Here is a 144,179-nt window from a genome sequence, read left to right as displayed (position 1 = left end):
TTGTCTGGTACATATCTGTCATATTTGTGTCCAAGGATGCTAATATTCAAAATGTACAGATTTTGTTAAGAAAATCTATTGCCAGGCAGACAGTGCAGCTCAATAGAAATCCACAGCCTCCTCTTGTGTTAGAACAGTAGAGCCTGCTGTCATTCCTGCCAGACAGTTTCTTCTTTTTTTTTTTTGACAGACAGTTGGAAGTGATTGCATTTTGCATGAATGCCTCATTACTCACAGGTGTGTATACACGACACGCGCGCACGCGTGTGTGTGTGCGCGCACTCTGTCTGTCTGTCTGTCCGTCTGTTGGTGGCTCATTAGTGTTCTCGTTGACAGATGCGATAGAGCTTTTAATGTATTCCACCCACTCTGTCACCACCCAAGGTCAACTACTGGGCAGTATAAGACAGGGAGACTTGACAGAAGGCTGTAACAGACAAACACACAGAAAACCTGCTCACAGTGTCTGTGTGTGGAGCCCGGTAGCTTAGTTTCTTTTGAAAAACATATAAAGGAAAGGAAACAAACATTAATAGGCTTTTGTAAAGCAATTGTGCTGAATTGATTTTAATGAATTTAATATATGTATTTTAGCTTAAATGAATATTGAAGCTGTTTATTCCTGAGGCCTCTTGAACTTCTTCTTGTTAGGCCACCATGATCCAGGAGATAGTAAGGCAACATAAATCAGAAACTTTTTTTCTTTTCTTTAAGAAACCCTTGTTTGAGAGGGTTGTGTTAAAGACATTGGAGGAGGCATAGTTTATAGTTGTAATTAACACAATTAATTTGAGCATAATTGGTCCATGGAGCTTGAAGTCATTATTAGATCATTAAGAAAGTCTAGATTTTAGAATCAAACAGGCAAAAACTCATTTGGTATTAAATCAATTTTCACAGACTATAAACTGTTTTTTAAAATAATATTATATGTGCAGTGCAGGGATTATATAGACTGTACAGTCAGCTGATGATTATCACTAAATAAACCCCTGAAGTTTGTTTTCAGGTTCAAACTGGCTGACTGAATAATATTCTGCCTTTACACAGCTGTTTAAAATTAAATACATGGATTTTTTTTTGAGTTCATATATTATATTATATTATATTATATTATATTATATTATATTATATTATATTATATTATATTATATTATATTATATTATATTATATTATATTATATATCCATTTTCGAAACTTATGGATAGGGCTGTGATTCTATTCTATTCTATTCTATTCTATTCTGGTGAAAAGCTCTTCTTTTAATGTTCTTTTTACATTTACATTTATTGAGCAGACACTTTTATCCAAAGCGACTTACAAATGAGGACAATGGAAGCAATCAAAATCAACAATGAGCAATGATATACAAGTGCTATAACAAGTCTCAGTTAGCTTAAACGGAGTACACATTGCAAGTTTTTTAATTATATTATAAATAAAAAGAAAACAGACAGAATAGAAAAAGAATAGAGCAAGCTAGTATTAGAGGACTTTTTGCTTTTTTTAATTTTATAGTAAATAAAAAGAAAATAGAATACAAAAAGATTAGAAAAGCTAGCATTAGATTTTTTTTATTTTGTTTTGTTTTTTAAGAAAACAAGCAGCCAATTAATAGAGTGCAAGTCTAAAAGGGACAAGTTTATTTAAGAATAAAATTAAAATAGAGAGTGCTAGAGTCAGAGGTTAAAATATTTTTTTTTTTTAGACGTTTCTTGAAGATGGCCAAGGACTTGAGTTGGGGAGGTGTTTCCACCAGGAGGGAACATTTCATTTAAAAGTCCGTAAATGTGACTTTGTGCTTCTTAGGGGTGACACAATCAAGCGACGTTCACTTGCAGAACGCAAGCTTCTAGAGGGCACATAACTCTGAACTAATGAACCTAGGTAAAGGGGTGCCGAGCCAGTCATGGTTTTGTATCCAAACATTAATGGCTTTAATTTTATTTGAGCAGCTATTGGTAGCCAGTGATAAACTTGATTGCTGCAATTGATAAACAGAGATGTGATGGTTTCTTTTTGGCTCATTAAAAATTTATCTTGCTGCCGCGTTCTGGATTAATTGTAAAGGTTTGATAGAACTGGCTGGAAGACCTGCCAAGAGGGCCTTGCAATAATCCAGCCTGGACAGAACAAGAGCTTGAACAAGAAGTTGTGAAGCATGTTCCGAAAGAAAGGGCCTCATCATCTTAATGTTAAATAAAGCAAATCTGCAGGACCGGACAGTTTTAGCAATGTGGTCTGAGAAAGTCAGCTGATCATCAATCATAACTTCAAGGTCCAAGGCTGTTTTTGAAGCAGTTGTGGTTGATGTGCCTAACTGGATGGTGAAATTGTGATCAGATGGATTTTTTTTTTTACTCAGAATCTGATCAGTAATGCCTTGAACTGTGTAATGTATGGTTAAAGACATATTGTAGAATTATATACATGTTATTATCTGTCTATAAATTTAAATAAGCACTTAACATAATGTAAATATTCTGCGCATTGTAGGCCAAGCTGTAATCACAAAACTAACATTAAAGAATTGCATGTGGATACATTTTAAATTATTTTCTTATGTGATTTCAAAGTGGCTTCTGTGCTACAGCCTGTCAAGGTATGGGAACATAACTACCAGAACTATCTATTACAGCTTTCCTTTAGCTGAGGTTTGTCCTGGTCATTATCTCAGAAAAAATAAAAAATAAAAAAGACCTGCTGTTTAAAGTGCATGTGGAATACAGATGTCTTTGTGTGAAACGCTGTCACGATGGGACCCTTGTTATGTCTGTGAAATGTGTAGCCTGAGGCAGAATACTCCACAAAGTCATTCCTAGTTTTCCTGCTGTTTGAAGGCACACGGTCTGTGAGGAATGTCTCTGAAATTAGGTCTGATGCTGAGGGACACGTCTGAGTGAGATGTTCATTAATGCAGTATATTGTTTGCCATCTTTAGATATAAGCTTTTGTGTTGGATAAAGAAGACCTAAAGATGCCTTTTTCATTCGGGTAACCTCATTAAACTGAACTTCCCGCCTTAGTTGTAAGCCTTGTGATGTGATTGCATTCTTCCATTTGTAACTGAACATACTGAGCCTGAGGGAATTCTATTGCTCATAGATAGCTACTGGAGAGTTAATGGAGATCTTACGTTTCATATTATCAACTTTGTTTGAAATTTGTTGACATATGGTAAGCATTTAGTTTTATCATTAATGCGGATGTCATAGTGATAAGATTTTGGAATTTGATGAGAATACTTGAGCTCGTGTTGATACCTCTTTTTATTGCACACTTCAGCAAAACATCTTGGAAAATTGCTCATTTTGAGAAATAATAAAAATAAATAAATGGACACAAATATTAATTGAGTTTAAATTTATACAAAATAATATAATATAATATTATAAATCTATCTTACAAACCACTTGTCCTATTTATGTGGTTGCTATTTATTAATATCTATTCTGCAGTGCATGCGAAAACAAAGGAGAATCATTTTGATGCTTAATGAGAGTGAATGATTGGCGGTGCCATTCTTATTTCGTATATCCACCTTTAAATATACTCACCTTTAGTGGCTGGTTTGCTCTCTTATTAAAGAGTGCATTATCGGCTGTAGTGAGGCTACTAGGGGAGTGATATCAGAATGGAATAGAGCTGAATCTTAATCAAACTGTTCAAATATTAGCCACGTCTCCATCACCACCCCCCAGTCTACCCAACCTTCTTTCTGTCATACACACCTGACCTTACATCCCCCAACAGCACACTGCGTTCTTTTTCAACTCAGTGTAGATTGTTCTAACCTCTTTGTCATTTCAAATTAGTTCAGATGATTGGTGCCAAAAAACTGATTCTGTCTCAGCAGTAGTATCAGAAACATTCAAAAACAGAAAAACAAAACAAAAAGAGTTATAATGCTAAATTACACTGACAGCACTGCACACTACATATCGAAGATTAGTCCAGAATTAAAGTAGAATTTATTTGCCAAGTTTATATTCGGGAGAATTTGGAAAGTGTATTGCTTCAGAGGTAACAATGAGCAACACAGAGATAAACAGATAAAGGAGAAATTGCTATTGTTTGTCTTCAATATTTGTGCAATGTCTGTGCTGCTTCTCAGTGAACCTTTTTGGGCAAATATTATGTGCAAATGTTTTCTGAGAAACCAGCATTTTATTATAATTTTTATGTTTTGTATTCAGCTAAATATTATGTGCAAACTGTTTCTGAGAACCAACCTTATAGATCTTATATATCATTCTCTAGGTTTAAAGCCAGGTAAGTTTTTTAGTGAGTAATGATGTTTTGGTCTGTTTGTCACATACAACTAGCATGGTTTCAAATAATTAATGTAGTTTTATGTACATAATTTTATAGTTGTGTATTTTACTTTTATGATATTGTTATGGTGCTTTGTGTGCTTCTAAGCTTTCCATGCCCAATTCTCATTCTGTTTTATTATTTTGAAAAAAGCAGCCATTTTTAATAGATACTTTACAAAGATTTAAAGGTCCTTTTGTTATGTCTTTATTTTATTTTTTTGCTGAACATAATCTTTTTTTTTTCTTTTTTTTTTTCTTTTGTAGCCTCTGTGCTCCTGCCTCATTCCAGATAGTCCATGAAAGTGAAGAGTCGGGACATGAAGACAAGTCTAGAGGTCAAATATGAAGGAAATGAAGGTAGAAGTTTGACCTTGACACATGCTCTACCTTCCTCCACCTCTTATGTTGTTGTAGTAGGATCCAGATGGTTCTGTGGGCAAGGACTTCTCTGAATGCCAATAGTGAGGTGAAGGCTGGCTAGCACTGAAAAATATTCACCGAGGGGGTTCGCAAAGTCATTCGTAACAGCTTGCAACCATTGTGAGGTGCACAATACCCATTGTATTGAAAAAAATTGTCTGTTGTCTGTCAAACTCTTTGTGATTCAGTCCAGATCATGTTCCTTTGGCTTGTGGCTACTAATGTGCTCATAGATTCCACAACTTCTTTAGATTTAGTAAGTCACGAATATGAAAATGTCTCAGATTACAGCATGGTTTAAGATTTAGTTCATGTTATCTTATATTATCTTGAAGCATTTAAGACATAGATGAGACAAAACTACCATTCATTACTGGAAGGGTCCAAATGGAATAGTTTGGAAATCTATTCAAATACTCTATAAAAATAATGTTTTTTTATTGTTACAGTATTGTTCAAAATAATAGCAGTACAATGTGACTAACCAGAATAATCAAGGTTTTTCGTATATTTTTTTATTGCTACGTGGCAAACAAGTTACCAGTAGGTTCAGTAGATTCTCAGAAAACAAATGAGACCCAGCATTCATGATATGCACGCTCTTAAGGCTGTGCAATTGGGCAATTAGTTGAATTAGTTGAAAGGGGTGTGTTCAAAAAAATAGCAGTGTGGCATTCAATCACTCAGGTCATCAATTTTGTGAAGAAACAGGTGTGAATCAGGTGGCCCCTATTTAAGGATGAAGCCAACACTTGTTGAACATGCATTTGAAAGCTGAGGAAAATGGGTCGTTCAAGACATTGTTCAGAAGAACAGCGTACTTTGATTAAAAAGTTGATTAGAGAGGGGAAAACCTATAAAGAGGTGCAAAAAATGAGTGGCTGTTAAGCTAAAATGATCTCCAATGCCTTAAAATGGAGAGCAAAACCAGAGAGACGTGGAAGAAAACGGAAGACAACCATCAAAATGGATAGAAGAATAACCAGAATGGCAAAGGCTCAGCCAATGATCACCTCCAGGATGATCAAAGACAGTCTGGAGTTACCTGTAAGTACTGTGACAGTTAGAAGACGTCTGTGTGAAGCTAATCTATTTTCAAGAATCCCCCGCAAAGTCCCTCTGTTAAAAAAAAGGCATGTGCAGAAGAGGTTACAATTTGCCAAAGAACACATCAACTGGCCTAAAGAGAAATGGAGGAACATTTTGTGGACTGATGAGAGTAAAATTGTTCTTTTTGGGTCCAAGGGCCACAGGCAGTTTGTGAGACGACCCCCAAACTCTGAATTCAAGCCACAGTACACAGTGAAGACAGTGAAGCATGGAGGTGCAAGCATCATGATATGGGCATGTTTCTCCTACTATGGTGTTGGGCCTATTTATCGCATACCAGGGATCATGGATCAGTTTGCATATGTCAAAATACTTGAAGAGGTCATGTTGCCCTATGCTGAAGAGGACATGCCCTTGAAATGGTTGTTTCAACAAGACAATGACCCAAAACACACTAGTAAACGGGCAAAGTCTTGGTTCCAAACCAACAAAATTAATGTTATGGAGTGGCCAGCCCAATCTCCAGACCTTAATCCAATTGAGAACTTGTGGGGTGATATCAAAAATGCTGTTTCTGAAGCAAAACCAAGAAATGTGAATGAATTGTGGAATGTTGTTAAAGAATCATGGAGTGGAATAACAGCTGAGAGGTGCCACAAGTTGGTTGACTCCATGCCACACAGATGTCAAGCAGTTTTAAAAAACTGTGGTCATACAACTAAATATTAGTTTAGTGATTCACAGGATTGCTAAATCCCAGAAAAAAAAAATGTTTGTACAAAATAGTTTTGAGTTTGTACAGTCAAAGGTAGACACTGCTATTTTTTTGAACACACCCCTTTCAACTAATTGCCCAATTGCACAGCCTTAAGAGCGTGCATATCATGAATGCTGGGTCTTGTTTGTTTTCTGACAATCTACTGAACCTACTGGTAACTTGTTTGCCACTTAGCAATAAAAAATATACTAAAAACCTTGATTATTCTGGTTAGTCACATTGTACTGCTATTATTTTGAACAATACTGTATATTAGAATTAGTTTTATACATGCATACACTTCCATTCATGGCAAAATTTTGGGAAATAATTAGCTACTTATGTTCAGCAAGTAAATGTATTTAATTAATTGATCAAATATGTTTTTGACTGCATTGGCTGAAAAATAAATGGCATACTGTCATTTCTGTCATTTTATGTCTGTTGTGTAAGCTTTGTTACCACTCAGCCAATCTTGATAACAGGAGATTGGGCCAAAGAACACAATAGACATGCATATGCAAATTATTTACAAAACATCTGCACCAAACACAAGACAAGCCAAATACAAAACAAGGCTGGGATTAATTCTCTTAGTTTCGAAGTATCACTGGAAAGTCATTTTGACAGAGGAGACATCTGGCTGCTCTTTTCGCTCTCTTCCCAGTCCCTTTTGAATCTTTCTATCAGTGTTGCAAAATATCACAACCTCTCAAAAGCATCCACCATCACCTCTGCCCTGTCACATTAAAGAAAATTGTGAGGTAAAATGGAGAATGCGTTCCCCATGGAGTGCCATTCAAGCAGGTTCTCTCGCTTGCCCTTCTTCCATCCTTCCCTGACTTGTTCTGGGTCTCCAGCTGTGGCAGCTTTTTAACAGCTCAACCGTTTTCATCTCTGCTGTAAAAAAATAAATAAAAAAATGCACAAATCCCTGGAGCTTCAGGGTCACATGTTTGAGCATTGTTTGCACAACATGCTAGAGGGCAGCTGTGAGGCTGTTGTTGCCCATTGTTGTTGGCCTGTAGGGTGCAATGGTGTTTATTTCAATCAATGATTCCTAACTAGAGATATGTGTATCCCAGGAATGTTGGAGAACTCCTATGAACTACTGTACACAGGTTCATAATTAATATGAATAATGCATAATGTATAATACATTTCAAAGTAAAGATCATACTAGTAATGACTCAAGTATTACCACATTCTTCTAAAATAACTACTTATTACTGGGATCAGTATTCTAATGTGAAAAGCATCATAACTCCCTAATATGGATTTACATTATTGTAAAATTTCGAGATACATGTAAGGTTTTGGATAGTAATGACTCAAGTGTTACTACATCCTTCTCAAGAAATTACTAATTATTTGGATCAGTATTCTAAGGTCAAGATCATGGTTACCCACTTGTAATGATTTAAGTGTTACCAAATCTAGCAAAATGATTTACTAGATACCACCTGTCTATGTAAAGCGATTTGAGTGCCTAGAAAAGCGCTATATAAATGTAAGGAATTATTATTATTATAATTAACTAATTATTATCCATAATCTTACAAAAACCTCAACAGGTTACAATGACTTCAGTAATTATAGGGAGTTATAATGATCTTCACTTTAGAATGATGACCTAAATAATAAGCAATTCCTTCTGAAGAATTTGTTAATACTTGAATCATTACTAGATGGTTACCTTGACCTTCACTTTAGAATGAATTGTTCATTGTGTATTATTTAATTATGAGCCTGTATACAGTAGTTCTTAGGGAGGTATGAGAAAATAATAGTTACTGATTAGCTAATAGTGAATTATAGCATTCGAATGAGCACTATTACTTACTAATTCATTAATCAGGGCTTCTTGTTAAGATACTAGTAGTTATCTAATATTGCATTATTCATGTGTTCGTATGTTCTTATGTAGTTATTCATTAATGATGGAACAGTATTCTAAAGTTTAACTGTATTATTTAGAATTTCTTTAGGCCAAGAATAGACTGTAGTGTTTAATTTTAATACTATTTATTGGTTATTGTCTCTAACATGAAAATAATCATTGGCTGATCAGTATCGCCTAAATTGGTGCATCACTAGTATTATTGTGTTACTAAAGGGCTACTTGGTGAGCTGGTTTTCTCCCAAAATATTGATTGCTGATTTCTCTAATAATGCATTTTCAGATGTGTTTGGGGTGTCATGAGTGTGACTTTTTTATTTTTTATTTTGTGCAAACTGTTCCTTTAAGTGTGGCATTGTGTTTATTCTCAAGGCTTATTTTCTTTATCCACTAATGACAGAACAGTGGGTTATTGTCTGTTTATTCTCCCTTAGCCATGAAGTGTCAACAAACTACTTCCAAGCAGCCATTAAAAGGCATTGGCGCCTTTATAAATAATTCAACCACTTGACTGGATGCTAAATGAATGGAGATGATATGGACAGAAGGTTTTGGTTTCCAGGGAGTCCTTGAGGAGGAGGGAGTGTTTGGAGGGTTAAAATCACCTCCTCAAAACAACACCCACCCCAACACAGACAAAGAGAGAGGCTTAACACCAACCGAGCCGATCTTCCCTCCTCTTTCTCTTCCTCTTCCTCAGACTCGCTGAGAAATTGCATAGGTTTTCCTGCTCTTTTCTCTCCTGAAACAAAAAGAGGCATTTCTGTGAATCAAAGCCACCCCTCAGGAGTCTGTTTTAGGTCCAGCCCGGAATGCCACCATGGAGTTTGAGGGCTCGCGGGGGCCCAGGGTGGACAGCAGGTGGAACGGTTCCAGGTTTTGTTCTCATTTGTCAATAGCCTTGGAGTGAAGTTCTGTTCAGTAGGGAAATGAAGAGAAATGACTTGTTGCCAGCCGGAAAAAGTATTGTCAACAGGACAGAGAATAGATGGATGATGTAAGAGACAAGGGAGGCACAATGTTGCAGCATCTGCTAAAAGAATCTGTCGTGGATATCCTAGACATAGATGGATTTCGGTGGATAAATGATGCAGATACAAAACAATCATCTCAATTCATTGGTTGCTAATCACGAGAAGATGACTCCATTCATGTTTGTGAGAATTCTACCCCTATGGCTCTGATCAATGTGATGAGAAAAGGCCAAGTATAAGAGATTATGTGTTTTTTTGGGGGGGGGGGGGAACTTGCACTAAAGAATAATTTTAAGGACTGTGTGAATGTCAGATGCCAGCATAAATGTTAACTATGCAGCACATAGCATCCTAGAGCTAGTGTATACTCTTGGGTCGGAATTATCTGAGGAACCAAGATGATAGTAAATAACATCATTAACCTTTTCATTTCGGAACTGTTTTCCCTTGATTAGCAACCACTGAATAAGGTTGTTGTTGCAGTAGAGTGATAAATGGATGTAAACATCCTCTTGAGGTACTTGTCCTATTGTGATGTTAAACGAGTAAATAGTAATGTTCCGAACATCCAAGAGTCCCAAGTTTAGACCACACAAACGGAGGAAAAATGCAAACTTTTATTTTGTTAATATTCATGAATCTTGTTTTTGTGTTTAGGTTTGTGGGCCATTCAAAGTCAAATAGAGGATGCACTTTAAATTCCAAATCATTCACAATTTAAAAAACGAACAGGTTGCTGAATTGCAATTTAAAAATTATGAATTTTCAGAATTAAAAAATGGTAAATCATGCACACATAATAGCTATATGTAATACTTTGAAAAAGTTTACATTTGAACGATAATGGACTTGAGATTGGATGGCTAAAGTAATAGATAGATTTACCTAGGTGTCCTAACTGATTTGCTGAAATGTTGGTAAATGGGTGCCACACATTATGATTGTTTTGATACGTTCGTCATGGTTCAATTTGGTTCTGCCGGTTCAGTTGGTTGGCGCAGGATTCTGCTTGATCTCAAAGCCATTCTGTGTCACCAACAAAAATATTTTCTTTTCTTTGCAGCTAAGCAAACTGAAACGCTTAAAAAAAATAATGATTGTTGTATTATTTCTGTAATAGTTGCTACTCCACTATATTTGGAATACTCTGCATCTGATGCAAACAATTAGGAACATATAATGTCTGAAAAGTTCCACCTGGCAGTAAAATATGCCTTCCAGTTCTAATCCTGTTTACAAGCAACAGAAAAACAGCTTGGAAACTAAGAAGTGAATTAGGCTGCCTTCTTTGTCAGTAAACCTGGTAAACTGCGAGTTGTTACATCAATATTGTCCCTGCTGGACTAATGAAACCCTGAAGCAAATGGATACATGGCCATAGTGAGGCTGTCTCAAGAGTGTGTGTGTGTGTGTGTGTGTGTGCAACACCCAGCTGTTGTTATTTCTGTATCATTTCAATTGCAGCAGCTGTCAGGGGAACTTAGGGCTGTTAAAATCTAAATGAGCACAGGAGCCAAGAGCTCTCTTCCTGACTGATGGGTCGCAGACCTGGGAAAGAGAGAGAAAGAAGAGTGCGCTGAGGGGGACATTTTATTTGGATCGAGAGAATAGAGAAAATGAAGTATAAGCATGCGGTGCTGACTTAGAAGGGGTGAATTAAACGCGTGTATACTAATAATTTCGGCTATATTGTCCTCTAGTACCTGTTAACAATGTTTTTTCCCTTTATAAAATCATTTTTAGGAAACTAAAATCTTTATTTCTATCTCAAAGCCTCTGAAAAAGAAAGCATTTCACATTCTCTTATCTCCCATTACAATAGCAAACAAGATGTTTTCATTTTCTGTCTGAATGGTTTTCAGCACATTGTTAGCTGGTTGCTAAGATGTTCTAGGTTGTTGCTAGGTGTATGCTTGTCAAAAGAGCCCTTTATGTGTTTATACTGTATTCTGGCCCCTTGCACTTTCTTTTTAACCTTTGGTAACTGTCGTAGCATAAAGCCGAATGCTACATATAACACACCTACATTATTTAGTGAATCAAAATAGCAACATCTAAAAAGGTTATGGTCTGTTTTATCATTGTGGTGACGCTCTATCGGAGCAAAACCTCGTTTATCCATTTGCTTGGTTGGTTCATTATTGGGGAAGTCGGTCACCTGGGTGAGGGGCCAGGTGGGAGCCATCGATTTTTCCAGCGTCTTCTTCTCTCCTTCTGCCTCAGTTGGCAGGCTTCAATCTGAACCTTGCATTAGTCTCATCTTCTCCGTTCTATGTGCAATCGATTGCTCCATGGCTTTGTGATGATAAATTCATGGCATGCTGCAGGACTTACGCTCTCTAACTCACTACTCAACAGTGGAGGTTGTTGCTGTTATACGAAGAAGGAAAAAAATTGATTCTTGTGGGTCTCCTTGAATTCTGTAAACTTTAAATAATTGATGTGGGTTTTCATGTTTGAATGAACATGTTGCTGATGAAAGTGAGGAGGGATGTTGTGCAGTGCTTGATGCGTTCACACAAACCCAACCATGTTCAAGCATAACATATAGTGTGCATTTTTTGTTATTCTTTACACTTAAATTTAGATTTATTTTATTACTTAATATTTTTTTATTTTTTTTTGCAAATTGGTATATGAAAGAACTAGCAGAATGTGGCTACTAATCGGTGAATATGTGTATTTATCCCATTTTCCCCTACTTTTACTTCATTTTTTTTCATTTATTTGTCACTTAGGTGAAAAGGAATCCCAAAAAAGGCCTTTGCTACACAGTCTCTGTTGATAATACTGCACAGCCATTAGGGATATTTACTTTGTGCAGATCTTAGCAGTACAGTACCTTTACATATTCTTTAAAAGTTCAATTTCACTGTAGTTTGATTTTAACTGTGTGCATGCTTCATACATGGTAAGAGAGTTGGCAGGACCAATAACTCATTCAGTGGTAGCCAATCCATCTATATCTCCCTCTCTCTGTCTGTCCAGGAAGATGGGCAGCAGGTTCTTCTGCTTGTCTCATTAGCACTGCGATGTCAGTTTGTCGGTATAGAGCAGTGACTTTTGTTAGCATAAATGGTGAGTGGAGGCCACCTTCAAGGGATAGGAAAGCAGCGAGTCTGTTCATCTTGGGCCCATGAAGGGAGGGGTGCTGGGTGTAAAGATCCTCACCGGGGTCAGCGGTCCTTTGGACAAGGATTGAGTGTCCACACAGCATGCCAGAGTTTATTTAGTACCAGGCAACAAGTTGTGATGAAACCTGAGCCTCTTGCAGATGGTGAGCCGACTTCCCTATCCCTTTTCAAAGCCGATCTGTCAGATAAGGGCTGACTCTAGCATCCCAATACAGCTACAGGATGTGTCCCACAATGCCTAAATGAACTTCCTCAAAGGGAATCCCATTGCTGATCTTTAAGCTGCTAAATGAGGACTGCATGCCATTTCTGTCTGGGATCAGTGGCTTCAGATTGATGAAAAAGCACTGGCTGTGTGTAACTTTGTCCTTTTATTCACCATCACTTGAACTAGTGACTCAGAATTTTAACAACCTCAACTTTTTAATGGTGCTTTCCATTTAGTTCCTCTTCTTTCCCAAGAGTTTCAAAGAGGGGCTCTCTTATTTACTCCTCCACTCTTGTACCCCTCGACCCAGCCTATACTGTACACTGAAGATCAAGTTTCTCCAGCCCTGCAGCTAAGTCCAACTGACGACAGACCCGTTGGCAGTCTTGTTTGATGCTGAAAGCGGACCCCAGTGCCGCTCTATGAGCTCTGCATAGCAGGAATGTGCAGGAGAAAGGGATGAGCATGTTGTGGTGTCTCTCTGATGCCCTTCAAGAGTAACTTGAGAAGGCGTATGTGTTCGAAATGTCCAGGGGGCTGCCATCGCTCTCTCTCATACACTCTTTTTTTTTCTCAAAGAGATCTGCGATACCTGAAGAAAGCTATCCATTAGCATTCCCATTCATCTCAATGGCAGTTGCTTGGAAGTAGATGATTTGAAATCTGTCATCTTTGCTCAAGAGACCACAGCACTTTTCCAACCAATCACCTGAGCTGTTGAATCATGTAATGTCATTTTGGACCACTAGGAAAATGACATCATGACATTGCTGATTGTGACAGTTCTGAGCTGTAGTAAATACTATACACATGCTGTCCCTGGGGTGGTACCATTTCAAAAGGTACGCTTTATTTACACCTATAGGTTGCATATTAGTACCTCAAATGTACATATTACCTAAAGTGCACCTATTAGTATAACTAATGAGAGCAAAACAAGTTACAATCTCAGACCGTCATCGAAATTAGCAGCACAAATCAGAACTCAGAATACTGATGAGGGAGGGAAAAGGTTCAAAGGTTTGTTTGGATTGCATAGCCCTATTATCCGGTTGGTAGATGCCATAACGTCACCATTTGGTTTTAAACAGCATCTTTCTCCATTGATTTCTATTCAGCTCTGACAGACTACAATTGTTTAGTATATTGTATACAAGTATATTGCTAATATTACTAATAGTACCTTCTGAACGATTACCATCCCAGTGACAGCTTTTAAGTGTAGTAAAATATTAGCAATATACTTGTAAACAATTGTAGTCTGTCAGAGCTGAATAGCAATCAATGGATAAAGATGCTGTTTAAAACCAAATGGTGACGTTATGGCATCTACCAACAGGATAACAGGGCCATGCAATCCAAACAAACCTTTGAACGTTTCCCTCCCTCATCAGTATTCTGAGTTCTGATTTGTGCTGCTAATTTCGATGACGGTCTGAGATTGTAACTTGTTTTGCTCTCATCATAGCTCTTGATGAGAACAAGAGAGATCCACTTGACTTTTAATCTTTTGTTGCGATAGCATCTCAGCAGTGATACTTCTGGTTATATGTACTGCCTGCATTTAAGTGGAGAAATCTTTCCTCATTTGGATGATGAAGGAGAAACTTGTTCTCCAATGGTTTGCAGACTGTGTTTACAAAGCATTTCAAAGAGACAGTTGAAAGCTAGCGCACTTAAGGGGAAATCACAAAACCCAGAGCATATCAATCTCTTATTTTTTAGACTTGACCTTGGCACTATTTTCACTAGCAGAGACTAGAGAACCCCCCCCCCCCCCCCCCCAAAAAAAAAGTTTATGTTCCTAGAATTTATTAAACAGGGCCTGCTGTCAGCACTGATTGAATATGACAAGCCTATAATCTATAACTTTTGATTGTTTATGAAAATATCATTTCGTTTTGGATTGGTTTACAGACATGATCCAGACACAATAGGACTTTGTATGTTTCATTGCCCAAATACATTTTATTTCACTCGTGTATTAAGTCAAAAGTTTTCATAAAACCTGATGATTGTTATTCAACAGTGTTCCAAAAGATTGCAATTCTTCCTCATGCTTCTTTAATTTAAATGTTTAAAGTGTACATGTTTAATTTAAATGTATATTTATTTAATTGATTGCATTTGTTAATGTAATAAATATGATCAGTTAATGAAATAATAAAATAAAATAAATTATGTTTGTAATACATTAATAAAGAAGAAAAAAGAAAAGTTATTATTTACATATCTTTAGGAATGAGAAATTAACAGTAATCATTTCAGAAATGTATTTTTTTTATTTCTTTCGACCCCACAGTTAGTATAAATATATAAAAGCACAGAAAGTTGAAATGTTTATTACAATTGGCACGATAAACGAAAACCATTTCTTCAAATTTTCCTCAGTCAAAAATGTCTCAAAGTACAGCTTGATGTCAAGAACTCCATGAGCACAGATAGCATGATGTTATCGAATTTGGGCGAGTGAGCCAATCACGCTTTGGCGAGATGACAGGATAACCTATAGCGTGACTCTTTTCCGACTTCTCTCTTCGCAACAGTATCAGCCTCGTGTAATCAAAACATTGTTATCCTCTGCTGCCTGTTGACTGCCTTGAAAAAGCAACAATAACAGACATCCACTCACGCAATGCAGGACAGCACACTTAAACCAGGAAAGATATAAATCCCTTCTGGTAATTACACTGTATTGTCTTTATTTTTATTTTTATTTTAGGGTAAATCATGTCTCCTGCTCACTGTAATGTTTGCAATTCTCATGTAGATGTAATAAATAGAGCACAGATATGCTCTACAGTTTTAAGTGCTTTTGTACACTGATATATCCAAGTTTGATTGCATCATCCAGAATGTTCTTTCTGAGTTTCAGGCAATGTCGGTATCCATTAACATGATTCTGGTAGGCATAGCCACTATAGATGTTATGCTATACATTGTGTACATGGCATTGCTATTTAGATTTGAGTCTATGCGTGCCATCAAAAATGTTAAGTCAAATACCCCCATCACTTGTGAGGAACAAAGACGTCCCTAGCTGATTATTTCTATGGCATGCGGCAGCAGTGAGAGTGGCTCTTAGACATTGGGACCCTCCTTTCGCTTTGTTTTAGACAAAGTGTCTGCATTTGTTTGAGTCAGAAAGATTAAGAAGATGACTGAAGAAGATGCAGGTGCGAGTATGATAAAACTATACCACAAATGTTGGCCAGGCCATGGTATAAGGGCTCTTATGTGGGTAATACTTACAATGCAATGACCAAAAGTTGACTTTTTACAGTCCTTTTCTTCCAAATTCAGCAATTAATCATGTGTAGACTGTCTTTAATGAGATACTTTTTGTAGCATCTAAATAATCGTATTAAATGTGACAACTGCATTTCTGTTCTCTTAATTTTCTATTGTCATTAATTTAAAAAAAATATATATGTCTTTGTTGTGTTTGTTTTCAAGCAGAATTTTTCGGAAATTTATGTTGTGTCATGGCAGGTTCGATCCAGAGCTTTTAAGCATTTCATGTACTGGATAAAATGAACATTATTACACAATGTTTCCTATAATACAAATGAAATAAAAAAAAGACTTTCATATTACTTTCATATTATTATTAAGAAGTAGTATTAAAACAATGGCATTATAATAGCTCCATTTGTCAGCAGATTTAAACTATATGAACACCAAACTCATATGTGCTTGATGTTTAGTATGAAATCCACTTTGATTAAAGTCTTCCACACTACTAGAATGACTCTGAACTAGAGAGCTGAACATACAGTAGCTGCAGCGATTTGCCTCTATTCAGTGATGTTGGGCAATGTGACCTGGCTCAGAGTCTACATTTGAGTTCATTTCATTTGTGTTAAATTCTGGACCGTCAAGAGTCCACACATCTCGGTAAACCAATTTTTATGGACCTTGCTTTGTGCAAATTGTTACTCTGGAACAAAACTGTTGCCACAAAGTTGGAAGCACACAGTTGTCTAAAATGTTATTTTATGTGTGTTCTCTGGAATTAAGGGGCCAAGCCAGTTTTGAAGGGGGCGTATGCATATTTTTGGCCATTTACTGTAATGTATATTGGTATGGTGTTATGGACAGTTGCAGTTGGAGTTTTGAAGTTCAAAAACACAAAAATAATATAATTTATATTTACTATACTCAAAATTCTCACAATGACATAAAAACACAAAATTTGAGGTGTCATTCAAGTCTCTGGCACACAAGTATGAGATAAGCTACACGCCAATATTTAATAGTGTTAGGGCCCCATCCCTGCGTATTAGTTAAAGCTGCAAGAATGGAAAAAGGTGATGGACAGAGAGACACACACAGAAAGAAACTAACAGAATGAGATTGATAAAGGACCTGATGAGCTGCTGATTGGTTTTTACTCTCAAACTCCTCTAATCACACCGCACACGTCCTTCCTGGTGGCAGGGGACCACGAGGAGACCTTCAGCGCGCCGAACACACTGTCTGCTTCCATCCACCCCTTACGCTTCACTTGTTTGTTATTTGATGTGAAAAGGAATTAAAGCTGGGGCCGTATTACCCCCAAACAGTAATTATCACCGAATTTCCCCTGTGACATGCCTCAGTTTGCACACTTTTATTCCCTTATCAACACAAGGTGAGAGACATTCTGACAGCCAAGGTCAGTTCAGACATGCCTTCAGTGACCCAGAGAAGACACTGCATACATAAACACTGTTCAAACACAAAAGAGAATGAAATACTGAGAAGATGCACCTAGATATTTTTCTATATAGGTATTTGGAACGTGTCAAAACATTTTGGGCTGCTCCGTCAGAATTTTTTGAAAACTGACATGTTGACAGGTTAGACAAACATTCTTCAATCAAACTGAGATGGCGTGGCTACATTTTGTGTGGAGAAATGCATAGCAGTGCAACGTTTTGTTTTTGTAGGTTGAACACATCCGCTCATTTTCTGCTTGTCATGTTTTTGGATTATCAGCCTGCAATCATCCATTATAATATATCTTTTAAGGTTATTAACCTATAATTCTTCATTGTAATTTCAGAATTTATATTCCTAATGCATTTCAAAACAAACCATACTCACATTCGTACTTGCTTTGGGGAAATCGGAGGAGGCTTGGTTGGTGGACAGCAGCCAAATTCAGTTTCTTCCATTAAAACTCCATTCACTTACACAGTCCAGGCATTTGTACTGCAGCAGAAAACATACAGATGATTTTCAGTACATCTTTCCTGAAACAGGACGTTATTGTTAAGTCAGATTTACTGCCTGTCGTGTATAAGACCGTGATTTGATTAAAAAGTAATATCTGAATCTTCACTCATGGGGCTGAAAGCAAGAGTATTATCTTGTCATTGACAAGATTAGTCTTGATGGAGAATGGCTGTACATGCAATAACGGGCAGACCTATCATCTACAGTATCCCTCTGCTTGTAGGGGAAGATGATTTGGGTTACAAATAACTTGTGTAAATGTTATAGTAATATTTGTCTTCTACTTGCTCTGTCATTGGCTGGTCTGATTTCTTATGGGTTTTTTTTATGAGCTGAGCTTTACATTCTCAACATATTACAGTTTTAGCATGCACCATACAGAAGAAAAAGGTCAAAAAGAAAAAAATTAGAAATTGTTCTCCACAATGCATCTAAATATTTTACTTTTTTATTTGTATTTTGTATATCATTCTCAATAATGAGTCTTTATTATATTACTGCTGTAGTAGAATAGAATCCTTGTGAAATGTAAATGTTCAGGAAAAAATAGTGCACTAATAAAAATGTTTTACTAAAGTCATTATAAATTTAAGTCAGTACAATAAATAATAACATGTATAAGTTAAAGAAATGTGAAAAGTATTTTTTTTTTTTACATTAAAGTAATGATAATCGGGGATGAGATGTGATGTGCTTGAAAATAATGAATGAAAATAATGTCAATGCAAACGATATTAATAGCAACCCTTAAATATTATTACTTTACTTCACCCAGGTGTGGTTATGTTCACATTTGAGATTTTCAACCATCTGCTGCATACTTGAAGGCAGATATGAGAAATGAATGAGGTCAGAAACATATGTCTCAATCATGTATTGAAAATGAAGAGCTTTTAACTTGTAAACATACTGTAGGTCATTACATACAAGTGTGACTCCTAGTGATTTTAATGGTGTGCTGCTTACCTCTCAGGAGTGACGGAGCCTCTCGAAGGATGTAGCTCAGCAGGATGTGCTGTGGAAGAGACGCTTGCGATTAATCACTTCCCTTTGGATGTGCTGTTTTGCTGAAACCCATTTCCTCTGGCCCTAAAAATCAGTGTGAGGAGCCAGTTTAAAGCCCACTGGGGAGCAAGGACAAACTTTGAGCTGTTGCCTTTGGCCCCTTAGGTTTATGTGGCTAGTAAAAATGTACTAAGAAAGTGGCACCAGAAGGCGGTTTTGGATTTCTTCAACACAGATTAACCAAAAACCTAAATGTAAAAGTCTAAATGTAGAATATTCTATTATGGCTCTTGGAAAATGGTTTTGTAGAAAACAGTTACTAGTCTCTGGATAGGGAAACTGACACTAAAACTAAAGTTCATCAAATTCAGTCAGCTTGTATCTAGTTTGTTTACATGATCCATCAGTACTGTGAATGTGTGTAAGGGGTCTAACTCATGACCCTCACATTGCCCTCTGGGGTTTCAGATTGGTCTGGACATTTGTTTAAGAATTCCATTTAACCTTGCGACAAACAATCTTGTTCCTCTGTGAAAGGTGATGTCAGTTGTGATCAGTGGATGTCTACCCTGTCCTCCCCAGAGAGCAACAAATCCATTCTATCTGCAAATTTCTCTTATTGTTTCTCTCTCCCCTCTTGGTAGGTACAGCAAGAATCCAAACCTGAGACTTTAGGCAAACAAGCGACGGAGGCCAATGCAATCACGAGTGAAGGCAGTGCATTGTCAAAGATCCGCAGAGACATGTGAGACCCATTTGGTGGAAAATAAGATTTTAGATGGGAAGGTGTGAAGATTGTACTGATTATCAGCCCAAAGAGACTGAAGAACTGACTTTGGTGGTTGGTGAGATGTGTATTGGGGAGTGAATGTTTGAATGCAAAAGTGAGAATCACAGTCCTCATTTTAAGAGAATGTGAAATGTAAAGACCAGCTCACAGATAACTATTATCACACCAATGCACAATAACATTGTTTATTATAAGCACTCACTGCAGTATGGCGTCTGCTGCTTTTAATGCTCCAGGATGATGTTTTCATTGTTCATCAGCTGGAAAAAATTGCTCTTAAAGTAATTTCCAATATATTGTTCCTATGTATTGTTGTGGAGTGGACTATTTTTTAAAAAAATGTAAAACATTTTTGAAAACTAAATCCTTATCGTCCTTGGTATGAACAGGCCACATTTCACCCCAAAATCCAAAGAAAAAAATTGCTAAAAAAAGCTATTTTAGAGCAACTATTTTTGTGAGCTTTATTTTAGAAATAAGTTATTGATTTTTTTTTTTCATAAATATATACAATTGTTTTATGTTTATATATATATATATATATATATATATATATATATATATATATATATATATATATATATATATATATATATAATCAATAAAATATTGCTGTAATGCATAAACAAAATTAATATTTAAATTAATAATTAATATATTTTTGATTATTCATAAAATAAAGATTCATAGTAGCCTTTGCTCCACTAATGTCTTTAATGTTGATTTTTATAAAACATTTGTGAAAATGTCTCAATGCAAAAATGATAATCAAATTTTTTTATTGTTTTATTTTTTGCATAAATATATAATGTAATATTTATTTTTTGAAAAATTAAAAACATTACTGAAAGGCACAAACAAAAATAAAGTAATAATGAATTATTTGATCATTTATTAAGATTTATGGTAGCCTTTGCAGCACTAATGTCTTTAAGTTGATTTTACTAAAACAATTGTGTAAATGTCACATGCAAAAATTATAATTCATTTTATTTTATTATTGTTTATTATTATTTTTTAATTATTGTATTATTCATATAATAAAAATTAACAGTAGCCTTTGCTGCACTAATGTCTTTGCTGCACTAAAGTATGTGGATTTTAATAAAATAATTATGTCAATGCAAAAATACCATTTATTAAGTTTTTGGCAGATATAGTGTATAATATAATTTGTGCTAACTGAATAGATTAAATACATGAGATAGTGAAGCCATTTGCTAACAATGAAAAACAGCATTCAGTCTTGCCACATCTACTGCCTTCCTCTATAAAGTTGTACTGTGTTATGTCGTCAGCTCTCAGGAATTTCAAAGAGTTTAGCTATGGGGATAAACATTGAGCACATCTTTGAGATTCCCATAAACAGATTATTTTTGGCTGTACTTGACTTTTGACTCCTCTGCTCTGGATGTGCCTCAAACGACATAATAAGATAGAGGTTGCGGTCAAGTGCTGTGAAGTTGTCACTCTTTTGAAGACTGGTGGACATGAATTGTAAGACTGCAGCGGTCAATGAAATCAAATCTTCATGAGCGAGAGACACTAAAGGGACATCAAAGAGAATGGACAGGGCACAGCATATCTAGCTGTCCAGCATGAAAGATGTGACTGCTTTTTTGCCATTGGAACTAAGTGTATGGTTTCCATGTGTCAACATGCAAATAAAGATAACAAATACATAGCACTTGATTACCTATCACTGATCACTTTGAATTAAGTTACACAGTCTAGCTTATGAAGGGACAGCATAACTAGAGTCACGACGAGGTTCTTTGGGAATCACTGATATATGATCTATGTCTTTGGGTGTGTGTGCTTGCATGTCATGAGAAAAGTCGGTGAAGTTGATTGATTCTGACTGAGGTCCCGTTGCGACATGATGTCTTCTACCACACATGTGCTTGGGATTTAAAAGCATTAAACCCTCCAAGTGTAAGGCGATGATCATATTTCTGTCTCATCTCTCCCGTCTCATCTAATCAGTCTCACTTTGTACTCTTCAACCTTACTTTGCCACAGGGAACAAACTCCACCAACAAAAGGTGCACTTTTCAACAGAAACCGATTCCCTGAAGCTTGAAACCAAACCCTGTTTTCTCATTAATCCTTCCGGGGTCACGCATCAACTTGAGCAACCATGGAAACACAAACCAGACACTATGATTGACAGTGCAGGGGCAAAGTTCAGGGGTCACATCCTTTGTGGTCAGTGGAAGCCATTGACAAACCTTTGCTCCACTAATATTTGCTAGCCAGTGTAGTTTGGTGAAAGGAAGTTCTCCATATGGTGGAGGAAATGACTGGACAACCAAGTGACTATGAAAAGGAAGCTCGTTTGCTGCTCGCTTTCAAATCATATGGGGTGTTTAGTCTGTATAGAATAACACCCAGCATTTAGAAGCATGAGCATTAGCCTCAAATATTTTGGCAGATGTGGTCTAATTTTAAGCTTTATAGATATTTCAGTGATACAAATGTTTTAAAATTGGAATTCAGAAACTTTTCTACCTTTTATAGAGCCTGAAATGATTTTTTTTTTTTTTCAAATTCCATTTTCTAGACTATGTTTTAATGGTTCAATTAAATTTTAATAATCAAAAAGCGTATGTCTAATTAATTGCAGTCATGAAACTTACACAATTTAACAGCAATTTATTAAAAGTTTAACATTAAGCTTTTAAGGCCCAATGTTTTTCCCCCAAATTCATTTAATAAAACAAAATCAAATTCAGTTTTTTCCGGATTCCATTTTAATGGTTTCATCAAAAGCATTTATAACGTACTGATTTTATGAGTAATATATGTCTGTCACAGTTTCTTCAAGTTAATCCAAACTTTTATTTTGACTGGTTGCAGCAAAGACCTTTAAGTTCCTGTTTGTATATGATATGACAATAGTTTTTCTCAAAAGAAATGGTAAAATGCTTATGAATTGACTCTCAGAGCAGCTCTGGACATAATTTTCATAAAGAAATATGGATTTAAAGTAATTGTTGTGGCATTTGGTCCAGATTTGTTCAAATGTGGTGGCTTTAGACGCATCACCTCGGGTCAAAAACGTAAAATCAATTTTTGTGTCTGGGAAATTGGAAAGGCTAAATGAGAAAACTACAGTAGAGTAGATGATAAGTTTAAAACATGAAACTTATATTATGAAACTTATGAAACATAAAATGTTAAACATGAAGGTCATTAAAAAATGACAGATTAGCATAGTTAGCATCTTTTCATACTCTCATTTTCTGTGTTTTCCAGCCATGGTCATTGAAGCAGGGGTCGTAGAGGCCAAAATCCAAAGGAAGACGAGCCCAGTGAGGAAGAGAAGGTGATAAAGGACTTGAGTGCAACAGGAAACCCGTCAAAATAACAGGACTATGAAGATGGCAGGTGAGAATTTTGTGATGACATAGTCATGTTGCTCTCAAATTCTCAAATTTCAGTATTATTTGAGACTGACTGTCACATCCATTATTTCCCAGGCTGTAAATACCTTCACCTTCACCAAGAATGTGCTCTGGAGCATTAATGAACACAGGAACGTAGATGACTGAAAGGCTGAAATAACTTGACAGTTTGCCAACCCTTAAAGTGAGCATGGACTCTCCTCCTGCACAAAAGCAGGTCCGTGTTGTTAAAAACACCTTTTCACTTGCGAAATTCTGTATCGCTTGAAACTTAAAGTAAGACAAGTTGCACAGAAATGTGTGTGCGTTTGTATGTGTTAGAAGAAAAACATGTGGCCTATAGAGCACACATGATCCTTAGAGGAAGGTGAGGAGACGTTTTGAATAGTTCCTGACCAGATGGATGTTCTTAGGGTCAACTGGACATGTGAGAGTTGATGGACCATGAATCCTCTTGTGCCAAACATTCAGAAGTTTGTTCAGCAAGGTTGGACCAGTTTTATTGCTCCGATTGAGTAAGATCAAGCTCAAGATAATGTTATAGAGATGTAAATTGGCCTCAGAGGACATTCTTCCAAACATTGTTATTAATATTGTTTCAGCGGTGGTGTGAAATAGATATAAATATAGCAGACAGATTGCTATGTTCTGACTGTCAAGCATTTTGCTCGAGTTGTATTCCAATCCTCCAACATACTTTTCTCCTTTGCTATCCTATGATTGTGACTGGTAGTTATTTAACAGGGACGTTTCTGCCTGACAAGGTGGCCATGGCAGCATATTTTTGTGCACATGTGAGATTTAAAAAAAGAAATTACTTATGTATTAGTAGCAGATACAGAACAATCATCAACTGTCCAAGCAATTTTTGCAATATGATCCGCAAGGCCACACTAGTGGGGGACGGTGATTGGATCACGGTCTGAGTGTGAAAGTTTTCTGCGAGTCAGGACTGTGATTATCTTTATTTTTAGGGGTGTTCTGGCATCATATCTGGCCAAGGCTGCTGCACTTAGGGTTGGAGACATTTCAGGGCTACACAGATCCTATTTTAGAGGACATTCAATATCTAACTGTCTTTCCAATGACTTCTGGGAAAGACTTTTTGTATATGGACAGTTTTTTGGCATCTTATTTAAAATTCCGATGCAATCTCTAATGGAAATTTGAATTAATTGCAAAGCACATTTCTTTAAGGGAGAGTTCACGTCAGATATTCAAGTTCTGTCATTATTTAGCCTTTCTTTTTTAAAAACACCTTCTTTTTTGTTCCACAGGAACAAAAGATCAAACTGCTCTTTTCTATACAATGAAAGGTAAATAGTAACCAGGGGCTGTCATGTTCCAAAAAGAGAGAGAGTGAGGGAAAAAAACGTTTTCCATATAATTTCCAAATACATAAGCTGTATCGTATGAGGAATAGATGAAATTTTACAGCTTTGGCCATTATTCCCTTTCATTGTTAATTTCTAGATAAATTAATAATAATTTGCACAAGAATAATACATTAATTGAATTATTAAAAACCTAATAGCTGGATCCTTAATGTTTAGGTAACAGATTATGTCACTTATTTTAATGAGCCAGCTTAACATATACACCGAAATACTATCTACCCTATTATTATTTTATCTCATTACTATAAAGTTTGCTAGAACTATGTGAATAATAAATCTAAGACAATAATAATGCCTAATAAAATTTGAGAGCGGGAGTCTTTTAGAACTGAGGTGCTGAAGGGGTCCCGTAAAGCAGTATTTACTCTTCACCCATCATGCACTATTCATTAAAATGCTCATCTCTCTGTCTCTATGGTAACACAATTCTCTGTGATGCTGCTTAGAGAGTGTGAGATGGAGTGTGTTTGTATATGTGCATTCCTTTGTGTGTGTGTTAATTGTACTTGCGCTCATTTTCTGAATGTCTGTGACAGATTATCACAGATGGAGCATTTTGGACGTCACCTTAAGCAAGCCTGAAGCATTTTCTTTACCATAGCACTGATTCACTGAATAATTCATCACAGACAGGTGAGACTTGCCCTTCTCTTCATCTCTTCAGCCTTTCTTCTTTTCTGACACAAGAACATCTCATCGGGTTTCTTATACGCAGCGAAACTTATATTTAGTTATGATTAGGCAGTCTATATGGATATATGATTGATGGTATCTTTACAATGTAATGTGAAAGGTACTTTGCCAGCAAGACGGACAAAAAATCATGCCCACATTAAAATATGATTCATCTATGAATAAAATAATGTTTATCCTTAATGTTTACCAGCCACATCAGTGGGTAGTAAGCACATTAAAGCCATAAAAGCACTTAGTAATGGGAGTAATTGAAAGTCTGCAAGCTGTGCTAAGCAATAACAGCTTTTGTATGTGTGTGTGTCTGTGTGTGTGTGTGGTCTGCAGTGTTTGGCAAAGCTCAATTTTGTTCAGCGTGACCACTCTAACAGGCATGGCAGACCTGATGGACACTACGATCTCCTAAATGTGGTCCAGCAAAGGTCGAAACTCAAAGGAATTCACATATTTAAAAGGATTAGGAACGTCTGTTAAAAAACAAACAAACAAAAATAGCCACATTTCTAATATTGCTTCATGCTGTTTACCAAGAGTTATTTAGTTTATGTCGAATTCACAACAGATGTGTTTAAATTAATTCCACGATTTGTCCAGATCTGGTCCATGTGATTAGTTACTTTAAATGTTGGCCTAATTTTCAAATGAGAATCAGAACACAAAAATTAGTGAGTGAACACAGCAGATTGCATTGTTTTTATTGTTGTATTTTTTTTCCCCCACAGGGATGAAAAATTACAAGGATTTCCCATTTTACATTGTCAAACTATCCAGAGTAATTTTTCACATGCTGTTGTAATGCTGCTTTACGTTTAGAGCGAGCTTTGCCTCTGTGGATAAAATCGTGTTAACTAGTCCCAGTTGGGTCACAGACATTAACACATGCAGGTGCACATATGTTCAATACCAGCCATTGGCACAGACCTGTCAACTCTCTCACTCTCTGTCTGAGGCTGAGGTTAAAACCTTCTGTTGCTGCATTAATATTGAAAGGACCACCCTCAGCAGTTGGTCACATGTGAAGCTCCTCAGATATAAAGCCAAAGGGTGAGATGATCCACCCCCCAGCCAATCCCTTTACACTTTCCCCATAGTGCAGTTTAGGGCAGTGTTTCCCAACCACTGTGCCATGGCAGGTTGTCAGGTGTGCTGTGGAAAATTAACACAAACTTCCTTATCTCTAGTATATTTCATTGTTATTATTTTAAATCAGTGCTGTTGGTCACCATTATGTTTGTTTGTGGGTTTGACAAATATTTAACCAATGAAAAGCAATGAAAAGAGCTTGTGACTAAACCTCGTAACACCATTGGATCCTCAAATTGTCAGTCAAATTTTCTAACTCCACCCGCATCTATTTACAACGAAGTTTGAAGACAGGCGTCTACTTCTTTGCAATGCAAGGGTAAATCAAGAACTGATATTTGAACAAGTAAAGGATTTCCTTTACTCAAGAAACACTGTCTATGAAGGCTAATGCTTTTCTGTGTTTAAAGAGCATAGAAGAGTCTTAGCATTTGCTGTCTAGTTGTAGCCAACACACTTTTGTATGTTTCAAATATCTTGTGCATAGCGGTTCATCTTTTATATCATGAGATTTTGGCCAAATATATAAAAACAAGAGAAACTGAGTGCCCATATAGCTACAGTAAACTTTATAACCTGCCAACAGATGAAAACATGATGCTTTTCATTTACTGCCTCAGATACGGCTGTACTAATGATGGACAAACACAGATCTCCATCATTCGGTCGTTTTTCCTGTGTATGAAATTAATCCTCTAATCATATCATTGAGTTTGTTTACATGTCAAAAATCAGCTCATTAGAAAAGTCCTGTCAACATAAGTCAAAATTAGTTTTGAAATTGACATGTTTTTCAGGTTTTGAGTTAAAAACATAAACACATATGCACTCAAGACTTGAATAACCCACCAGAATGTCTGCAAAGGAGAACAACATTTGAGTAGTGGGCAATGGTTCTTTTACTTCATAAAAGAACACAGTTTAAGATGTTTACATGAGCTTACATGTTGTTGGGTATTAAGCATAATCATAAACATACTCCTTGAAAAGTTGGGAGGATGTTCCTTCCACATCTGTGCTTTGTTTTTTCAAACATCTATACCGCCGATGATGAGATGGTTGTATTTCTGACCAAACAAATGTTTCATAACACCTTTTTTAGGCTATGGTATGTATAATGTATATTGCCATGCTGCTAATGGGGCAGAAGTCTGCTATGACGCTAGTGAGGGCTAATGGGAGTTGACAGCAGAGAGCTGCCTGATGTCCTCAGTGGCCAAGAGCAGTCGGCTCACATTTACACTGATGACAGCTGATTAGAGGAGCACCAACCTCTGACTGACAGAGAAACAGAGAGGAAGAGGGAGAGAGACATAGATAGTTCTTTCATTTCTTCATGAGTGACTCATTTTCATGTTGGAGCATCAGTATTAATCAACACTGTGGCGCTGCATGTTCCTCTTTGCAGTTTGAAGTCAGTCAAAAATAACTGCAACCTACCTAGTGCATGAGGAATAATCACAAATATATTTGATGCATTACTTTTTTTTTTTTTTATCCTGGTCTTTAAGTTCAAACTCAGTATTTGCACTTATGCTGTAAATGAATTAGTCCAAATCAGGGTACGTTTTACTTCACACTGAGTTGTAATTATGGTGCCTTTTATAGATAAAACATGTTTGATGTGGATAAAAGAAACCTTAATTTATTTAAAACTCAGCCCATTAGGACTCCCCGTCTCTCTCACACACACAAATACTTTTGAACGCCTGTTATCAGCTTCAGTTCATAAGCAGGTCCTATCAGTGTATCACATTTCCCATAGTGTTGTTTGAGACCTGACAGAATAAAATCCCTTAGGCCCGTGAGCAGAGGTATCAGACATGCACTCACACATGCACACAAATGCACCGAGGGATAGTTAACGAGGTATATATCACCACTGCACAAACTATCAATTTAGCTCAGCACAACCTTAAGATCTTGTGCGTTTTGTCCCAGGGCATTTTCATATAAACTCTCAGAAGAGTGTGTACTAAAGCTGAAATCTCATATTCAGGATTGGGATTAACTATTTAAAAAAAGCCCATATAAGTTGACAAAAAATCTGAATGTTGATGAGATACATCACTGTCAATTTTCTATGGTGGTTACAGCCTTAGTCTATAGACTGTTTAAAAAGTCTATTTGCATAGTATACATACGATGGTCACTTAAAAGGCCAATACACACTGCACCGAACACGATAGAAATCTTCATGTGTATACTTTTAAATTATTATTTATTATTGTTTATTTGATCATGTGATCATAGGTGGCACCCTAACTCTAACCTCTAACCTAACCCTAACCCTAACCCTAATGTTGGGTGGCCAAAAAACACTGAGATATCTTCTTTATATTCTATAGAAAATGTTTGTGAACTATCCCTTTAACAGCCGTAGACTTCAGTTTTGTTGCTACGTTATCCAATTCAGAAATAGAGAGAAAGAGAGAGAGAGAGATAGAGAAGGTAACGTTGAGAATGTGTGAAGCGACAAATGCACCTCACGCATCAGCTAATGCCAAATTAAAGGTGTAAATAAAATTTCTAGTCATAAATTACTGAAGTGCTTTGAGAGAACCTTGTCAGTTTTATAGCACAGTGCTTGAAGCTAAGTCTTGGTTGAGATTTTGGTGTTCAGATATAAAAGAACCATTTTTTTTTTTTTTTTGGAGGAAGACAAATTCCATCTAGAATGTTTTGACATGTGGAGAACAGCATATTTTGTTCTTCAAGATGTTAACTTTTGACTGACATCTCGCTGTCTATCAAAGCCTGACCCGCACACCTATTTTAATGAGATCCATACCATGATGGTTATCCAGCATTATCATAAATAAAAACCATATGCACGTGTTCAGTTCTACGAAGTCTGCTTTCAAAGAGATTCTTTTTCTGTGCCATTTTAAATAATAAAGTATATAAAGTTCATGTATATACAGTTCAGTAGAGACTTAATTTGAAATATAATATTTGTAACATTGTAAAAGTCTTTACAGTCACTTTAGATCTATTTAATGCCATTTTGCCGTATAATTTTGAGTGTATGTATATATTAAACATTGACAAATTGTTATATTGGTGGCATGATTTATGAACAGTGAGTAGTTGTGTGCATATTTATAACATGTTACCTCGTCAATCAAACGCTCATCAGTGTAAAATGTTGTGTCTCATTAGTACCTCATTTGTCTGATTGATAATTAGCATGTCAAGTTGTGAGTGCCCCCCCCAGCAGGGTCTTACCTGAGCCTTATGCAAACACTGTCTTGTGACTCTGTGCTAGTGGATGAATTTAATTTAACATGCGGTTAAAATTAGAACTGAGCATTCTAACTAAATATTTATGATTCAGAGTGCATGAGTAATGAGCACGAGGTCACATGAGGTTACAGTGCCTGAACTTTTCAGCTCATGCAGCAGAAATGTTGCTCAGGTATGGAGTTTTTAATTGACTAATTTTGGGAAAAGGTTACCAGGTTAACCATTCAGATCATTTGGTTCATGCTGAATTTGCTTTTTTGAAGATTATATTATACATCTTGTTTAAAGGACATGCATACAATATGCATGCTATGCAGAGGTTATGCGTTTAATTGGAAGGTACAGTCTCTGGGTACAGGTACAGAGAAGGTACAGAGTCTGGGAAAAGATAAGTGTGCTTCATATTTTATTATATTGTTTTAGATCATATTATGTTTTGATAATTGTCTTGTTTTGCTGCAAATAAACCTTAAAGCTGTTTCTTTTATAAAATGTTGGCAATCAACTTTCACATGGCTACTTTTTTGTGATTGTACAAATGATTTGCAGACTTATTTAATTAGTACTTTTTGAATATCTTTATAATACAGGCAATATAATATATTCTGTTCTCAATATAATTCTGCTTGTAATTGTTTTAGAGCTGATCAGACAACAATTTAATGCTAGATTATAATATCCTGATGACAACTGAATATTTTTTTTGTTATAGTGCTTGAAAAAACAAAACATTTAATTATTATTTTTATTAAAATCTTAATTTTTTTATTAGAAAATCAAATTATTATTGTTATTATAATATTATTAATTATTATTATTTTCTTAAAAGGGTTTCATTTTATAATGTTTAACATTTGCTACTATACAGCAATTTTGTTATTTTTTGTAATAAATAATAATTGATATTATTCTATAATAATATCAAATTTTAATAAAAAATAATTTGTTTAATAGTTATTGTGTTTTTAATTATTATTATAATATTATGATTTATAGTAATAAAAGGGTTTTTTATATTTAACAGTTGGGGTAAAACAGCAAAGCAGAGTGTTATAAAGCAGGATTGAGGCAGATTTAATCTTTATGGGAAAGGACCTGCTGTTATTTGGCTCTTAAACATGAATAATTGCTGCTATAATCAATGTTTCTTTGACTGGCCGTGCAGTGAGGTTTATATAGAGCCGTAGCTGCAGAAATCACTTGGGTTTTGTTACTTAAGGAGGTTAAAGATGTGGAGCACGCTGCAGCCAATCACAGACATTCCTCAAGGATTAATAAAAGGGCAGCTGTGACATCACTGTAAGATCAGAGCCACATGTTGTGTTTATTGGTGTTTAATCTGACCACAGTGAGTGTGCACATGCACACATGCACAAGATACCTCATACTAAGCGCTGACATCTGGGTAAGAGATAGTGGGTCTCTTGAAAACATGCATCCTGTTGGAAATTCCTGGAGCAGATGTGTGAAAGTAGTCATGTTTTTATTACATTAAACAAGATGGAAATCCAACACTGCTGCCATTCTTCTCTCCTAACATTTGTTGTTTTTACATCATCTTATATCATAGAGAGTTATATAATTGTATTTGTGGCGTCCTTACTAATTTTTTTAAGTTGATTTTGAATGTTGCCCTTGTGCTTAATGGATATGCTGATGTTACAGATTAATCATTTGTGTCATGCAAGAATTTCCTAGCTTCTTTGATTTTACTTGAACATGCAATAAAAAAACCAAGAAGGGCTTTAGAATCTTTTTGTGTTTTTACTTTTAAATATTGTGTATTTCCTTAATTGATATCCCCTGAAAACATTTATTCATTTATTGTATGTTTTTAACGATAGCACTGTCATGCAAATGAGGAAAGTACATGAAATTTATTGCAGGTTTAACACAGTGAGAGAATAGAACACAGACCAAGGTAAAATTTCAGAAGAGAAGGAAATTCTCCTCAGAAAACCTCTGAATTGTTCTTATTTTACTTTGGTTAAATAAAAATTTTAAATGCTCTAATTGGATCAATTGGTCAAAAAAGTGCAGAGAACCCTTCTATTTTTTTTTTATTCTGAGCTTTTATGGCATTTCTGTCATGCTCATGCTCATGTCCACCACAGGATTAACTGTTATTAATTCAGGGGGATTTAAACATGTTCAGAATGTTCAGGCTCAGTGATTCAGGGCTTTATGTGCCAGTCGCTCTCGCTGGCCTAAATCAGAGGGCAACTGTGCCAATGTGACTATGTCAGCTTCTCTGACCATTAATCAGCATTTTCATTTAAAAAAATCATAATGATAATAAGAAATTTCCCACCAGATCAGAATATATGAATAATTTCTGAAAGATCAGGTTAGACTTAAATAAATGCAGCCTTGATGAGGATGATAGACTTCAGAACATTTATCTATACACTCTCTTATATATGTTAAACTGAGAGTTAGACGGCGTTGCTCCTTTTGTGTTCCATGAGAGATACAAGTCACATGAAAGCAAAAAAAAAAAAAAAGTCAGACATTTAATTTTTAAGGTTAGCTATTTCTTTGAATGGGAGGCACCAGGAGTTGCCTATAGACAATTCAGAAAGCCTTACTCTTTTGTATCCAGCAGACTGCAATACTGTATCTCAAATCTGCGGTGACCCACATCAGTAGTTTCTGCGTTTCTCATTGTATTCATCTAATCCCAAGTGAATTAGATCTAGCGAGTCCAGTTCTTGGATCATTCTTTTCCATCCCCCGAAAAGACCCACAGAGACATATTTTTCTTGTTCTAAAACCATCACCTCCACTCCAGTAGAATCGTTCATGTCTTCAGCCTATTTCCTTGGTCACTAGAGCTTTAGATTTTGTATATTCAGTACATAGTTCAGATTTGGAGCATGTTTCCTCAGCGTTCACCGGGCTAGTTGTTCATATATGGGCCATCTGTGGTTTTCTGGGGCGACGGGTAGGAGTTTGAGGTGGGTTTTATTCAGCCAACTCTGACAAGACGATGGTTACACAACCCTGCTGGCTGTGGGATGTGAGAAGAGAGGCTCTTTCAGACGGGGGGCATTTGAAATGAAACCATTGTTGTTATTCGTGGGACACCTCAGTTTGTAACAGCCATGATTACATCCATATGTGACCACTGTAGGGAAGCTCATACCCTCAGCCCTGGGAAAAAGGAAAATCCACTGACGCTCAGTCTATTGTTACTGTATGTACTGTAAAAAGGATAGTAGGTCACTCAGAAAATCGAAAACCGACCATAGACGAAACATTGTTAAAACACGACTGCTTTTCTGAGGTGACAAATCGGAAACATGCACAAGCCTTAAGTTAAACTTTCTCCCCCTCTCCCTTAAAACCACAGTGTAGGTTGCTTCAGTTCAGGATCTGGAAAAGATCAGGGACAAGCAGACTATCATCTTTTAAGCTACTTGTTCCAAAGATTGACAGATTGATCTTTCAAGCACAGCAGTCTGGCTTTCTATAACTCAAAACAGATCCGATAATGCTAGCCTGCTAAAAAGACTAGATTCATTATGGTTTGGTGCTGTTAAAAGAATAATTGAAATGAAAATTTTCAAAAATATTTTATCAACCCAGAGGTCATCCAAGATGTAAATGAGTTTTCTTTTTCATCAGAATGGATTTGGAGAAATGTAGCATTACATCACTTGCTCGCCAATGGATCCTCTGCAGTGAATGGGTGCCGTCAGAATGAGAGTCCAAACAGCTGATGAAAACATCACAATAATACACAAGAAATCCAAATCCAGTCCATCAATTAACATCTTATAAAGTACAAATCTGCATGTTCGAAGAAACAAGTCCAGCATTAAGAGGTTTTTTAGTTTTAACTTGAAACCATTGCAAGTAATGCTAAATTCCTCCAAATCTCATATATCTACTGGTAAGATATGAGCATTCTGGTAATGCTCTTTATTACCAATAAAATAATGCTTTTTGATGAGTTTTCAAATAATTGAGTAATATTTGACAGTTTCTAAATGCAACAAAACAATCGTTTAATAACTGCATGAACGATTGAATAAGCATTCAAAACTAACTGGTTAGAATGTAGATTTCTAGTAAACCCACTGAGAATGTAACAAACCATATTTGTTCTCATGAATATGCAGATGTGAATTAAATAGCCAGCCTTGATGTACAGTGAACTGCTTTTGAAACAGTGTTGCTGAACTAATCTAAACAGTCCTCCAAACACAACAGCTAATTTGTTTACAATCCAGCAGTCCTTTGTGAGCAGCCAGAGATAAAAGCCTAAGCTCCTATAGTTGTTCTCAGTGTTTTATGAGGATAAATTCAGCAGAGGCGTAGAATTTAATAGGAAGTCCACTGAAGTCTCTCCGCTCTTTGCTGTAGGTATATGACTTACAGGCAAACACGGCTATCTCTTTCCCATTTAAATGCTAATGAACAGTAGGCTGGGGTGCTGAGAGTGGCAGCGGAGGCTGTGCATTTTTAATGTCTTATCTCAAAGGTAAAAGGTCCTGTTCCGTGACTGAGGGTTGATACATGATCAGACATTGTTACAAGCACTAGAGGTGATCAGACCTGCATGTGTTTGTGTTTGTGAGAAAACTATTTTCATATAGTTGCATATGCATATTCTTACAGGCCTGTCATGACAGGAAATAGTCAAACGTAAGAACAGATATTTATGGACTTGATCAAGAGTGCATGTGTAATCTTTTCATGATTGTGCATGAATCAAAACTGTTAGCTTGAAGTGTACACACCAGAAAAAAAATATTATTTTTTTGTTTGTTTTTACAAAAAAGTATTTATTTATTAAATATATATTATGTACATATAAATGTCATTTTTTTAGTTTAATAAAATAAAATTGCATTAAGTATTTTTTTTTGTCATCCATCAATTTATTTAACTCTCTCTTTTAATAATTTTTATTTATATTTAATGAAAATATTTTATTTTATTTTTAGTTTTTTTCTTCAAGCATTATTTTTATCATAGGGAAACTACATCCCATATATATATATATATATATATATATATATATATATATATATATATATATATATATATATATATATATATATATATATATATATATATATATATATATATATATATATATATAAATCGGATCTAGACAACTTTCCCTTGACCTTTATCTGTGAATTAACTACAATGAATTATGTCATTTCCTCCAGTCCATTTTTCCCCTTGATTTAAAGTGCTAAGTGTTTTTCCTTTCTACTTTAATGCCATTGACTGTATCCGTCCATTTCTCCAGACGGTTTTAACTATTATCAAAGATAATGTCAGAAGAAGCTGTGGATCCCACTAACAATATTCCATACAGTCATATCTGATTCTAACACACACCATAAAAATCCCAAGACATCTGCCTCGTTCTGAATGTCATTTTAATTTGATCTAAATTACCCAGCATCTGGTTGTGCAATCATGGTATTTGATGATAATCATAAATGAGATTATGAAGTGTCACAAAGAACCGCAGATAATCTTTCAGATAATTAAAAAGTAGTGATAATCGTACAGTATATTTAGCTAACAGGCCTGCAGCTATAAATTACATGAAAATATTTGCATATAGATGATGGAATTTTTTATAACCTTTGAATAGTCAGTTTTGAATACTGAAGAAATATTTTGGGTTTGGGTTAATCGCACTTAATCAAACCTTTATTGAATATATCATCTCACACAAGAATCATGCTTAATCCACTCATCCGGTGTGTATCGCCATCTCCTTTCTATGAAATGGATTGGAATGTACTCACACACACACAAGCCTGTGCTTTGACTGACTGCTGAGGCAGAGATAATGAGATGCTTTACTGTGCTGCGAGTGGTAATTGCCTTGGCTTGGTGTGTGAAAATCAAGGCCACTCTGTGTCTCTGTGTCATTGTCATCCTGGAACACACCTGTTATCTGTCTGCTCGAGCCGACTGCTACCAGACACTTACAGTTCACACACTCTCACTGACAGTACTCGGCTTAACCATTTCTTTTTAATTCAAGGATATTGTTTTGGCTGCATTTGCTTAGGCTTTTGAAATCCAGGCACAGTGAGTCATTTTGCCTATCGAGATTTCAGACTAGCTGTTCATTTCCTCTAGTGCACAAACACACACTGGCACAGAATGACATGCTTCGCTAGCAGACAGTCAGGTGTTGAAAGGAACAAATCTCTCCCTTATCTGTCTATCTTTATCTGTGCTTCTTCAATGGCCTCATCAGACAGAGAGAGTGTTTGCACACACATTCCAACTTCAAAGAGAAAACATCATCAAGAGATTCATCAGCTATCACAGAAAAGAGACTGATTTGAACTCCAGCTCAAACATTCCTTAGTTTTAAAGAGTAGTTTATTTTTTATATCATAATAGGATCATTATTATTTAGCTTTGATCACTTTAATGACTTTTTCTACTTTTGCTAATCAAAATATGTTGCAAGAAATGTTGCATGTTGAAGCATGCAATATAATACAGGGAATGAAGCATTCATTATTTTGTCTTTAAGAAATAGTTTTAAATTTGATGAAAATGTACTCAAACTCAAGCCACCCAAGATGTAGATGAGTTTGTTTCTTCATCAGACCAGATTTAAAGAAATTGAGCAATAAACTGTGCATCGCTTGCTCACCAGTGCTTCACTGCAGTGAATGAGTGCAGTCAGAACGAGAGTCCAAACATCTTATAAAAACACCACAATAATCCTCAAGTAATCCACACCAAGAGCTGCTTGTTTGTAAGGAAACAAATCAAACATTAAGACATACTTTAAACAGTTTATAGATGAAATAGTCCCCTATAATGCCATGTTTTCCCAGTAAAATGCTGTCTCATCTGAATAAGGAAAGAAATATGCACAGATCAAAAACCATTTATAAGCGAAGATCATCCGAATCAGTTACATATATGTTGGAGGTTTTTGATGTGAGAGGACAACAGGGGGTTGACTTTTTCACTGGATGAAGCATTATTATTGACAGAAGAAAGGCCTAATGATGGATTTGTTTCTTAGAAACATGTAGCTTTTCACTTCAAAAAACGCTAATTTATAGACTGGAGTCAAACTCATCTACATCATAGACAGCCTGAAGGTAGGTAAATTTGAGCACATTTTCATTTTTGCTTGAACTATTTTGGAGACCAGATAGCAAGAATAATTATTCTGAAAATGCCATAAAAATTTTGCTTTTAACAAACCATTAGTTAAAACACCAATAAAGACAGACTGCATATAGACAGTTGTATTGGGTCAGAACATTGCAACATGACTTTCCACTCTAAATTACCCTCATTCTCACTTTCTTTTTATCACACACACACACACACACACACACACACAAAAGCACTAAAACAGTAAAATAAATAAAATGTAATTCACAAATCCGTCAGTGACCATTCTTAATTAAAGGTTTGTATATATTGTGGCTTGGATGTGTTTTGCAATTCATCCATTTATTTGATGAATAGCTCTCTAACTGGCATTTCTGTGGTTAGGCAATAGCTATTTTGTGCAAACTTGGTCTAACATCAGGTTGTGCTGTTTTTTGCACAAATATTTGGACACACAAGCATGCATGCAAAATCCATATTGCAATATGACTCCAGGTTCTGCTGTGTTCTTAGGAAACGCAGGGCCTTTACTGAGAGTGCATAATTAACATCAACAAATCTACAAATCATGCTGTGCCTTTATGCCATTTTTACAGAAAAAGACACAACTCTCACACAGTCCTTATGTGTTCTACATTGACATGGACTCCTCTCTATTAAGGGCAGATTTCATACTTTACAGAATTTATTCTAAAATGACATGAAATGAGTGAGCGAGTTTCACTGTGCTGAATAACAACAAACACATCTGTTTGTCATAATGCACTGTGAAATGTTTTTGATCCATGAGGTTGTCAACAAAAGTTCAACTTGGAGGTAAATTAATCCAGTCATGTTTATAATACTGCGAATTGTATTGCTAATCAGAATCCATGAACTTGTACATTGTGCTACAGAAGCCTTGTGATTTTTAGTTTTGTGATCTAATAAAATCAACAATTCACCCAGTAAAAGTGAAAGGAAAAGGTACACACACTTGAATAAAAGGGCTGTTGGCATTGCCTTTTGACCTAAATATTTTTGGACCTATATCTACAGTAGGTTACCAAAAAAAATATTGGTTTATTTTTAGAGATTTGTTCTAGTTTGGTTAAAAGTTGACATCTAGCAAAGTATCCTCTGTTTGAAAATCAGGTCTTCTGATTAATGAATACTGTGTTTTTGAATATCATGCATGTTTTTTTTTGCATGCTATGGAGCAATTGCTCATTGCTCATGGTGAAACATGCTTTTTTGTGTTTTTCCATCAGTATTTATTAAAAATTATTATTTTTTTTTTTTTTTTTTGGGGGGGGGGGTGTAATCTTGCACTTTAGTGTCAGAAAAAGACACGTTTTACATAAGAAGGGGGTTATGTTTAATAAATATATATTATTAGTCTATAATTTTAGACACAACTTTTTTTTTTTTGCCTTTATTTTCTGAACAATGCACTGAAAATGTAGCCTTTTATCTCCAAAAAACCTGTGTGCCACTGTTGTGAAGGCGTGTAGCGCGTGGGCGTCGCCCAGAGTGATAAAGAGTGAGTAAGAGCGCAGTCGTTCGCATGTTTGCCTGTGATTTAGTGAAGATAAGCGCTGCACCCCCATTACTAACATGTCCCGTGTTTTTGTTTTGTTAGCTCCGGATGCATTTGTAATGCCTAATTGCGTTGAAAACATAAATGGGTGTTACTTTTAAGGTAAGTCTCCGCCCAGGGGGAGTAGCAGCGCTCCATCCACCTGCCAGACTACTTCAACAGCAGACAGTCAGTGGACCTGAAGCGCGCTCGCTGCTGCTGCTGCGTGGACAAAAATACACGAGACGCGTTGAAAAACTCCGGGCGAGAGGGGATACGCGGACTTCATTTGAGCTTCCACGGAATCACAGTCACATAAATTAGTTTAAAGGAGCTACTACTTTGAAGACACGTGTATGCAGTTACTTTTGACTGGACGCATTGTTTTGGTTTCTGTACGCTTTCTTTGCGCTGGATTGCAAATGATTTGTACATCGGGACACACAGGAGCGTTTGTGACGGACGTCTTGTAGGTGAGATCTGCATTCATTTAAGTTTATTTTATTAGTAGTATTGTTTTTATGCTTCACGTCACGTACATCACAAACACTTGTTTATATAGACAATCAGCACAGTTATTATCCAAATGGTTTTATACGCGCTTATTTTTAAGAGGATCAGTCCATTGCACGGCACTGAAATCCGATGAAATCCAATATTTTTAGCGATTTGTTGAGAGATTTTTGGCTGGAAAAGGGAATGCCACTGCTATTGATAATTGAAGTTCAATTGCAAGTCATGTGCTGATTTTTTATTTGAATTTTATTATTATTATTATTATTATTATTTGATTGAAAACAAAAAAACAGTAGGCATAGCTGTGACAGAAATCAATCACTTCAGTTTTTTATGACTGATACCTTACTGGGTTTTCTTTTATATCTTTATTTCCATTTAAAAAAAGTAATTTAAAAAATAATGATTTAAAAAATATATATTTTCAACACAATTAACTTAATGACTATTATAGAGCAATAAAAATATAATGTGTGTTATTAATATTTTAATAATAATAAATGAATTATGACAAAGTGAAATGTTTCCACAAAGAATTTGAAACCGTATTTTACCATTTTTTGGTAGACTTAGTATTACGAAACCGATAACAAATTAAGTAGAAGTGTGTAAATATCTGTGACGATATCACTCCAGCTGTAACTTATCAGCGTGTCTCTATTACCAATTTCCATTTTCTTCCATTCAATAAAAAGATAAGCGAATGGTTATGTGAAATCTCAATCATGAATGTATCAGTGGATCCTCACCCCCTTCCTCCCTCCCTTCCCATGCAGGACCGAATAAATCTCTTGTGGGTCTTTGGATAAAGTGATCATGCAGGGAGCCGGGACTTTGGTGCTGGGGACCCTTCTGGTGTCTGTGTTCTCAGCTGTCTCGGTCCACAGCAGCCCTTTGTCTTCCCTGCCACCCGCTTCTGTTCCACGAGTCTTCCTGTCCTTTAAAGGTAAGATGCATTTCTGTTGTATATGCTGTCTTACACTGTTGCTTTGTGGGTGAAATCCACAAATTAACATAGAAATATAAACAATCGCAGTTGATATGGTATAGATTGCATGAGAAACGTGCATTATTATATTTGTCCTCATTTCCAGGAAACCGAGCCTCATTATATTAACTTTCAGTGATATGCTTCTACTGTAGTATTAGGAAGTATGTTTTCCTTATTGTTTTGTGAGAATCTCTTCAGTTTTTTGCTGAGCAAGCTACTTACATTTTTAGATTACCTGTTTGTTCACCTTTCTAATTCAAGGAGTTTTCACAGTCTGCCGCCTGAACTTTCTTTTCTGTTGCATGTTATTGTGCTTCTTTAATTGGTTTTTCAAACACTCTTTGGTATTGAGCATGTCTGCCAGCAAAGACCTAAATTCAGAATTTGCGCTACACTCTGTGACTTTGAGTTTAACCCTTGCTGGGGGAATTGGATTTCATGTTGGGTCGTTTGAGGTTCGTGCACAGCTCTTGGTTGGATAAGCAATGCAATTAGTTTTTAGTTCTAAAGCAGTATTTCCCTTGGGATTCTCTGAGCTGTTTTTTCTGAATATCTATGTTCTTGATAGTAGCCCATTTTCCAGGACTACGCATCCATGATTTGTTAACAGTGCAGTTTTATTGCAATTTTATTCTCAGGAATTGCAATTGGAAGGCAGCTTAAACTATATGTTTACAACATTTTCTCCAAAATGGAATACTGATACTCTATGCGATATTGGACGGGTTTGTTTCCCAGGACCTTTATGTCCAATCGTAGTGTACTTCTGTCAGTCAACACTGACACTGACCACTCTTTACTGCCAAGATATACACTGGAGACATACTACATGCATGCACTGGATGGGATATTCCATCTTACGATATGACAGAATATGATCTGTGAGTTTCTGGAGATTATCAAAACACTGTAGATAAAATAAAAGATCTATTCTGCTTTATGTAGGTCGTGGTGAAAGCCCTTTGGATGGTTTAAAGTTTTTAGTTGTGGTTACTTCTGTTCTCTGTCCAGCAGCCTTGATTAAACACTTGAATCATGTTCCTCCCTTGAGAGTGAACGTCTTGTGAAGAAGGCTACATTTGTTTAGGGCTTTAACTCACTAAACACTCTGTTCTCTCCCACAAATAGCGTCAAGCTTAGTGGGATCTTGTTTTGGTTTTGTACTTGGATGTGCCATTAGAAAATCATTATAATGGCTGACCAAAATCCAGGCTTACGTTGTAATTGCTTGCCTCCGTGCCTTTACCCTTTGAGACAGATAACATCCTGTTTTATATCCCTCTCAGTTACTTAAATGTGACTGTTTGAGCCATGAGGTCATCATCTGTTCACTGTTGTAACCGGGTTATGCACCATTCAGAATTACACCGAAAATACTTTGTACAATTTAGTTTTATTTTACGGACAAACTAAATTGGATGCACAATTACAGTTTGAATGTAAGGAAGTAGAAATACAATTAATTTAAATTCAAAGAATTTTTACCTTGAAAAGAAACATTTTAAATGACCAATTAAAATGTTGACTTGGCAAAGCCTTGTTTCGAAAGTTATGAAAAGTTCACTGATTTTTCAAGCTTTGTATTACAATGTAAATGAACAATGTCTTTCTCAGAGTTGCCTGCCTGTTTATTTATCAGCGTTAGTCAGTCGGATCGACTGAGGGTATTTATGGATGTTGACCATTTTGGAAAAGGGGAATGGCACAGCCCTTTTTATCGGTTTTAAAAAATAGAAATTGCATTTGTGCTGCATAAACAGCCAACATTTATTAAAAGCCTCTCTTGCCAGTGGTGATTAGATAGATAGATAGATTCTTCAGTTCTGAATTTTTAACATCCCTTGGTTGTAATATGTTGTTAACATTTTTGATATAGTAGTGGTTTTAATTTCATGCATGAATTGTAATGATTCAGTTTAGCTTGAGGTCCGGTTTAAGAAAAACTGAGTAAAGAAATAAATTAATAGCTTTTAAGTGATCATCCCTGGGGGGATGCAGGCATAACTCACTAGTACGTCCCTCATACACGCAAGCTTGAACACAAGCATAAATGCACCCACTCACACACACATTGACTGCGGTTCACCAAGATCTCCCTCTTTCTGATAGATTCTTATTCTCCAGTTTGAGCATGTAGGGAGGGAGGGCAGGGAACTCAGCCAGACAGAGTCAGTTTTCGTCTCCGAGGGAGGACTTGGCTGGTGTTTTAGCGGTGTCGGTGAGTTAAGAGAGCAGATACTGGTGTGTTCTTGTGCCCTTACACATTTCAGACAGTCCAGACCACAAGAACATCCCTGGAAGCCCAATCATCTGTGAAGTTCATGGTCTAGGGCTCTGCAGACATGACTTATTACAAGTTCAGACTCTTTTCTAAGGCTCTTCTCTTGTCTTTTCCCTTTTTATGGGAGTAACTATGATGCATTTGCCCTTCTCTTTCACATGCACACACTTCTTTTTAAATCCCCTCTTTCCCATGTATCTCTGCAAGCCTGGGATTTACATGCTAAAAGGTAGCCCAGAGGACTTACGAAGAGTCACATGACAGCCTAAGTTCATTTCTTGCATATGAGCCCTCACATAACTCCTCATTTTTGGACATGACAGTGGATTTATAGGCATGTTTGTGTGTATTATATCACTTTACAGTGGTTAGGAGAGCCCAGGGATGATTCAAGGAGGAATGCTTGTGTGAATTGGTATTTTTTGTGTGTGTGTGTGTTTGAAATTGGTGCCACGGGTGTTGTTTGTGCACACTGTTTTAATTTAAATTCCATCAGTAGATTCTCTGAGGGGCAGAGCGCTTATTGCTCAATTTAGACGAATGTTCTCAGACAAAGAACACTTTAAAGTAAGTATCTTAAGGTGCATCAGTCGTTCTGATGGCAGTGCATAAATTATCGCAATTAAATTAGTGTGCTTCATTTTCCTCTTGCTATTCATGTTAACCCCTGCAGAATGTTTTTTAAAAACACTAAAGCAGTAGTAGGCGATGGTCTGGATGAGAATAAAAGCTCATTGTCTCTGGTTTGAGAGCTTTAGGAGTTATCATATAGGGAAAAGTGCTTATAGACCCTATCTTTTTCATATAGATCCATGACCAAGAATTTGTTTTATTATTATTATATGGATATGATGCCCCACTCCAGGGCTTCTAGTCCAATAATAAATCAGAAATAATAAATAATAATTAAAAAAAACGATTTCTTCTATGTTAGAGTCTCGTCAGAGAGGTCAGTGGTGGTAGTGATAGTTTATTATTTTAATTTTTAAATGAAGTTTAACTGAACATTAGATGACAGCAAAGAAAGAAATAAGTGATTATAACATGAAAACATATTACACTTGTGCGTGGATTTGCATACATATGAATAGAACATAAAAGCTAGTGTGACAGCCATTGTAATAAAGAAATATGAAAATGACAAATGAATCTTTATTAGTATTTATAGGTTAAGATTTAAGATTATATGCTTGTTTGAGGGTGTATTATCATGTTTGAGTTTTATCTCACTGTATGTGCTGGCAGAATAACATCAAAGATATATTTATCTTTGACGCACCATCCTGTGAACTCGCTTAGATGCTTGATGTTTTGAAGTGTCATAAAATATCATGGTTCTGTAGGTGATGAATGGTGGTAAACCAGGCCTGGCCCATCTGCATTTCTTTTTATACTGTGTTTGCTTATCAGTACTAGCAAATAGCAAATACCCAAAAATATGTATACTCAAACTACTATACAGTACCTGCTTCCAGCTATATTTTGATGAGCATGTTGAAAATTATCTAGAAGTTTTAAAAATATACTCTGACCCGGGCACAGTATATGTGTGTGTGCATTTGTCTGTGCTGGAGGCTTTTTCTATCTTCAAACAAGCCCTAATAACAGCCTATTTGAGGGTGCCAGAGGCTGAGGTTGTGACCCCAAAAAAACAGAAGCAGGTCATTGTCAGGGTGATTCGTCCTTGCTGTGTGGGAAAGAGTGAACACATTCCTGCTACAAATGCTTGTAATGCTAATCTGCAGACCCATTTAAAAGCATTTAACTCTATTCTTGCTGTTCATTTCATTATTTCTGAGTAACACCTGGATGCGTAATTGGCCATGTCTGAAAAAGCAGAAAAAGCTGCTATACAAATATATCCAAACACCCAATTAGACCATTACACTGCTGCAGTGAGAACATTATCTCACATACAGCCACTGCAGACAAAGCTTCCAAGATCATTTTGTATTTCTAGAGCATTTTGCAATTAACATCTCATCACATTTTCAAATACACTGGCTTTCTCTTGTTAGTTCAGAATATCATTGTATTGTGTGGCTGAGGATGAAGCACGGTGGCTTTTCTTTTAATGCTGTAAAAGCATTTTCTCTATTCCCTTTTAAAAATTCTCATTTACTATTTATGTAAATGAGTTTGGCCTTAAGCATAATATCTGTTAGTGTTACCAAATGATAAACAAAGTAAAAAAAAGGGGAATGAAGACATTTAATGAAAAGGAATGAGCTTTTGTACCACATAGGGAACAAGAAAGAAAGAAAATTGCTATGCATTTTTCATGTTATGACTGATTAGATAATGGATGAATCTAATTAATTTTGTGTAAATAACAAATAAAACGACACAAATTAAACCAAGCCTGTGCCATTTTAAATGCTACAGGTGAATTTATGCATCAAAACTGTTTAACGTTAAGTATAAAAATTGAATATTCTTTCTGAGATTCGCTAAAGAGTATATTTAAAATATTATAAGAAAAAAGAAAGAAGTCTTATAACCTTATACTATAACACTTATTCTACACTCAATACTTTCCACTCATGACGTGATTAGGTTTATCCTTCATGTTGTCTTTACCTGGGTTCTAACTGGGTCAATTGCGACACTAGAGACTTCTCTAAGTGCTTCTCTCTGACAATGCACACAGATACAGAGAGAATGAGAAAGCATATGTGTGAGAGAGAAAGAGAGAGCCCGGGAGCAATCACTGTCTCCCTGAAAGATGAACCTCCTTCGACTTGCCAAGATATGCCTGGGAGATCTGCTCAGACAGAAGGTGAGACACTGTCTCTTTCAGTTCGCACACTAGAGAGACACTACCTTACAGCTGCGTAGAGACTGTAGTGCCATTCAGTTACGATTATTACTTCAGAATCCAGCCCACCTGTGGTGCTGATGGGAAAGTATTTGGAAAGGCCCAACCCTCTTTTGGATTTCTCATTGGTGTCTTGTATAAATTTTCTCTTGATCAACCAAAAAACATTTGTTTGTCTTAAGGTTACACTGAGGTTTTCTAATTTTAGCTGAAACATGCAGGCTCAGTCAAGCTCTTGCTTTATAAGTGAAACCGCAGCGGTGGATCAGAACGGTATTAAAATCCAAAAAGCGATGGGAATCATCAAAAATGCATTATTCTGAGCTGCTCCCATGAGGCTTTCTCTAATGGAGCTCTTGGCAGAGTAATAAACTTAACCTCTTGACCCTACATTGAGTTTCAGCTTCATAAGAATCACTTAGAAAAGGCTGCATGGGACACAGACAGGCGTAGGCTCGGAAAGGAAGGCCTGCTCTTTGTTCTCTATTCTTTGTTGTGTTTGTTTTTGCCGAGGGTGATGTGGCCCTGTGCTATATTAACTAAATTATGGTATCTTAGTCTCGCAGTTAATAATGTTTTCTTCCGAATATCTCGACTCTGCATCATTTTGTTGTCTTATTTTAGACCAAACACATTTGTATGTGATGCCATGGTGCAGCAGATGCTGTCTCAGTGCTGTTTGTGTCAAGGTGGCGGTGCATCCCAGCATCCTGTGCTGCGGCGCTGGATCTAAACTGTCACAGCAAGAGGAGAGTGAAGGTGACAGCAGTAGGGCTAAATATAGAGACCCTGCACTCCTCTCCCCCTCTCTTACTCCCTTTTCTTTGTCTTCCTCTTTTTGTCACTAACAAAAATACTACAAAAGTACCCTGGTGTCATGGTTTTTTAGACTTGCATTGTATTATTTTAAGAACCATGTGCTGTCATAACAGTTTAGTAAGGTTGTTTTTTTGGAGATATAAAAAATATAAGTATATAAATATACAGACTTATAAGTTACCACCACCTATCTCTCAAATGGACCATTGACACTCCTAATTGAGATTGTAGATAGTCAGTGGTCCATTTGAGAGATAGGTGGTGGTAATGCACTTATAAGTCTGCGAACGCCATAAAGGATGAAGAAGATGAAGAAGAAGACTCCTCACATGCCATCTGTTAAGAACGCGTTCAAGATAGTTCGGACATTGCGGTGAATTGGAGGTAAAAAACAGTATAAATACTGTTCAGTTTCTTGGACAGACTGATGGTTTCGTGTCTTTACACATCAATGTATCATTAAGAGCTGCATGGTTAAATTTGGTTTTGTTTGTGTATGTTTTTTTTACTCTCAAACCGTGATTCCCATTCACTTCCATTGCATGACTGACATTTCCTAGTTAGAATTGGTCCCTTAACTAGTATTAATATATGTAGTATTTTTTATACATTGACTGCCCCTTTATTGAATTACCATGGTATAAGAGTTCTACCCTCAATCTACCATAGTACTGCCACTTTAAATCATTCTGCTTGTCTATCCTTTTGTATGTTTTTGGATTCTCTGTCTAGCTCTCTTGTATTTTGTGCTGTTTTCCATCAATTCCCAATTCTCTATTTCATTACTGTCTCTCGGTTGTCTTCCTTAGCTTCTTCTTTCTGTTCTATATTTTCATTCTCTCTGCTCCCAGAGGAGGCGTCTAACATGTCACTCCCTGAAGGAGTGTGGAAGCGCTCCCATGAGATGAGAAAGAGTGCAGACATTCATTTGAGTGAGGTCTGGGTCACAGCTCCTCACATGAGTCATTCATTGGGTTGGTTGTGGGTGCGTATGTGGCAGAGAAACGTTCATTTTGAGAAAACTGTCATCTATGCAAGGAGACTGTGCATACTTTTTTATTTTTACAACATGTCATGTTGTTGTTGGACATCAGGACCCGGTTGTGAAAAAGATGACTGCTATGGATGCCATTATTGGCCTTTTTGTGGTTTAATGAAAAATCAGTTACACGATTACATCTGTTACCTAAGACATGAGCAGATTAGTATTTTAATGCAAATAACTTTATCTGCATGCATGTTAAGCCATGTTCAGTGTGATCTCATGGGAAAATGTAACTTGCAGGTTTTTAGTTTGAATTCATATGATTTTTAAATAGAGAAAAAGCATGAAAATTGAACACTAAACAAAAACCATCACATTGTGCTTGCTTTTCTGTAAAAGAACCATCTTCTGCACTACCATCTTCAGACACAGATATTTTGTGTCATCAATTATTTTTTGTTATCTCTTCTTGTAAAACACAGCCATATCCACAGCGCTCACACACTCTTGTCTTGTAACACTCATTTGTAGTCTGTGTGTTTTATCATTGCCTTTCTCATTGCTTATCAGCATTGACATTCACTCGTTTCTGACACTATCACTCCCCTCATGTTCTATTTTCTATCTGACAGCAGCTCCCATCTCTGTTACACCGTTCGCTTCAAAGGCATTTAAAAGCATCAGGAGTGTAGATGGCTGCCTTGTTATAAAACCGCCTCAGAACCAAAGGTTATTCGGTCTGGATAAATGGTTGCACTGTCAGCTGGTTTGATGTGTTTCTTTCTGGAGTGCAACACGGGGGTTTCTGTAACCTAATGCAGAAACTCATGCAGAGTATCAAAACATGTTTCTATTGCTGATGGAGAGCAGTTTTGGGAAAACGAGGCAAATCTTCTCACTTGTCACTTTGAGAAACAGGCAGGGTTGGTATTCTGCACTGATGGAAGACAAAGATGCTCTGTTTGTAAGCTGTGTGTGTCTCTTTTAGCTCTCCCATGCTGATTGTCTTTTGTGAGGACAGATGGAAATGTGTCAGACAGAATGAAAATAACCTGATATATGTTTCCTGACTTCACTCCTTTAAAGTTTCCCATCCCTTTTTAGACTGAAAATAGCTGAATTCAAGCTGCGTTCAGCATTAGTAGGGCTGAAGATATATATATTAATTGATAAATCTGTTGTAAACATAGGTTACAATATAAATTGATTTAAAAAAAACAAGTTTAAATAAGGTTACATATTCTGCATAAAATGTACACTGTTGTTTAAAAGATTTTTTAATGTGTCTGCTTTTTCTGTTTAGCAAGGCTTATTTAATAAACAATGCTCTAAAAAAAGTAATATTCTGAAATATTAGGTTTTTAAAAAATGTTAAATTATATCCTACAATGTAATTTATTCGTATTGGTAAAGCTGACTTTTCTGCAGCCATTACTGAAAGTTTTTTTTTTACTTTTTTTTCTTTACTTGTTAAATATATTTTAAAATGAAATGTATTCCTGTTATGAAAAGCAGAATTTACAACATCATGACTCTTGTCTGCAGAGTCACATGATCCTTCAAAAAAAAAAGATATGCTGATATTGTGCTCAAGAAACATTTCTTATTTATATCAGTGTTAAAAACAGTGGCTGCTTAATATTTTTGCGGAAACCATGACAGATTAAGATTCTTTAATTTACAGGGAAAAAAAACAACAGTTATTTGAAATAGATTTGTAACTATGTAAAGGCCTTTTGATTAATTTAATGCATTCTTGCTGATTAAAAATATTTGAAAGTATCTTGCTTGCTGACCCCAATTTGCATATAAATACATTTTGCATTACTTACAAGGATCTCTCAACTTATTTATTAATCATTACTTAGGGGGTGTTTTTTTTTTCTTTTTCTTTTTCAATGTCGCCACTTGTTTAGTGACAGTAAAACAGAGTGACATGAGCATTCTGGTGAGAGAAACTCTCTGTCCGCTCCCAGACCTTAATTGCTCAGAGAGGATCCATGTTGGCTCGTCCTATTGTAGTCTTTTGCCACAAATGAAGAAAGAGAGAGACTGTGTGGTCCACTGTGAGTTGATTCAGTTAGACAAACCAGCATTGAGGTCTGTTTATAATGAGAGGTTACAATAGGCTTTGTTACCAGGCAGCTTCACTGCACCCCAGACCTGGACCCCCATGACACTTCTGTGCAGTCAGGGGAGTTACTGAGATGCAGTGTGAGAGACAGAGACAGGGGAGACACATCTGAAGGCAAATATAACCAACAGCATCAGATAAAGTAATGAAAGATTCTTATAAATAATGATTCTTACAGGAATAGTGCACCCCAAATTAATTATACACTACCATTCAAAATTTTAGGGTTGGAAAGTTTTTTTTTTACTTTTTTTTCTTTACTTGTTAAATATATTTTAAAATGAAATGTATTCCTGTTATGAAAAGCAGAATTTACAACATCATGACTCTTGTCTTCAGTGTCACATGATCCTTCACAAATCATTTAGTGGGCAAGAATATGATCATCAATGTTGAAGAAAAGTTGTACTGCTTAATATATATATATATATATATATATATAGAGTAACTTTTTTTATAGTGTTGCATGGAGAATATCAACTTATAGATTCATAATGGTTGATGAAATTAATTTTATTTGTATTTTTTTCCATTTGTGAGGCAACTGCACCTGTTAAGGGTGAGCCCACATTGGGCTTGAAGATGAGAGCAGAAGAGTGGGTTTTACTAATAATTTCCCCCACAAAAAGTGTGTGTGGTAGTGTGCTATAACAATGTGTGTGTGTGTTCATATGCAATTTCTCTTCCATCAGCAAAGACAACGCCTTACCCTTGTGTGTCTACTGCTTTGGTTGCCATGGCAGCATTTCTTTTGTTACCTGTCACTGTTATAGCACATTTCACCTGTTATTTGAAAACTATGTCTTTCTGCAAGTTCTTAAAATTTCTCAAAATTCACAGTTCAATCTAACCAAATAGAGGAGGTCTTAGCCATGGGAGTGACAACAGATACAATCATTTTATTCTTGGCTGACAAGAGTGAGAAGATGAGTTGCTACATTCACCAACACACACACACACACACACAACAACAGAGAAAGAGAGAGATTCTCCCTCCAGATGTGGTCTGGGTGTGGGAGTTACAGCCTGGAGGTTACCAGACATGCTTGACCTTAGGGGGGGCCTGAGGTCAAGGGCACCTCTTCCTTCATGTTGTTTTAGACTGCCACCATTTATTACCATCTGTCAGTCAGGCATGGACTTTAATTCCACGGCAGTACTAAGACTCAGACAATGACCTGTGCTGACAAACCAAAGCATCATGACGGAGAAAACACAGGGGGAGCTAGCCAATCAGAGCGCAGGAACGACACTGGATGCAGAGAACAGAATGTGAATTCACAGCAGGGGTTATTGGGTGGTAAAAGGGAAAATGTGTCCATCATTGACTGGCTGGCATTTGTCCATCATGTTCGAGGACAGAAAAAGAATGAGACCAAAAAAAAAAATAAATACAGCATTTGTTTATCCTTAAAATAGAAGTGTATTTATTATTCAGTTTATATAGGCTAGATGTATAAAATTCTTTGTAATGGTTTTGAAGTCACTTATGCTTAACAAGGCTACATTTATTTGAGTAAGAAATACAGTAAAATATGACATGAAACATTTCTTGAAAACAGTTTTTACTGTGATGCAATACAAAATTTTATGGTAAGATTACAAAAAACTTAAATAAATGTATACTCTTCAGCAAGAGTGCATTAAATTGATTAAACGTGACGGCAAAGTCATTAATAATGTTACAAAAGATTTCTGTTTTAAGAAATGCTTGTCAGCATTTCAGCATACATGACGGTACCCAACTGTCTGATATAAAATAGGTTCACCCTTTTTTTGATGCAAAAATCTTCAAATAAAGCATAAACATTGTTCAGGGCAACACGTATGGTGTTTGAATCGATGTTTTTGAAACAATCGGATGAGTTAATGATTCAGTGACTCACTCTTAAAGACCAGTCACGTGTTTCAATCCTAAATGAATCAGTAACTTGATCTGATGAATCGATTTGAATGAATGACTCAGTGAGACACTCGATGCCTGTTTGATTTTCTTATCTAATTCTCAGGATAACAAGTAATACATGCTGTCGCTGTCCAAATTCTCTGACTATGTCTCATTTGTTTCAGATATGTCAGTACCATAATATTTTAGACAAATGTAGACCTAGTAATTAATATTTATCAGAGTAGAATGATATTGTCATCTGATATCACTGCTGTACCATGGCACCTCCATGATACTTGTTTTGTAGAGAGTTTGGGAAAATGCTGCTGTTACCATATAGCTGTTTACTGGTCTTGGGATCATTTACGTAATGAGAGAGAATTGGAAACCTGATTTCACTGTGCTTGTTAAATGTTGATGTAGTGTTTTCTAAAGTATATACAAGTTAGAGCGAATTACATACCTGGCAATTTAATGATAGGGTAGATAAGAGGTAACAATCATGCACACTGGCAATCTACTCTTATGCTTAATTCAGAGGGTATGCATCCGTGCGTGTCTGTGCATCACTCAGGTAAGTTTTTCCTCCAGATGTTCCTCGTCATTTCAGAGGAATGGCACATGTGGGCTGGAGAGTTAGATGGGTGGGAAAGATGGGCTTGTGGTTCTCCGCCAAATTCAGCTGGAGTCTCAAGTGACATTACATGCTGGGTAGATAGGCGTGTTTATGAATGTCTGGGATGAGACTGGAATCGTTGGTGATGTTTGTGGTGGCAGCGAGCTGTTTGCTTATGTTGTTGTGTGATGAAGTGATCTCATGCTCATTAAAGGCAAAGTTTGTTTAGGAAGTCAAAGAGATGATGCCTCAGACGTTCCTCTATTTTTGCACTTTGAAGTTGAGGCCTGTGAATGTAGACACCCCTAAGGCTGCATTGGCTCTTCTAGAACTTGGCCGCTGTTTCTGTCTGTCTTTCTGTGTCTCTTCTATTCTTTTTGTCCCCTGCTGTCTTATTGCTCTTAGTATTTGCCTTGCAAAACAAATAGCTCTATTGTTTGTAATTGTACCCCTTTTATTTTATTCCTGGGTGTTTACTTGAATATGAAAATATGAAGCAATGTTCACTTATTTTACTTTAATATTGAATATTTCATAATATTGAATATCTAAATAACTTAAATTTTTTTCTATATAGCTCTGTATGCTGCTTCTCTTGATTTAATTCATAATTGTCTGCTTGTAGTACTTGTCCAGTGGTTATTTTTCCTGAAAAACATTCCATTTTAATTTGCTATTTCATTTTAATTTGTCATTATCCTGCATTGGTTACAAGCTTCAAGCTTGTGTGGTTGCCAGATATCAAGAGTTTAAATCCTCCAATCAGAGCGGTGGTTAAGTAAGCTTCTCAACCTGGCAACCATGCACACACACACTCTTTCTACATTACGGAAAAGCACTGATGAACTGAAAATGCCAAATTGGCATCTGCTCAAATAAAGGTGCAATACCATCTTTTTCTTTCATTTTTTTTTTGAGCAAAATATTTGATACCATTTAAGCATTATCATGCATGATTGTTATCATTCTATTTTCCTCTACAAACTGTCACTTTGATCACTTTGAACACACACCTCACCATAAATTGATGCTGACATGTGGGTTACCTTTTTTAAATAGAAGAGAATTGATTGATAAGGATATATTAGGATTTAAAACAACACAGAGTGTGAACAACCAAATAATTATTTTCAGATCCTTGTCATTGATCTGTGTAAAAGAGGGTTCTTACAGCAAATACAAATGTTTTCACGATGATTAATTTCTATCTATTTACAGTTATTTTGTAGATATACAGCATACAACTTGATGGATATTCAAATTCAACTTTATATGTCTAAAAAATATATATCGGGCTACTGTTTAAAAGTATTTTAAGAAAAGAGATAAGAGATAATCAATTTTCAGGCTGTTTTTAATGATAAGCTATTAACACTTTACAGGTCATACTGTACAAACCTGACTCACTTATATGAGACCCCATGATTTAAAAATGTTCCCATTGGATTAGTTTGACATTACCACTTAAACATTAGACAGTAGATACAAGTACAAAGTTCTGAGAAGCATGTCAAATACACCTGCCAGAGGAAGTAGCGAGTCTTTTGGGATGGAGCCTGACAAGAGATTTTATTAATTGTGGTCTGAGTACTTGGACAGGATATTGGATCATATTTTCACCTCTAAAGACTTTCAGAGCCTTACGCTATAGAAACGGTAAAGCGATAAAGTCAAAATCATCACTCTTATAGACACATTCAGGTTAAAACCACAAGCTTGAGTATTATCATCCCTCGACAGTTCGAAAAAATAGCACGAGGGCCAGATGATATTTTTTTAAAGCTGAGATTTACAGCTTGAATCTTGACTGGTCCCATTGGAGGCAAAATAGATATGCTAAACCATACCTTTTGCTGGAAAAAAGACACAGACAGATGTGAAATAGGAGAGCAAGAAAGTTTGTGCATATGTCCCAACGTTCAAACCATCCCACAGTTCATAGTCCGTATGTGAGTCTCCTGTAAGCTGAGAACGCATTGACTCGATAACAAGATGAAAATGTAGATGGTATGTATTGGGAAAAAGAGCGTAATAGGATAAGAGAGATGCATGCTGGAGAGACGCCAGGAGGAATGTGTTAGGTGTCTGTCTAGAGTCGGCTAACATCTGTTTCTGCAATTTTTGAGAGTGATGTCTGTGCTGCCTGCTGATTTTCTTACAGAGGGAATCAAGCGCTCCAAGCTGCTTCCCTGACGTATGTGTGTGTGTGTGTGTGTGGCTGGGCATTGCAGCTACCCATGAGTGCATTGTACTCACCTTTATAAAATTGTAGCTTTAGTGTACATTTTAGTGTACATTTTTCTTACAGTATAAGTGCATGTAGTATATAGTTACTGAAACGGTTTCTCACAATTATCAAGCAGCCTATGATCTGTACTGATTATTATGAGTGCAGACTTTATGAAAAAGTGAAAACACCATCTCCAGTATTTAATAAAATTGATAATGAAATAGTTGACAAAAATGCCATTGTCGTCAGTGTTTTAAAGAGATAGTTCACCCAGAGTTTCAAATTCTGTCACCATTTACTCACCCTCATGTTGTTCCAAACCCTAAAGGTTTGCTTTCTTCTGCAGAACATGCAAAAAAAAAAGAGAGGATATTTTGAAGAATGTTTCAACTGTTTGTTTCCATACAGTGAACGTCATTGGGGTCCAAAGTAAGATTGGATCCCACTGACCTTTTGTTACACAGAATTAAGTCATGCAAGTTTATTAAATAACAATCTTTATATATTGCATACAGTGCATAGCATATATTTACATTTTTTTTTTGTTTGTTAGCATTCAATCAGCACATTGTTTAAAGGAGTGTCAAGGCCACACAGATGCAGAAAGCTCTGCAGATTTCCTCAGATTTTTAACAGCCGTTATTACTTATACACATTCCCTACCCTTAGCATGTTTGTTTATTAAAGATATTGGACACATTTGTTGTGTATTGTAGTACTCTTAGCTTTGTTTATTAGATTTGACCAAACCCATTTCTGCAGATTTCTTACCCCAAAATAACCCAGAAAATGTGCATGCTGCCCAAGATATGGAATAACATGCATTTCAACTGCATGCCATATGTACTGTATCTGTTCAAGTAATTGATTGAAATAGTAATCAACAGTTTAATAAAGATCAGAATAGCTGTTAGCTGCAGCTGTTAAATACATACAGATGTGTCTGAGTTGTAAGCCTCTGAGCATAGTGACAATACTCAAAATAAGCTTTTTGATTAAAGAAACTTATAATTGAGAATAGTGCTTGAGAATCCAAACACGGGAAGAAAGAAACCGTGCATTTGAACTCCCTTATCAAAATGTCCCAATTAAGTCCTTATGTTGAGACTTTGCGCCGCGATTTCCCACGTCATGACTCTGAAGACTGATCATGTTGACTTAGCCAGTGAAAGCATACCTTATTAATCCCTATCATTTCATTTTTTCTTCTTCTTGTTTTCCTTCACAGGCCGTTTATCACAAGCTTGTTTCATTTGGCTCATGAATTCAATTAGTTAACCGAACAAGAGACAATCCCATTAGATAATTTCATGGCTGGTTTGGATTTAATTGGCTGTAACATGGATTAAATGATTGGTCTTATTAAAACATGCAAGGTGATCTATTTTTATGGGGGGGGGGGGGGGGGGGGCATCTAACCTCTGGGACTATCTGTTGCAGATGTCAAACCAGCAAAAGAGAGAAGAAAAATAGGATGTTATTTCTCCTCGCCGAAGCTTGTTAACTTTTTCCATTCACTGACTTTGATTTTTAAATGCACTTTATTCTCTCGCTCTTTTCATGTTAATCTCCATCGTGCTAATAATAGGAATTTAGCCACTTTGAGACACTCTCTATTCTGTTTCTTTCATCTGCTCCTTCTGTTTCTGCTGGATATTGTCAGCTAAAGTGCTCTAGGAGAGAGATGGTGTTGGGCACGGAGAGCTTAATGCAATAAAGGAAGAGCAGAACTAAAAAGAAGTTCACTGCCATCTCTGTGTGAAAAGCTTTGTTGTCAGGGCTCAGAGGTCATGGGCTCGCTGGAAAGGACTGCCCACTTGTCTGTCAAATGAGAAAGGGGGCTTTAGACCTAAAGCTCAAGCTCTCCTTTAGTGGGCGGGGTTAGCTTGTCTGTCACCATGAACTGCAAAGAGGCAGTAATCCATTGGCTTGTCAAGCTGTCAATCAGCTTAGCATAGCATTGGGTATTATGTATTTATGCAGAAGATAAAAGCTAAAGACTGCTCTCTTAATCAGACTGGTTTTCGGTGTGCAATGACTATGCATTTCTTTTTTATTGAAATTCTTTCTTTATTGAAACTGAGCTGTTGTGGGTTAGTTTTTCTCCATTTAATCTCGTCAGTGTCTAGAGGTGATGGCCATTTGAATTGTAATTAAGTCTTACATGCTCAATCTGTCAAAGGCCACTTTTATTGCCCCTCACAAATATATTGGAACTTTTGGCTTAAATGAGAGTGAAAATTAGACCACTTTTTGTCTTTCATTCAACGTGTCCTAAAAGCATATTTTCTGTCTACTCTCTTTTGACATATAGCTTCTATAGGACATACGTGAACAAATCTAAAGTACATTTTAAATGTAGTATTTTGTATTTTAAATGCATTTATGAATTTATTTTTAAATTACTAATTTTAGATTCCAGCCAAATGCACAAATCATAAGCAATATTATCACTGCCACAAAATAATTAAGGTTAAAAAAATTTCTTTCTGCAGAAATATAATTCAGAACACAAATTTGGATCTTAACATGCAATATAATCAATCAATAAGAGGTCCTTTCCAATACCAACTCAAGGAAATAGGAAATAAATATAATATTTATTCACAAATTGTGCATACACTTCTAAAAAAGGACAAAACACAATAAAAATGTTCTCTGTGTGTAAACCTTTATATTTTCTTCCTTTCCACATTTTTCCGAATTTACATCTTTCTGGCATATCTTCTAATTTATTGTCTTTAAGATGGCTTGCTGCCGGCATCAGTCCATATTAAATAGAGTCATTCCAGGCAGGCTTTTTCTCACAGGCATTTGAGTGCCTTAAGTGGTTAATATGCATTTTGATTGACACCTCTTATGGGGGGTGGGGGAACGCCTTCCAATTCTTATGGTCTCTCTCCCATGAGACTGAGCTACATATGTTAATGTGATTCAGTTTGCACACTTTTGTGTGTGAGAGTATGAGAAATGGTGAAATGATAAGAGACATTGATGCATTCTGGTTGTTTTTATTACACAATTATGGTGGCATTGTGATGCATATCTTTATGTGTCTTTGAGATCCTCTGCTTTTGAATAAAGCATTACAGAGTGCACCAGAGTATTAGTGCCATGTCTAGAAATTAGTTTTGAGAGCTAGCATCATGTACCATAGATGATGTTGCATTGCACTAACAATTATTGCAACTGTAAATATAGACAACCCACCCCTTAACACATGTACAGTATACTATTGTTCAAGTTTGGGGTAAATAAAAAAAAAATGTTCTTGAAAGAAAATAATACTTGTATTCAGCAAGGGTTAAAAAAGTAATTAATAATAAACATAATAAAGACATTAATTATGTTACAAATGTTTTAAAATAAACTGTTTTAAATAATTCTGTTCATTTTATTCATCGAAGAATCCTGAATTTGTATTTATTTATTTCAGTTTACACAAAAACATTAGGAAGCATAACTGTTTCCAACACTGATAATAAGAAATGATTTTGAGCAACAAATCGGCATATTCAAATTATTTCTGAGGATTGGAGTAATGACGCTGAAAATTCCGCTTTGATATTGCAGGAATAAATTACAAATCAAAGATCTATTAAAATAGAAAACATTTTAAATTGTAATATTATTTCAGTAATATTTTTACTGTATTTTTGATCAATTAAAAACCTAAAAAAACTTTTGATCAGGGAATGTAGATGTAGATTCTTATTGCATATTTGAATAAATAATGATTAATGCTGAATATGAAGGTTAATAATAATTTTACATTATAATATATAGTTGGTAACACATTATTTTAAGGTGTCCTTATTACAGTGCAATTATACATTTAAGTACTAAGTAATATTAATTAATTGGTAATGGTTAGAATTAGGGTTTGGCTTAGGGTTACTTGAATATATTTTGTGTGTGTGTATATATATATATATATATATATATATATATATATATATATATATATATATATATATATATATATATAATATGCTTAAACATATTCTTATAATAATAATAATAATAAGTACATGTAATGTGTTACAAGGACACCTTTAAAATAAAGTGTTACCAAAATGTGTACAAATTTTACTTTTAATATTAAAACATCTTGTCACTTGGGCAGTACACTTGAAGCTTTGTAAAAGCATTTATTTTATTTTTTTACACGGAGTAAAAATTTTTTAAATGAAAATTATTCATTAACTCACACTTATTGTTATTCCGAACCTGATTTTCTTACATGCACTGTGACACAAAAACATTATTAGCAGAATGTGTGGGCTTCTTTTGTTCAATAGAATGAAAATCTTGAAAAAGAAGGTGTAAAATGAGGAAAGATGGAATGATGATAAAGATAGAAACAGGAAGCAAAGCACACACTTGACACCATCAGTAAGAGGAGGAGGAGAAATTGCACAGCAAATTCTCATGGACACATACAGTACATGGAATGATTGAATGTAAATTCAGGGTAAATGAGTTTAGAGCGACATTAAGGTATGCAGACCAAGACTTTTCATTTGTGCATGAACTATCCCTTTAAAACCACTGCCTGTCCCTGCATTTTACAACATTCACAGTGAAGCCAAAGACAGAGGTGAAAGGAACCCAATGAATGAGTGCACCGCAACGGCCAAATCAAAGCTTACAGGCTCTCTCACACACTCCTAATCAGCAGGCGAGCAGTGGCTGCCACTTTCAGATGCTTGTTCTCGCCTGTCACATGCCGTTAAGGTCTTCTGCTTGGTTACAGGTCACTATGACTATTCACTCCCAAAATGACCTGTCCCTTGTTTCCAAGCAACAGAGGTCAAGTGGATGTGTGCTGAGTATCCAGTAGGCAACCCACTGACCCCACCTTTAATGACCCGGCTGGAGTTTTAGTGCATGTGTGTATGATAACCTTTGTGACCTCTTGACCCTGATCTAGCTAACCGGCGTATCCATTGTGTGTTGAGTGGACACGAAACTTAAGCACAATAGAGTGGTGAAAAGACTGCTTTTCACACTCCAGCAGGTTAATTTAAAATAATAGGATACTGCGCAAACAAAAAGTGTTTGCTTTCTTTCTTCCTCAGTTTTATTGAAAATTCTTCTTGAAATTCCTGAGATACACCCTTGCATAATCAACAAAGTCTCTGGGAATTTGTGATTTGGTACGCAGTATTTCACTTATCCAAATCATATTGGATATGGGGCCCTATCTTGCACCCAGCGCAATTGACTTTGTACACTGACGCATGTGTCATTCCTATTTTGCACCCGCGCAAAGCGCGCTTTTCCCTCCACAGAAGCACGTCGCTAAACTAGTGAATGAACTTGCGCTCCCCGGGCGGTTCAGCGCAAAAAAGGAGGCGTGTTCCAGCGCAAACAATCCCTGGTGCTATTTTGCTGTTCCATTAAACAATTGCGCCACTGACCAGAAAAAACCTAGTCTAAAGTCAGTGGTGCGTTGCGCGTTGTTCATTATGCTATTTTAAGGGCGCATGCTTGACCATAATGTATAGCGTGCACAACGCGCATACACTTTGCTCATGTAATCTACACAGATGCAACAGTTATTTTTGCAAATCATAAATTGTTACACTAAAAAAATATTAACACATGAGATGACGGAAATCATTGTGAAATCTTGCTTACAAATTATTCAGGCTAATTGTAGTAATTAAGGATCAGACCTGTTTGCCCGATAGTGGCAAGACATATAAGGACATCTGACAAATTTGTTTGTCCGTCAAGAACCAGGAAAAAAAAAAAATCGATGAAACAATTGTGGCTATTTCCTCCCACGCCTGTTTAACCGACGCTATTTTGGGTGGGTTTCTCCCATCCCCATACAACACAACTTCTCTGTCTTTCACTGCTCTTACAAGAACAACAGTCTCCTCGGCTGTGAACCGCTCCTGGCGTGCGCCTGGTAAATACGCCACAATAATAGCAATCCATAATGGAACTTGCGCACCTGCTTTTAAAGGGAATGTTGGATGACGCTCCGATTGGTTTATTTCACGTTACGCCCAAACCACACCTATGAATAATGAAGCTACTTCAGACCAACCCATTTTAGATTTGCGCCGGGCGCAAGAGCCATTTATCCCGCCGGGAAAATAGCAACAGCGCCGAGACCCGCCCACAAAGTTACTTGCGCTTCGCGCTTTGACACTTGCGTTTCAGATCGTTAAAATAGGGCCCATGATATTTAATGTCTCATGCATCTCTTGTGACAGACGTGTGCAACTAATACACAAGAGCATTGAAATCACGATACAAGATTGCATGTCACAGCCTTTTACATGTTACTTCAGTACAAGTGTTGCTAATTTGAAAATGAGTCAGGAGACAAAACCGAGACACAAGTAAAGTATCTTTGTACAACTGTGTGAAAGATAATGCTTTCTGAATTGGTCATTCACTTCAGAGAATGATGTTGTAGCAATAGGCATGTTTAAGACATATTTCATTTTTGTTCATGAAAAAGATCTGTGTTTGATTCAGAAATAATGTTTGTGTGTGTGTGTGTGTGTATGTGTCAATTTTTTTTTTTTTAATAAATCCTGAAAAACTTTATCATGGTTTTTACAAAAAAAACGTCTTATCATAATAACTTGCAATCCCTGTATAAATATCTCTGAATGAATGGTCTGTAATGCATAGTAAATAAAGGCCTTTAGCTTCTTTAAGCTACATACTATTAAAAAAAAACATAAATAAGTCCAGAAGAATTATCTTTAACACCTACATTTACATTCTTCTTTATTTAACACACTCACCTGACCCAGAAAGAGTAGCAGAAGATAGAAAGATATAGAGATGAGAGAGTGTGAAAGTGAGAGAGATTAAGTGAGAAGGATCCGAATTATCCATCATTTCGTTCCTGGTATGTAGATACAAACTCACAGAAAAAGAATCTGAGGAAAACTAGACAGAAAATGGAAGTCCAGCCTGATTAAATCTGTTTAATGCACTATAAAAACTGACAAAAACCATCTTAAAGTGAAATAAAAAGCCAAACAATGCAAGTTTTGATTCAGAGATGTGATCTTGAATTTTTGTTCTAATTAGATTTTTTTCTTGCTTTAAGCGAAAACCTCACTTTTTTTTTTTGATTATGCTTAACGCAATTAGAAAACCATTTGCTAACTTAAAATTATGTTATGTTCTCTGAATTGTTTTAATGTTTTGTTATTTGAAGTGCCACTAACATGATGGTGTGAAACGCAGGCGGGAGGACCGATCTGGTGTTGAAACGCATTAAAAAAGAAAAAGATTAAAGGAGAGAAGGAAACAAGCAGATCTCTGATTGCGTTTCTCGTTGGAATGCTTATTGAAAGATCTGCCGCAACCATCAGATTTACCAATATGATAAAACTGAACAGGAAGAGGAGCTGCGCTTATCTGTGTCTGTTTGTTGACAACTTCATTTAAGACGAACCATCCCAGAAATATCAGAAGATGGTGCGATAAACACCTCAAGGTCTTCTAACACGTTTGCGTGTTTGAGTGTAGCGTGTTAAGCTAATCAGGGTCATCAGACAAGGCTGTGTTGAATGCATGCAGGGGTAAATGTTTTTTTTTTTTTTTTTGGTCACGGAAACTCAGAAAGCTTGTTATGAATGGACTTGCCTCACATAATTTCACAGCATTAAACCTATTTAGCCAGCTAAATTCAATTTATGCTAATAAATTGACAGCAAGATTTAGCAGACCAACAATATGATGCAACTTTTACCAGACTGCAAAAGCTACATTATTTTGAAAACAGCTTAGCTGCTAACAAGCTGTTGACAATTATTGCTAAATTGTTAGCGTAGCTACTTTTATTTAAATTCTCCACAACACTAACTAGCATTGTTTTTCACACATTGGTTCCCACACTTTGTTTAACACCTGAAAAGGAGTGCTACAGTTTGTTTAGCTGTTCGCCAAGGCTAAGCCTGATTCTTCAAGAACATTAGGTGATATGAATCAATAATCTGAGGTGTTGTATTTGGCTATGTTCAGTACACAAGACAAAATGAGAAAGGTCAGGGCTTACCAGACATACCATACATAATAGACTGTCACATCAAATCCTGATGTAAAATAAATAGGCCAAACTATAGTGTATTATAGACTGTGATCTTGTGAAAACACATTCTGACATCTTTAATAAGCTCCTTAAACTAGAGCAAGGACTTTGGGTCATCACACCAAATGGAGCCGTGGCCTGTTAATTATTACCATGTTTCTGCTGCTTGGCTGCTATTTGTGAAAAGGGAGAAATGAAGAGTTTTTAGAAATAATTCACTGCAGGATCACATGGGTCAGGGTAACACGTGGTGCTCGATTTGTCGCTGAGTGTGCGCCTGTGTCTGTGAGCATGATCTATGACCCTCACTCTCACTGAAACTGTGGGCCAAAGCAAACAGCAGCTCCCACCAATCCCTGAGGGGAGACTCCCAACCGTAGAGATTCACACCCCCCCCCCATCTCCTCCTCTCTTTCTTCATCTGTGCTATATTGGTTCTCTTATTCCTACTACTGTAGTTTTTCAATTCATCACTTATTTTCCCCAATTCACTCTTTCTTTGTCATAATTAATAAAGTTCTCCTGAGACGAATAGCATTTCCCCTAGGTCTAAACAGCCAAAATGCCTGGTTATGAATGTACAGTGGCCCCAAAAGAATTTGGTCACTTTAGCCACAAACATTTTTATGTCTTTGCAGTAGTTTTGCAATTTTATTTTATATATTTTTATTATAATATTGTATTATTAAATAATTGTATTATTAAATAATTGTATTATATTATATTATTTTATTATATATATATATATATATATATATATATATATATATTTATATCATTATTATTATTATTGATTCAGTGTTCAGAGGTATTTTTTTTTAAGTGTCTTTGTTGGTTTTCATTTAATTAAATTTTATGTTAAACACTATTCAATAAGAACATTTCACAAAAAAGGCATTTGAAAATATGAAACAATAAGTGTAATAAATGTAAAAAAATTAAATAAAATCCCTCGACACTTTCTAGTGCATTTTCAGTTTTGTGTGCAAAGTCACTAATTGGGACAGTTGAAACATAGTTAAATTATTTACAATAAGAGCGTATCAGTAAAAGAGCAAAGAAAGGGAAAGGGAAAGTGAATTTGGAGGTCAGATGTGACTTTGTGGATGCTTTAAATACTCGTCTTTAAATACTTTTTCTAAACCTTTCCTTTTGTTTACAGGCCCCACTTAAAAAAACAAAGTGAAGTTACTTGCCATATACGTATACGAGATTCAAAATGTTGCTTAACTGTTCAAATACTACTTGGAGTCGCTTTGTTTATGTGTACATTGTGTTGCAGATTAAATATGTCCCTCATGATTTCTGAAATAGTAGACTACCTCTACCATATACTCGTCAAGTTTTAAGTTTATTTGCCCTAAGTTTATTTGTCATAAAATTTGAGAGTAAAAAGAGAGAGAGTAAAAAGACATTTTATCTGTGTGGTTTGATTAAATCCTTTGCTTTAATCACTCCGTCCTGTCTTCCCAGACGATAAGGATGATGGAGTAATCCTCTGTCAGGGATGAGGGCTGTTAAAATCAATGCCTCATACACATGATGAACGTGAGAGGAAAGTTTTCATTCGGTTAAAGTCACACACACAATTCAGTGAGAGCAGACTCCCTTCATCATCATTCTGTCCACCATCCGTCAACCGGTCACTCAAATCCATGTCAAATGACGGCCCTGTGAAGCCAGGAGATAAGAGCTAATCTTCAAGTGATCATTTAGATGGACAGCTGAAGGAAAAGCTCAATCTCCAAAGATAAAGTTAAACATTTGTGTGTATATGTAAGATTAAATTTAGTTGGCTCTGCAGACAGTAGATAATAAAAACTAGTTGCTACAGATGTCCTTCAAGCGTCTTTGCTGGTTTATAATAAATAAATGGTTATAATAAATAAATGGTTTATAATAAATAAATGGTTCTTACATTTAAATCAAGTTCTAAAACTTCTGAACTAAAATTGGCCTTACATTTAAGAACTTGTTTTCTGACACAAGCCAGTTCAAATCTGTTTTCAGATCTAAAATGTTCTTGTGTTTTATTGTGCCAGTACATAACTTGCTATCAATAAAAAATAAGCTATTTTCTTTATAGAGATTGTTACTAGACTGCATTATTAGTGATGGCAAAGACACATAGACTCATAGACTTGTTAGAACATGGCGGACCTGCCCTTGTGCTTAATTAGAACCCTGAAATGAAAGAGATGAGGAATTTTAGCTATGTGCCAGGAATGCCCACACAGGTAAATGAGATTTTATGTTGTCTGCGGCCCTGTGCTAAATCTCTTTGTATAAGAGTGGAGTAGATGGTGTCTTCTGATAGAACTTTCCTATACTGGTACTTTGCAGAGATGGGTGCTTCTCTATGGCAGGCACATTCCACTACATTACCAAACTTCCAAGCAGAATTTTCTGCCAAGCTTGACTGTTATAAAATTATTACTTTAAAATAAACCCTTTCCTGTCATAAATAAGTCCATTTCTTTTTATGAGGCACCCAATGTTTAGGGAAAGTAAAATCGGAGATGTTATTATGTCATTTTTGTCTAAAGGAAAATTAGGGAGTTTGGTGAGAAAATGATATACTGAGTTTTATTTATACGTATTGTTCAGATTTCATAAATTATCATTATTGCTATACAAACCACAAACAATTACCAAGTCAAAAAAGTAAGCCTAGGCTGCATTTATCCTATTTTCAAAGTGTTTTTTGTAGCATCTGTGTTCTTGGGGTTGTATTACAGACTATTTCGTTCATTTTTGAAAAACTTTGATGGCACTTTTCCATCATTTGGGCCTTGAGCAATCAGAAATTATGTCTTTTTAAACGTGGTTACGTGGTGTGGTGTCTTTTTTCAGTTTTAGAGTTGCAAATTTGACCTTGGGCTGCTAAGTGTAAGCATGTGCTTCAGACTTTTAGCAAAGATCTGTTTCACAATAGAATGGGGGATTGTTACAGTAAGATTTGGAATTGCAATTGTGCTGGGCCAATCTTTCCCGTATATGCTTTGCCAGCTATCTGCAATTAATTATTTCTTCCTCTACCATCCACCATTCTGAAGTAGACATTAGAAGCCAATATGTTGTCCTTACATTATTCAAAGGTTTCCCTTTGGCTTACTCTGCAATAGTGGAATATCTGACACAGTCCTCTGTGGTCATCCAAAGGGATGGTGCTGTGAACTCTATGAACCATATTGGATCATGATATCTAATATCATGAGAATTAAGGAATCAAAACATTATAATACAATATGAAAAATGGATATTCATTTTGAGGTTTGCTAAAATTACATGTAACAGTTATTAGATTATTAGTGTCTTTAAAGACTAACTTTAAGTGACCGTTAGATTGCCAAAAGCTAATCTAAATACAGAAATAAAGAAAAACAGCATGTATAGTTAATATTCAGCATCACTGCAATGCATCAAAGTCTCCCACAGACCACATACTGTACTCAGTTTCCAACAAAGGGAACCAAGCTTGTTGGGAAAGAGGAAAATAAAGTGTGACACCCCAGTATTGGTAGTAGAATTTAAATATAAGACTCGGGAGGCCCCACGAGAACTCTCAGAGAGCCAAAAATCCCCAAGAAATCCACCCTGTAAAAACAGGACTGTAACAATAATAATAACAAAGGACATAGGAATGTAGCCAGGGCATTGAACCTCAGGGAAACTCTCCAGACTGGTCATATCCATACAGCTGGACAGATGCTGTTTTACTGAGGAACTAATGTAACTTGGCAACACTTGTGGTGTTTGGATTAATGTGCGAGTCCTTGTAGAGTTTGCGGATTTGGAGCGTGGCTATGCATCCAATAGAAAACCTATTATATTGAATAAATCTTTGGAGGTGTTTGAAAGCATTTTGGCTGCTTTTTTTATTTTGTTTGTATTAACTTTAATGTTCATAATCCTAAAAAGTTGCACTGACAAGTCTGTGTGTTCTGTATGAATTCCAGAAACTACTGTGAGTAAAACAAATGGGGAATAAAACACTGCAACCAACAGTGCAGAGAAGCTTTGGCCTCCTATGCTGAGCTTTGGGTTAGGGTTAGGGTTCAAGTCCCATCTGGGTTGAGTTTCTATAGAGCAGTGTAGTTCGAGTAGCCATAACCCAACAATGGCTTTACCAATATTGTGAGTTAGATGTGGAAACTTGTTTGGAATTTTTGTAATTACATCAGGTGCTGCTAGTGGCAGGACTAACAACCTTCAGCATTTCTATAACAATATAAAAGGCACTTTATTACAAGAAAATAATTGATTTGATAGAATAATTGGTTTGTGTGTCACTTTTCATAAAAGCATGTGTTGAATAAATAAATAGACTGTTACACTCTGTCGTTTTCAGAGTTGAAGTCTACTGGAACTGCCCATCACTTTGCCTTTCTGCTCAACTCAACGGACTACAGAATTCTTCGTATGGATGAGGACCATGATCGCATGTACGTGGGCAGCAAGGACTACATCCTGTCACTAGACCTGAACGACATCAACAAAGAGCCCCTCATAGTAAGACTTCTCAGTTACACAATACAGATTGCAACAAATTAAACTATAAGCAAGGCTTGGCAGTATAAATCTGGTCAGTAGATTAGGATGACTGACCTTTGTGTCTTTCTCCTCAGATTCACTGGCCTGTGGCTCCTCAGAGGAGGACAGAATGTGTCCTCTCAGGAAAAGACATCAATGTAAGAATCCGCAATTCACATATTCTTTTCTGCTATATTTAAGGAAAGCGCTACTAATTACCACAATCATTATACATGTAAATCCTAAACAATTTTTTCCAACATGGGCATGTCAACATCCATCTGCAAGTATAATTTCTCCATGACAGCATCACTGATATTATTCAGTTTTGTGTCAACAGGGCGAGTGTGGTAATTTCATCCGTCTAATCGAGCCGTGGAACAGGACTCACCTGTATGTGTGCGGAACAGGAGCTTACAACCCCATCTGTACCTATGTGGACAGAGGTCAAAGGGCACAGGTAAACTGTCATTCACAGATGACCCGCTACCATTTGCAGGTCAAGGGTTCAAGCGGTTGGCTACCTTAGTCTAAAGGTATAATTTTTTAGAGGAATGTTTTTCCACCCTGGAACAAACAGGATAATCTGTACCACCTGCATGTCTTTCGCCTCTGTTACTTCAAAAACTCTTCCTAGTGTTTAGGAGGGTAATTGCATTTAAACATAGTCCTAATTTCACCTCCCTTCTTACCCATGTCCCATCATTAACCACTGTCCATAAAAACATCATTCAAAATGGTCTGAGATCACATTGAAAATCTGGAAACTTTCAATTGTAAACTAGAGATCTAAAAGAAATTGAAATGTATCATGAAAATTTATTTCAAATTCTGTTCTATTTCTAGGACTCTTTTCAAATATAAGCACATTTTTGACATTGATCATGAACTTTCCACTCACATGTTGATTAAATAATTGGCAATTATTATTGACAATTTTTGGATATTATTATAAAATTTGCTTTTTCACTAGTGGTCTCAGGCTTTTGGATCCTACTGCATTTATTCTCCTTTAATTGGGTTCTGCAATATGCATGGTTTTGTTTTTTTTGTTCTTTCATACACAAAGGCAATTTCATGTGTTAACAAGGGCTTTGAGCATGTGCATGTTTTAGACAACTTCATATGATCTCATCAAACGGCAGCCATTATAATAGCATCTCAACATCTTCTTGTTTGGACACCACCTTGGCCTTTCTCGTGGGTCCTAACTGAATGAATAAAAACAGGTCTTTGAGGCACACACCTTGTTTTATAGGGCATGCTCCAAGATCAGATGCCTCGCATGGGAGGCCGAACCAATCGAGCCGCAGACCCTAGTGCTTCGCCAGAACCATATGCACCCAAGGTGGGAAATTAACTCTTCACTGGGTCCTTTTTGTACTTTATATTGCACTTTCTTAAGATGCACTTTCAAGACATGGTTTTTACTTAGAAGTGTAAGGAAAGGTTCTGTTCTCACAGTATTTGGATTTTCAACAGCTGGTTTCCTCAGCCACTAAAGGCGTTGAGAGAAACAGCAGAGGAACTGTTGTCTTTAGAGCTTGTCTTTCTCAAGTTTGCCTACACTTGTCCAGAGCCTGTCTTTGGCACAGAAACCTAGCAGAACATGCACAGATTACTCCCACGCCCACACTCCATCATGCTTGAAAGTGGTTAGTCAGCAGAAAATTTATCGGTGGCTTATATTACATTTGTGGTGTGCGTGTAAAGCTTAGAAGGTACAGAGGTTCCAAAAACGTTTATTATCCAAAACAAGCCTTTCGTTGAGACTTGAACTTGCTGATATCTTCTTTCTGGCATGTTGTAGACTCTTTAGATGTCCTTCTACATCTCTGCTTAGATTTTAGTTACTGTGTTAATTCATGTTAGATGTTTCCCAATTGCTTTGCATTAATTATACTGTTTTACATCTGTGTGACTGTAGACAGAATGCAAACTGCATGGAGTGAAGTGGACTATTAGCTCGAAGAGATTTTATTTTCCTAAATACCAGAATTTAATAGTTGTCACTAACCCAACCGAACCATGTAGACCATTTTAGATTCATATGTTGAGAAGCTGATTGTGAGAAACTGTTCATTTTCTTTGGCAGCTACCAGGAAGCTCGGAAACTTTGGATTATGTCATTAATTTCTTTCTTCTGGGCAGTTTTACACTAGCTGCCTTTTGTCAAACGGCAAGATATTGGTGTTGGCATTAGACATTTATGTGAGACGCCAACATTTAAAAAACACAAACAATAAGTTACCTAAAGATATTTAACTTATTTTACAACCTCAAATAGTTTGTTGTTGTCATTTATCCCAGTGAACCTGTGTGCATTTCACTTCCTGGCTATACCTTAAACACTGGAAACTTAAAGTATCTATGTAAGCTGAGAATCAATACTGCTCATCTAATGTGATCTATTGCGCTGTCATTAATGAAACCTTCATGCTCTCCCTGTTCCAGGAATACATTTTCCGACTGGAGCCTGGTAAAGTAGATTCTGGGAAAGGGAAATGCCCCTTTGACCCCAAACTAAACAGCGTCTCAGCTCTGATAAGTGCGTACCTCTCTTATTGCCATTATGCTTCTATTAGAAAATATACAAAACATAATTTCTTTTGTTTCAGACTCGGATGAGCTCATTTTTCTCAAGTTTATCAGTCTATCTCTCCTTATCTCCTTTACGCTCACTCTGTTTTGGCAGATGGCCAGTTGTACGCCGGCGTCTACATCGATTTTATGGGAACAGACTCGGCCATCTTTCGCACGTTGGGAAAACACACGGCCATGAGGACCGACCAGTATAACTCCCGCTGGCTCCACGGTACACACCACATTTTTGAACCATGGCATATCACCAAGACACAGTTCTTTGTTTAGTGGGGAGAAGTGCCAAAGATGAATATTCAACATTGACCCTTCATCCTACCTCCTGCAAACTAACCTCATATCTCGTACACTTTTGCAAAAAACAAACAAAAAACAAACAAAAAACAATACCCCTCAAGCAATTACTGCTTAGTTAAACTCAATCCTTGACCCTTGTTATAATCCCTGACTATATTATAGCTGTGATTCCACTAATTATCATTTTTATTTTGTATTTTCTGAAATGTATTTAACTATTATTATTTAACTATATTTAGTATTACTGTATTAGTATTGTTAAGTTATATACCAGCCCTTAAATGCCAGACATGTTCATATTCTTTTGCTAGCAATATTTTTTCCGCTGCCAATTTTATCTAATAGTTTGATCTTTGAATGTTTTAGACTGGATTTCCCTTGCTTTACACGTGACTCCTATGCTTCAGTTTTGCCTTTTTGATCATGAGTGTCCACAGTGAAAACCATCACAAATTTCCTACAGATGTCTAAAATGTGAACAGTTCAGTGTAGTGAATGAAAGGATAGACTAACAGAGCATTGCACTTTCTATTGGATGTTATATAATATTATCCATTTGCTGTCCTTTTTATTTTCTCTCTGCTTTTTGCTCCAACTATAATTTATCACTTTTGCTGTTCCCAAACTATAATTCATCTCTTTTGCTGTTTCCCTTCCTCCCCCTTTTTCTTTTTCTTTTAGATCCAACATTCGTCCATGCACAGCTCATCCCTGATAGTGCAGAAAAGAATGACGACAAGCTGTATTTCTTCTTCCGTGAGAAGGCCTCTGAGATGGGACAGACTCCCATGGCTCAGTCCAGGATTGGCAGGATTTGTTTGGTGAGACATTTCCTTAACCTTTGTCTGATAAAAGGCATTGTTCATTTATTCAGCCTATTCATGTTGTTTCAAACATGTGTGACTTTGTTTTTCTATTGTATACTACATGACAAAACTACAACTAAACTGCTTATGTTTTTCCATGCAGTTACAAAAAACGAGGACTAGTTTTTAAGCTTTAAAAAACTATTAAGTGGCATGTTGTCACACTGATACAATATGCAATAAGTTTTGTTTGAATAACACAAAAATTTGAGTAGTTTTTTTTGATAATCATCTGCCTTCTGTGATCGAACTGCCTCATCCAAATCAAGTCAATGAGCTTGATAACCGGATTAGTCGTCTTCAAGATTGAATCAGTTAGACTGTTTTGAGATCTGATTCATTGAAAAGATCTGACTCAAAAGACAAAGTTATCTCTCCAGCAAATAGAGCTGGAGAGGATATCGGGAATTTTTAAGGTTTCTTGAAATTTGACTTTAAATATGGTCTTGAGGACTTTTTATGTGATTTTGCATTATTTTTTAAGCTTGAAAAAACTTCTGTCCACATTTATTGTAACTGTACAGAAAAGACAGAAAACTACATTCCTCAAAATTTTTGCTTTCCATGTAAGGAAGTCATATGAGTTTGGAACAACATGAGGGTGCCTACATTTTTTACATAGTCCCGTTCATTGTTCTTTTAAGCACATCTACATCTTACAGTTCTTGGGTGTTCCTGTGCTGAACATGATGCTTAGGAAATCATATCCATGCAGGACAGAACTGTTGACTGACAGATCCTCGGGATCCATCATTGTCCAATGCCTCCTACATGAGCAACCGCTTGTTTCTTGGTTATTTTTTGCTTTTCTAATGTGAATCAAAGAAGCATGTTTGTAATGTGTGGGTAGCTGCTGGCGGCTGGTCACTGGGCATCGCTGCGTCTCATTATTGAAGTTGGCTGCTGTCCACAGCAGATGGGGCTGAGCAGTGCTCAAAGCCAATGTTTACAACCCAGTCACAGCCAGTTAATGCAAACCCACAGAAATAGCCCTGAGAGAAGGACGGCTACTGATGTATAGCAATCACTTAATTTCACACATACAGACTTTCTAGGTGTCCATCAAATCAAACTTTACAGGTAGTATTTGTGTGGTGTCTAACAGTGAATCTTCATGGCTAACGTGACCTCACTTCCTCTACAGAATGATGATGGAGGACACTGCTGTCTGGTGAATAAGTGGAGTACCTTCCTGAAGGCTCGGCTCATCTGCTCAGTGACTGGCTCTGATGGCATTGAGACACATTTCGACGAGCTTCGTAAGTCTCTCTTTTAGCTGAGCCATACATTTCCTGTGACTTGATCATTTCTGTTGATTACTGACATTTGATCTAGATTAAATATCTTTAGATCAGCATGCTGTACAATACTAAGTCAGATTTACTTTTGTTATGTCAGAAAATACTATTTTTAATAGTCCTCTTTGACCATTTGAATTTAATAGGGCAGGACGTTTTAAATTAAATACAAGCAGTCTTGCAGAGGACAGTTCTGTATAGCTGAATTACTTTTACAGAAAAAAAATTGGTACTTTAAATTTATTAGACATAATGTGTGTTTATTATATGGTAAATATCCAAAATACCATGACATTACCATGGTAATACAATGAACTGTCTATTACTTTTTTGGAGGTGTAATACCATAGTAAGTTGACATATAGGCCTACCATAATGTCATAATGCTCCCTTACAAAAAATACTGTGGCAATACCATAGTAAAGTGTTGTTTCATCAGATAATCCATGGTACTTTTGAATATTTTAAATAATATAATTTATTATTTTTATCTTGTACATATCCAGATTACCATGCTTATACCTTAGTTTTTTACATTTTCATAAGTGTAATACTGTGGTATTGTGATGTATACCATAATACTAACCTTTACAAAAAAAGGACTGTGGTGGTACCATGGTTGTGTTAGCATCATCAGATGTACAAAAATAACTATATTTTGGTGCTACCATAAGTGATCAGATGATAATACTATAGTACTTTGTATCACAATTTATGATTTTCCACAGAAATGCCATAGTACTAGCATGGTACATGGACGAAAATGTGGTATTGTCATAGTACATGCCTAAGACGAACATAACAGTGCATTGACAATGACTGATTATTTGATAAATCTTTCCAATTCAGATATCTTGGGGACATTTTATGTTCTGTGATTTTGTGGAGAATGCAAAATATGAAATAAAACAGCTTTTCCATTTAATTGACTCCATATACAGTATATAGTGAGGTGTTTTACCCAAGGTGCATTATATTCAGTTCTGTTTTGTTAATTTTCACGGTATACTTGCTGAAATAAGAGGCCTCTTATTTCAGGATAGGGCATGATATAGCTCATTTGTGGAAACCGCTCATGTCTGATGGTTCAATGGATATGTCTCTCCAGAGGGTATAACTTGGAAAAAGTAATTTCCTCTCTTTCCTGTATGTGCAGCGTGTAGCATTTGTGCTTAAGCGTAAAGTGCCACAAGGGCCTGTGAGAAATATACTGTATAGAGGCAAGCAGTTCTGAGTATGAAGTTCATGTAGAGCTTGAAATGACAAATTGGGCTTTTAAAAACTGCCTGAAAATGGCTTTTTTGTGGTTTTACATTATTCCTCATACATGATTGTGCATTTATGTGAACATGTGTGAGGTAACGCATGCATGTAAGCTGCCTCTTAACAGGCTTTCACAAAATGGAGTCTTTCCCGGTGTGGGAGAGTTTGATTGACAGGACTGAATAGGATTGGCTGACAAACCAGCTGTAACAGCCTCTGCCACTCTTCAGAGGCAGATGAATGTAAGCGCATGAATGCTGGAATTTTATTGCTTTTGCAATGTGCATAAATTGAGTAAGCGGTCATTCTGTGTTTGCTTCATTTCACAGCTCCTATAACATAGCGCACAAGGTACCCTCAGGACTCCTTTTTTCGTCTCTTTCTCGCTTGGTTGGTCATCCACCCTCCCTCTGCCACTGTGTTTGAGGAATGAACTTGTCAGTGGAGTTTTTGACTAGATGTGTTCCCTTTTCCTCAGAGGGGCAGTGAGGTTTTATGGGTTGTTTTTTGTGGCTTGGCAAGAGCGAGATTCATTTGCTGTAGACTGGGATTTTCCCTCAGCACTTGATTACTTAGTCCGTTTAGCCGTGACTATCCGTTTGAGGTCATCTCCGTTCTGTTTTTGATGGGACATCTGTCTATGCTTTTACCACTTGCCCTCCTTATTCCCTAAACTATCTGAGTCTCCTTTTGTTTTCTTTCCTTCTGTCCCTTTTTTAACCTTCTTCTATGTACCTCTATCTCCAATCCTCCTTTCACTGTCCTTCAAGTAAAACATTGATGGTGCTCAACTGCTCTTATTATGAAGCCCCCCAAAAAACGGTCCTGCTCTGCACGTTATACTCTGTTTCTCCCAATTGCCTTTTTCCATCTTTCTCATTTTGGCTAGCAGACTGGTCCTTTGTGGTTAATTTGTGTCGAAAAATAAGCTGGAGAATTTTGGAGACTGAGACAAAGACAGAGAGGAACAGTGAGAGGGAAAGATTGTCCTCTCAGTGCGTTGTTTTGTGTGATGTTAGATTTGATGACTTGCCACATACACTCACAGACTTTTGGCTTTTTGCGCGCCATGCTGATATGAAGCTGCAGAAATGTTGGAGTCACTGGTGGTGAGCTGCAAAAAAATGACAGATTTCAAACACGTTTCTTAACCAATCCACCTGTCTGCCATTGTAAAAAAAAAAACAAATAAAAAAAATAATAATTGTATGCTTAGACGAATAATGCTCAGAATTGGAATAAGTGTGCCCCATTAGTACACTGAAAACTATGAAGCCCTTTAAAGTGATGGAAAAAAAATATAAGATTGGAGAAAAAAAGTAAATTTCAATGCTTTCATGTCTGTTCTCAAAATGTATTATTCCCATAAAAATGTTGCATATGTTTGCCAAAGATTTGTGTTCTCTCGCAAAAGTATTGAATTCCAACAAGAAAGTTTGCATTTGTTTCTAAAGCTTTTAAATATAGTTTTAGTTCTCACCTGATATTATTTACCTCAGAAAAGTTTTGCGAGCAAACACAGTTTCTTGGGGGAACGTAGCAGTTTTGTGAGAACACAAATGCAATGTGATATTTGGCCTGCCATTCTCATTTTTATTCCACCACATGTCCCTTTAGGGGATCAGTAGAAAACAACATGCCATAGGTGCCTGAATGAAGTATGGTTTCCAGTGAATTTTCAAAGTGTGCTAATCTTTCCCAAAACCCCTTATGTAACAAGGGAGGGGTTTGTGACTGTTCTCTTTTGACTTTTTCAGAGCAAAAGTAGTAAGAAAGGAAATATCAAAAGCTGCTTAAACATTTTTAAATGTAAAAAAAAAAAAAAAAAAAAAACTGTGCTTAAAGCCATTAGCCATTTTGATAACTTCAGCTAACAGTTAGCATCTGCATTAGACAATATCTGCTTCATCCTTGAAATACACACCCAGAACTACACACCAAATATAAGGAATATCAGAGCGTTCTCTGATTGGCTACATATTTTGTTTGACTGTAAACAGGGTGGGCCACTTCCTGTCTCTTTTTTGCTGTATCCCTAGCCTATAGCTATAAAAAATAATAATCATCATCAGAATCTGTAATGATTTACAGGTTATAATGGGAATGTACTGGTTTTAATGGAAACTGTAATGGTGCCTATTAGCCTTTACTGGTTGGTCGCCTTATATTGGTGGCTTGTTAAAACCATTAAATCCTAATGGAATATGTCCCAAAACACCCTACAGGAAACCATTTAATAGTTTAATGGTTAAAAGTTGATGGTTTGTTATGTTTGTAATGTTACTATTTGTAGTGGAAACCATTAGAATTTCTATGATGCAGTTTTTCAGCAGGGATTTCAGTAATATCTGCCAGGTAGTTACATTTTACCTTAGAAATTGTATTTCTTGTCTCTTACTTTAAATGTAGATAGATTCTAAATGTAGCTAGCTGCTATGCAACTAAGGAACTTCTGTTATCAAGACAGTCACGTGTTGTTATATAATATAATATGTCTTATTACGTACTAGTTTTCTTATTACTAAGAAGTATGTGCTTCCTTGTCACCACCAAAGTACACACTTTAGTATGTGAATTTGCTCATTTGTCTAAAGTAATTCAATCTTTCTTTCAGGGGACGTGTACATCCAGAAAACCCAAGACACCAAGAATCCCGTCATCTACGGTGTTTTCTCCGTGTCTGGGTGCGTAAGTTCGGGATGGTCTCTCCCCAAATACGAGATCCAATCCTCACTTCTCCTCGACGCCTCTTACTAATCAGGCCGCTTATCAGATTGTCAAGGGAGCTTGAATAGATTTGCTTTCATATTCACACTCCAGTTGCCCACGGGGCAACACCCCCATTTCTCCGCTGCTGAAGACTGTTTCTAACATACTGAATAACAAGTGTTTGGCAGGCTTCACAGACAGTAGTCCTCCAACGGCACAAAGGAAGGAGCTTTTCTGTGAATCTGAGATGTGATATTCTCATAAGGACTTATCCACATAATACCAGCGCTATCAGATGCGGTTAGGAGAGGATATTCCTACACGCTAAAATATTATACAACTGGCCTCAGAGGCAGCTGTCAACATTTTAGATGAGGTTCACATGTTAATCATCTTGTGTAAATACACAAGGCCGTGTGTGTGTTAGAGCAATTCACAGTCTCGCTGTAGATTTCAGATCAAATCGGCGAAGCCTTCGGGCTCTGTCTGAGCTCTTTAAAACCAAAAGCACCATTCTTGGTGATAATAGTGAAAACTCTCCATCAACTGCAAGTGATTTCACAGCTCTATCTGTCCCTCTGTCTCTTGTTTCTCTCTCTCTCTCTGTATCTGTATTAGTGTTAATTTGTAAAACTGCATTCTCTAGTCATATAATGTCTGTAATACAGACAGTTGGGTCCAAAGGCGTAAGATCACTATTAAAAAAATGTTGTATTTTGTACTTTATTTTTTTTATAACAAATGTTATTGTCAGCATTTATATTTGAGTCTAAAACTTTTTTTATTTCAACCTTCTGCAAAGGAGTTCACATGCATACTGTCACAGATTTCTTTATTTGATTAGTGACCTAGTAATGGTCCATAATCTTATGTATTTCTTAATTAAATTTTAGGGCATAATCTAATCTTTCATTGTTTTATATATTTCAAAATCTTGAAACCTTGATTAATTCCAAGTTTAAATTAGATTTTGAAGTGCATATTTTCTAAAGTTTCTAAAGTGAAAGAAACAAAACAAATGTAGGCTGAGGCTTGATTTTAACCAGTAGGAATTGATTGGATTGTGACATACAGATGGTTATAGTCTATTCTACTCTATTTTATTTCACTCACATTTAATGTATATATAGATATTTTGCTTTGTATATCAAAGCCCATGTGGTCTAATACGGTGTCTACCACCTCTCTTTTTGTTTTAATGCATGGATTCTTCTCTTTCTGCATCTCTAGGTCTGTGTTTAAAGGTTCGGCAGTATGTGTTTATTCCATGGCTGATGTCCGCATGGTCTTCAATGGTCCTTTCGCTCATAAGGAAGGGCCAAACTACCAGTGGGTTGCCTACCAGGGTAAAATTCCTTACCCCCGACCAGGAACAGTGAGTGTCATTAGTAAAATGTCATACATTATATAAAGATGATGTTAGGCAATCTTAGATGCTGAAATAAAATAAAAAATACTCAATTTTATCCCTGTGATTTCAGTGTCCAGGAGGGACGTTCACCCCCAACATGAAGTCTACTAAAGATTACCCTGATGAGGTTATCAACTTCATGCGCAATCATCCGACCATGTTCAATGCCGTTTATCCAGTCCACAAGCGCCCCCTGGTGGTCCGTACTAATGTGGATTATGAGTTCACCACCATCACAGTGGACCAAGTGGCTGCAGCTGATGGCAACTATGAAGTCCTTTTCTTGGGAACAGGTGAACTTGCTACACATCTCCACATAGACATAGTCTTGTTATGTTATGTTTTATTTTTATTTTCTACAAAAACATTATGCATAATGGTGTCTAAAAGTCTCTGGTGTCTAAAAGTCTGGGACCACATTGAACTTTGGCATTCAAAATCTAATTTTAATTTATAAATAAACATATGGAAAATGTATAACAATTTACAACTGAAAATTTGTAACACTTTTAATATTAGTTATTTTGTACACTACAAAGCAGCTCTATATCTATAAATACAGTTTAGTACATTAATTGTCTTTTTCTGTTTTCAACTTCATTCTTTGTAATGTTATTTTTCTACATTTTTCTGACTCCTTTATTCTGTTCTTTTACAGATAGAGGGACAATTCAGAAAGTGATTGTCCTGCCTAGAGATGATCTACAGACTGAAGAGCTGGTTCTGGAAGAGGTTGAGGTCTTCAGAGTAAGATGTTTTTTTTTTATGTTTCCATTACACTTTGTGTCAACTTTGTGTCTTTTTTTTTTCTTTTATATATTTTTGTATTAAAATGTATATTTTATCTTATTATATTTAATAAAATTGTTCATTTCTATTAAATAATATTATATTATATTTTTGTATTTATTTTTTCAATAAAAAATAACTAAAATTATTTTCATATTACAGGTTCCAACTCCAATCACTACTATGAAAATTTCTCCCAAACGGGTAAGTTGCACATCATTTACTGTATGATTCAGAATCTTTAAAACAAATTTAGAAATATTGATAGGTATAATATTAAATACAGTTTATTTACATTTTTTTTAAGCAGACAGTTTTATGCAATATTGTCATCGTGGGATTTTCTAAATCCCAAGTGTATGACGTATTTTGATTGAAACCCTTGTTTTATTTCCCTGTCTCCCTGTGTAGCAACAGCTGTATGTGAGTTCAGGGGTGGGCGTCACTCATCTGGCGCTGCACAGGTGTGATGTGTACGGAGAGGCCTGTGCTGACTGCTGCTTGGCCAGAGACCCTTACTGTGCCTGGGATGGAAAGTCCTGCTCTCGCTACTCAGCAAACCAAAAAAGGTTAGAGCTGCATTTGTGTAAATGTCTTAATTTTGATTGTTATACTTAGAATGTAACTTACTAGACTTTTTTTCCTCCTCTGAATCTTGTAGGCGGAGTAGGAGGCAAGATGTGAAGTATGGCAACCCTATAAGACAATGCAGGGGCTATAATTCCAATGGTATGGAACCTAAAAAATACACTTAAGATGTTTTAGTCTTAAAATTAGATGGAAAACATATTTTGGAATGTGTTTCTTGTTTTAAAGAGTATTTTGTTTTAATTCCTGGCAGCCAATAAGAACACGTTGGAGACAGTGCAGTATGGAGTAGAGGGAAGCACAGCATTCCTGGAGTGCCAGGCCAGATCTCCTCATGTGTCAATCAAGTGGCATTTCCAGAAGGAGAACAGTGACAGGAGGAGAGAGGTATGTGACACAATGTTATGCAATGATTGATGTAATGATAAAGCAATATCCTGAATGTTGTCAATTTTATCAATGCATTAATTACTATAGATATTATTTCTTTAATATAATCCTTTACACTACTGGTCAGATATTTGGAAAAATTAAGATTTTGAATGTTTTTGAAAGACATTTGTATTTATTTTCTGAAAAATAAAAAGAAATATTGTGAAATATTATTACAGTTATATGGCATTTTTCTATTTTGATATATTTTGAAGTGTTTTTTATTCCTGTGATGCAAAGCTGAATTTTCAGCAGCCGTCACGATGATCCTTCAGAAATGATTCTGATGTGCTGATTTTCTGCTCAAGAAGAATTTCTTCTTAGTGATAATGCTGAAAACAGTTTTTGCTGCTTATTGTTTTTGTGGAAACTGTAAAACATTCTACAGGATTCTTTCACAAATAGAATGTTTTTTGAATAGTATTTTTAAAATAGAAATATTCTGTAACACTATAAATGTCTTTCTCACTTTTGATCTTAAAAATCTATTAATTGATTGTTATAAGAAATATTTTCAAATAAGCATATTAGATATATATATATATATATATATATATATATATATATATATATATATATATATATATATATATATATATATATATATATATATTTAAAAAAAGCAGAATTTAATTGTTTGAAATTTGGTAATTGAAAAATAAAACAATTAACGATGACCAGTTACATGAAAATCCCTTTTCCCATCAATGTACATTTGAACCTTTTTTCCAACCTGATGTATTTCAGATTCGTTCTGATGGACGCGTCGTTCGTACGGAGCAGGGTCTCCTCCTGCGCTCTCTCCAGCTCACTGATGGAGGGGTTTACCAGTGCACCTCCACCGAGAAGAACTTCAAGCACACGCTGGTCAAACTTCAGCTGGTGGTCCTTTCCGCTCGCACCGTCAACACCATCCAGACCGAATCCACTGCTCCTGCCGCGCCGCCTCTACAGTCCAGCACCTGGACGCCCAGCGCAGAGCAGTACAAAGACCTGCTGACCATCCTCAGCCAGCCAGAGATGGGTCTCATCAACCAGTACTGCCAGGACTACTGGCAGATGGGGGACGACCCCGCCGCTCACGCACACAAGAAGAAGGACCTCAAGGAAGTACAGAAGGACCTCCGGAAGCCACGGAACAGGAGACACCACCAGGAGCAGAGCAGCATGGCTGAGACATGAGACGGAAAAACATCTCACTCCATCCAAATGAACGAGACTCGAGGTTGACCTCAAGGTCTTTGACTACCATTACACACAAGCGTATACCTGCAACCATTATGACCGAGGAGATAATAAACAGTACATTTTTGAAAATTCATAGTATTTATTGTAGACTGTACATAGTTAGATTCTGTGGATATCTTTGTATGGAAATAGAGCAAAAAAAAAAAGAAGAAGAGGAGACGAAAATGTTTTGTGTATAGATCTGTGCAAATATTTTGTTATCATTGTTACCTTTCTTCCAATATATTTATTACAATGGTATTCGCATAATAACACGCCATGTGACTGTTATCATAAAACTTTATGTACATACCACTAACTGGATAATTGGAATCTCTTGATGGACAGTTTGACTGCACTTGATGTTTTGATACCAGAGGAAAGCTGTTGTACATTTAGCAGACTTTTTTTAGCCAAGCACGTGTTCTCATTCTGCAGATGTACGGATAAAGAATTTCTACATATATTTGGTGCATCTGAGTATTCCGTGACCTCTCAAAAAGACTTTGAAAAACACTTCATCATCATCAGAAACTCATCTTTTAATCTTCTTGATCTTCCATATGTTGCTATGCTAATGTGTGTTAAATATAAAGTCGTTTCTGCGTGTTATATGTCTGGTTTATTATTGATTACAGCCTCCTGTACAGTATGTACATCACTTTATTTTTGTTCTTTTCATTTATATAAATATGTACTATTGCACGCGGAAATTTCAAAGAGCTGTGGGTTCAAAACCCATCCATCTCTTTGCAAAGCAGAATTGTTTTTAAATATGTACCTCTCCAGACATTTTTAGTAATAAGCGTCCATGCAAGCACCTCTAAACATATGATAGGTGATCATTTGGAAGCATTAATCATTTGGAACTAAACTTTAGGGGGCTTGTTTGAGTTTGCATGAATTGTATTTGTACTGTACAGATATGTAGTCAAATTCTGTATATTGCTGTGTTGCTGTATGGTCTTTGACATAACGAATTGAGAGAGAGAGAGCGAGAGAGAGAGAGAGACTGTTTCTTAAAGACAGAGGACTTTGCTGAACTATTGATGGAATCAAGCACAATTACCTGATGTTGTGTTTTCTTAACACGCATAGCAAACGGGCTGTGTGAAATGGTTGTTGTAAATGTATTTTGTTTTCTTTCTTTCATTTGTAAGACGTTATTCATCACTGTGGTTTGTCCCCTTGTTTTGTCTTTAGGATGTTCTAATGTGAAAAAGATCCTGAATTAGAGCTTATGAACAGTTAATATTATAGTAATGTATTTTTTATTTGTTTTGGGTTTTTTTCATCATTGTTGTTGACTAATTAAAGTTATATATATTTTATAACAAATACAGGTTGGCCTTTCTGCATAAAAGTTACTGGGTGAACCTATACTTCCCTTCTCTTGCAGTCTTAGCTTAAAGATTGAAAGAGACACTTGAAAGAGGTTATGGTGAATATTGTTCACTTTACACCAAAAGTATACCAAGGAAGTTGGTCTTCAAATGTTGATTTTCCTATTTAATTAACTGAGAAAATAGTACATTGTTTGGAAACGTTACATTAGGGTCATTTACAAGATTGAGTGTGATTTGTAATTTCTTTAATACTGATTATAAGATTTTATGCTGCATTATTTCACCTCTGCCATTCACAGCATTCACAGAAATAAGAGAAAAATGTCTAAAATTTTCACAACTAGCAAATGTCACGACACCACAGCACATTATTTCTTATTAATGTTTGTGTACCTTCTGCCAAGAAAAAAATAGAATAGAACAATAATAAAAAAAAACAAAAAAACATAAAAATCTCAGCTGTATTTAAAATTTAATCTTGCATTACAAACTAATCTGATATAAATCTATAAATCCTGACTGATTATTGTCTAATTATACCTACATTGTCATGATGACAAAGATTTTGCAGAAGTAGCACCGGTTCCTAAGAATAGCCTATTAATACTCAGAGTATTATTTGCCCAGATAAATGCAAATACATATTTAATGCAGCAAATAAAAGTTCCAAAAGAGGGGATTTCACAGCGATGCCAAAGAACCATTTTTGGTTCCCCAAACAACCGTTCAGTGAAGAGTTCTTAAACCATTTTTCTTTTCTATGAAGAACAACTATAGAACCTTTTTCCACCTTAAAGAACCATTTGTAGATGTTAACGTTTCTCTATGGAACCATTGATGCCAAGAAAGAAATTTGTTATTGCATTTGGCATTATAAAAGCTTTATTAATACTAGTTTATATGATGATTTATTATTAAACATGCATTAAAATGATTTGTAACAAACTCTCAAAATATTGAAATTAATTGCTACTGATAAACAGTACAATGAAGAATGTCTCTCTCACATGTGATGCCGGTGGATTAAAATGTATCAGTCTTCAGATTGGGGTCAATGAGCTCTGTCCCGTAAAAGACTAAAGCTCTTTAAACGCTGCGCTGCACATTGTGTCCACAACATGGAAAATGTCAACTGATCCTGATGACTACAGTGGGAAAGTGAGATTAGAATTACTCATAGAGATTTCAATATTCAACATCAAAAGCACCTTCACATTCAGTCCAAGTTCTATTGAACTCCTAAACTATAGGCCATAGAAATGTAATTTTCTTTCATGAGGTCAAGCACTTTTTACACAAAATGTAGATACAGAAAAATATATCAAGCTCAAATCAACATATTCAATCATTTATGAGACCTGTTTTCTTTTAGCTTCTACCTTAAATATCTTATCAACAAACAAGTAACTTTTGTAAGGTCACATTATTCCACTTACACAGCCGCCATGGCACTTGTAATATGTTTGTGAAGACGATGGCCAGATTATCAGCTTTTGCTGAGCACAGCACCTTCTCCTCCAATCTGAGGTTCGATGACCTCTCAACGCTTTCAATGCCTTCTGTCCTTGTTCTTCATTGGCCCCACCAACCCAGGTTATTAGAGACATCTCCAAAAACCCTCTACGACTCCAAGCAGTTCATCAGGTCACCAAGATCCAGTCGAGGTGTGAGCTGTGAGCACCTGGACGCCTCTGGGCAAGCGAGTGGTCATCCAAAAGGACTTCTTTTCCCTAATCAAAAGTCAGTATGGGGGCCGGGGCGAGCGCCGAGGAGAAACACTCCAGAGAGCTAGAGAAGAAACTGAAAGAGGACGCCGACAAGGATGCCAGGACCGTCAAACTTCTGCTGCTAGGTAACAACACACAAGCCGACTCAAACGATCGCTCAAGTCCAAACATGAAGAATAGCTTGTTTGCTAGATTTGGAAAACGGTATAGGAAGCCTTCCTGTTTAAAATTTCATCTAAACAGGCAATGGATTCACATCATGGCTATAAAGATTCTAAAATAATTTTTATGTTTTAAGTTTGTTATATGAAAGGAACATGAAATATTTTAAGCTCAAATTGCGAGATGAAAACTGATGAAATTCAAACCAAAGTGTAGCAAAACTGGAGACTCAAAATATTATTTCCCTTAGCAAAAAGTTGTATACTTCAAGTTTACAAACTTATAGGTATACTGACAGTTTACTAATTAAATTAAATACTTTGTACACTTCTAAGTACAGTTTCAGTAAACTACTAGTTTAGTAGTTTTATACAGCAAGTATACTCATAAGTTTTCTTTAAGTTAAATTTACATCATACTTTAAGTATAATACTATGTCCCTATTTAGGTTTGAATTTGTATAGATTTTGTTATATGAATATATGAACACAAAACATAAAAAAAATGACCGGGGTATCTGCTTGTAAACCAAACCATTTTCTTCTAGCTTCATGCGTTCTTTTTTAAACACTTTAATGTGGGTAAGATTCATAAAAAAATAAATAAAGAAATAACATTTTGAACAAAAAGCTGAAAAAAGACTATTTTGGAAATTCTGTATAGAAGATTTGTATTAGCGCCCTCTACTGTATAACAATGAAAACATGGATTCTAGGAGCACAAATATAGTTCAAATATATTTATAGACTTTTTGTAAGTATAAGTCAAGTATACTTAAATGTAATTTTAAGTATATTTCTGAGAAGTACATAAAAACTACATAATACTCTATTTTTAGTTTAAAAGAAGTACACTAATAGCACTCTTGAATAAACTTATTTTTTTGTAAGGGATATCTAAATCTTAGTACAAAAGACACTTAATATACACATGCCTAAAAAACAACTTTCATTCCAGAATCAAGACATATTAAAAGTATACATTTATATTCAACAAAAGATGTATCTCTGTTTATCATAACTGCAGGTGTCTTTGTCCGTGAAGTGATGTGGGTCAGGGTCATGGGGTGTCGAGCTTGGACAAGGCTTAGGACAAAAATAATAAGCCTCAAGCCTCTTAATGTAATCCTCCAAAAGATAAACACAGTAGAGAAGGATGTGTTCACTGATTCACATATGCATGCCAAGATAAATAAATAAAAAATACAATTAATTAATAATTAAATATTTTATCTTTCTATCTTATCTTAGTGGGTTTACCCCTCAAAACACTGGCACAATGTAGGTCTATGGTTTTCAAATGGCCATTATAAAAATAATAAAGCAACCAAGGCTTACCACACTTTTGTCGAATCAGTCAACTAATAATCAATATCAGAAATTGTATTATACTACATGAAATCCATTCAAAATACTGATACGTTTGTCTCATGATTGTCTAACTTTGGTCTCATGATTTTGATTTTCTAAAACATAACTGAAAGTCTATTATTACAATATTTTACCATCTAGTTTTATCTCAGCTAATACATTATAATACAAGTGACATCATGAAAAAATTATTACGCACTGCAACAAATGACTTGCTGCTATACTGTGCATAAACAATTGCAAACAAAATATTTCTTTCTTTTAAAATACATTTTAAGACAAAGTCTAGTGTTGAAAATGTCTATTTCAATAAATAAACACTGTTCTGTTATTTTAGTTCATTAAAGAATCCTGAAAAAATATATCAGTTTCCACAAAAATATTAGACAGGACAACGGTTTTTAACATTGATAATAAAAAGAAATCACAGGAATAAATTACATTACAAATTATATAATAAAACAAAAACAGAATAGTTATTTTAAATGTAATAATTTCACAGTATTACTGTTTTTAATGTATATTTGATAATAAATACAGCCTTGGTAAGCATAAGAGACTTTGTTTAAAAACATAACAAAATTCTTACCAACAACTAACTTTTGAAACGCATGGGAATATGTAATAAAAACTGAATCAAAGCAATAACTGCAATATTAAACTGATTACTCTCTTCAGGTGCTGGTGAGTCGGGGAAAAGCACTATTGTCAAACAGATGAAGTAAGTGCTGAGAAAAAACTAAAATAAAAAGTATGATAATACCATAAATTTGGCTTATATGTAAGACTATACTACTTATTCATTCATATTCAGATCTCTTTTATATGAATAGTTTGGTCAATGAAATGTTCTTTTTTTATGACAGAATTATTCACCAAGACGGTTACTCCCTTGAAGAGAGCTTGGAGTTCATTGTCATCATCTACAGCAACACCATGCAGTCGATGCTGGCTATTGTGAAAGCCATGACCACGCTCAACATTTCCTATGGAGATGCTGCTGCACAGGTGCTCTACCCAAACATTCAAGCATCTGTTGGTGATTTACAGAAGTGAACAGGTTAAAATGATGGAAAATAACTGTAGAGATACCATGGCACAATGAGTATATCAGATGGTAATATGTATGTACATGATCAAAACAACATGGTACCTTGCAAAATATGAGATCACACTTTATATTAGGTGAGTTTAAATATTTGTACATGTACAAAAACATTAATTGTTTGATATATAACTAATTACAGATATGTTTTAAATACATGTACAACAGAAATGGTTTTTGAATGGTTTTGAATGAATTATAATTCATATATATATATATATATATATATTTATATATATATATATATATATATATATATATATATATATATATATATATATATATATATATATATATATATTTTTTTTTTTATAAAGCTGCTGCAATAATAATAATAATAATAATAATAATAAAAGATCTCCTTTGAAATAGTTTTCACTCAAACTAACACAATGAACTAAAATTGAAAGTTGTACGTAAAACAAAACAAAATTTAAAAATAGATTAAAAGGGGAGATCATGAATGTTAAAAAAGACTATTAAATCATGATGACCTTTACTTGACCCTATTACTCTACTCTTCTAATTATTTTCTTTTTTTTTTTTTTACTTGACGCTTTTATACTTGCACTCTCAAAAATTTAATAAAAGTAAACCTAGCTTCTCTATTCTTTTTGTATTCTATCTATTTGTTTTCTTTTATTTATTATATAATTATGCTCGTAGGGAAGTCGTGGCCTAATGGTTAGAGAGTCCAAAGGTTGCAAGTTCAAGTCTTGGGCTGGCAGGGATTGTTTGTGGGAGGAGTGAATGTACAGCGCTCTCTCCCACCTTCAATACCACGAGTGAGGTGTCCTTGAGCAAGTCACCGAACCCCGAACTGAACTGCTCCCCAGGTGCTGCAGCAAAAAATGGCTTCACTACTCCGGGTTTGTGTTCACGGTTTGTGTGTGCACTAAGATGGGATAAATGCAGAGCACTAATTCCAAGTATGGGTCACCATACATGGCCTCACTTTCTTTTTTTATTCTTTCTGTTTTCTTTTTATTATATAATAAAAAACTTGCTACGTGTATTTCATTAAGCTAACTGAGACTTGTCCTAGCACTTGCATATTGCTCTTTTGTTGATTTTGATTGCTTCCATTGTCCTCATTTGTAAGTTGCTTTGGATAAAAGCGCCTGCTAAATGTAAATGTAATGAAGATTTTACAGTATTTAAAGTCACCTTTCATCACTTTAGAAAAATGTGTATATTAGCTAATACTTAAACACCTTTAGTTACAACGTCCCAAATACATAGAAGCTGATAAATATGTAAAAAGAAATTCCACATTCTTTAACTTAAAAAAATTGAATCTTGAAGTTAAATCATTTCGAAGAATTAAAGTAACGTAAAAACATGTATTGCCACGACTAATTGAACAAATCATTTATGACGTCATTTACCTGTTTGCTGAAGGATGATGCAAGGAAGCTGATGCACTTAGCAGACACCATCGAGGAAGGCACCATGCCAAAGGAGCTGTCTGACATCATCCTGAGGTTGTGGAAGGACTCGGGCATCCAGGTGTGCTTTGACAGAGCCTCCGAATACCAGCTCAACGACTCTGCGGGATAGTATGGCCTCATAATTAGCCTTTTAAATTATTTTTTAATGTCCATAATCAAATCAGTAATCAAATTTCCTTGAAAAACACTGCATTGATTCTTACTCTGTCTCCAAGCTATCTGAATGACCTGGAGAGGTTGGTCAAGCCTGGCTATGTCCCTACTGAACAGGACGTCCTGCGATCAAGAGTGAAGACCACCGGTATCATCGAGACCCAGTTCTCCTTCAAGGACCTCAACTTCAGGTACACCTTCAGCCTCCTCAATGATAGCTATGGCATGAAGTAAACCAACCAATTACCATCAGTATCAGTATGGTGTTTGAATGGACACCAATGTCAACAATCTGATTTTCGTGGTCTGCAGGATGTTTGATGTGGGCGGTCAGCGCTCGGAGAGGAAGAAGTGGATCCACTGCTTCGAAGGTGTGACCTGTATCATCTTCATTGCTGCTCTGAGCGCATACGACATGGTGCTGGTGGAGGATGATGAAGTGGTAGGTTGCCATTGTGGTCCATCAATGAGACGTTTTGCATGCACTATTACTCATACACAAACCCTGTTTTTCTATGTCGTTCCAACCAAAGAACCGAATGCATGAGAGTCTCCACCTGTTCAACAGTATCTGTAACCACCGTTACTTCGCCGCCACATCCATTGTACTCTTCCTCAACAAGAAGGACGTCTTTTTGGAGAAGATCAAGAAAGCTCATCTGAGCATGTGCTTCCCGGATTATGATGGTGAGACAGCATTTTGTCTGCTAAACAAAAATATAAACTTAATTCTTTTAATTCTATTATTTAAATGGATAATATTAACACATTTTAAGTAGGGGTTCCTCATGGAACATCACTCATAATTAGGCTTCCGTTTCTGATATGCAAAACCATTCTTAAACTACAATGTCATGCATTTCTCAGGTCCCAACACCTTTGAGGATGCTGGTAACTACATCAAGATGCAGTTCTTAGATCTGAACTTGCGACGAGACATCAAAGAAATCTACTCCCACTTGACCTGTGCCACAGACACAGAGAACGTCAAGTTTGTGTTCGATGCCGTAACAGATATTATCATCAAAGAAAATCTCAAAGACTGCGGTCTCTTCTAAACAAGCCATCTGTGGGTAGAGGTAATTATAATACCGGAAATATTCAGTAAGAATATAAAGCATTGTTGTAGTATAGTAAATATGACTATAATTTCCATATGTGCATAATTAAAAAGTCTTTCTTCTTTTACAGAGCAGCTTAATCAATAAATCCCAATACTGACCCACTGCCCATTGTAGTCTGTGTTCCTCCCTGGGTAATGAGGAATTCTCCAGTGCGCACACACACACATGCAAGGGAACTGAATCGATCAAAACTTAAAGAAGTTGTTATATCATTGCTGTTGGGATCTACGTCTGATTAAACACACTGCACATAATTAAACATCAGAGTCTGATACATATTCATAGCAGCAAGTCATATATAACAACCCATATATGAAGGGTGTTTGGCACTATTAGTTTTGGCAGTGATCTATCCTGTAGATTTGCGCTACACTTCACGCAGCTGTACACCAAATAACTATCCTACCGAAACACCTGCATATATGCACTTCAGCATCTTGTGGCAAGAGTCATTTATGAAGTATTACAGTTATACGTTACAGCAGTTAGTGTGTCAAGTTCATACTATGAAGCTTTGACTTTACTGGGAAACAAAGTTCTGTGTTATTTACAGAGTTGTTATGTCTCATGATCAGAATCTAGATAAGATGGATGACTTTGATGAAAAGATAGCATGTAATAGGTTGTTAAATCAGGAGCAGCTAGCTGAGAGACACAGAACACAATATCTGAGTGAATTGTTTAAATGAAGAAATCTAATATTGATTAAAAGGGCACAATTGACTGCAAAACCATTTAAAACCATGGAAATGAAAATTGAACAAATAAAGCTTCTGTAGAACTTGATGTTTTTGCCTTTAAATGTCTTGAAAAGATGCAAACCAATGAACAACTTAAACCACACTGGGATTGTAGAGTGTTTAATATATACTTACATATTATACAAAAATTTTATTTCTTGAGAATGATTTATATTTTAATTAATCATTTTACGAACATAGATTTTTATCATCAATTCATATATTATAAAACCTGCTAAATTGAAGCCTCTTAACACCAGCAACAACACCAGGGTAATTAATTTTGAGGTTTAAAGGGATACTCCACCCCAAAATGAAAATTTTGTCATCAATCACTTACCATGTTGCTCCAAACCCATAAAAGCTTTGTTCATCTTCCGAATACAATTTGAGATATTTCGATGAAAACCGGGATGCTTGTGACGGTCCCATAGACTGGCAAGTAAATAACAGTGTCAAGGTCCAGAAAAGTATGAAAAGCATCATCAGAATAGTCCATCTGCCATCAGTGGCTGTTATGAACGTTTTGAAGTGACGGGAATACTTTTTGTACATATAGAAAACCAAAATAACAACATTATTCAACAATTCGTCTCCTCTGTCTCTCTGCATCTCCATGGCACTATTTTGGAAAATATGAGCTGAACGCAAGCAGCTTACGTTCTTCTGTGTCAGCCGTGATGCAAGGACATATTTTCTATGTGTATTTAAAGTCTGTGTGAACCGGAAGTTGCAAACAACTTTTCTCCAGTGTTGTGACATATTTCCGAGAGAAACGGAATACTAAATAAGGAAAAATTGTGGGCGCGGCTTTATTTTTCAAGTAGCACCTGATTGGATCTAGAAAAGTAGTTAATATCTCACAAACCCCATTTCGTGTTCTGTCCAACTTTTGAAGCATTTAGAGTGCTTCAAGCACATCCGTGACCTCTCTGTTATCCCTCCTTCCTCAATGTGTAAAAATTCGAGCCATCTGGACTGTAACAAGGGAATTTTAGGGAATGGGAAAAGTGTTTCGTGAGTGCCGCAACCAAAAATGCACCTCCTCACCATCTCTCCTCTCACACGCTGTCAATGCTCGCAAACACACAGGCAGCCTGTCTACTGTCAGTTGGAGGGGGCGTGGTTACGGATGCTAAGCAGACACCCAAACCATCAAACCTACATCATCAGGGAAAGTCCTCCAATGCAGAGGGGAGGGGCATTTTCTGATTTTGATTAAAGAAGCCCAAAAAATGTTTTTGTGTGTATTGACTTGCATGGATGAATTGTTGGCCACAAAACGATCAGTTTAGGCAAACAGAGTAAATATGGTCAATTTTGATTTCAGTTGGACTTTAAGCTTTGATTTGAAGGAAAACAGCGCATCCGACAAAGAAAAAAAAAATTCTGTTCCGAAGATGAATGGAGCTTTTAAGGGAAAGGAACAACATGGGGGTAAGGATTAATGACAAAATATTAATTTTGGGTTGGAGTATCTCTAACTACAACTTATTGATCACAGAAAATAAATTAGTTTTTTGTTTTTGTAAGCCAGAGATGCCACAGTACATGTATTAGTTTAAATTGTGGTCAACCCAGAACATTTACTTCATGCCAAGAATATCAAGACCTGACTGTACCATTAACTGATGCGAAAAACAGCTCCAACAAGCAAGACTGTCAAACTGTTTTGCAAAGTCATGGTTTTAATTTTGATTTGATACAATGCACAGTGTAGACATTCACCTTTACGTCTCTTTGGACTAAAGGTTAAATCACAATCTGATCATCTTTAATTAGATAATACTTGCATCTGATAAAAACAAATCTTAATAAATATTTCCCCTATTTATGAGAGTATCCTCTCCTTATGTGCCCCAAGGAAATTATAATATGTAATACCAAAGAAATAAATTCTTCTGTTATCATACTGATCATTCTGAGAATCCCTTATTTCTAACTTTAGTTCGGAAAATATTTGCACCAACAATTAAGCACTAAAAGAGTTAATGACATTACTAGCACAGCACATCCATATCACCTCTGCATTATCAGAGACTCTATTATGGCATACTACTGATCCTGAGGACTGAAGAAAAATTAAATTAGTTAAAGGCACGTTTTTTGTTAAATTTAATATTTGGTCCAATAAATACCACAATTTTGAATTATTTCCCTATTAATATGCATATTTGTTTACATACAAAATAGAGGAGCGGAGACTAATTATACTAGATTTCCAGACATAATTGAGAAAATCTACAGCACATCCTCGTCCTGCTGTGTAAAATGTACCAAATTATGAGGCTTGTTCTGTCAAAATAACATGCGAGTGGAGATTTCAAACCGTACCAAACATGTATGATACATAACAAAACCTTTCCAATTTCATCACAATACACTGACAGCAGAAAAACAATGGGTACAACTGGAAATGAGGAATCATGCAAAAAAACTAAAAACAAAAGAACACAGTGTTCTACGCTTTAAAGATGAAAAAAAAATATGAATGCGTCATACTGCAAAATGAAAAAAACTTCAGAATGCAGTTTGATTTGTATCAAATGAAGCCCTTCTGTTGTGTGTGTTCCTGTAAGGTGTATAAAACAACTGTAATATAAAGCTTATTTGCGAGCGTGTTCCTTGAGTAGAAAATCTGAAACATGCATAACATCTCAACCCACTGAAGCCCTTTATAATATCAAGTTTCAATAAACATGGCACTGAAGAAAACATGTAACTTTAACGTGTAAACATACTCGATTGCACAAAATAGAAATTTATCAGCCCAAAGAATCAAAAGCAGTTTTGCGATGCATTTTAGGATTCTGAAGAGCCAAACTGCCCTGACTGTTTTTTTTTTTTTTAATGCTGTGGACCTTTGCTGGCTGGATCTGTATACACAGCCAAACCCAAACACCTGGTCCAAATTAAGACAATAGATAAAAATAGAAGACAACTTTTATGTCCAAAAACACAACTGATACTGGTTGATTTGTTGACCACTTCATGTGCAAAAAGAGACAGAAAAGTTCTCTGATATTGTTACTGAACCCCTCCAGGGGGCTTGTATGTGTCGAGATGTCCAGGGACAGTACTGGTGTCAGGACAGCCCCACCATGTGGTCTATTTGCCTCATGTATATGCTCTTTAGAGGAAGGCCATAACGTCGCTCATCAGGAATCCTTTCACACTATTAGACAAATGAAAATATGTCATTCGTATTTCTAAGACCACTTTCAAGATCCATTGTTATGTCCACAGCAAGTTCATTTCATGTTTAAATTATCAAAAAAAGAAGATTAGACAAAAATGAGTTGCTCATTTTTTCACGTTTAAAAATGTGCCCCAAGAAGCTAAAAAAAAAAAAAAAAAAAAAAAAATTATATATATATATATATATATATATATATATATATATATATATATATATATATATATATATATATATATATATATATATATATATGGGGGGGGGTTCAATGTCTGATAATTATTTTCACTGTAATTTTTTTTTATTAAAAAACAAAAAAACAACAACACTCTTTTAGACAGCAGACTGAGAAATCAGCATTTAAGCAAATATCCTTAAAGGACATGTTTTGAAGAAGCATACAATTTACCAGACAAGCTGACTGGAAAAAAAAAAAATCTTACGCTTACCATTAACCTAAACATTTCATTTTAATACAAGACAGTAAAACTGGTTTCATTTATTAATATCCCCACTGCTAATCATATTCATAAATGGAAGGAAAAATATTGTTAAATAAATATCTTACGTTGCTTAGGTTGGCTGGGGGCTCATTATTAGGTGCTTCACATGGAAACTGGTCTTCCCAACTTTTCTCCCTGAAGCGCTGATCTATCGGGACTACATGGCCTTCTGTAGTGAAGATGTACTTACTCTCAGACTTGTGCAGCGGGTTATCTTCATCAAAGAGCTGTACATGAATGTTAAATATCATTTAGTGATGGACACGTCAGCTGCATAAAACTTGTGTATGGCTAATAAACCTGGCTGACTATGTTTGTAGTTACTCAAATAAAAGTATGGCTAAAAAGACTAGTAAAAACAGGAAAATATAAAGGGAGAATAATAGACAACGAACCAGGTAAAGGTATTTGCAGGTTTCGCTGAGGAAGAAACTTTCCATGCGATCTTCTTTGGACTTATCCACCACATGATGGAGAGTGGCGTAACCACACCTGAGGACAAAACCAAAACATCTGTTCTGGGAACATGTCAGCATCCCGATAAAATCACTTTCTGCCCTTTTAAACCATATACCTGACTTTGGTATTTTTTTCAAGGCTTTCAAGAATGTCCATCCCAACATGAAGATAAAAAGGATTCTTGGTTGCCTGCAGAGATTTAAGTTTATCATTAATTATACTGTAATGCTGTGAAGTCTGAAAATCTGGTTATGATGGGACCAGGTTGTACCTGATAGAGTAGGTATGTGGATTCTACTAGTTCTGGTCTTAAAGGGTAGAAGAGAACATCTGGGGCCTGAAGCTGCCAGTTGTATCTTTCCGGAAGAGCACCGAAACGCTTCCAGATTGCATAGTAGAAGGCATGAAGGCAAATGGCATTTTCAACATCTCCATTCAAAACCTGAGCAAACAGAGATGTGTCCCTGGTAAGAACTCAAATGAACTCAATGAAAAAAAGCTGTCAGTGGGTCTACTTTTAGTTCAACAATTCCAGTCCAGTCCAGTCAAAGCCAATAGAAGGTAAACCTGCAACCATTAGCCGAAAAAGTGTACCGGTCTGTCAGTATGTGTGGAAAGGAGACCAGAGGCCTTTTTTTCTTTTTTTTAAATGGATGTCATTGGAGGAGAGGCTTCACTATGCTGAATAAACTGCATTTTAGAGCAAAGGGCTGGTAATTTAATGAATGGACAGCCTATCTGATAATCTTCAACATGTTTTACACTAAGCAATACTTTCAATTTTAAAAATTTTTTAGTTTACACTGGGAAACAATGCTGTTTTATAAGAGAAGTCACTGAATCTCAAATTTTTTGGACCAATTTAATGGATCCTTGCTATATTAGTTTCTTAAAAAAAAAAAAAAAAAAAAGTACTTACCCCTTTTGAACAGGCTGTATTGTATTATTAGATTATATAAAGACAACGGAGAGCTTTCGGGAGAGAGAAGCTAAATTCATACCTGTAGTCCAGGGAAGAATGCTTGCAGAGAGTCAATCCATGTGTTCATGATCTGCCCATTAAACATGTTCACATTCACATAGAGTGGTGGGTCGCCATCTCCTTCATTACATGACTCTCTTCTGTAAAACGTAAAAAGACAAACAAAAAAAAACTGTTTAATAATAATTAATGAATGGACACCCTGAGGTGTGAGATCAGAATGTAACACCTATAAATTCTGCATATCCAAGCAGTTATAGAAAATGTATAACCTTAAATGTAAATCCAGACTTGCACTCATAACTACACAATCCAATTACACACTAAAAATTTGAATGCAAACAGTAAATTCATTGGCTGCAAACCATGTCACACTTAACCACAGATCCCAAGTGACACACTTTATCTGCAGGTGGTTAGACAAACACATGCAAATTCTTTTGGAAGCTCAAACTGCAGCCACAAACAGCTGTGGTCACACATGCACACATTTATAATCACCCTCTTCTCAGGTGGCTCTGAATGCTCTCATAAACGGCTGAGAACATCCTGTAGTCTTCTTTCTCTCCAAACAAAATATAGGACTTGAGGAGGTACTCATAAAACGAGTCCATGCCCGCACCAAGGCCGCTCTGCTTCCCTACCCACTGACCAGTCTGAATGTTCACCACATTCCCTGGAAGATGGACATGAGAATCGTTAATGGTCAGACAAAGGCATGTGATCACGAATAAAAGACAATGGATTCAAAACAAAAGAAAAAGAAAAGATCTATAAAAGTGAAGTGATTGTTTAAAAGGATAATTCACCCAAAAATTAGAATTTCTCTCGTGAATGTGTGCCAAAGAATGAAGGTATTCTCGTGTCTTCATAAAATTAAAGTTGAACCACTATTTTAACAACGTCATTACTTCTTTTCTGGGCCTTGAATGTGGTAGTTGTGTTGCGGTCTATAGAGGGTAAGAAAACTTATTTAAGATAAATATCTTGTGTTCTGAAGATCCATAGAAGTCTTCATGGTTTGGAAAGACATGAGGGCAAGTAATTAATGACACTTTTTTCAATTTTGGGTGAACTATCCCTTTAAGATATGACTAAAACAGACAAAACAAAACAAAACAAAAAAACAACCACTTACCCAACAGCCCAGTTTCATTGCTTCTCAAGTTCCAAAGAGCTTTAACAGCCCGCCGGGCGACCCACTCAAATGTAGAGTCACCAATCAGACGGCTCAGAATGCCAAACTCCACAAGAAGAGAGCCCGCCCCTGCAGTACAGGTCTCATTAATGCTGTCAGGAGGGACGCCTCTCTTTAAATTCACCTGCACAAAAACATGGTAGGACACCAATATCAAATGTAGAAGGAACGAGGCATCATCTCTCTAAAATAGTGCTATGTAAGCTGGTCTGACCCTGGGATAGGGGATGCCTGTGCTAGTGTTCTCGAAGGCAGGTAGTAGTCGAACCGCCAGGTCATGCGCAAGGTGCAGCAGCTCATTATCATAGTCTTTCAGCGCTATGTCCCCAAACGGGTGCCGTGAATCAGTCAGCAGAATATGGGCCGAAATCAAACTTCCTAGAATTCTGAAAAGGCAACAAGTTAACAACACAGATCCTGGTTTAAACATGTTTTTATTTATTTATTCTAGAAGAAGGAAGGAGAAGATCAGCATAATTATTGCATTATGAAGGGTTTGTTCTGTCAGGAATGATGACTTCATTTGTTCACCCTCATGCTATAAACCACTGAACAGACTCAAATAAAGAGATCCATTAAAGAAAATTACTGCACCTAATGTTGGCCTCAAAGACTTGAACAGTGGAGTCCTTGTCAAAAGAGACCGTGTCAATCACAAGCTTAACAGCTCGATGGAACTCGGTCACATTTCCAAGAACCTGCAGGGACGGGAGCAAAACTTTAATCACAGTGCATTAATGTACATGGATGACTATTAAGTTTTTATGAGGTGAAGCAAGTGAAGAATTCCTGAGATTATTTGTAATTAACAGTCCTTGAACAAGATCCATAGTTTGTTTAGGTGAGGCCATATCTTTTGATGATGCGTAATTAGTTTGATTTATCTAGATAGCTGAAAGTTAATCGTAAGGTAAGATAAATGCAAGGTTGTTTACTAGAACACATCATGAAAACTACTACCCCCTTTCTCCCTTTTCTAGTAGTGAAGGACACAGCATTCTTGAAACATGAACAGAACAAATTTTAGGACTAGTTTCGAAACATGACTGTGTAATGTATCTCTTTAAAATTACATAAACCACAGACATTTACTCATAAATCATAAATTAGCCATTTAAAAACCTAAGGAGGAAATCTGTGGCTTGAAAACAGTAATTCTATTCTGGATTTTAATACTATGAATTGCATTTTTATTTTATTTCATGTTTATTTTATTTTATTTTTTGTAGAAGATTATACTATACAGCAGTTCAGCTGGATTTTGTTGTTGCATCTTGTACAAAATAACAAAAAAAGCAATGCATCCTTTTACTGACAGTAAAAAAAAAGAAATTAGAAATTAATTAATTAAATTATTGACATTATCTAATAATTTGTGGGGATGAAACAGAACCAGTTTCTTATATAAAGTTAAACTTAAGACATCTGTACAATAGGATAACTTACCAACAGTGTATCAAGAGCATCGATGAGGGTCAAAGAGTAGTTTCCAAGGACATCGTTGATGTTGATATTTGATCTAGGAGAAATACACAAGCAAATGTATTTAAGGTTCATTATTGAAATACACTGGGTTATAATAAAGCCAAAAAATATGCAGTGCTGGATATAAGAGACATTTCTCCTTTTCCATGCCTCAAAGGTCTCATATTCACAGACATTGGGGCTGATTTGAAAAGTTGCAACTTGTGACTTGTTCTGGTTACATATGTGTGATATTGTGACATTTATGAGTCACCTCTTAGAAAAAAGAAAATAAAAAAAGATCACTATGAAAAGTTATGTGAATTTAACAACTGAACTTCTACTCTTGTCTTACAAAAAGACTAATAGAAAAACGCTTGATTAGCCACATATTTGTGACATAGGAATGTCATTCCCATTCAGCGCACGTCTGTCAGAATAATCTGTGTAAAGTAACTAAAGACTGATAGTCAGATAATTCTTATTTTCCTAAAATTAACTAAAGCTGACATCCGTCAAAAAATCTAAGAACAAGAATAATGATGACATTATGCAGCCGTGTTTTTTTCTTCTTCATGAAACACTAACGTACAGATGCTCGTTTTGAGGGGTGATATAATATAACTCACGGGTTAAGCACGTCAGGCCCTCGACCTTCACAAGCTATAGGGTTCAGCTCGTCCTCTGGAAAGGCAAACTTCATGTAGTTATCATATCCGAAATAAAACATGTCTCGTGCCATTCCCCTCATCTTGACTTTCAGCGCGTCAGGGAAGGAGCTGTACTTTCTTTCATATTCATCTCTGCCCTCCTGAAAGAAGCTGAGGTAGGATTTCTTTGATGAATTCCCACTAATCTTGGAGCAGGTCTTTGCTTGAGGGTTTCTGTCATCGTACATGTGCTGTAACCAGGCGTTAGTTTTGACGGGGGCTTGGTCGCCATTCTGGAGAAGTTCGATCTTATTCAAGTTGAACGTGAATTTGATGGGGAAGTCAAAGCCCCAGCTGGGTCCCAGTCCAAACACTAGCCATACCGCGCAGTTCAGCAGCACCCTCAAAACGAGAAGACCCACGACTACTGACCTCCATTGCATCTTTGCCTGCTGTCGGCCTTAAAGTCATAATTCACTTCGACATCGCAACTTATCGGAGCGCAAAAGTCGACAGTTTTCCTCCTGCTTTCAGTTCTCACACACTTCCTATCAACAAACCAGCCCCTCCCTGATCCTCAACGCTGATTGGTCAACCGCCAGCAACGTCACGACAAAGAGCAAATGGTTAATGCATTCGTCACTCACACAAGCGGTAAGCAGCGGAAATGTCGTGGCAGCTCAAGCATCCCTGCATTTCTAAGCCAATGAGAAAATCACATGTGTGCTCTGTGACTATGTACACAATCTTATCAGTTTAGTTACTACTGACTACTGCCATTAATGCTACAATTACCTAATAAGAATAATACTAAATTTTAATGGAACAACTTTTTTCTTTGATAGTTTCAGCAGTATTTATCAATTTATTACAAAAATAATGAAAATACTTATAAATGAAAAATCTTATTTTTACACATTTATTTTTTATTCACAATTCATTTTTAATAAAATCAGTATTATAACGTTGACATTGCAATCAAATACTGATATACTATAAAATACACAGAAACTTTAGTTACAAGTACCACATTAACTGTTATAATAGCTTCCAATAATTTAAAAAAACATTTAAATCAAAATCTTAAAAATGTGCGAGGATTAAGGTTGAACTACGCTTAAATGGGAAGAGCAATATCAATGTTTTGTTGTTTTAATTAGCAGTAGCTTAAACAAAATGTACAGATTTACTCCAACTTTCAAACTTGAAATTTGAAAACAGGAAATAGCATATGCATGTATAGCTTCACATACTTAATTCACCATAATTTGAGATTAAAAAACAAACCAAATAAAAAAAAGCCAAAACAATGCAAGATTCCTCCTACATGTTGACAATCTATTTATTGGTTTATATTTACAAAAATGCACTGATAATAGTGGGGTTTCCAACATTTGCTTCTTTTCACAAATATTTAGTTGAGAATGATAACAGTACAATAATATACCTTAAAAAGCATGCCTTCGGTACTTGCAGTTCAAAGTAAGGTGACTTTATCCAATCTAATTCCAGGTAGGCACACCCGGTATACTTTTTATCTTAAGGGACAGATACACTGCACAAGGCACTTTAACTTCACCTACTCGCTCTCTCTCAGCTCATGAACAGGATGCAAGGACATCATTGAGCTAAATGAAAACCTTTACCAGCAAAACATTCATCCTCTCAAATATGCTTACACTCATTTCTGTACAAATCTCTCTGAATCATCATTTGAACTGTTTATTTACTGGACTGCTCCTCGTATCTAAAGATTAAACAATTTTCAAGAGACAATTTGGGGGAAAAGAGAAAAGGAAAGAAATAAAAGCAACAGTCCCAACTGATATTACACGCTCTCAGGAGCATAACCTGACAGACTGGAGCAAAAAAGGCAGAACACGATATTTAAGTTTGAACTCTTCTCAGTTTTTATATAGATTTGTTCAGGAAACCCCAAGTGGAGATCACCGGAGCTGCTGGGATTTGCAAACCCATGAATCCATAATGTTCATCTGACAGCAGGCTGTAAGAGGTGGAGGAACTCATTCTGTAGGCTAGCGGCTTTTAGCGACTGATGTATCTTTGACGTAACTGATGCAGTTGGGAGGAGGAGCTTGTGAAGACTTATGGGAACAGACGAGCAGGGTAGTGTGAGGGGGGCTGTATGGAGAACTGTACAGTTTCACAAAGTGAGTAAGAAGTGGGGTGAGAGTAACATGGCAGCGGAAAAACTTGGACCCTCTGAAGACACTTTCAGCTTCTTCTTGACTTTGAGTGCTGTATTAGCCATTGAAGTGTAATGTCTGTGAGGTTCAAGGGACATAACAGTGTCATTTAAGTCAAGCAGACTGGCAACAGCATATAGCTGACAAAATAACTCATCTTCACGGAACATTACTCACCAATGTTATCTTTCTCTTTGCAGGAAATAGAATAGCAGCAGATCTCCCGATCTTGAATAGCAGCCAAGTTCCTAAAGAAATAGCACACGACACAAAATTAATACAGCTATTTTTATGGTGTGGCTTCATTTCAGGCCAACAAGTTTATTCAGGATAAACTGTAAACAGAGTCCTACAACAAGAGCTCCCAGGACACAAAGAAAGCCCCTACAACTCTTAGCCAACAGATGGCAGTAATTCACACAACAACATGAGACCCCCAAGCCATGCAACCTTTTCATTTAATCCAGACTGATGGTTAAAATCTGTCTAGACATTGTGACTCATCTTACTTTCACACATTTGCAAAATAAAAAAATAAGTGGTAAAAAGAGTGAAAAAATTTTTTTTTATGAAACTGATTTTTACAAGTAGAGCATTCCTTTATAATGAAGATAAAGATAAACCGAGATGACCAGAGCCAGTAATGCAATTTCCTAATTATTATAATTATATTAAGTTTTCTATAATGGCAATGTAATCTTATTAGCATCATATGATTTGGCAGAATGCCATCAGAGACAGTAAAAGGCAGAGCCAGCCCAATCGTACAATACTGTAAATGAATGTGAGCAATCATAGCACTAAATGCAGCAGCTTCAGTAATGAATGTCCTACCTTCCTTCCACCTCAAGAACATGCATGTGAATGGATCAGTTATGAAACAATTTTGGCAAACAAAGTTATGCAAATTGGCTAGAGAAATAATAGTATAAAAAGCTATACTGGTTAACAATTTATTTTCCATCCCACATTACCAAATTATTACAATTTTATTTCAACATTTAATACAAATAATGTCCATAAATCTTTTTATGTAAGCGTGTTGACTTTATAGTGCCCCTATTATGGATTTTTGAAAACAACCTTTTCTGCAGTGTATAACACAGCTCTAACTGACTGAAAACATCCTGCAAAGTTTTACATCTGAAAGTGCACTGTGTATAAAGTTATTGCCTCTCAAAAGAAAGAGTCAACTCTGAATCATTTAAACGAGTCATTTTAAAACAAATCCAAAGCCGTTTCATGTTGACAAAAACATGAAACATTAGCATATTGACCGTCCACTTGTTGCACATGCAGACCTGGGAAAACTTGAACCCCACTCCCTCAAACACCGTAGCGGATTCCTGTGGATAGCATCATGTCGAGAAGACAGTGCTCTGCACTATGAGGGTAAATCAGTTTTTACCCTCTGGTTTGAAAATGCTAATTCATTTTCCAATCACCAATCACAGCAGATTAATGAAACCCAAAGACGGTTTGGAAAAATGAATCGTTGAGCAAACCGTTTGGGAGTCGTTGAGCAAATAAGGTAAAAAAAAAAATTATAAGACAATGAAAGTGTTTTTTGACCTTGCACGCATGTCAACCTGATGCTGGGGACTCCCAAAATCTAAATATTAACCTTTCATAACCCATAACTGGGGCACTTTAATTAAAAAAGCACCAGAAAATCATCTACTGCCTTGTGGTGTAGAGCTTCTTACATTTTTTCAATTAGCTGTTTCTCATCTAACGCATTAGGAAGATCTCTCTTATTCCCAAGCACCAACACCTGAAACACAAAAATATTTATAAGAACTGATGCAATAAAGATGTTTAAGCAATGATGTGCTGTAAAAACAAGGTAAATAAAGTAGCTTACAGGGACTCCTTGTAACTGTGGCTTGTCTAAAAGATTGTGCAGCTCGTTTCTGGAAGCTTCAACCTTCTCCCGGTCTGCTGCGTCCACCATGTACCTTTGAGAGAAAATGAAAAAGAAATGAAAGAATGCACATTTCATTACTTCATAATTAAGAATACTGTCCTCTTTCCCTCACAGAAGATGGATGCATTAATACTTACACTATTGCATTCACCCCACGACAGTATCGCTCCCACATGCTCCTGAACCTAGGCTGGCCTCCTATATCCCAGATCTGCTCAATAATCAGACCCATGTTAGTTTAAGTATTTATTATTTAAAAAAAAAAAATTCCACCTTATATTTCTCTTGAATCCCAAGAAGCCAAGATTAATCGTTAGGACCAAACCTTGATGGTGACGTTGCCTTTTGTGACCTTCCTCATGTTGAACCCGACAGTTGGAATCATGTCTTCGCTGAACTGGCCTGACTGAATAAAAAAAGAGAAGAAGATAATATCAACTCATGGAACCACTTTCAATACTTCACCTTAAACGGTTTTGTTTTTCGTTTTTTTTGACGCCCAATTTATTTTCCTGTTGCAAGAGTATAGGCCTGTAGGCACTAGTATTTAAGGGCTTCCCATCAGAAACTTTTATTTGATCTATGATTCATAGTGGAAGCAAAAATCAAGCTAGGAAATTTCTGCGTGGTATATTGCGATCTACTGTGCTTACCTACCGAAATTCTTAAATTCAGGTCACCTGCCTCTGTCAACTCTTCTGCCAAGCAAAGGTTTTGTGCCTGTATCGCACAGAAAAATGTGCAGTCGACACCATCATGGCACCAAACGTTAACTGTTTAAGAGCTTGTAAATTGAGGTGTAATTTTACGGGTTGCAATAGAAGTTCATACATTCCTCATGTTTATTCAAACAACTCACTTAAATCTGTTCTCCCATTTAGCAGTTCATCTTTTTTAAAATAAGTCACGACAATAATAATGACTTATGAGACAGGAATATTTAAATTGCACATCTAAACCACAAGACCACCTTTCCTGTATTGAATCAGTTTTGATGTGGTCTGCCTTTAATGGGGAAATTCCCTCCCCATAAACACTTTCCCTTATTTGTCATGCTGTTGCCAGTAAAACCTAAACATTAGGACCACCTCCCTTCAGTTCTTGACTTCATAGTCATATCTAAAGATGTTATTCCCTCCATAGGCTAATAATAGCAATTATCTACGTCAGCCTGATAATAATAAAAAAAATTATTAAGATGATATCTATATCATGATGCTTACTATACCATGCTATAAAACTACTCATAATGAGATAAAAGATTTTGGTCACAACTCCCACAAGTAGTATATTCCATTTTGTTGTTGTTGTTGTTGTTAAATGTACAGTATGTCTCATACTAAAGCAATACAAGACAATGGAAATAACTGCACTTGACAAACATTCTTCAGTTTTAGAACAGGAATTTTGTCACCCAATCAAACAAACCAAAACACAGAATCTCGCTTCTCTATGAATTATAATTACTTAACAGCATGTTTACTAACTAGAAAACAACTGAGAATATGCTTTATCTTTCAAAAAAATAGTTAAGGACTGAAGTGCCAACATGTCTGGCTGCATGGCTCTTGCGGCTAATAGGAACAAATGATATTGAGTCAGCTCACTATCTCAGACTGTCTGGCAACAGGGAGAAAGTTAAGTGATCAGCCATCACTGCTCAGAGAGATGCTTCAACAAGATATTCTGACAGAGTTTGTTTGAGCACCAGGTGCAAATGGGCAGAAGCTCCAGCATCTCTGTTCCCTGATGGAAACATAACTGCACTTGTTGCTCCATTTGAACAATTAATGAGATATCAGTTCACACATGGTCACCTCAGGAGATGCTATTTCCACCTGAGGTGCTGAAATGATGAAACAGCAAGAGTGTATATATAGAGATGGTGGAGCAAAACTGCACAGCAAAACTGTTCTCCTTGAGGCTGTGAGACAGCTATTCATTACATTATGAAACAAACAAATTCAGCTGCAGTAGGTCAGGTCAGAAAACACAAAATAAACAAATAAATAAAAATATTTAAAATCTTTACTGTTTTTCCGTACCTTATTGCCTTACATATCTATCAAATATCAAATAATAATAACAATTATGTGTTTCTTTCTTTATAAACAGGAACTCATATTTACTGAAACATGTTTAAATCACCTTCTGTGATTCAGGGTTGAGGGGGTCTGCCTTGATGAGGGAAATTCCCTCTTGTCTGCTTTTCCACATCTAGTAATATGTGACCCTGGAGCACAAAACCAGTCAAGAGTAGCACCAGTTTATTTGTAGCAAATTTCTGTTTAGTAACATGCATTGCTAAGAACTTAATTTGGACAACTTTAAAGGTGATTTTTTTTTTTTTTTTTTTCGCACCCTCAGATTCCTGAGGCCTGTACCATGAAGCTGGATTAGGTGGCTAGCCAGCTATATTTCAGCATAGTTTCCGCCAACCCTGGGTTTTAGGTACTATGAAAGTAGCTCGGCTTTAATCGATGTTCGTTGCCATGGTATCTTACGCTGCACGGCTAACCTGCTCCAGGGCAGGTTATGTTCTCAGACTGAAGGTGAACCAATCAGATGTGAGAGAAGTGACACATGTCTGACACAAAGTCACTCCAGTTTATCTTGCTCCAAATTAAAGGTCACTTATGCTTAAAAAAAAAGAAAAGAATAATGGCTTTAATGATAATAACTGAGTCATTTTATGATTTATATAATTATTGTGATTCATATCATTATTTATCTCTTACACACAAGCAATTTTAGTTTAACAGTTATTATAAATTATTTTAAATAAATATTAATGTATACAGATCATGTAATATAAATAAGCTGTAGTGTCAAAAGACTGAACTATTTTAAAAATTACAAATCTGAATTTACATGTTCAAGTCTCTATCACTATATATTTTCAAATGTATAAAATAAGTTAACAAGTTCCACTTGTGACTACACTGATGGAGCAAGATCATTTAATATATTAGTCCTCCTTCATTTTTCATATGTCATTTAAATTTGTCATATTCTTCAATCTCTTAACCTTTAGTTTTGATTCTCGCTGGGTCTCTCGTGATTGGCTGTTCGCCAGTGATGTCACACTTTCATGTGCACGCGCTCCACAAACTCGGGATCAAAGCCTGAATTGACAAAGAAAGTTGATGAACAGCATCATGGTACCAACAAAGCCGGATTGGAGAGGTTTGGTTTTGTCAACTCAAAACTAATCCTGTAACTCTGAATTTGTTCAGCTACCATCATGGTACAGGCCCCAGCTATTCAAATAGTTGTATTTTTGCAAAATATTTTCACATCCTAACAAACCATACATCAATGGAAAGCTTATTTATTCATTAAGAGAGGGGTTATAAGGGTACATTTAAAATAAATTTACCCTTATGACTGGATTTGTGGTCCATGGTCCTGATTAAATGTGTCAACTTTTAATCAGAAAATGCAGCTTAATATTTTATTAAATCCTATGTCCTATTCTAAAATGTAATCTTTTACTGCCTGAAATTTGCATTTGCTGCATTGACCCTGTTCAGCTGTACAATATCAAAGATAAATAATACCAACCAATGACTATTCAAATTACATGATGAAAAAAAAATAATGTGACCAATTCATGAAGTTTAGGTGATGAATCTGACTTTTCTAATCTCATGATATGTACACCACTGCTTATGAAGGGGCTCCAGAATTTAAGACTCCCCTTTAGCACACTCACTCATGACTCATAAGCATGCCAGGCATGTAGAAAATCTTCAGCTTCAAAGAACTCTCCATCAAAAGGTCAATCAGACCTATTCGGGAGAGGAACTTTCTGAAAAAAATTTCAAGAAAGTCCAGACGTGGTCTCTATAAGTTTGAGAGAAGTGATTACAAAGACAGAACTACAAATGAAGAGTTTTGTTCCAAAACACGATAAATGACATAAAAAAATAAAAATAAAATAAAAATCTGTATTGTGTCTGGTGAGTATTGAAAAGTATTTTTTTTTAAAATTTCAATGGATTGAGAAAAAAAATAATATCATGGATTTATTGCATTTTGGAAAATTTATGATAAATCTTTGAAAATCAAAACCTGGATTTGAATGTTTAATGTTATTATAACCTAAAGATGCTATGTGAACGTTTGAAACAGAAAATAGTGGTTTTCATCTTGCCACATTTTGGTAAAGAAAACACATTTTTACTCAAATTAATCAAAATGGATTTATTGCATTTTGGAACCAAACTCTTCAAATACAGGGATCAAACCATGCAAATGCTCACACTGAACACCTGAGTCTTTTGAGTAATTCAAATGAAATCTGAAAAGCTTTCTAATTTTACCAAATTTAAAGACACATTTTAGCCTTACAGTATCTAGCCTTCTACCAAAGCAGATAGAGAAAAAAATGTAACTGAACTGAACATTATCTTGTTGTGTACTCACACACCAAATCACATGAGGAGGACGTCACTTGACCAGGAAGAACCACATTAAAGTCTTGTGACTAATGGCAGAAACTCCCACACTGTCTAAACTCACACACACACACACACACACACACACACATACATACAGTGCATTCAAAAATGCAGACAAAGACGGTGGAACGCCTTGTTTTTTTTTTTTAGTTGACTGACAAACTTTTTAATGGTGACTTTACACTGAATATGCACATTACTTTCACATTGCTAAAAATATTTGATTTCAAATAAATTGTTCTTTTAAAATTTGTATTCATTAAATAATCCGGAAAAAAAGTATCATAGTTTCCACACACAAAAGTTTTTAACAATGATTCAAAGAAAATTGTAATAATGGAGTAAAACTGGATCATCCAATGAACAATAACTATCCAGAATGCTATCATTAAGACATAAAAATATGGTTGAATGACCCCCACATCACACCATGCACTAAAAACATGATTAGACCGGCTCCCAAACATATAGTGCCTTTAAATGAACCAAAAAGACAGTAATTCTGTATCTATACTTTAAAACAGGGGTTGCTAACCTTTTTTATACCATGAACTGGTTACAGTATAAAAGCATTATTGTGGATCAATGAATTATATTGCGTTTTTATATATTCACAGAGTCACAGTTCAGATTATTTTTTCGAATAAGCAATAAAAAGAAATATTTAAAGCACAATGACAATGCTATGAAGCGTTTTTGACAAGCTAAATTTGTGTGTACATATAGGCTACGCAACTCTGTATTTCAGCACTGTCTTAAAGTTTTATAGTGTAAATAATAAATATAAATAATCCGCCAATCACGTGCGTGCCGAACATTATAGGCTCTCGTCTGTACGCATCACAGATCAACTGTGATCCGTTTAACCCCTTATATGTGACAGATTTACTTATTTAACATGAAATCGTCAAATTGTTAGGCCTACTCCATATCAGTCTGATACCACAAAAATACTGAATGAGAAGAACAATCATTAGTGTCATATCTGTCATATTTATACACATTTTTCCCAGAACGTTCTTGAGACCCGGTAGCAATTCTTCCACGGCCCACTAGAGGGTCGCGAATTGGTGATTGGGCATCTCAGCTTTAAAAGATAAGAACTGATGCTATGTCCACATTAAGGGGAAAGTGTTATACATCAGAGTACATCAGAAAATCTGTTTCATCACCATTTAAGATTATTTTTCATAATTGCACAATACTATTATAATTACACTAAACCTGACTAGTTGAACCATATTTATATGTACAACAAATACTTTTGTGCACTGCTCTGTCTTTAGATTGGATTTGGTTCAGGGCTAGGAATGAGATTGCAGAGCAAGTCTCACATGGTCGAGAGTGCGGGGTTATAAAAAAAAAAAATTTGTTGCACCAACAATACAACTCAACGCAATGCAATGCAGAGAAATAATATGTATTATTAGGAACTTATTAGTGACAAATTGGCTTATGCAGAACAAGTATCAAGCAGCATATCACTGTCTTGACTGTATATGTGCAAAGACACTAATAAGTGACTCACTTTTGATCGATGATACCTGCATTGATGAATGCTGATGTTGTGAATAAGATAAAAAAAGCAAGATGACTCTTGTGCTTCCTAGATCATACATCCAGTTTCCCAACAGCAAAATCAAGCTCATCAAAGGACCAACAACAAAAGGATATTTGAGCATGAAATCCACTTATGATGATTTATGAACTTAAATACTAAACTGCTACCACGTACTGTCACTAAAAAGGTTTGCAGGACAGCAGTATACATGATGCATCTATGATGTTTTTTTTATTATTATTATTATTATTACTAATAATAATAATAACAACTGTATAAATTGCATGGTTGATAATGTAAAGCCAACAAGGTGGTGTCCGTGATAGGGTGACCTAATCTAAGTAAAATTAACCTGCTTTTTCTGAAATCAATCAATCAATAAATAAATAAAACGGATATGTCTGTTGTCGTCACATCATCATATTTCTCAAAAGTGAAGTTGCCTTAGCATTTTTAATTAGTCAAATAGTGCAAGTGAAAGCTGAGAGTTCACTGGGTTTTAAATTCACATGCATGAGATTGGAGTATGTCACTCTAATCATTCCTGCAAGAATTATTCTTTACTTCTAAGCTCTTTCATGACCAAAAACTCTTTAAGCATACATAACAACCATAAAACTAAACAATACATTCAGTTAGTTTTGGTTGCCACCATAAATTGGATTTTTATTTATCTCTAGAACTCAGATCAAGAAAACAAATGATTAAACTGAGTTGACGTTATTACAAGTAGGCTTTGGTTTCAGTGATATGTAATTTTACTATATATATTTTGTAAACTGTCAACTGGGGTCAAAACAAACCACCCACTATGCAATCAAATTATTAATGGTCATTTTGGGAGCTAATGTTAGCCTTAGCTTTCCCAAAAACGTAGAATTACGTCCACTTAGCAAGTCTTGCCCACTAATATACTGTGAAAGCATTAGCTCCATTGTCTTTTATATGTAAGCAAGCGTGTTAAGTGCATGGTGAACTGGACTGACATTCAGTCTCTTGGATTTGTTGAACTAACGTTAGCTCATGCTAAACGCAAACACTCACCGCGATTACGTTAACAAACGTCGTTTTCCCCGAATACTGCAGCCCGACGAGGGTTAACTCCATTTCTTCCTTCCAGAAGAGAGACTTAAACCAGTCCAGAAGGCGGTTAATGAGTGCCAACATTTTGATGCTGGATTAAACGGGTCTGTGTTGGGTTTTTTGTTGTTTGCAATGTTTTTCACTTCTAGAATCGTAACGTAGTGTTTAGAGGAACTGACCGCTGTCATATGACTGTGAAACGTTTGCGAACTCAGAGTGTGTCATGTGAGTTGAAGCTGCGCCGCTCATGCGCAGGCCAGCAGTGCCAATGGAAAGTCATTTCAGCGATTCTGTTCCTTTGAACCGAAGAAAGCCAGTCCTGTGTGTATTCAACGTCATAAAGAAATTACTGTCCCCATTACAGCGTAAAAACCATACGTAGCCACACACTACTGCTATTAACGGGTTTTTAAATTAACATTGACAATTATTGCCTATATAAGAGAATTTAGTAACTGTAAAGTTGTCCCAGCAGGGCCATAGCTGGGGTTTAATTTGTTTATTCATTGTATTTATTTATTTGTGCTATATTTACAAAATGTTTAAGTTTTTACATGTTTGTAGGTGTCCAGGTACAGAAAGCGAATAATCAAATGTAAAATGGCACTGCATAGTGTTCACTGTAAAAAAACAAACAGTCAAACCAAAATTTATTCAGTAACCGTCAGCATTTCTCACATTATCACAGTTTATTTGCTATAAGAGAAAATGGTAATAAAATAACTCAAAAGAACTCAAGAGTTAAACTGTGTCAGGACAAATTCATCTTGATAATGTCAGGTAATTTGATAGAAAGGTACATAATGGATTATAATCAACCAAAAACTCAGACAACTGTTATATGACAATATTTACACATCTATCTTTGTTGACCAATTACCAACCAATGCTTAATTTTGTTCAGTCTGTGGTGTAAAAAGTTCAAATTAGCAATTAAAGAAAAAAAAATACTTAACCAAAACATGGACGTGAAGGAGAGCTCGGTGTTGCTGTCAGTGAGACGCGGCTCTCTGTGTGCGCACCTTACAAACAAGCATGTACAATAAACAATAATAATATACATTTCTTGGCAAAAGTCATTGTAATACACTGCTACAACTCTATATATTGGACATTGACCACAATACAATTTAATAAATGAAAATAAAATGCCTACACCAATTTGCTGAAACTCTTTTTTATGATACACACCCACACACACACACACACACAAAACATGTCTATTAGTATATCCATTGATGTAGTAGTGACAATATTTAAAAATGTTTACACTTTCAAATACATGGCCCAAACCTAACGTGCAAATATAAGACAGAAAGTCTTGTTTAGAAAAAGTATGCAAATTATAGATTTTATATTATGTACAGAACCTGTTAACTTTAGAAAGTGGAATATAGAAAGTGCATGTATATATATAGAAAGTGACAATGAAAAATAAATGTGCTTAACAGATGTGAAATAGCTATAAAATGAAAGCAGAAAAGGCACATACAAGCAAATAGAGGACATAGTTCTCATGTGACAAAAGAAAAAAAATCAGACGAACATCACAAAAAAAGACAAATACGAAGCATTAAATACCAAAAAGGCTTGCTGTAATGTCTGTTAATCTTTGGTCAAATACTTAAGAGGTATTTCTTCTATACATTACTATTTCCCCAGGTAAATCTGTTGTGAAACGTTACATTTGTATTGTTTAATTACACACGTTGCTTAATTGCATAATGCAAACTGTTCTGTGCTCATTTAGAAACTGAATCTTTTAACAGGTTTTACTCCTAAAAGGTAACATATAAAGTTGACAGGAAGCATCACTCCTGTTGTACGTCTTGCAAACTGTAAATCCACTTCAGAGAGCAAATTTTGTATCAGAGCAAACATAAACTTGTCACCTTCTGCTCATTCCTCCTTATATGAATCAGTTTCGAAACTGAGATGATGACACCTTTGTGCAGCGATCTTCACTTTACAGAGAACCTTTAGGGAAATCTGTGGACATCATGCTTGCAAGGGACTTCAGCGTGATATGTCAGGTCTTTTTCCTCACCCTCTTCCTCCTTGGATAATTTGCAACTGCATGTATCTGAGGGCAATACCATCCTATGTGTGCACGGTGGTTTGCTTACTGTGGAAAGACACAATTAAAGGGTTAGTTCGCCCAAAAATGAAAATTATGTCATTAATAACTCACCCTTATGCTGTTCCAAACATGTAAGGCCTCCTTTTATCTTCGGAACACAGTTTAAGATATTTTAGATTTAGTCCGAGAGCTCTCAGTCCCTCCATTGAAGCTGTGTGTACGGTCTACTGTCCATGTCCAGAAAGGTAAGAAAAACATAATCAAAGTAGTCCATGTGACATCAGAGGGTCCGTTGGAGTTTTTTGAAGCATCAAAAATACATTTTGGTCCAAAAATAGCAAAAACGACCACTTTATTCAGCATTGTCTTCTCTTCCGTGTCTTTGTGAGAGAGAGTTCAAATCAAAGCAGCTGGATTTCCGGTTCGCGAACGAATCATTCAGTTCACCAAATCGAACTGAATCGTTTTAAACGGTTCGCATCTCTAATAAGCATTAATCCACAAATGACTTAAGATGTTAACTTTTTTAATGTGGCTGACACTCCCTCTGAGTTCAAACAAACCAATATCCCGGAGTAATTCATGTACTCAAACAGTACACTGACTGAACTGCTATTTTTGGACCAAAATGTATTTTCGATGCTTCAGAAAATTCCAACGGACCCTCTGATGTCACATGGACTACTTTGATGATGTTTTTCTTACCTGTCTGGACATGGACAGTATACCGTACACACAGCTTCAATGGAGGGACTGAGAGCTCTCGGACTAAATCTAAAATATCTTAAAATGTGTTCCGAAGATAAAAGAAGGTCTTACATGTTTGGAACAGCATAAGGGTGAGTTATTAATGACATAATTTTCATTTTTGGGCGAACTAACCCTTTAAATCAGACATGGTAATTTCAAACAAAAAAAAGTTTGCAAAAGGTTTACTAATATTTGACATGTGTAATAACTAGAAACTGGAAAAACATGAAAATGTTCGCTTACTTTTTGTGCCCATCTTGTATCTGAAAATTTTAAAAGCAGTATACATGATAAAAACCAGGCAGGTAAACACAGTGACTGCTAAACAGGCCACCATGAAAGTATGAGTCTGATTTCCATTGTATATTGTTGGTTGGCTGTTGGTTGTCTTTGAGTGAACTGTTGTGAATTTTGCTGTGAAAAAAAAACAAAAAAAAACATTTGTAGCATTTCTTAAATACATAGGAAATCTACAAATAAACAAGGGATGTGTGGGAACTGCCTCGTTAGATAGGAGGATATATACTAATTTAAGATGCCTCTTCAAAATCATCAAATATTATTCAATACATTTAAAGGTTAGATACTGATACACATTTAGGGTTCTCACTGCCATGGCAATGGTAATCCAGGAATTATTAAAGTATTTTAAAATTCAGATTTCAAATTTTGAAATCGACACATTTCTGTTAAAAATCTTGAGGTCCGAAAGATTTTTCTTTTAATTATTATTTTTTTTAATTAATACTTTTTTTAAATTAATACTTTTATTCAGGTGGAATCCCTTAAATTAAACACAATAGTTCAAATAAATGCTGTTAGGGTAAATATAAATTATACGCTTTATTTTTAACTACAAATATGGGATGCGAATGGAAATCCATGGTCAACAGGCATATGAGCCCTATGGCAGTATGTGTTAAACATGTCAACAGGAAAAAGTACAAACCAGGAGAACCACATCTTGCATTGTGGGTCTGGTTTCCAGGGAAGATTTCACCATCAACACATCTAATTTGAGAAAAATCGGTTATCATTTAATAAACAATCTCAAGGCATTTTCTTTTTCAGAACTCCAATGAAACGTAGCAAACACAAAGCTTTACTTTGTAATGGATTTACACGTGCTGTCCTCGACATCATTGTAAGTGTTACTTGGACATGGCTCACACACGTATTTATAATCAAAGTTACCTGCCAAAACAGCAAACAGAATAAAAGAAGATGAAAATTTCAAACAAGTATTTGAACCATGTTAATGTCTCTCAGCCTCCATCTACACACTTTGACCATAAAAAGTCCCCATGGAAAGACCCATAACTCATAAATAACAACCATAGTGGAGACGTGTCATTTCATTTAATAATAATGATAATAATAACAATAACAATAACACTTTACCATATCTCTGTAGCTGATATCCAGGATGGCATATTTTCCTGGGCTTACATTGACCACATTTATCATTAGAACATAAGTGATTATCTTTGCAGAGACATTTTTCCATATCCGATGAAGCTTTTGAACATTTCTCACACACACTGTCACTTTTGTTCTCTGAGCATGGCTTGGGAAAGTAACCTGTAAAATGCAACAATGAATGACAATCAAATAAATGTAGAACATTTTCACATCTTTCTTCAGTGTAACCAACTTTGACTTTCTCCAGAGGGTTCTGCCAATTATATCATTTATCTTCTATAATAAGTGAAACTTGAATATTAATGTCTGCTAATAAAGCTTCTACTTGACTTATAGATAAAGAATATGTACAGCACTAAAGTTTAACATTTCTACATGCATCAATCACAAACAGAGAAAGACAGTGCTCCTTCCAGTTTTGAGAATAGTAGAATGATCTTACCTGAAGGACAGGCTTTACAACATATCTTGTTATATTCAACCTCAGTGGTCCAGTCACAGTTTATATAAGCCAGACTCAGAATCCATCTGCCACAAATACAGAGCAGCATTAACCAGAGTTTAGCAGTGTCCATTGTATCACAGTGGTAGATTGAGCATTGCTATCTTTTCCCATTGCCTTTTATGACTGCTGTGACCTCATCTCATGACGTTTTCTCACACACCCACATGAAGAGGCGTGCAGGGCCAAAACCAATGTGACCAGGACTGAGAGTAAAAACACGCAAAGACCTGCAACCAAACTGCGCTGAGCTTTTGTTTCACAATCGCACTGTACATGTTCTAAAGAATTTCTTTGAGAAGTATGTGCTTTGTGTCAGGGAAAGGGGGAAGTAAACATTATGCAGTTTATGAGTGAGGGAGAACTATATGACCCTTGGATCTTTTCATCTTTTCCATTTAAGGACAACAAGGTCTTTGATGTTGTTGGCTGACATGGAAACTGTGGCTGGATGTGAATATCCAGGAAATATTTATGAAAAAGTCATCCACTCTTTCACAGATCATAAGATGATTGTGGGTCATGGTTAATCCAGAAATGAAAATTCTGTCACCATTTACTCACCCTCATGTTATTTCCAAACTTTCATTTTCTTTCTTTTGTAGAAATTTATAATTGTATAATGTATTATTATAATGTATAATGTATTGTTTAATTATAATTCTAAATTATACATACCAGGAAATAAAGAAAAGAAAAGAAAAAAAAAACTTTCATAACCTTTCAGTGAACAGACCTTAAACCCAGACAGGAAGCAGTTTCGGCCCAGATCTGGCCCACATTTGGCCTGCATGGAAATCATCCGGCCTGGTTCTGAGCCGAAAGTGCTTCCTGTCTGGGTTTAAGGTCTGTTCACTGAAAGGTTATTTTGGAATCTTTTTATATGGACAAGAAAACCTAGACGCATTTTCCAGAATATCTACTCTTGTGTTCCACAGAAGAAAATCAGTCACACACATTCTTATTTTGTATCACAAAGCGTGTCAGTAATCATGTGGCATCTTATCACATGAGGCCCTAACAGGGAACAGGTATGAACCAGTCTTGTGAAAGGTCAACTTCCCCCTTAATATCAGCTAAAACTCACTACAGTTTAAGCAGTTTTTGTCAGATGAAATGACTGCAGTGGTGTCTCTACATTAAGAGTCAGTTGGACCAGGACCCATAAATTTGTGTGCCTCTTAAATGGCTGTGGCAACTGATTGTAAATTCTTAAGTATACACCACAATAACAATTTGTTAGAGGACATCTGGCACTTTTAAATCAAGAGACAGTGACAGGGTCAGCATAAGTGATGGAGAAAGTGAAGAAGAGTCGAATCTATACGCAACATGAGCTGGAATCAAACTCTCCAGCATCGCAGCACCACATACACTAACCACAGGTGCACACATGCCAACCACTGGCCCACTACTTCATTAGCAATACTGACTTTTCAAAGAATGTAGGAAACCTAAGCAAACCACCATCTTCAGTTTTGACAGGCATGTATTCAAATAGTAGCTGATATACAACTTCTCCACCACCTACATACTCTGCTACGGGTAATAAAAACATCGCCGTCACCAGTGTTATCAGGGTCATCTATAGTGTGTAGTGTAAAAGGAAGGACCACAGCATCAGAAAGGATCTCTAAAACCTCTGTTGACAACATCTTTACCAGTCTGAGAAAATGTTACAGTCGGAAAGTGTTTTTTGCTTTCAATTTGTAAGATTACTTAAAGCGAATGTGAAATAGCATTCACAACCCATTTTACCTCAGTGGTGTAACATATTTATTGGCAAAATAAGATAATGGATTCAGTTTGATCATGAAAATTAGGATTTCCACCTGTTCCTCTGATGTTACAAACGCCACTCAGGACATTAGATTACAGGTATTATAGGCTGTTACCAATATCTACTGACCACGTTCAGAGCTAAATAATAATATTCATAATAATGCTAGAAAACAATGTTAAAATTTGGTACAAATGTTACAATTCTTGAAAGAGTTAAAAACAACACTGCCAGTAAAAAAATATGGGGGGGGGGGGTGTACTAATGCATGGCCTCTATGGTTTCCATAAACTATCATTACTGATTTGCAGCAATGCCATTTTCTCTGTTATGTCAGTGGAATTATATTAGGTATATTCTTTTCTTTTGCTTGACCTGTACTTAAAAAAATAATAATTTAATTGATTTCATCAAAGACTATTGGTATGAACATCTTTGCTAACTGAAAGTTGATAAATGCTTAAAAATCTTTCAGTTCTTGTTTTGTGTATGAGAGAATAGGCTGAATTGTGCCTAGATTTGCAAGTCAGCTATGACCTTTCGTTCAAAGATAAACACGTACCCACAAATATCAAATCCTCATATCTCGTCACTCATTCCACCAATCATTTACAAAGTCGTGAACATTGTTATAGTCTGCATATGCATCTGAATTTTCATGATTTTAAATATTTTAATAAAAAGCCTGAGATTATAAGGTCTTGCAAGTAGAGAGGATTGGACAAGATAAAGAAAATGTGCAGAAGTCAAGTCACCTTTACACAATACAGGCTGTGTCAAATCAGCTTTCCAATGTTAAACAGGGAAATTCAGTGTCGATAATGCATGAGGACAATGTTGATTTTGTCATTTCGTCATTGATTCAGTGATGTCAGCATCCAGCTCAGTTTAGTCCTTTTTAATTAGTGTTTGTATAATCAAGTCGACAATATTGCCAGAAATGAAGTGTCCCCAACTAAACAAGCCAAAGGCGAAAGTGGCAAGGACCCTGAGCTACCTGTACATCGGTGACAGAAATGGAGAAGAAGAAAAAACCTTGGGAGAAAGCACAGACGAAAACAGCATTGTGTGGTTTGATTCCAGGCTGCAACACAAGTCAGAGGACTCGTCTGGTACTTTAAGCCTTCGCTGAGAAATTGTGCTGTTGGCCGACAAGGTCTTCACAGGGAATCTGTCTCCAGGATTCATCTAGTTAACACGGTCTCTGCTGACATTCAGAAATCTTATACGTGTATGCCAGGCTAAATAGATGGGCATTTAATCTAGATTTAAACTGACAGAGTGTGTTGGCCTCCTGAACAACGCTAGGTGGATTGTTTCAGAGTCTGGGCACTAAAAAGGAAGAGGATATAATGCCAGCAGTTGATTTTGTTGTGTATCTAGTGAAATAATGTCACTATTTGGATAAGTTCTTAGCTAAATTCAATCTAGAGTTAAATATTTTAAATATATTACACTATTTTGAATGAGATCGCTTGGACCATTTTATTGGAGTCATATATTAAAGGTTTGTTTCACCCAATTATGAAAATTATTTTATTTAGTCCTTTGAATATTGTGGGTTTTTTGTTACCTTTGAAAGACCTCTGGGGTGTATTCCAGAAAGCAGGGTTATCTTACCGTGAACTAAACCCTGAACTCTCGGTTGATTAACCCCAAACCTTGCTTACTCGAGGTATGTGGTTCCAAAAACGCATCCGGGAGTAAGTTCATTCAACTCAGAGTATGTTCCTCAAGACATTCTTAACAGAGCGACGAATTGACGAGTCACTATAGAAACGGACGCTAAGAAAAAGCGTGCCAAGCTGTTTCTTTCTTCTTCTTTTGTTCATTAGTTGTTTACATGCTTAGTGCATATGATGGCGGTGCTATCATTTTTTTTTTCTTCCATTTAATCTTTAATCGTTGAGTATGTGAATTATATTGTTTGTTTTATGCTAATTATACATGAAGTAATATCAGATATGTATACTGATTTAGAAGTTTTAAGTTAAACATTACCTTTTCATAGTGTTTTATAATTTATACATACCTCTTAATACATAATTTATAGATAACTCTTATATATGCCAATAAAAGAAATAACCATATTAGAATAATATATTACCTTATTTATTACTTATATTAGCGTTTCCTCATTAACATTAACATCATTATCATTACATGCTATGATCTGGGAGCAGTTTCAGACAGCCAAGCGGGAAAACAAGATATGTACGTAGTTTGGTTGGATCTGGAGAATGCCTATGGTTAAATTCCCCATCAGTTAATCACTTTTGCCCTGGAATTCTTCATACCACCCAGCATTTGGAACCTTATCTCCAATTACTTTAGCAGATTCAAGTTTTGTTATGCAACACAGGAGGCAACGTCAGGATGGCCCCACCTAGAGAAAGGCATCGCAATGGGTTGCTCAGTCTCTCCCATCCTCTTCACAGCAGCCTTTGAAATCATTCTCATCGGTGAGAGACAGATGGTTCGAGGGGTGAAATGACCGTCGGGCCAAAGACTGCCAGCACTGCGGAGTTACATGGATGACGTAACCATCCTCCTTCAAACAGCAGCCTGTACCAACCAGGTAATGAAGAGGTTTGAAGAACTCCTTAGTTGGGCCAGGATTAGGATAAAACCTGCTAATTTCCCGACTCTCCTCATACATAAAGAAGTCAGAAATTATCACATCTCTTTCACAGTGAATAGTGAGAAGATCCCAATACTAGCAGACAACCCGTTCGGAGTCTTGGGAAACTCTATACAGCTGAGTTGTCAGACAAGCATATGGCTAATACAGTAATGTTACAACTCACCGAAGGTCTGACGCGGATCGACAAGAGCCATCTTCCAGGCAAATTCAAGATCTGGTGATACCAATTCACCTTATATAGGCGGCTAATGTGGCCTCTCAAGATGTGCGAGATAACTACCCGCACTGTGCAGAAGATGGACTCAAAAGCCAACAATTAGAAGGAAGTGGCTGGGCTTACCCCGGAGCCTCTCCAGTGTTGGCCTATTTGGGAGGAATGCACTCCAACTGCCACTGAGGTCGATTCTTTTGGGCTACAGACAGGAAAGGCGAGGCTTGTCTTAGAGCTAAGGGACTCATCTGACCCATCTGTGCAGAACACCAAAGCCCCAGTACGAACAGGTCGCAAGTGGAGGGCAGAATTAGCAGTGGACCAGGCAACCAGCAGGCTGAAACACCAAGAAATTGTTGGTAGGACACAGTCAGGGAGAACTGGCCTGGGTTGGGGGACTACTCTGAAGATTTGGTCCAAAGCCACAAGGAAGGAGAGGAAAGACCTAGTGATTTCTGAGGTGGTCAGGACAGAGGAGGAGAGGTATCAGATCAAAGCTCTAAGCCAACGCCAGCAAGGACGCTGGACGACCTGGGAGGGAGTAATAAGTAGGACCATAGGTTGGGCTGATATGTGGAAGATCCCCCAAGCCAGGCTGAGTTTCCTCATAAGGTCCACCTACGACACCCTCCTAAGTCCCAGCAACCTCTGTCTGTGGTATGGCTCAGAGGAGAGCTGCCAACTTTGCAATGCCCCAAATCCAAGCCTCCAGCACACCCTGTCAAGCTGTAAAACAGCATTGACCCAGGGTCGGTATAGGTGGCGCCATGACCGAGTCCTGCAGAAGCTGGCGGAGATCTTGGAGGTACGCAGGGTGGAATTAGCCAGTCTTGGCAGGCAGTTGCGAGTGGAATCTGAGAGTGGACCTCGACCGGGAGCTCCGGTTTCCAACTGAGATCACCACAACCAATCTTTGTCCGGACATTATTCTCTGGTCTGGCACAGCCCGGGCAGTAATTTTGGCAGAGCTCACTGTCCCGTGGGAAGGAGGAATGGAGGCAGCGTTTGAGAGGAAAAAAGATCTGTACCTCGACCTCATAGCCGAATGCAGAGAGGTAGGGTGGTCAGCTGTCAGCTGTCTGGTGGAAGTCGGCTGCAGGGCTTTCGTGGGAGCATCTACCCAGCGGTTCCTGAAAAGCATGGGAGTTACCGGCCCCAAACTAAGAAAGGCTCTGAAAGACCTGACCGAGGAGGCAGAGCAGGGAAGCTTTTGGCTTTGGTTAAGAAGGAAGGACCAGGCGTGGAGAAAGCATGGTTCCTAGGGCTAGCTGCACGGAGCGGCAAGGAGACGTCCCTGTCGTTGCTCCACCACCGTGAGATGTTCCAGGATTAATGGAGCGAAACATCAATGAAGGGTGGCTCCCGGCTGATGACCCTGCAGCTACCCCCAATGGCACCGTCGGAGGTGCAACAAGCAGAAATGCTTAGCAGGCAGTCACTTGCCTGTGCTACTATCTATACAGACCAAAAGTTTGGAAACATTACTATTTGTAATGTTTTTGAAAGAAGTTTCTTCTGCGCATCAAGCCTGCATTTATTTGATCAAAAATACAGAAAAAAAATTTATATTGTGATGTATTATTACAATTTAAAATAATTGTTTTTAAATTTATTATACTTTAAATTATAATTTATTACTGTGATGCAAAGCTGAAGTTTTAGGATCATTATCACATGATCCTTTAGAAATCATTCTAATATGATGATTCATCAAAGTTGGAAACAGTTCTGCTGGTTAATATTTTTTCAGAACATGTGATACTTTTTTAGGATACTTTTATGAATAAAAAAAAAAAAAAAAGCTATGTTTTTAAAATAATTGTATGTTATTGTTTTTTCTGTATTTTTGATCAAATAAATGCAGGCTTGATGAGCGGAAAAACTTCTTTCAAAAGCATTACAAATAGTAATGTTTCCAATTAACTTTTGGTCTGTACTGTATGTGCAGTATATATATATATATATATATATATATATATATATATATATATATATATATAAAATAGGCTATATTAATTATGGTGTGTGCTATCCGTCACGTCCACTGAAGGCTCGCTGAAGTAAACTAACCCTGGAACATAACCTGCTAAGTTCAGGTTAAGTTCAGAGAGTGAGTCGCTATGACTACCACCATACCCTGAAAGTTACCTCCGTTTTTGGAACCGAAAGTTGAGGTTATCCGCTTACTTACTCTTAAACATACGTATGTCACATAACCTGCTTTCTGGAATACCCCCCAGGTCTTTCCTGACATTACGAACTAACTGTTATAAAGCCAACGTCTACTGAATCTTTATTGAAGAGATTCAATATGCTAAAATAAAACTCCGAAAGGTACCTCTGCAGCTCTTCATTTGAGCTGTGCATTGGGAAACTCATAAAATAAAATAAAGAACAGATGGTCTGTGTGGTCTTGCAAGTGCCATGTGCACAAGTCTCTTGCGTAAAGGATTCACCCAGCAGAGCTGTTGCCATTTCAGTGCAGCTGATTGAAGTGGTCTATATGAAAGGTCACATGCTCTGCTGAAGGTTTAACGTCACATAACCATACATCTATGACACGTTCACACTCTGCTTTTCTATTTTTTTCGGTTGTGACTGAGCTATTAAAATTGATGAGCCAACGTAAGTCACATCCAGTGTGGTCTCACTGTGCATCACAGAGTTCGTTACCATATACTGGCCTAGTCATCAATTCTACATGCAGCTAAACCCTGAATAATACATCTATTGCAAGCAATTCAGTTGAAGCATGAAAGATTTTTGTGTACGTGTTGAGTCTGTTTTGATGTACACAAAAAGCTGCAAGCTTTAGCTTACAATAATATAAAATATACAATAATATACAATTATTAGTGCTGTCAAACGATTAATTGCAGTTAACTGCATCCAAAATCAAAATTTTAGTTTACATAATATATGTGTGCTGTGTATATTTATTATGCATATATAAATACTCATACATGTTTTTTTTAGTTTATATTATTTTATTCTTTTGTTTATAAATTAAATATATTTATAATATAAATTGTATGAATATAAATATAGACATGCAAATACATGTACATATATTCAAAATATATGCATGCACATAACACGGGCATATATTATGCAAGCAAAAACATTTATTTTGGATGCGATTAATCGTAATTCATCATTCAAATACTTTATGCATTATACCGAAACATAGCCATTCATAGAAAATGTATTTCAAATACTGTTAAAAACAAAACAAAATGAAATGTAGTATCTCACACTAAAACTGTCACATAAAAACAAAAACTTTAATTCAAATAAAAATTCAATCATTTGATAGAATAATATAGTAAATCATATTGCAGAATATTTCAAATGCAATCTGATATTAAGTTTAACATTTTGCAAAACCTTTTCAAAAAGACAATGTCCATTTCATAGCATGGCTCTGTGAGTTCTTGAGTGTAGAATCAAGGTTTGAGTTTGACGGTGCACGTCAATAAAGATTCTCTAAATGCATATTTTCAGCAAATTTTCAACTGTAGTCAAATAAATGCATCAGCCTACTCTCCGTTACAAGAAATCTACTGAAAAACGTGAGGGGAACTCTGATCTTCGTGGCAGTGAGGTACTTTGACAAGAAGGCAAAGGATGTGGTTCCTTCTCTTGAACAACAGATGAGGTAAGGAAATTAACAAGTTCCAAGATTACAGAGCTCTCAGACCACTAATGCAACAAGATAACATCAAAAATGTTCTGTTGGTCATGCAAGCATGGCAAAGCGCAGAGGTATGAGCAGAAAATTGATTTGAGATAAAAAAAAAAAACAACAACTCAGGCTTACAGACAAGATCAGGAAGTGAATTATATTTGTCTGCAGATCTTGTTTTTGACATCTGCAGCAATGTGGCCCTGCAGAGGGTGCTGCTACTGTACATCAAATAGAACAGAGGAAATTAAAATATATCAGAAACATTTAGCTACTACTTCTATGAAATTTATGTTGAAGATTACTTTCTATAAGCTGCAGTATTTCACATGCTCTCAACCCTCTTTTTTTCTGAAATTAGTGCGTTGAGCTGGTCTGTCAGGGATTTTTGTGGTTAACAAACATGACTTCTCATTTCAGATCCTCTACAGAACAGTTTCATGTGTCAAGTGTCACACTCTGACGCAAAATGAGACGTCATCACTTTTTAAAGTGGAAGCGAAGTGGATGAAACAAAGAGAAAATGTGTAGAGATCTCTACATCACATATGTTACACTGTAGCTTTCCATTGATGTATGGTTTATTAGGATAGGACAATATTTGGCCGAAACACCACTATTTGAAAATCTGGAATCTGAAGGTGCAAAAAAATACAACAATATTGAGAAAATCACCTTTGAAGTTGTCCACATTAAGTCCTTAGCCATGCAGATTACTAATCAAAAATTAAGTTTTAATATATGTATGGTAGGAAATTTACAACTTATCTTCATGGAACATGCATCTTTACTTAATATCCTAATGTTTTTTGGAATAAAAGAAAAAAATATCATTTTTAGACCCATATAATGTATTGTTGGCTATTGCAACCAATATATCTGTTCTACTTATGACTGGTTTTGTGGTCCAGGATCAGATATTGTATGATAAAAATAAAATAAATATCATAAAAACCTTCGGTACATATCATTGGTATATTTGTCTTGTAGCAGTTGGTAAAGGATTAGTCCTCACAAGTCTTATCTGCAGAGAAACTCTAGTTTTCCTATAGCACAAAACCAAGTAAACAGATGCAACATTTAAATTAAACTTTTAACAACCTTTCAGCTTCATAAGAGGGAGGTGCACAACGGCATTTAGCTTCAAGGGCTGGAACGTGAGTACTTTTGCGTGGATGGAAATTATGAAGAAGTTCAACCGAAAGCTGTCGCCTCCCCAGAACCTCAGAAGTGTGTTTTGCGTATCTAGAGACAGCCAGGGGCTGTTGTCGACTGTCGGAAGAAACATAGATGTAGGAGGGGACAATACCAGCTCTGACGTTGCTTAGCGCACTCGAAAAACAAAGATCCACATGATGAAAATCCATGATTTAAATGTTAATCTTAGTTGTGAGACGAGAGCGTTGAGACAAGAGTTGATGCAACAAGAAGAAAAAAAAAACTAAGAAATATCATTACAAATAAAAGAAAAAGAAATTAAAAAATAATATTACATATAACAACAGCAATGAATTAACCTGATATTTATACTAGAGACTATCAACAATATTTTAGATTTAGTCCTTTATTTAAAACTGTAAATTAGACACCATATAATCAGACACATTGCACAGAATGGAAACAGACATGAAATATTTCTGCCTACAATAATGTCACTGGTCTATGCAACCAATTTATTTCCATTTCACAGAAACAACATTAAATCTTTATAATTAGGCTACACACACAAGAACAAAAAGGAAAGATTCTCAGACATTGTCCTTAGCCCACCTAAATATGGAAATCTCAGATAATTTGTAATTTGTCTCAGGAATGCATGAGTCACTACAGGGCATGTCTGTGATAAACAACTGTGGTGACAAGGAAAAGACTAATAAGGTTATGGCAACCATCACCCTACCAACAGCTGTTGACTGAAGTCCAATGAAGTGAAGATTTAATTTCAAATTCACTGATCAGCTGAATTCGAAGTAAATCTGTCTCCAATTAATGAATTGAAATCAATTCAAGGCTTATATGAAATCAGCCATCTGAATTCAAATGGATGAGCATTTACACTACGAAAGCAAAGACTTTTTCCACACCTTCACATGTGGATGAATCTCAATTGATTTTGGACCCCGAATGTTTCAAACCGGTTGCCAAAACAGGAATAAACGGGGTCTTAAACAACCCTTGATGTAAGCTACTTTTGACTATTTATAATTATTCTTACAGCACTGAAGCACAATAAAAATATTAACAATATTAATTATTTAAAAAGTTTCTTCAACAATGTAAGACAATTATAGTTAAGCACTCATTATTAGATAAGGTATAGTTCACTCATTTATCACCCTCAAGTTGTTCCAGAACTGTATAAGTTTCAATCTCCTGTTGAACACGAAAGAAGATATTTTGAAGAATGTTGGTATTCAAACATGCCAATGACTGACAGTGTTTTTATTTTCATACTATGCAAGTCAGTGGTTATTGTCAAGTGTTTGGTTATCAACATTCTTCAAAATATCTGTATAAACTATCCCTTTAAGTGGAAATGTAATTATGTTAACAGCAATTGAATATAGTTATATAACAACTAATAGTTATATAACAACTAATATTGCATGCATAAAACATACTCCATAAAAAGAAACACTGAGGCCGTTAACAATTGTGTTAGACGAGCAAAGACTGGCACTTTTCCCCAGATTCTTCAACAGGCTTTCTGCATACACTTTCTAGAGAAAATAAATGTGAGAAGTATGAATAGAGAGTAGCCACACACACACCCACACCCACACACACACACACATGGTCATATAGTAAACTAAGGGTACTCCACCTTTTCGAAAATCCACTTTCTTGTGGTTATGAATACAGTAGGTGACTTTACACTTTCGGTACAGGAGTCCAGCCAGCAGAATAACACTAGCACTTGCCATAACCAGCCCTAGAATGAAATATGAATTAAATATTTGCAAGAAAAATACAAATTGTAACTGATTACTTAACCTGAAAGCAATAAAAGAAGATTACACAAGGCGTAGATGCTGTCTTCTTTTGTGTTAATGGAAGAGGAGACTGTAGTTGTTGAAGTGGTCGTGGTGGTAGTAGTATGGGCTTTGGGAGGTTCAGTCACCTCTTCCGAGGCATTTTTGCAGCTAGCATCAGAAGTGGTTGTGCCTGGGTCTTTAACCCCACTTTGACACCTAAAGAGCAAAACATTAATGTAGTTCTCTTCATGAAACAATCATAAAGGTTAAGTTCAGTCGAAATGAAAATTATGTCATCACTTACTCATGCCAGTTTCATCACAAACCACAAAACTTTTCTTCTACATAACACAAATTTCGAGTATCTTTGTATTTTTCTTGCCCATACAATGACAGCTTAATTTTATCTACAGAAATACCTGAAACATTTTTCAAAATATCTTCTTTAGTTCTCCATACAGCTTTAGAATGAACATGAGGAAGAGTAAATGATGACACAATTGTAATGTTTGACTAAACGTCTCTTTGTAGTCTCAGTGCTGAATCATTAAACTTGCACAAGAGGGCGCTTATTAAGCACTGAAATAAAGCATGCTGAGATGATTAATATGCTTTTAGGTCATCACTGAACTTCATTCAACTTTTACTGGGGAATTTTTATGCTCCCCCTCAATAAGTCGGCTATAACAATTGAACAGGGTCCCCTTTGTATATCTGGGTTCAGGGACATCGTGGCTTGTTGCCTCCCGTTGACAATAAACCTTTTAACTGACATATGCATGAGGCATGATGCTATAAACTGTATATCATTTGATTTTTTTTTCAATGATTGACTGCATTGATTTTTTGCAATACATAACTTACTCTCTCCATCTTTTACAAACCGAGCCACGTTTGTCTGTGAAGTAGCCAGGCTCACATTTTCTGCATATTCCTAAAAGAGAGACATGGTCCTGGTGTCATGAGATGCTCTTTAGTTTTTCGATGCGATTCAGAAAGGCAGGATTTAATGTGTACCTCTTTCATCTATTCCAGAACCTTTTTCACACACACAAATCTCTTCACTGAACCGATTAATGGGTGTAAAGCCTTCTTTACATTTGCACTGAGTGTCACTGGTAGGTGTGCAAGCCTCGACTTCAATACTACCTGAGGGTGGGAATTATAAGTTATTGTTGAAAATAAAAATAATGTTTTTCTCTCTGACATTGCCTTTTTGTACACATCAAATGGTGTAAATTAAATATCACATACTGGGTGGATTACAGTAACATTCTCAGTAACTAAATTTATCAACAACAACAAAAAAATAAACGTGGCACTTACCTCTTCTACATGTGTTGCAGTTCTGGCAAACATTAGCTGTTCCAGGTGAAAGGCTGAATTGATTTGCTGGACATTTCTCACATTTGTTTGTATTATAATTAAGCCTCTGACCTACAATTAAAAGATATCTTTAATGAAGTGTTATGTGACTAATATCCTTTCAAACCGAATAGTAAGTCCCAAATTCAGGTATTAAACAATAATCATACATACCCGCTGAACAATTTGCGCTTGCATTTCGGTGAAGTAACAGTAAACACAGAAGAGTGGAGAGGACTTTCATGTAGCAGAACATGACAGTAAGACTGTCGAAGAGAACTGCAGCTGCACGTAACTCTCAAAAGAGAGGAAACAGCGACTGAAACCTCAAACTAACAGGCAAGGTGAAATAACCCGTTCCATTTCACCCACGTTAACTGTGGAAAAAAAACACATGTAGGATTGTACCCATTTCCACTTTTATGTTTTTTTTTTTTTTTTACTTTATATGTTCTATTTTGATTGCTCTTAGTCTGACTGGTACATGTCAAATGAAATGTGCAAAATGAAATGTGAAATAAAAATGCTCTAAATTCAACAAATGATCATTTAAAACAGAAATTTGAAGGATTGGCGTTGCATTTACATTCATTGCATTTTTACCAGTCTTCCTGGTTTAATTTTCTGTAACATATACCACAACTGCCTCGAAATAATTTTGTATCACTTCTTCTTTTGTTTTCTTTTTTTTTTGTATCACTTTTATGAAACAAAAAAGGAAATTAAATCTAATTGCTATCAGGTTCCTTGATGAAGTGATCAAATGTAATGACACATTAAGTTGCTCTCTCTTACTATTTAATCAGACATGTTTTGCATAAAGGAAAAGTCAACTCTTTATAACAGTACTGAAAACAGGTTGGTCTGACACATTTAGGGCAGAGTAGTAATTGAGATTACTTGGTTTACTGGTCTGCTGTTTACAGGAAAAAAAGAAGGGGGGTATGTTAGACATGTGCGGAGAATATGCATATACACTGTTTTACTCTTTATCATCAGCTGAGAAATAATGAATTGGGATAATAGTACAGGAAAAAAGCAAACAATGATACAAAAAACAAAATCATTGAAATGTGATTGGAAAATGAGTCAATCAGATAACAGGATGAACGGCACCGTTCTCTTTGCAGAAAAGAGTGCAGAGCTTCCAGTTACCATGACATACATAGTGCAGATTTTATCAAAGCTTCTTCTGGTTCTCAGAGAAGTTTGTGATCCTAATGAAGGGGATTTAAAAAGTTCTTTTTAACTAAGTCGAGCGTTATGGCTGTGTGAGAGAGAGAGAGAGAGAGAGAGAGAGAGAAAGAAAAGAAACAAAAATAACTGAAAAGTGGATCACTTTTGACCACACTTGGTGTTTTCCCAACAAAATGACTTCTGCACTTTGTGCTCTTTATTAGACAGTTACTTGGCTTTGAAGATAAAAATAGAAAATGAAATAAAGGTGATGACACAGATGGAGGATGTTAGTTGACCTACTTCTGCTCAAAATCTTTTTTTTTTCACCTTTCTGCTTATCAGTTAAAAGAAAAAAAACTCTTCAAGGTGAAATATCATGAAAATCCGACTTTTGTCAGTATTTAAGTGCTATATTTTGGTAACTCTTTCTCTGCAAGCTTGTGAAAAAAACAAGCCATGGTTAAAATTTGAGCAAAGCATGCTAACTGTTCTGTCTTTGGCTGAACTGATCTAATATAAACGTAATTGTTTTACCTTCACAATTTTTTAACTCATGTGTGTTTTTAACATAAACTTAAAAATAAAATAGTTAAAGTCCACGTGAAAATGTTCAATATTTATTTTGTTAGTGCACATTGTTAGTGTTAAGGTGAATAATTAATCTGTGAAAGTTAATCTTTTAAAAAACAAAAATAAAAAGTTTGTTTTAATAATCTTTAATCAAAATCTGATCATTTGCCATAACACTCCAGAATGGCGCTGATGCTTTCACTATAACTATATATTAACATTCATTTTTCTTTTTTAAAAGATAAATAAATAATAATAATTGAATCAGGAATTTGATTCTGAATAAAGAGAGAAATATTTTATCCTATTTTGGTGCTGAAACTGCCAAAGTTAATAAACTTCATTCAGAATTCAAACTATGAGGACTTTTAGTCCTGTGGACTTTCAAATTCTTATATTCCTTCACACTCTCACAAGGGCGCCTAGGCCCACCCACTATGATTAAAGGCCCCCACAGTTTATTAAGACTTTTAAAAACGCACACTGATGAGGGAAAACCCCATCCATCAGCCCACAAGTACCTCTTGCACAAAGTTTGCACGTTACTTGTGTAATATCCATTGGCTCGCCTTCCTGATTTTAAAGCAAATATTTACAATATTACAACATAACTAGTTCCCCAACCCACCCACACTGGTGTTCATGGTTGGGGGCCACAGATTTTCACTACGCCACTGGACTTTGTCTATTAGTTAGCATAGTACCCTGCTCACTTTTGCAAAGGCTCGCCCAAAAATAATATTTTAATTACACCACTGCTCTCACATTTTTTTTCTTTATTTCTCTCTCTCTCTCTCTCTCTTTTAACACAAAATAAATGAAATTGGTTTAACCTCACATATAACGTCTTAAACATATAATAATTCATACTGGGGCAGTTTCCTGGACAGAGATTTAGCCTAGTCCTAGACTAAAATGGCCCTTTAAACCAGAGTATTAGAAATCTTCTTTCGCTGTTGTGGTTTTAAATAGTCTTAGACTTGGTCTATTATAATTTAATAGGCTGATTTCCTGGAGTTAGACTAGAGCTGTGTCAGGGCTCAGGACTAAATTGAGGCTTAAATTAAACCTACCAGTGTTTCCAGGATTTATATAACAAAATTATTGGCACACTTGGTAGATATGAACAAAGAAATCTGTGAAAATAAATCTGCACTGTTGACCATTTTGATAAAAAAAAAAAAAAAAAAAACACGCACCCAAAACCCTAACATTTCTTAGAAGTAAATTGGAAGTGAAGGGAAATCTCATTTAAAAGAAGTGTTTTTCTCTAATACACATTGGCCACAATTAATGGCACCCTTCTATTTAAAACCTTTTGCAACCTCCTTATGCCAATTTATTTTCTTGACTTCATTTTTGGCGAAGCTCAACAATAATAATAAAAATAATAATAATTCATAATTACTATTTTATAATTTCCTATATTCTTTGTTTAATCTTATTGTGATGGATGATAAAGTAAATTTAGTCTTTGTGTTCCTCATAGTTATACTCCTGTGAAATGGGAATTCATGGCTGGACAATTTCATGTTTCTTGCCCCCCTGGTGTGCTAAAAGTAAAAAAAAAAAAAAAAAGTAAAAATAGAAACATGTAAATATGAATGGGAGTATAGATCATCAGTCATTTTATTCATAAGAATTTCTAGAACTACAAATATTTGTGGCCAATGTGTATAAGAGACAAGTTTACTTTTATAATGTGATTTTGTTGAAAAGTTAGATTTTTTATTATTGTTATTTTATTTTTACATTTATTTTGGTTTTATTTTTAATTTTTCTTTGAAAGATCAAAATGTAAAAAATATACAGGTGTATTTTCACAACCTTCTTTTATGTGACTCTCTCTCTCTCTCTCTCTCTCTCTCTCTCTCTAAAACAGCTGCTTTATGTATAACAATAAATTAAAGACATTTATAAAATAAAGAATTTATGAAGGAATTAATTAAAAAGATATTTATATGCATTAATTTTCTTTTTTTCTACCCCTTATGTGTGCAGGTCTACTTTGCTTGCTAAAAAAAACTTTTATCTTGTTAATTTTCAGAATTTTGTTTGTCTATATTTAAAATGCATGTTCAAGTCAAGTCAAGTCTGCTACATGTACAGTACATACATACAGAGAATCGAAATTGTGTACGCTCAGGCCCCCGGTGCATTCAGATAACATTAACATTAAAGCCTAAAAATCTAGATCAAATATAAAAAGTAGATACAATAAGGGAATGTAAAAAAAAAAAAAAAAGACATAATAAAATTAAAAATAAAGTTAAATAAAGCAGTGCAAGGCAAATGGCAGATAGAGTGCAAATCAATGACGTGAAAACAGTGCAGATAAAAGATTTTTAGTGCAAAAAAACAACAACAACAAAACCTTATTAAGTCTGACTAAAGTGACAAATGGTTCAAGAGCAGTTATATAAGCTGTCCTTAAGTCTGCTGATCCTGGCCTGGAGACTCTGCAGTGTCCTCCATGATGGCAGCAGACTGAAGAAGCTGTGTGATGGGTGGGTGGGATCACCTGCGATGCAGAGGGCTTTTTGAGTGAAACGGGTTCTGTAAATATTTGAAAGGTACCAAAAGAAAATACGACTGTGACGCTTTCAACTTGATAATAAAAGAAGAAAAAATCTGAAATTTGTTTGATTTCACAAAAGTAAGACGTGAATAAAAACAACCTGTAGCTGAGGAAACACCCATGCTCATGATGGAGAATCACTTTGCTTGTAGCATATAGACGGTCACACTCACCCCAGGCCGACAGATGGCGATGATGACGCCGCGATTATTTTCAAACCTCCAGCTGACGATCACATCGCTCTGCGAAGAAGACAGCGGCTCTTTGTTTACTTTAAAGATGGATGATCTATTACATGTATTTTCTAAAAGCACTGGCAATCTAGTTTGAAACCAGACACTAGAATGTAAAATAGAAAAAGAAGAAGAAAAATAAAAAAACACAGCATGGAGGAATCGTGGGATTTTGAATTCTTGTCTCGTATGGTTGACAGTCTGGTGTCCTTTCTGTCCGAATTTGTGGATGACTGGCTGGCCAACGACACGAGAGTTGCAGTATTTAAGATTTTGTTAAGCTGGCTCATCATCAGTCTCGTAGCCATCCACTTTGCCTGGAAAATGTACGGGAACACTGTCAACGACATGTACTACAGACAGGGTGAGTGTTTGCCAAGGCTCTCTATTACATGCTGCCCCACTTAATCAATAAGAATTCATATAAAACTGCAGTTGAGTAACTTTATAGTTTTGTGACTGTATACCTGTATTTTGCGCCTTTAAAAGGGTAGGAAATTAACTATGCTTGTGATAATTCTTCAGGGACTGGAGGACAGAATGGCGGGACTCCTGACACTGCGCCTCACATGAGCGGATGGTAACTTTTAATTAACCAACCTTTCTAGTGTTCATTTAGAGTCAGTCACGTGACATTAAATGTATCGTTGCTTACTGATTTCCAAATTCTAACTCAGAATATAGCCAAATAATGCATGTGGAAATGAGCTGGGGAATTTGCTATTGAGAAAAAAAAAACAAATTTAACGAGTGGCTTCTGAACCATTCACAGACGATTCCAATTGTTCGGAACCTCGAGTGAACAAATCAGTTTCGCTGAAGCTTTTCTTGTACATTCTGTAATGAGCCAGTGTTCTGAATATGCTATTTGATTCCAACGCTATATTTGCAGTTTTAGCCTTGAGGAGCTTAGTGAAGCCTGCCGTTATACCACATCATATTAATGTTATGCTGGTAGAACATTATGACTAGTTATTTCACTGACAAGCAGACCTACTTGCATGTTATGCTATCTCAGTCTATGGTACTGTATCTGACAGTTTATCTTGTGCCTCACAACACATGCTACCCATTTTCAACTTAAAATTTTGAGTGTACAGACTGAGAATAGGCACAATAGATCTTTAATTCAATTGTAATAAAAAACAGTTAATAAAACGTTATTTAAAAAAAAGTAGTATACAATTCTTAACACAATGCTGTTCCATTGTCAATTCTAATATATTCATTTTTTTTCCTAGGGAAAGTGGAGCTGGTGATGCCATGAAAACCCACCGTGAGTGATGTACCTGCAACCAGACTATAAGAGTACAGACACATAAGACGGACAAAGGCAATTACATTCCTTCAAGAAGACTAAATAATTATAGCTTGTGCAACTGTATTGGTTTTACTCATGAAGATGACTGTGATGGAGTGGTGCAAAACTCAGGGTCCAAACACATGAATATATGCGCTACGATACCTGACAGAATGGTGCTGTGCACTGGAGAGAGAGCTTTAAAGGAGCTTGCTGTGATAAATAGCAGCTCTGAATTTTTGGAATGCTTTAATTTTTTTTTTTTTTTAATTCTGGAAGTTAGTAGATAGCAAAACTTAAACCATTCGCACACAGTACCATTTGACCAAAAACTGACAAGAATACTAGTCAAAATGAAGGTTCCAAATGTTCACATAGTCATCTGGTCTGTATGTAGAAGTCAAACATTTCATTTCAGTGGTGAAAGAAAATGGATTTGACAATGGATTTGAGATGAAAAGACATTAATTGTGCCTCTTACAGTTGTCCAAGAGGTTACTGCTGTTTTTATTTTTTGCAGTGAAAATAATAAATACAATTTGTATCTGATTGTGTATTAGTTTTCTGTTATTTATTTCATAAGTAAATTGTATTTCAGTCAGTGGACAACAATACACATTGAAAAAGTACCATACATTGGTTCAGGACCAAGCAAGAGTCATCCATAACAAGAAGAAAAAAACATTACTGGCTAAATTAAGTGATATAATGAAAAAAATCTGTGAATTAGATTAGAAAGAAAAAACATTTATACCTCCATAATTTAGTTTCTTCCAAATACAAAACAATCTGGAGTCAAATTATTGGAAGTCTCTTGGGGCTGATGGTGGCAGCAGCATAACATGCACATCCATCACATTGGTTCCTGTCAGTCCAGGCATGAGTAACCGTCGTCCTTCAGAGAGCTGTGAGAAAAAAGTGAACGAATCATTATTGGTGAGAAAGCCATCGATGTCCAGACCTTGAGACGTGGCCTCTTCCATCAGTTCCCTGTCCACGACGGCACCAGCTGCCTCAGTGGGGCCATCCTGTCCATCGGTTCCCCCACTGAGGAACACTGCACCACACTTTACTTCATCGCTACTCAGCTCAAGGCCCACCCGCAGAGCCAACTCCTGGTTCCTCCCTCCCCTGCCATTTCCTGTCAGATGCACAGTGGGTTCCCCTCCAGCCAGAAGACAGGTCGCACCCCAGCCTTCCTTCTTCTCCTCTACGAGCACATTCATGGTTCGACACAAGTCCCAGCTTTCTACCCCAACCTCTGGTCCAAGCTGAAGGATCTCTGCAGCAAGTTCTGGAGGAGGTTCCTTTTCTGGGGAGCATGCAAATCGCGAGAGTACCCCATATAGCCGTGAAACAGAGCGAACGTCACCACATACTCCTGGAGACAGAATGATGGGCCGAAGTCCTAATTCAACAGCCTTACGGCTTGCACATTCAAGAGCAATAGTGTTTGAGCCAATTACAACATTTAAAACATGGTCTTTGACTACTTCTGGCTGTTCTTTCACCTGTGACCCATAATGGGGTCTAAGCACCTCTTTAACAGAGGAAGGAAGAGAGCCAGAGAGCTTATAACGATCCAAGATATCCCAGACCTCTTCTGGCTTGGAGTCGCTCCTGACAGTTGGACCGCTGGCTATTAAATCTAGAGGATCTCCAATAACATCTGACAGAATCAATGCCACTACCTTAAAGAGAATGTGATGTCAGAGTTAATATTATGCTCAAGTAACACCATTGGGTATTCCTCATGAAACAATTTTACATGTCATTTTTTATTGTAATAGTTACCTGGGCTGGGTTGGCACATTGGGCAAGGCCTCCACCCTTCAACAATGACAGGGCTCGTCTTACTGTATTTAACTCCTGAATTGTGGCCCCTGCTGCTGCGAGTTTTCGTGTCACATCCTGTTTCTCCTGCAAGGTCATGGGTGGGGCTGGAGCAGGTAAAAGAGCAGAACCACCACCTGCACGTAGATGTATGAAAAGTAATCATGAACATTTCAAGATCTTTCAGAGAATACACTTCACTTCAAATATTATGGGTCAGTATGATTTTTGTTGTTCATATGAAAAGTAATCATGAACATTTCAAGATCTTTCAGAGAATACACTTCACTTCAAATATTATGGGTCAGTATGATTTTTGTTGTTGTTGTTGTTTTTTAAATAAAATAATATTTTACTTCGCAAAGATGGATTAAATTAATCAACAGTGACACCATGTTACAAAATATTTTTATTTCAAATAAGTGTGGCTCTTTTCATCAAAGAATCCTTAATACATTTATCACAATTTTTAAAAAAAATAATAAGCAGTTTTTAACACAATATTTCTTGAGCACCAAATTAAAATATTATAATGACACAGAAGACTGCAGTAATGGCTGCTGAAAATTAAACTTATATCATAGGAAATAGAAGTAGTAGTACACACTCGAAGGAAAACTGATTCTATATTAAGGAAATAAGTTATAATACCAGAGATGAGCACGAGCAGCAGATCTTTCTCAGTCAAACCACTGGCCAGTTCTCGAATACACTCTGCTGACTTCTGGGCATCTGTATCCGGTAAATTGTTCTTTGCTCCTTCCATCACTGTAATTCTGCTGTTATTCTCAAGGAGCATCTTCCTGTCCGGACATAGAAACAGTTTTATGGAACACCCAGACTGTACTGTGTGCAGCTAAATACAAAATACAAATACAAACCTTGCTAAAAACTTGGACGTCAGGGGCTGCATGACTATATTTAATGTAGCATGAAACCTATTTGTAGCATCAGTGAATGTTTCTTGCATTGTTATATTTTCATGTCAATTAAGGAATTCCACACCTAATTCTAATGCAGAAATAAATATATTATTTAAATCAGTATGACTTAAGTACACCAAGTTATTAAAAATCATTAATTCATAATAAAACCAATTCTTGTCACATCACAGTAATGAGAATGTTTCACATTTGTGACCATGGACCACAAAACCAGTCATAAAGGGTCGGTTTTTCAAAATTGAGATTTATACATCACCTGAAAGCTGAATAAATAAATTTCCCATTGATGTGTGCTTTGTTAGGATAGGACAATATTTGGCCGAGATACACTATTTGAAAATCTGGAATCTGAGGGTGCAAAAAGATATTGCCTTTAAAGCTGTCCAAATAAAGTTATTATTACTAATCAAATTAAGTTTTGATATACTTACAGTAGGAAACTTACATAATATCTTCATGAAACAGGATCTTTACTTAATATCCTAATGATTTTTGGCATAAAAGAAAAATCAATAATTTTGACCCATACAATGTATTTTTGGCTATTGCTACAAATATACCCCAGCAACTTAAGACTGCTTTTGTGGTCCAGGGTCACATTTAAGCTACATTTATTATTATATAATCTGGGAAACCACTGACCAACTAATCAACAAGTGATCAACTAATGAAAATCCCAGTTTATTGCTGTATAAACTGCTCACTAACCAGAGGCACATTCAAATATGTAATTTAAAAAAAAGAACTAAAATTCTTACTCTTTTCCATGATTGCGTAGTGTCTTCTGGATACCATGAGGCACACTGACCACCCCTTTAATTAGATGGTCTCCTACAATCCTCTCTGCTTCTGCTGCCATCCCCAGCACAGCCTTTCCAAAGCCCACCAAATAAAGGTTATTGGTAAGTGTGAAATTCTGTCCACCCACAAGTAGTTTGTCTCCATGTCTCTCCAGACTCCTGCGGACCACTATGTCTGGCTGCACACCTTCAACTGCTGCAGAAAACACAGCCCGGGCTCGAGTGTCTAATGATGACATACTGCGAGAGCACAATGATGCTAAGCTCACCCGCAGTGTGTGCTGCAGGTGAAGAGAACGTGAGAAAGCAAGAATCTGAGCCATAAACCAATCAAACGATCCAAATCAGATGAAAAGAGCCACTTAATACCTGAGGGGAGAATAGGACAGTAATTAGATGCAGATGATCTCAATACATTGGCTGTAGTAATAGTAAAAAAAAAAAAGGTCTGAAAATAGCCACAACTAAATGGCCAATTGTAGTCAACAATCACATAATACACAATTTCTATCATAACAGCAGAGTCAAACACCAGTCTTAAACAGATTTCAATGAGTTAATGAGAACATACCAGCACTCTTTTAAGAGCTGACAAAACCTTTTCAGAACTGCATTAAACTAGAGCCTGCCCTGTGCACTGAGTGAGTAATGATTGACTAACTGCTGACCATAGGCCAGAGAAAAGTTTTCGAGCTAGACAGTAACAAGATGTTTGTGCATTAATCAAGAGTTAATCCCAAAACAGTTGGAGGCGTTCCTACAATAGCCTTGTGATCCTAAAGTTAAAGTCCAGTAATGGTGGTCAGTTACACAACTTACACAGGATGCAACAACCTTACAGACTGCATTGGAAACACACATTTTCCTCACAAATGACATCAAAGGATTATTTTTTACCTACGTTTTTCCTCAATCCTCCAACTTCTGGTCACTTCAGCCATAGAAAACAACATAAAGGTCTAAACAACATCTTAGCGTCATTTTTTTTTTTTTTTTTTTTTTTATCAGTCATGTCTGGTTTATACATTCACAGTTATAACGCCCCCTTTCACTGCTTGTTGTGAAAAAAGATTGACTCACATGTGAAAGGCCCCCTCTCGATCAGCAGGGCAACAGAGCATAGTTCACGAATGAAATGTCAGTGCCACTCCAAATCGGTGTTTTGAACGAATCTTTTACATGAAACGAATCATTTAAAACACCGACTCGTTCGTTCGGTAAGTCTAACCAATGAAAAGCTCCTCCACAGCCCACACTCGAACGCTATTGGCTGGAACTACAGTCAAGGCAAGAAAACGAGTCAGTAGAGCTCAGGAACGATTCGTTCGCTTAAGATTAAGTCACAAACAAACACGATAACAAAGTGACGTGTTCTGCAGATATGAAATTATCAACAGAATAGTTCATTTAACGTATTTTACACAAATAAATGTATTATCACGTAGGAACGTTAAATTACTTATTTTGTTTACCATTTTTTTTACAAGTGCAAATCTTCTATGTTTAACATTAACACTGCGCCTGCGACAGTCTATTACACTATAGAAAGGTGGAAATTCGAGTTGAATGAAACGCAATATATATGGTGCTTCAGCACTACTACGTTTTTACATTTTGTGTAAAAAGACTGTTATAATGAAGCAATAACGTATTTTCTTCAGAAGGTGGCAGTATTCAATAAGTCAGCTAATATAAACTTAACATATGTAACATATATTCATAACGTGAAATTGCACACCAACGTATGTACAAATTTAGTCGTACTTCACAGTTAGGCTATTTCTGTGTCACCAAAACAGCGGAAGTGACAACTTCATACTGTGTGTGACATCATTCATCCTGTTATCAGTGTCTCCCAGCTCCATCTGTTAGTCACACCCATTTGGAGAAGAGAAGCCTACAGTACAACAACAAAAGCCCTCATTTACAAGTACCAAACAACTTCACAATCACTTTCATTGTGCAGGGCTTGGGTAAACCCGGTGTTGACTAAAAACCTACATTTTGTTTAATTGTCTTTCTATTGTATTCATGGATGATCCACAGAACATATGTTCTTTATGAGTCAGGAATGATAGGCTTACAGGGACAGTTCACCCAAAAATGAAAATTCTGTATCATTAATTACATATTATTCATGCATCATGCCATTCCAAACCTTTATTGGATTCTGTCTTTGTGTGGAAGAAAGATATATTTTAAAGAATGTTGGTAACTGAATAGTTTCAGGTCTTATTGATTTTTGAATTTTTATTTTATTTTATTTTATTTATTTAGTTTATTTACTAATTAAGATATCTTCTTTTGTGTTCCATGTCATGAGAATGACACGATGACAGAATTTTCACTTTTGCATAGACTAACCATTGAAGAGAAGTCAACAGTCATTGTTTCAGTCAGCAAGAAGAAATACATTTTCGATACCTTTTGTAAAATATTGTTTAAGGTCATTTGCCATTTTATAATGTTTTAAAATTCAGTAGCATACTTTTTTTTTTAAATATGCAACCAATACTTGATGTACATGTTCAAAGCCTCTCAGACACAATGCTAGTTGACGGTGCTGTTCTCTTTTGTTTGCGTTGCAGTTCTGTCATGTTTGTTTGTTGTACTATCTATTGCAGCACTTTTTTGTGTTGTCATGGATAATTGATGTACAGAAGGCTACGTAATTCTCAGGTGGCTGCAGATAGCAGATGGGAAGAGGTCACTCTGCTGGCTGATATTTTCATTCTGCAGCACCGGCGACCCTCCATCATTCTCCATGCGTAGTCTCCCTTCGCATGCCTTTCGTCTCTCCTGTACTCATGGCAATTATATGCTCCGTTATTTTATATTTGGCTACTGTGTGTAGGGTATCAAGCCATTGGACATTTTCCATCAGTGATCATTTATTCACCTGAGGCCTGAGAGGAATGCAATGAGAGGATGATGGACTGGAAAGACAACCGTACAGATATGATAACAAAGAGCTGGCAGGTGACTTTCAGCCGTACTAAGAGAGGCTGCGATTTATGAATACTCAGCAATAAAGAACTTCATTTGCATGACTAGAGGGTATCTGGCATCAGTACAGGGGACAAGCTTAACTCTCTGAGGTGGTTGAACTCTCACTTTCAGTAAGTGACTAAGATGAATCACTTTACTGTGTGCAATTAGATCTTCTCACTTTTTCATTAAAGCCAATATGGGGAATAATGGTAAATGGAGAAGATGGAAACAGAATTAGCAGGCTCGAATACTTTATCATATTCCATTGCACATTCATCGCCGGGGTTTTTCCCCGATTGCACCATCGCTCTTGTTATTCCATTAGAGCAAAAACAAAGAGAAATCTCTCTTTCTCATAACCGTATTTGGCTTGTGAGTGGCCATCTTATTGCCTTTGTGTTTTAAATATCCTGAAGCTACTGGATGGGATCTACATTCATATATAATGCAGAATATGCATGAAGCAAAGTTCTCTGATGCTTTGTATTTGGGGTTCTGATCATGGAATGATCACTCAAATGACAGTCCATAAAGTCGAATACTAACAAAAATTATGCATGCACTGAGATTTATGTATAGGGACATATCGAGATTTTACCATCCTCCTATATCCTTAACATTTCAATAAACCAAATAAAATTGCAACTGAACTTGATGGCCAGTGGTCATCGTGCATTTTTACAATTATAGTTATCATTTGATTATACCTTATTTTGTGTTCCATGGAAAGGGAAAAAGCTGTAATTTTGAGTAATATGATACCAAATCCCTGCATAATCAAACAATTTATTAAAAAAGCAGTTTTACACAACACTACTGTTTTCTTCTTCTTCTTTTTTTTCTTTTTTTTATCCACTTGGCTCAAATATTTGTGGGTTCCCCTTTTTTTCCAACGTATTACACGTGATCTCATTGCCACGAAATGAAACCCTCAAACCCACAAACCATGTCATGCTGTTCCCCGTCATTTAACTGCTTTTATACAGAGCCTTACAAACAAAAGGGATTTCACAGACTTCCTGTCTCTCTTCATTACCTTTAAAAGCTGATTATCATTGTTACTATGCCTTTGCCAATTATTCCAGCTTCACAGAAAGCCCACCTAGAGTGACTCTCCTCAAGTCCCTCAAAAGACCTCAGGTTTTCAGCCTCTGAAACATGGGGAGTGACAGCTTAGAGTTTTCATAATAAACCGACTCAATAGAACAATATATGTGTCTTGTAATCAAAAAGACAGATGGACAGAGACAAAAGAGAAATATGTGACTAATTTGTAAACAGGGAAAAGTTGAAGGAAGAATGAACAAAAACAAACACATTGGCGATCTAATTGAAATTTAAGCTCAATCAGAAAAACCTTTAAGTAATGGTAAAGATGATCCTTTCTGGAGGAAATATAATAAATACATTGGGCAGCAGCATGCAGGTAAATCAGAATGTTCTCCATGGGACAGCTTCCAGTGCTCTGCTGCTAGGCAACTGCATGGGCACTATGTGACTCTTCACATGACAACATTTCTTCTGAAGCATTTAGGACCATTCAGAACATTCAGCTGTTTCCTAAGTGCCTGTTGCTTTTATTTATAAATCAAATATAAAAAACAAAAATTAGCTACTTTTCCTTTCAGCCGGGACTGGGTTTGGCAATTCAGTACATCCATAAAAATACTTTATGATCTCTGTCATAGTAGTGGACAAGTACATAATTAATAAAAAAACAAAAAAACATCTTGTTTGAAAAACAAAGCTGCACACTTTTCTACTTTATTTTCAGTTTAGTAATGCACAATTTTCTATATACTGTCTGTACATAATTTTGGACTGTTTATTATTATTATTATTATTATTATTATTATTAAATTAAATCGGATGCAGGTCTTAATAAAAATTATTGTTGTTTTTAAAAAAGTTTCTTATGCTCACCAAGACTGCATTTATTTGATAATAAATAAAAACACTAATATTGTTAAATGGATTTAGATTTTAAAATATCTGCTTCTATTTTAATATATTTTATAATGTAATTTATTTCTCTTTTTACAGCAGCCATTATTCAGGTACTCTAGATCTTCAGTGTTACATGAACCTTCAACAATCATTTTAATATGCTGATTTGGTGCCCCAATTTTTTTTTTTATTATTATTATCAGTATTGAAAACAGCTGTGCTGCTTAAAATGTTTATGGAAACTGTGATCCACTTTTTCAAGGGCTAGAATGTTCAAAAGAACAGAGAACAAAAAGAACAAAAGAAAGTTTTAATTTCTTGTTTTAAAAATAAGCTGTATATTAATACAAAATTGTACTGTACCTATAATATTTTTTTATATACTTATAATAATTTATATATACATATAGCCATGTCTTAAATCAAGCTGAGTATGCACTTTGCTCTTTTTATGACTTGTCAAGTTCAGGAAACCTGCATAGACAATCAATTAACGTACTTTCCTTTTAAACGATGTAAAGGTATTTTAGTTAGCTGCTGTATTTTTACTGTAATTGGAGGAAATGTGGTTTTAGCATGCATGATTTTTCATGACAAGGGCGTATTATTTCTTCTGAGCATCAGCCACATCCTGTTTCCTGTTCACTTTGGTTAAAAAGAACCCTAGTTATCTTCTAAGAATGGACAATTCCATTACTCTGCACAACTGAGTGACAGAAACAGAGATATATGAGACTACCACGCCTTTGTGCGCCGGAAGGTTGTTGCACATTTATGGACCATCAAAAGCTAAAAGTGCTGAAGCAGCAATTGTTAAATGATTACATTTGATTTATTAACTTAATTTGTTCAAGGGTGGCAGTTACTTCAAAACTGTCAACCAGTTTCAAGGTAAACAAAGAAAGAAAAGTTGATGCTGAAATACTATTTATTCTCAGAATGACTCTTAAAACAGTGAGTCAGTCGTTGCTGTAAAAAATGCCTGAAGAAGACACAAATCTCTCCATCTGTTTCAGTGATGCCAGCCTTAGATGAAAATGAAATTGAGCTTCTCATGACCTTTGACCATGGCAGTTAACCTTAGTATGATAGAAAATCATCCCACATACACTCTCAGGTTCTGAAACCCTCACATTCACCCCTGCTTTCAGAGACTGTCTCTTCTTTGACAGTTTTACTGCCTCTTAATGATTAAACAGGACCTAAATCATGTCTAGGCAAACAGAAACTGAAATAAATCAGGCCATAATGATATTTAAGAACATCCCCTTCACTGTCGAAGTATCCCCAGAGCGCACATCTATATTTACAAATGAGTCAGTGTTGTGACAGCAGCATCGAGTGAATGTAAATCAACCTATATATTAATGCTATAAAAAAATCAGCTTCGCCAAGTCTAATTTTCAGATGCATTATTTAACATGATTTTCATATGAATGTTTACTTGATTTGTGTAACTTGATTGTCATAGCATCTGCTTCAGACCAAAAAAAAAAATACAAAAATACAAAAAAGTTTTATTGAGCTCTTGAGAGAACTGGATGTAAAACACAGCAAGTATTGTATTCTCTCTAGCATGTGAATTATTTTAAGATTTTACCTGCAGTCAGATGTAGTAATTCAACATCACCTTCACCAGAGGGGTCTAATGCTGTGGTGGCATAATTACTGTTATCAGGGCCCCCTGTCTGGGTCGAATGAGAAACAAACCCAGGGGTGCATTTCATTTCACTCCTTTTTCTGAACATCTCAAGGATTCCAGAGCTTTATCCCCCTCCATCTTTGAATAACTATGTGGGATTAACTGTGATAAGACTACAAAGAACTTGAAACATTTCTTCTCTTCTTCTTCTTTGACAAGACTGATGGCTTAATCCAAAGCAAGTGAATTCTAAAGATTTTTCTGTCAACATAACACATTTAGGAAAGCCCTTATTAGCCTTGTGTTTTCTAGTTGCTTTGCATTCAAATATTTTCTGGATCTTATTTACCAGACCACTTCATTAGGCTGGGGCTCATGCACAACAGAATGGATTCCCATCCGAGGAACACATCTTTTTCTTCTTTAGGATGTATTCTAGCATTTTATTTTATTTTATTTTATTTTATTTCATTTTATTTAAATAGAAATTGTTTTATTGGTTGCTACTGATTTTACTGCAGAATGGGTTATTTCACCCCAAAATAAAAACTCACCCTCATTTCTCTCTCCATATAACTTTGAGCTGTTTGAGCACACAAGACAAGATATTAGACAGAATCGCACTGTGCTAATGAAAGTAAATAGACACGGGTGCTGCAAAGCTCCAAATAAACATCATGAAAACAGTTTGAAGTCATATTATGGATTTGTGAGAGGAATGTTCAAGATGTTTCCTTCTCTGAAACATGCACTACAACACAGGTATGAGCAGAATTCCCTTTCTATGTCTGTGAAACACACATTAACACACTTAATTGGCATTTCATTTCATCCTCAGTCACACAAAAGGTACAAGAAACCATAAATGTAAAAAAAAAGAAGAAGCAAACCTTTAAGAGGGCCCTTTCTTCCTTTAAAGTTTAAACCGTCACCATTTCTGCAGAAATTGGGTCAACAGAAGTGTGATGGAGTGGGGCTGCCTTTGATGCTGTCCTTTAACCCATAAATACTGCATTGAGTGTGGGAGCAGATATAGCTACTCGTGGTACAGAGAGACAACTGGAAGCGAGAGGTGAGGATTGATGGATTTTCTCTGTTATGTGGCACTTTTATTGTCCAGGGACACCTGATAAGGGCCAGAGGTTTCCTTCATCCCATTATCAAGTTGTTCCACAGATACCACAGGAACATCATCGTCTCGTTTGAGCAGGAAGTGAGAATCTGCCATGGTCAAATCATCTGCGCTCTTACAGGCGACATCCATTCATCAGAGCTGTCTTCAAATGTCAGTGCAAGAGGCATCTGTTTCAGCAAAGCAACTCGCTTAATGCTCTTTGTGTGCAGAGTTAAAAATTAAATATTTTGCTTAAATATGACTTGTGACGGGATCAAATTTAGCATGAATGCATCAAATAAAGTCTCAAATGCTTATTTTCTCTCATTTTAAATGTAAAAATGATTTTGAGCTGTATTGGGGTAGAGTACAGACAAATGCCTGTTAAATTTTAGAGTACTGCTGGGAAACTAAAAACACTCCGCAAGCCAATTGAAACTGTTAATTAGGTCCTAAGAGAAATCTCTTCCAGTGCAAAATCACAGCATACAATTCATACATTTAACACATAATTAACAATGCTGGAATATTTTTTCAAAGACATCTGTGAGATTTTGTTTCTCGCATTTATTTTTAAACCGTATCACTTTATCCTCACAGCTTAAAACATCCACAGGAATAAAATGTTAAAATATAAAAAATGATAGGCTGATAAGCTGTATTTAGCAATATGAAATATTACAATTAAAATTAGCTGTTTTCTCTTTTACTATATTTAAAAAATGTCATTTGTGATGGCAGAGCTGAATTTACAGATATTTCAGCATCATTTGATCTTTCAGAAATCATTTTTATTATTATTATTATTATAATTTTTTTTTTTTTTTTGGTAGAAATTATAATGCAATTTTTCATTATTTTATGAATAGTTCAAAAGAATAGCATTGATCAGAATTTTTAAATACATATTTTTTTTATCATATATATATATATTGTTTGATTGTAATTAAAAGTGACAGTAAATTAATTTAATTTACTGTCACTTTGATCAATTTAATAATGCAACCTTGCGGTTAAAAAAATAAAAAATAAAATAAAATTACTAACCCTATACTTTTGTACTTTTTACATAAACATACTGTAAAATATGAAATATTTATGATTTATAAATAGGGT

The 144,179-nt window shown here is 36.0% G+C and overlaps 8 protein-coding genes across 15 annotated transcripts; 3 read left to right on the top strand and 5 right to left on the bottom strand.

The window, feature by feature from the left end:
* The first annotated feature begins 38,268 nt into the window (after positions 1-38,268).
* On the top strand, positions 38,269-80,985 carry sema3fa (sema domain, immunoglobulin domain (Ig), short basic domain, secreted, (semaphorin) 3Fa). 3 transcript variants are annotated; one of them, XM_052559802.1, is made up of 19 exons: positions 38,269-38,753; positions 39,577-39,746; positions 65,985-66,145; positions 66,262-66,324; positions 66,507-66,626; positions 67,425-67,514; positions 68,621-68,714; positions 68,862-68,981; positions 69,746-69,885; positions 71,075-71,189; positions 75,106-75,175; positions 76,431-76,575; positions 76,682-76,904; positions 77,270-77,358; positions 77,563-77,604; positions 77,812-77,969; positions 78,062-78,129; positions 78,242-78,375; positions 79,168-80,985. In XM_052559802.1, the coding sequence occupies exons 2-19, from the start codon at positions 39,617-39,619 to the stop codon at positions 79,600-79,602; spliced, it is 2,397 nt and encodes a 798-aa protein (XP_052415762.1). In that variant the 5' UTR covers positions 38,269-38,753; positions 39,577-39,616; the 3' UTR covers positions 79,603-80,985. The 3 variants fall into 3 exon arrangements, with proteins under 3 accessions (XP_052415762.1, XP_052415761.1, XP_052415763.1); XM_052559801.1 differs by having other exon boundaries at positions 38,269-38,757; XM_052559803.1 differs by lacking the exon at positions 67,425-67,514 and having other exon boundaries at positions 38,269-38,757.
* A 1,610-nt stretch (positions 80,986-82,595) lies between these two features.
* gnat1 (guanine nucleotide binding protein (G protein), alpha transducing activity polypeptide 1) lies at positions 82,596-88,871 on the top strand. The gene is made up of 9 exons (XM_052559050.1): positions 82,596-82,845; positions 84,931-84,973; positions 85,119-85,260; positions 86,759-86,916; positions 87,024-87,152; positions 87,274-87,403; positions 87,495-87,648; positions 87,829-88,040; positions 88,153-88,871. The coding sequence occupies exons 1-8, from the start codon at positions 82,740-82,742 to the stop codon at positions 88,017-88,019; spliced, it is 1,053 nt and encodes a 350-aa protein (XP_052415010.1). The 5' UTR covers positions 82,596-82,739; the 3' UTR covers positions 88,020-88,040; positions 88,153-88,871.
* A 1,624-nt stretch (positions 88,872-90,495) lies between these two features.
* On the bottom strand, positions 90,496-97,872 carry edem1 (ER degradation enhancer, mannosidase alpha-like 1). Its single transcript, XM_052559049.1, has 12 exons — positions 97,257-97,872; positions 96,610-96,682; positions 95,758-95,861; positions 95,378-95,549; positions 95,104-95,287; positions 94,467-94,641; positions 93,985-94,105; positions 93,255-93,425; positions 93,099-93,172; positions 92,920-93,016; positions 92,590-92,751; positions 90,496-92,000 (listed from the first exon to the last, which is right to left on the bottom strand). Exons 1-12 carry the CDS (start codon positions 97,718-97,720, stop codon positions 91,911-91,913), a joined length of 1,887 nt encoding a protein of 628 aa, XP_052415009.1. The 5' UTR covers positions 97,721-97,872; the 3' UTR covers positions 90,496-91,910.
* Positions 97,873-98,594: 722 nt separating this feature from the next.
* Positions 98,595-108,732, bottom strand: arl8ba (ADP-ribosylation factor-like 8Ba). Its single transcript, XM_052559311.1, has 7 exons — positions 108,480-108,732; positions 101,737-101,817; positions 101,549-101,622; positions 101,349-101,442; positions 101,191-101,258; positions 99,662-99,732; positions 98,595-99,562 (listed from the first exon to the last, which is right to left on the bottom strand). The coding sequence occupies exons 1-7, from the start codon at positions 108,600-108,602 to the stop codon at positions 99,513-99,515; spliced, it is 561 nt and encodes a 186-aa protein (XP_052415271.1). The 5' UTR covers positions 108,603-108,732; the 3' UTR covers positions 98,595-99,512.
* A 435-nt stretch (positions 108,733-109,167) lies between these two features.
* Positions 109,168-113,380, bottom strand: tnfrsf18 (tumor necrosis factor receptor superfamily, member 18). Its single transcript, XM_052558082.1, has 6 exons — positions 113,213-113,380; positions 112,750-112,929; positions 112,455-112,542; positions 112,298-112,359; positions 111,592-111,762; positions 109,168-110,643 (listed from the first exon to the last, which is right to left on the bottom strand). The coding sequence occupies exons 1-6, from the start codon at positions 113,343-113,345 to the stop codon at positions 110,498-110,500; spliced, it is 780 nt and encodes a 259-aa protein (XP_052414042.1). The 5' UTR covers positions 113,346-113,380; the 3' UTR covers positions 109,168-110,497.
* A 7,632-nt stretch (positions 113,381-121,012) lies between these two features.
* On the bottom strand, positions 121,013-126,272 carry si:ch73-361p23.3 (tumor necrosis factor receptor superfamily member 4). The gene is made up of 7 exons (XM_052558016.1): positions 126,107-126,272; positions 125,894-126,004; positions 125,585-125,716; positions 125,432-125,501; positions 124,611-124,783; positions 124,417-124,524; positions 121,013-124,312 (listed from the first exon to the last, which is right to left on the bottom strand). Exons 1-7 carry the CDS (start codon positions 126,186-126,188, stop codon positions 124,251-124,253), a joined length of 738 nt encoding a protein of 245 aa, XP_052413976.1. The 5' UTR covers positions 126,189-126,272; the 3' UTR covers positions 121,013-124,250.
* Positions 126,273-130,645: 4,373 nt separating this feature from the next.
* LOC127959995 (T-cell leukemia translocation-altered gene protein homolog) lies at positions 130,646-132,341 on the top strand. The gene is made up of 3 exons (XM_052559505.1): positions 130,646-130,856; positions 131,018-131,072; positions 131,734-132,341. The coding sequence occupies exons 1-3, from the start codon at positions 130,646-130,648 to the stop codon at positions 131,774-131,776; spliced, it is 309 nt and encodes a 102-aa protein (XP_052415465.1). The 3' UTR covers positions 131,777-132,341.
* glyctk (glycerate kinase) lies at positions 132,342-136,555 on the bottom strand. Of its 6 annotated transcripts, none has more exons than XM_052559499.1 (5): positions 136,450-136,555; positions 135,328-135,738; positions 134,277-134,428; positions 133,587-133,762; positions 132,342-133,483 (listed from the first exon to the last, which is right to left on the bottom strand). In XM_052559499.1, exons 2-5 carry the CDS (start codon positions 135,690-135,692, stop codon positions 132,593-132,595), a joined length of 1,584 nt encoding a protein of 527 aa, XP_052415459.1. In that variant the 5' UTR covers positions 135,693-135,738; positions 136,450-136,555; the 3' UTR covers positions 132,342-132,592. The 6 variants fall into 6 exon arrangements, with proteins under 6 accessions (XP_052415459.1, XP_052415461.1, XP_052415462.1 ...); XM_052559501.1 differs by lacking the exon at positions 136,450-136,555 and adding an exon at positions 136,271-136,420; XM_052559502.1 differs by lacking the exon at positions 136,450-136,555 and adding an exon at positions 136,267-136,399.
* Between the last annotated feature and the right edge of the window lie 7,624 nt (positions 136,556-144,179).

This window comes from Carassius gibelio, chromosome B6 (genome assembly GCF_023724105.1).
Source record: "Carassius gibelio isolate Cgi1373 ecotype wild population from Czech Republic chromosome B6, carGib1.2-hapl.c, whole genome shotgun sequence".
NCBI lineage: Eukaryota > Metazoa > Chordata > Actinopteri > Cypriniformes > Cyprinidae > Carassius > Carassius gibelio.
The sequence above is the reverse complement of the archived record's forward strand: the minus strand, read 5'-3'. Positions and strand labels throughout refer to the sequence as shown.

Bases quoted from the DNA above. Each gene is read 5' to 3' on its own strand.
- sema3fa (XM_052559802.1), top strand. From the start codon at position 39,617: ATGCAGGGAGCCGGGACTTTGGTGCTGGGGACCCTTCTGGTGTCTGTG. The intron at 76,576-76,681 runs GTGAGTGTCATT...CTGTGATTTCAG, and splicing joins CTTACCCCCGACCAGGAACA to TGTCCAGGAGGGACGTTCAC. The intron at 77,605-77,811 runs GTAAGTTGCACA...CTCCCTGTGTAG, and splicing joins TGAAAATTTCTCCCAAACGG to CAACAGCTGTATGTGAGTTC.
- gnat1 (XM_052559050.1), top strand. From the start codon at position 82,740: ATGGGGGCCGGGGCGAGCGCCGAGGAGAAACACTCCAGAGAGCTAGAG. The intron at 84,974-85,118 runs GTAAGTGCTGAG...TTTTTATGACAG, and splicing joins ACTATTGTCAAACAGATGAA to AATTATTCACCAAGACGGTT. The intron at 85,261-86,758 runs GTGCTCTACCCA...TGTTTGCTGAAG, and splicing joins ATGGAGATGCTGCTGCACAG to GATGATGCAAGGAAGCTGAT.
- edem1 (XM_052559049.1), bottom strand. From the start codon at position 97,720: ATGCAATGGAGGTCAGTAGTCGTGGGTCTTCTCGTTTTGAGGGTGCTG. The intron at 94,106-94,466 runs GTGATTATAAAT...TACGTTTTACAG, and splicing joins CAGAGCCACCTGAGAAGAGG to AAGAGAGTCATGTAATGAAG. The intron at 92,752-92,919 runs GTTCGTTGTCTA...ATTCATGTACAG, and splicing joins CCTGCAAATACCTTTACCTG to CTCTTTGATGAAGATAACCC.
- arl8ba (XM_052559311.1), bottom strand. From the start codon at position 108,602: ATGTTGGCACTCATTAACCGCCTTCTGGACTGGTTTAAGTCTCTCTTC. The intron at 101,443-101,548 runs GTAAGTATTAAT...TTTCTCTCAAAG, and splicing joins CGTGGGGTGAATGCAATAGT to GTACATGGTGGACGCAGCAG. The intron at 99,733-101,190 runs GTAAGAAGCTCT...CTATTTCTTTAG, and splicing joins AAACAGCTAATTGAAAAAAT to GAACTTGGCTGCTATTCAAG.
- tnfrsf18 (XM_052558082.1), bottom strand. From the start codon at position 113,345: ATGGACACTGCTAAACTCTGGTTAATGCTGCTCTGTATTTGTGGCAGA. The intron at 112,543-112,749 runs GTAAAGTGTTAT...CTGTTTTGGCAG, and splicing joins ATATCAGCTACAGAGATATG to GTAACTTTGATTATAAATAC. The intron at 110,644-111,591 runs GTAAGCGAACAT...GTCTTTCCACAG, and splicing joins ATACAAGATGGGCACAAAAA to TAAGCAAACCACCGTGCACA.
- si:ch73-361p23.3 (XM_052558016.1), bottom strand. From the start codon at position 126,188: ATGTTCTGCTACATGAAAGTCCTCTCCACTCTTCTGTGTTTACTGTTA. The intron at 125,717-125,893 runs GTAAGTGCCACG...TCCCACCCTCAG, and splicing joins CTGCAACACATGTAGAAGAG to GTAGTATTGAAGTCGAGGCT. The intron at 124,313-124,416 runs GTGGAGTACCCT...TATTTTCTCTAG, and splicing joins GAAAGTGGATTTTCGAAAAG to AAAGTGTATGCAGAAAGCCT.
- LOC127959995 (XM_052559505.1), top strand. From the start codon at position 130,646: ATGGAGGAATCGTGGGATTTTGAATTCTTGTCTCGTATGGTTGACAGT. The intron at 130,857-131,017 runs GTGAGTGTTTGC...ATAATTCTTCAG, and splicing joins CGACATGTACTACAGACAGG to GGACTGGAGGACAGAATGGC. The intron at 131,073-131,733 runs GTAACTTTTAAT...TTTTTTTCCTAG, and splicing joins GCGCCTCACATGAGCGGATG to GGAAAGTGGAGCTGGTGATG.
- glyctk (XM_052559499.1), bottom strand. From the start codon at position 135,692: ATGGCTCAGATTCTTGCTTTCTCACGTTCTCTTCACCTGCAGCACACA. The intron at 133,763-134,276 runs GTATTATAACTT...ATCTACGTGCAG, and splicing joins GCTGCTCGTGCTCATCTCTG to GTGGTGGTTCTGCTCTTTTA. The intron at 133,484-133,586 runs GTAACTATTACA...ATTCTCTTTAAG, and splicing joins AATGTGCCAACCCAGCCCAG to GTAGTGGCATTGATTCTGTC.